Source organism: Phyllobates terribilis, unplaced genomic scaffold (assembly GCF_046119375.1).
Source record: "Phyllobates terribilis strain yellow unplaced genomic scaffold, ASM4611937v1 Scaffold_35__1_contigs__length_13245226, whole genome shotgun sequence".
NCBI classification, from domain to species: domain Eukaryota; kingdom Metazoa; phylum Chordata; class Amphibia; order Anura; family Dendrobatidae; genus Phyllobates; species Phyllobates terribilis.
In genome coordinates this window covers 8520509-8664687 of record NW_027362795.1, presented here as the reverse complement: position 1 = coordinate 8664687, position 144179 = coordinate 8520509, and the positions used below count along the sequence as shown (strand labels likewise).

The 144179-nt window shown below is 43.8% G+C and overlaps 3 protein-coding genes across 3 annotated transcripts; 1 reads left to right on the top strand and 2 right to left on the bottom strand.

Moving 5' to 3' along the window:
- The first annotated feature begins 5014 nt into the window (after positions 1-5014).
- Positions 5015-19635, top strand: LOC141182711 (uncharacterized). Its single transcript, XM_073660854.1, has 6 exons — positions 5015-5032; positions 6585-6764; positions 6848-6971; positions 7055-7167; positions 7351-7441; positions 18222-19635. The coding sequence occupies exons 1-6, from the start codon at positions 5015-5017 to the stop codon at positions 19577-19579; spliced, it is 1884 nt and encodes a 627-aa protein (XP_073516955.1). The 3' UTR covers positions 19580-19635.
- A 36310-nt stretch (positions 19636-55945) lies between these two features.
- LOC141182710 (uncharacterized) lies at positions 55946-76158 on the bottom strand. Its single transcript, XM_073660853.1, has 9 exons — positions 76100-76158; positions 71667-71763; positions 69339-69495; positions 69030-69209; positions 68823-68946; positions 68642-68739; positions 68365-68443; positions 65625-65953; positions 55946-56032 (listed from the first exon to the last, which is right to left on the bottom strand). The coding sequence occupies exons 3-9, from the start codon at positions 69414-69416 to the stop codon at positions 55946-55948; spliced, it is 975 nt and encodes a 324-aa protein (XP_073516954.1). The 5' UTR covers positions 69417-69495; positions 71667-71763; positions 76100-76158.
- An 18564-nt stretch (positions 76159-94722) lies between these two features.
- On the bottom strand, positions 94723-120561 carry LOC141182641 (uncharacterized). The gene is made up of 7 exons (XM_073660804.1): positions 120501-120561; positions 100617-100766; positions 100308-100487; positions 100104-100227; positions 99923-100020; positions 99634-99724; positions 94723-95990 (listed from the first exon to the last, which is right to left on the bottom strand). The coding sequence occupies exons 2-7, from the start codon at positions 100692-100694 to the stop codon at positions 95494-95496; spliced, it is 1068 nt and encodes a 355-aa protein (XP_073516905.1). The 5' UTR covers positions 100695-100766; positions 120501-120561; the 3' UTR covers positions 94723-95493.
- Between the last annotated feature and the right edge of the window lie 23618 nt (positions 120562-144179).

Below are 144179 nucleotides of genomic sequence, written 5' to 3'. Positions count from 1 at the left end.
ACACCCCACATAAATATACACCCATTGTACACCCATATACAACATTCTGACTATAAGACGCACTCCCCATTTTCCTCCAAATTTTTGGAGGAAAAAAATACGTCTTATGGTCCGAAAAATACGGTACCTTTCGAAGGGGAAAAACCATTCGGAATCTGATAGCTCCTAGCAGACTTAAAAATATTCCTATTCAATTTGAACAAAGAGGAACTAATACAGCTATAACAGTGGGAGTGGGAGTATTTAAATGTAGAAAGAAACTCTGCTGTTGCTGTAGATGTATTACACATGGCTGTAAGGAGATTATATCTTACAGTACAGGTGAAAAGTTTTTAATTAAACAACATCTTTCTTGTCAAACAGTCTATGTTATATACATTATCACCTGTAAATGCGGCCTACAATATGTAGGTCGTACTACTAGAAAACTTCAAAACCACCTTACTGGACATCGCTATAACGCTAAAATAGGACTTTTAACACACAGCCTATCACGTCACTTATTGCATACCCACAGAGGGAAATTCCAAGTACAAATAACTCCTGTAGAACATATACCAGCCTCCACTCAGAATAGAACTCAAATATTAAATAGAAAAGAATCTTTCTGGATTTATCGTATGCGGTGTTTATATCCTGATGGTTTAAATGATAGAATAGATGTATGATCCTTTCTTTATTTTTTTTTATTTTTTTTTTATATATACAGTACAGACCAAAAGTTTGGACACACCTTCTCATTTAAAGATTTTTCTGTATTTTCATGACTATCAAAATTGTACATTCACACTGAAGGCATCAAAACTATGAATTAACACATGTGGAATTATATACTTAACAAAAAAGTGTGAAACAACTGAAAATATGTCTTATATTCTAGGTTCTTCAAAGTAGCCACCTTTTGCTTTGATGACTGCTTTGCACAATCTTGGCATTCTCTTGATGAGCTTCAAGAGGTAGTCACCAGAAATGGTCTTCCAACAATCTTGAAGGAGTTCCCAGAGATGCTTAGCACTTGTTGGCCCTTTTGACTTCACTCTGCGGTCCAGCTCACCCCAAACCATCTCGATTGGGTTCAGGTCTCATGACTGTGGAGGCCACGTCATCTGGCGCAGCACCCCATCACTCTCCTACTTGGTCAAATAGCCCTTACACAACCTGGAGGTGTGTTTGGGGTCATTGTCCTGTTGAAAAATAAGTGATGGTCCAACTAAACGCAAACCGAATGGAATAGCATGCCGCTGCAAGATGCTGTGGTAGCCATGCTGTTTCAGTATGCCTTCAATTTTGAATAAATCCCCAACAGTGTCACCAGCAAAGCACCCGCACACCATCACACCTCCTCCTCCATGCTTCACGGTGGGAACCAGGCATGTAGAGTCCATCCGTTCACCTTTTCTGCGTTGCACAAAGACACGGTGGTTGGAACCAAAGATCTCAAATTTGGACTCATCAGACCAAAGCACAGATTTCCACTGGTCTAATGTCCATTCCTTGTGTTCTTTAGCCCAAACAAGTCTCTTCTACTTGTTGCCTGTCCTTAGCAGTGGTTTCCTAGCAGCTATTTTACCATTAAGGCCTTCTGCACAAAGTCTCCTCTTAACAGTTGTTGTGGAGATGTGTCTGCTGCTAGAACTCTGTGTGGCATTGACCTGGTCTCTAATCTGAGCTGCTGTTAACCTGCAATTTCTGAGACTGGTGACTCGGATAAACTTATCCTCAGAAGCAGAGGTGCCTCTTGGTCTTCCTTTCCTGGGGCGGTCCTCATGTAAGCCAGTTTCTTTGTAGGGCTTGATAGTTTTTGCAAATGCACTTGGGGACACTTTCAAAGTTTTCCCAATTTTTCGCACTGACTGACCTTCCTTTCTTAAAGTAATGATAGCCACTCGTTTTTCTTTACTTAGCTGCTTTTTTCTTGCCATAATACAAATTCTAACAGTCTATTCAGTAGGACTATCAGCTGTGTATCCACCAGACTTCTGCACAACACAACTGATGATCGCATCCCCATTTATAAGGCAAGAAATCCCACTTATTAAACCTGACAGGGCACACCTGTGAAGTGAAAACCATTTCCGGTGACTACCTCTTGAAGCTCATCAAGAGAATGCCAAGAGTGTGCAAAGCAGTCATCAAAGCAAAAGGTGGCTACTTTGAAGAACCTAGAATATAAGACATATCTTAAGTTGTTTCACACTTTTTTTGTTAAGTATATAATTCCACATGTGTTAATTAATAGTTTTGATGCCTTCAGTGTGAATGTACAATTTTGATAGTCATGAAAATACAGAAAAATCTTTAAATGAGAAGGTGTGTCCAAACTTTTGGTCTGTACTGTATATTATTTACATTTTTAAATATGTTGGCACTTTTTAACTGTTTTTACTAGAGCAGATACAAATTCAGACTGTCACACCAATTATTCGCACAAACTTGTTAAATTAACGTGATTAAGGAACCAGGCGGGTCACTATTTCACCTTTTCAGTTTAGAGGTGTATTTAAGGAAGGGTAGTTCTAGATATATGATTATAAAATTCTACCTGAGGAAGACTCTGCAATGAGCCGAAACGCATTGTATCTTGCTATTCTATATTTTATATTCTTTTGAAAAATAAATTCTGGATGAAAAAACCTACTGGATTTTATCTGGAAGCGCCGCAATACTTTATCCAGAACACACCTATTTGAATAAGGGCCTATAGGGTGAGTTTGAATGTCATTTGTGCTATCCCACTGCTATCCCTCCCCCATACTTTTATCTGGATTATTGTCCTTGATTTATTGATGCTATCTTTTTAAAATATCTATTAACAGTTACATTTTAGGGTGTATACTTTGTTCTTTGTGTTTTTTTTGTAGGGGATCAAATACTTATTTCTTACTGCAAAATGAAAATTTATCTAATTTATACAATGTGATTTTCTTGATTTTATATGGATAGTCTCTCTCTCAATGTTAAAATTAACCTACCCTTAAAATTATAGACTGTTCATGTCTTTGTCAGTGGGCAAACTTACAAAAACAGCAAGGGATCACAAGGGCTTCTGAGGTACAGCCAGCAGTGAGTGGGGTCACCATTGTTGAGGGTGCCAACCTCCGCAGCTAGGCAGTATCAGCTTTGTTTAGGTGCGGGATAGGGTTAGGTAGTGACTGTACCAATTATTCAGCAGCATCATTGTTTACATCTATTTATATACATCCACAACAAGCCATTCAGCTTGTAATTTTGCTAGTTTTAAGAACATACAGTACAGACCAAAAGTTTGGACACACCTCATTTAAAGATTTTTTTTTTGTATTTTCATGACTATGAAAATTGTACATTCACACTGAAGGCATCAAAACTATGAATTAACACATGTGGAATTATATACTTAACAAAAAAGTGTGAAACAACTGAAAATATGTCTTATATTCTAGGTTCTTCAAAGTAGCCACCTTTTGCTTTGATGACTGCTTTGCACACTCTTGGCATTCTCTTGATGAGCTTCAAGAGGTAGTCACCGGAAATGGTCTTCCAACAATCTTGAAGGAGTTCCCAGAGATGCTTGGCACTTGTTGGCCCTTTTGCCTTCACTCTGCGGTCGAGCTCACCCCAAACCATCTCGATTGAGTTCAGGTCTGGTGATTGTGGAGGCCAGGTCATCTGGCATAGCACCCCATCACTCTCCTTCTTGGTCAAATAGCCCTTACACAGCCTGGAGGTGTGTCTGGGGTCATTGTCCTGTTGAAAAATAAATGATGGTCCAACTAAACGCAAACCGGATGGAATAGCATGCCGCTGCAAGATGCTGTGGTAGCCATGCTGGTTCAGTATGCCTTCAATTTTGAATAAATCCCCAACAGTGTCACCAGCAAAGCACACCATCACACCTCCTCCTCCATGCTTCACGGTGGGAACCAGGCATGTAGAGTCCATCCGTTCACCTTTTCTGCGTCGCACAAAGACATGGTGGTGGGAACCAAAGATCTCAAATTTGGACTCATCAGACCAAAGCATAGATTTCCACTAGTCTAATGTCCATTCCTTGTGTTCTTTAGCCCAAACAAGTCTCTTCTGCTTGTTGCCTGTCCTAAACAGTGGTTTCCTAGCAGCTATTTTACCATGAAGGCCTGCTGCACGAAGTCTCCTCTTAACAGTTGTTGAAGAGATGTGTCTGCTGCTAGAACTCTGTGTGGCATTGACCTGGTCTCTAATCTGAGCTGCTGTTAACCTGCGATTTCTGAGGCTGCAGACAGGGATAAACTTATCCTCAGAAGCAGAGGTGACTCTTGGTCTTCCTTTCCCTATGCGGTCTTCATGTGAGCCAGTTTCTTTGTAGCGCTTGATGGTTTTTGCAACTGCACTTGGGGAGAGTTTCAAGTGCTGCTTTTTTCTTGCCATAATACAAATTCTAACAGTCTATTCAGACTTTTCAGAGATTTTTACCACATCATAGTTGGATAGTTAGAGGCGTATCATCCATAGCGGCAGCCCACCCCGCCACTATGGTGCCCATGAGAAAAACAAGAATTTGAGCTTGGTTTAAGTTGGTATACATGCAGCACATAAATGTATGTTTACTATGGCCATAAATCAGAAAAAAAAATACAAGAAGAAAAATGATCATAAACCCTGCTGTAAATAAATAAATAAAAAGCAAAAGTGCATTTAAATAAAATAGGGTTCTTAAGAATACTGTTTTTGATCAAAAATAGCATGAAACCTATCCCAACCATGGCAAGGTGAACCTATTAGGGATAGTCCTACTCTGTTTAATATTAAAAACTTTACTATATGTCAAAGCCTCAAACTTCTGTGTGTGAATCAGACATGAGATCTAACGTGATAGAAGATTACAGTGCAGGGAAGACGGGAAACATTCATATAGACGGCCGATGGAGATGTAGTCAGTGAAGAACTCTGGCCAAATATGTTTCTAAAGCCGTAGTAGAAGATGAAGATGTCGTCCTCATGATGAAGTAGTTATTCCTCATATCACGTGTAATGAAAATCTCCTGCAGTATTGATAATGTCCATTACAGTGTTGGTAAATGAGACGAGAATTGGCTTTATGGAAGATGAGTCTATGAGAAACGTGATCAGCTACAGACTCCGAGGAAGAAACTGCTTGTTGTCTGTGGCCTAAAATGTATAGGTTTTATTACTAGATGTAAAGCAGAAAACTAAATACTGTAAAATAATATATCTCCTCATATGTTTCTTTGGCATCCCGGTACCCGTTCTACTGCTGCTAAATGAGATAGTTGTAGTGTGATAGTAGACTTGTTCCACTGTGGGCACTGTGAGTTAGGGGATATAATACATTGCATTGTAAATTGGACTTTCCTGCCATCTACTGGCCAATATGTGTATATGAAAGGTAAGTGATTATTCTCCTCACAATAAGCTGCCATAGACACGGCTGGGAGGAGTCTCTCAGCTCAGGGCTCGCACACTGACTGAGCACTGGTACAAATCAGTAGTGGGGGGTTCAAGCTGCCTAACGAAGATATAGGAGACAGACACTATTTCTCACAGAAGAGTTTCCATGCCAGTCCACGCTGGGGGACATTTTTCTCCACATAATCTCCTTCACAAAACACAAGCCTCTTCCAGTCAGGAGAGATACCGCTGTTCGTGTGCTCTCCTGCACGCTGGTTATCCTGTTTGCTTCTAGCCGGGACCAGATCCACGTGGCTGCCACACCATCGACTACCCCCTGCGAAAGGGAACGGTGGGCTAAAAACTGTGAGCACACCCAGACTTTAGTGTGTTTCCACGGAGAGCCAATCTGTGAAGGTCCCTCCATCAGTGTAATATTTCTTAGACTGCGCATAGCATTTCCTCTACTAGCAAGTCAAGAGAACTCTGCTCCAGCCGCCCTGAGAGGCCATAACCTCGCTTGTCTCATGTGGAGAGAACCATTACTTTCATATGCACAAAATACTGTAACCTTTGCCTTCAAGAGAGACTGTACCCCGTTACCTCCTTCAGTAAAATTGTTATATTTTACAAGTTCACCTGCGTGTCTGGATGCGTGTGATTGCACAAACATCACGGGCACTCCAAACTTGCACCCAGACACCACAACTACAGGAGTGCCCCCTGGGGGTCCTATACCATCCACAAGTGCCACCTCCCGCTTTTGACAATTGCTGTGGACACTAGGGAAGTGTTTAGGGGTCCATAAACCCACTTCAACTACTGTAACATCATTATCTGTTGCCTTTGAGACTACATTTCCCCTTATTATCTCCAGTAATTGTATTATTACGCAGGATTTTTATGATGTTACATCAGCTCATCATCTTCTCATTCAGGTCTCTACAATATCAGATTCTCTCAGTGAAGATCTTCTATATAAGAGAATTTTCCTGATTTACCCATCAAACATGGATATGGACAGAGACAAGATGGCTGAGAGGATATTACACCTCACCCTAGAGATCCTCTTCCGGCTTACTGGAGAGGTGAGAGATTCTGATGACGTCACATTACATTATTCTTATCTATGGGAATAACAGATGGACAGAACTGGAGAGGTGAGGACTCTGGAAATGTCTGGAGTGAGATTTATTAATGTGTCTCTCCATAACCAGGATTACACAGTAGTGAAGAAGACCTCTAGTGAGCGCTGTCAGGACCCTGTGTCTGAGGGATGGGGAAGACCCCTGAGCCCAATCACAGGACCTCCACCTCACCCCCTGATACATGAGGACATCAATGACCAGAAGATCCTAGAACTCACCTACAAGATGATTGAGCTGCTGACTGGAGAGGTGACACTGCTGGGAATGCTGGGACATTATACAGTAAAGCTATGAAGGGATTGGGGTGATGACGCCATCATTGTATGTGTCAGGTTCCTATAAGGTGTCAGGATGTCGCTGTCTATTTCTCCATGGAGGAGTGGAAGTATTTAGAAGGACACAAAGATCTGTACAAGGACGTCATGATGGAGGTTCCCCAGCCCCTCACATCACCAGGTAATAGACAGGACTAAATACACACGGCCTATGATTATCTGTATGTAAAACATGAATTCAGTCCCTGTATGTGTTTCCTCCAGATCTATCCAGTAAGAGGACAACACCAGAGAGATGTCCCCGTCCTCTTCTTCCGCAGGACTGTAAACAAGAGGATCCCAATGTTCCTCAGGATCATCAGGTAGATGGAGAGAAGGTATCATGAGATCTCCCCTATGATGTGTAGACGTCTGTGAAGGTCTTGTGTTCAGTATTGTTTTATCCACCAGTATTATATGTTTTATACTTGTGTAATGAGGACGGTGGAGATGGCAGGATTAGAGATGATCATAGATGGGACTTCTCCATCTGTCTGTGACTTTTACAATATTTGTTTCAGGGTGAAGATCTGACCCATATTAATACTACAGAGACATATGTGAGGGGTGATGAGCAGTGTAAAGAGGAGATTCCTACATATGACCACCCAGGTGAGTAGTAACCACTAAATGCAGAGAAGTCACAGATTCTTCTCAGTCACCGGCTGTGGCTGCTTTATCGGTGGTGTAGTCCGGCCGTATTACAGTCGTGTGATCACCATTTTGCCTCTAGACAACAACATTCTCCTCCACCAAAAACTATTCAAATAATTTTAGACATTGAAAGCCCTTTTCTATAGAACTTACAACCTCGACAATCCACCTCGCTGACCATTACCTGCCCAGATCTGTAAACTACAAAAAATAAAATAAATAAATAAAAAGATTATTATTATTATTAACTACAAAACCAAATGACAGCGTACGTAGAATGTGCTGACAAGTTAGAAAATCACTTAAAGAAAAATATGATGGTCCTGTTAGAGAAAGCGGAGGGTAATGATGCTGTTGGCTTCCTAGATCCCTAATATCTTATTGGATGAATCCACCCTCTCTCCTTTCTGTGCTGCTGAATGTGCTCATATGGTCCCTACAAGACCAGGTCCAGTCTTTCTGGACAAACTTCACTTTTATGATCTACAACATTAAATGTGCAGTGAGGCCAAGTGTGAATTTCTGTACAATAACAGCAGAGTTTCCCTTTATCCTGACTTTTCAATTTCTTTTAAAACTAATATTTCTTCTTGAAACTCCTCTGACAGAAAATATTTGCCCTTACCATAGTTTAGGTTGCCAAGAGCCACCGAGCCCCATACTCTAATTACCCCAGAGAAGTTTCACCACTAGTTACTCATTTTTTACTGATGAAGACTGTTGAGTTTGGTCATTTCAGTAGATGTGTTGTTGTCTATACTCAGTTTTTTCACTACAATAGTTAGTGCCCAAAATACTCCTGATTTAACCCCTTCCCACAGCCAGTTTTGTGTTCCTAATCAGGCCCCATTTTTTCAAATCTGATGTGTGTCACTTTATGCGGGGATAACTTTGGAATTCTTCACAAAGGATAATAGGAAACAAATGGATCTTACAAATTATTTTGCATCTTCTCTTTATTCCGACAATACCCTATATACGGTTGTACACTACTGTCTGGGCACAAAGCAGGTTAAGAAGGAAAGGAGCGACATTTAGCTGTTTGAATGCTGATCTTGGTGGATTAGTTTGCAGACACAAAGTATCGTGGTCACTTGGTAGCTCAAAAGATGGCCACCACGAACAGGTTTGGCACTATCTACTCTTGCTTTGCTCATCATTCTTTAACCCCTCTACATGTATCTGGAGTTACACATAGACCCCCAGGCTTGGGCCATGGTGTTACCTGTTCTATGGTGTGAGATGCCAAGAAGAATAGTCAGGTAGTTGGGACAGAACCAGGAAGGCAGAGAAAATACAAAATCAGAAGACACAAGTAAACGGGCCGAGGTCACAACAGAAACAAATCCACAAGCCGGGAGCTGAGCACAGAGGACTGAACCAGAGGAGAACAAGGCTGTATCTGGCAGCTTCCGGCAATATGCTTCCAGCTTTAGTAGGGTGCGGTGCTTTCCAAATGGCTGAAGCAGGGAGCAGATTACTCCAGCTTGACAGCACACACACCCATACTGCCAGACTGGATGGTACTACTGATCCCAGCAACCCTAATCTTACTGGCTGGACAAGTCCTGCACCGCCCAGAACTTCTGGTTCTGACGTCTCCTCCATCACCAGCACCGCCTGCAGAATGAATAAGGCGGCTCCTGGTGACAGAAGCAGACATCGCAGGAGCAGGTCCCAGAGGAGATGGGACACACCATTTGCAGAAGCCCTAATATGACATAATAACAGAAAACCAGAGCAGTAATAATCTTTATTTTTTTTATATATATATAGCGCCAACATATTCATCATCGCTGTCCCCATTGGGGCTCACAATCTAAATTCCCTATCAGTAGTATGTCTTTGAAGTGTGGGAGGAAACCAGAGAAACACGGGGAGAACATACAAACTCCTTGCAGATGTTGTCCTTGGTGGGATTTGAGCCCAGGACCCCAGCGCTGCAAGGCTGCAGTACGAACCACTGAGCTATCGTGCTGTCCTAAGCAGGGCAGCACGGTGAAATCCACATAAAGTGACTCCATTGCTCCATTGTGTAATTTTAATTCCCTCAGGGAATTAATCTAAAGGGGTAGTGACTATTTTGAGTCTACCGGCACTTTCCGGAAATTAGCACGCAGTGGATGTTAGAGAGTGAAAATTGCAATTATGCCATTTTATTGCCCAACACATAGTGCCCAGATTGTGCTCCAGGGGAGACACACACCGTAAATTAAGTGGGTTCTTCTCACTAAAGTAATGCCAAATGGATGCTAAATGTGCTTTGGCCACACTGCAAGGCTCAGAAGCAAGGGGGAGATTTGACTTTGGGAGATCGGATATAGCTGGATTGGGTTATGGAAGCCATGTTGCTTTTCAAGAGCCTTTATGGAAACCTCTGTTTTTTCCCTTCTTCCATGAGAGCACCACCTGAGAGAGGGTATCCGCCCACCAAGGGTACACGCGGGAGTGCAGTGGTATTATGCACCCCGTGGCTGAGCGCGCCAGCAAGTGGGACTTCCGGGGCTGCGCACATGCAGGGCACGTGTCAAGAGGTTCCGGCGCGCCCTGCTGATGTAGCGTGCCGGGACCAGGACTACACACGCGCAGGGCGCATGTCAGTTTCTGGCGCACCCTGCTGACGTTGCGCGCCGAAATGCTGGGCCATGGGGCTGCGCACACGCAGGGCACGTGTCAGGAAGTGACACGCCCTGCGGCAAGAGCCGCAGTCACCAGAGCAGCAGCAGCAGGGGCCACCAAAGCAGCCTCAGCAGCAACAGCAGCTCCATCAAGGCCACAGCAGTGGCAGTCGGACAAGCGGCAGCAAGACCAGCCGGAGGAGCAGGGCAGGTCGCGAGTCCACCACCTCCAGCCGGGAGCAATCATATGCATTGATCCAGCCTTAATCTCCGGTACCCTGAACGGCAGAGTAGTGAGTGATCTACGTGAAAGTTCACCATAGTAGATGGGTCCCTTTTTTTTCTATGTATTTTTTCTACTAGGAAACCCCCAAAAAGTGTAGTGCCAAGAGGAATAACAAGGAGTGTGCGCTGTGCGGGGTTCATTTTCCCAGCATTTATACTAAAAAGCTTAGCCCGAGTTGTATCCGAGAAAAATCACAGGAAACACCTAATTTTGCTATGGATTTAAAATCTTTAGTCCAGACGGAGGTTAGGGACTCCCTAAAGACGTTGGCTACACGTAAAAAGAGTAGGAAGCTGAGACGTCATACATCAGACTCAGAAGAATCTGTAGTATTCCAGGGCAAGGGGAAGTCTATTTCCTCTCCTACCTACTCGTCATCCTCATAATCATCATCTTCCTCAGTTAGCGATACAGGAGGTAGGCCGTGTTTTCCAGTGCAAAACACGGATAAGCTGATTAAAGCCATCAGAACAACTATGGGCATAGCCGATACCAAGACCTCTAGGACTGTTCAGAACATCATGTTTGGGGGTCTTGATCAGAAGAAGAGGCGCACATTCCCCGTCAATGAGAGGATCGTTCATCGACAGGGAATGGAAAAGACCTGATAGGAGAGGGCAGTTACCATCACCTTCAAAGAGCAGATACCCGTTTGAGGAAGAAGAGTCAACCAGGTGAGATAAAACCCCAAAAATTGACGTGACAGTATCAAAATTCTCTAAAAAAAAATCCACCCTGCCGTTTGAGGATTTAGGAGCTTTCAAAGATCCTCTTGATAAAAAAGCGGAAACCTTATTAAAACAAACCTGGGAGTGACCAGCGGGAGCATTGAAACTGGCAGTCGCAGCCACTTGCACAGCCAGGTAAATGATGGTCTGGTTGCAGCAGCTAGAAGACCAGATTAAAGGGGACATTCCAAGGGAAAAAATCCTGGCCTGTCTTCCGCTAATGCAGGGGGCGGCTGCCTTCCTCGCGGACGCGTCGGCAGATTTGGTAAGGCTGGCCGCCAGATCAGTGAATTTATCCAACGCAGCTCGCAGAGCTCTGTGGCTCAAGAGCTGGTCAGGTGATGTACAGTCTAAGATGAAACTGTGTTCAATCCCGTGTGAAGGGGAGTTTCTTTTTGGCTAAGCTCTGGATGACATACTGGATAAAGCCGCAGAGAAGAAACACTGGTTTTCCAGTGTGTTGATGCCTCAGTACAAGACTTCCTTTCGTAAAAGGAAGTATAGCATAGGTACATTTTCCAGAGACCAGGGCAGATGGAAGGACAAGGAGTGGAGGCTTCATGTTCGGAGGCCCTTCCTCTGAGAACAGAAAAACCCCTAAGTGATGGGCCTCCGCAGGTAGGAGGCAGACTGTCCCACTTCTGCCTACCTGGGAAAAAATTACATCCAGTGCCTGGATATTAGGGATTATAAAGACAGGACTAAGACTGGAATTCAGATCCATTCCCCTGCAGACGTTCATGATTTCGTCTCCCAGGATGCCCAGAGAGCAAACAGCCCTGGAGCAAGAGTTATTAAACTTAGTGGAAAAGAAGGTTCTGAGAGAGACTAATAAGCGAGCAGGGGAAAGGATTCTATTCGCCCCTTTTTCTGATAAAGAAGCCGGATGGCTCCTTTAGGATCATAATCAACTTGAAGGGCCTAAACAACTTTCTAATCTACAGACCCTTCAAGATGGAATCTATAGTAGAGACCAAAAGTTTGGACACACCTTCTCATTTAAAGATTTTTCTGTATTTTCATGACTATGAAAATTGTACATTCACACTGAAGGCATCAAAACTATGTATTAACACATGTGGAATTATATACTTAACAAAAAAGTGTGAAATAACTGAAAATATGTCTTATATTCTAGGTTCTTCAAAGTAGCCACCTTTTGCTTTGATGACTGCTTTGCACACTCTTGGCATTCTCTTGATGAGCTTCAAGAGGTAGTCACCGGAAATGGTCTTCCAACAATCTTGAAGGAGTTCCCAGAGATGCTTAGCACTTGTTGGCCCTTTTGCCTTCACTCTGCGGTCCAGCTCACCCCAAACCATCTCGATTGGGTTCAGGTCTGGTGACTGTGGAGGCCAGGTCATCTGGCGTAGCACCCCATCACTCTCCCTCTTGGTCAAATAGCCCTTACACAGCCTGGAGGTGTGTTTGGGGTCATTGTCCTGTTGAAAAATAAATGATGGTCCAACTAAACGCAAACCGGATGGAATAGCATGCCACTGCAAGATGCTGTGGTAGCCATGCTGGTTCAGTATGCCTTCAATTTTGAATAATTCCCCAACAGTGTCACCAGCAAAGCACCCCCACACCATCACACCTCCTCCATGCTTCACGGTGGGAAACAGGCATGTAGAGTCCATCCGTTCACCTTTTCTGCGTCGCACAAAGACACGGTAGTTGGAACCAAAGATCTCAAATTTGGACTCATCAGACCAAAGCACAGATTTCCACTTGTCTAATGTCCATTCCTTGTGTTCTTTAGCCCAAACAAGTCTCTTCTGCTTGTTGCCTGTCCTTAGCAGTGGTTTCCTAGCAGCTATTTTACCATGAAGGCCTGCTGCACAAAGTCTCCTCTTAACAGTTGTTGTAGAGATGTGTCTGCTGCTAGAACTCTGTGTGGCATTGACCTGGTCTCTAATCTGAGCTGCTGTTAACCTGCGATTTCTGAGGGTGGTGACTCGGATAAACTTATCCTCAGAAGCAGAGGTGGTCTTCCTTTCCTGGGGCGGTCCTCATGTGAGCCAGTTTATTTGTAGCGCTTGATGGTTTTTGCAACTGAACTTGGGGACACTTTCAAAGTTTTCCCATTTTTTCAGACTGACTGACCTTCATTTCTTAAAGTAATGATGGCCACTCGTTTTTCTCTACTTAGCTGCTTTTTTTCTTGTCATAATACAAATTCTAACAGTCTATTCAGTAGGACTATCAGCTGTGTATCCACCAGACTTCTGCACAGCACAACTGATGGTCCCAACCCCATTTATAAGGCAAGAAATCCCACTTATTAAACCTGACAGGGCACACCTGTGAAGTGAAAACCATTTCCGGTGACTACCACTTGAAGCTCATCAAGAGAATGCCAAGAGTGTGCAAAGCAGTCATCAAAGCAAAAGGTGGCTACTTGGAAGAACCTAGAATATAAGACATATTTTCAGTAGTTTCATACTTTTTTGTTAAGTATATAATTCCACATGTGTTAATTCATAGTTTTGATGCCTTCAGTGTGAATGTACAATTTTCATAGTCATGAAAATACAGAAAAATCTTTAAATGAGAAGGTGTGTCCAAACTTTTGGTCTGTACTGTATAATATCAGCCATAAAGATGTTGTTATATGAGTGTCCTCGACCTGAAGGACGCCTATTACCACGTCCCAATCCATACAGGATACCAGCAGTATCTGAGAGTAGCTGTGTATATCCTCAATCATGTGAGGCAATTTCTGTTCACAGCTCTGTCCTTTGGCCTCTCCATGGCTCCAAGAATCTTTACGAAGATCATTCTGGAGGTAATGGCGCATTTGAGAGAACAAGATACTCTAGTTGTCCCTTACCTGGATGACTTCTTGGTAGTATGCAAATCAAGAGAGCATTGAAAACTCGCATTGACAAGAGTCAGAGCCAGCCTGATCAATCTTGAATGGATACTGAATCTAGAGAAGTCAAGCCTGGAGCCTTGGACGGTTCCGTCTTTTTTAGGGCTTATCTTGGACTCAGAGGGATAGACTTGTCTGCTACCGGAAGACAAGAAAAACAGAATTACGTCCCTAGCCTCAGGAGTAGTCAGGAATCCATCCATGACCCTAAGGAAAGCAATGTCTCTTTTAGGTACAATGACATCATGTATCCCAGCAGTCCAGTGGGCTCAGATACACTCCCGATATCTGCAGCAAGATATACTAGCAGCGGAGAAACAACTCAGGGGACACTTGGACAGGAAGATGACACTTTCCAATACAGCCATCATCTCAATCGCATGGTGGCTGGATTGGGAGAACCTGTCACAGAGAGGTCTTTGGTCATATTAGGTCAGGGACATAATTACAGAGTACTCAAGCTGAGATGGCTGGGAGCACATCTGGGAGATCGTGTAATACAAGGAGTCTGGTCGGACAGCGAGAAAGCCTTCTCCTCAAAACATGAAGGAGCTGTCGGCGGTAAATAGTGCAGTGATGAAGTTCAATTCCCAACTACAGGGACAACACATCCGAATTATGTCAGACAACAGTCACCTATTTCAATCATCAGGGGGGCACGAGATCCCGACCTCTCCTGTTAGTGAAAGAGCAGATTCTACAGTTTGCAGAACAACATGAATTTATGCTCTCAGCTCTGCATATAAGAGGCAAAGAAAACTAAAGATCAGATTTTTTCTGTCACCCATGACGGCACAACGAGAGAGGGGATCCGCCCTTCAAGGACAGGAAACCTTCAAGATAAAAAGGGCGGCTTTCTGCTGCGATCCAGCCTGTCATGTCAATGTAGCAGAGCTGAAGCCGTCCTGGGAACCATGGAAAGGTAAGGATGAGGTTGGTTTATTATTTTACTTTTATTGCAGAAGACATTGGCTTCAGCTGGAATGGGCGTGATGGGAAGTATGGTTTAATTTAGAACAATAAAGAATTGTGTCTTTATTTCAATTAAAGGACTTTATTCTGGGTGTTTGTGTTTTTTTTTTAACTTTGACTATGGGGTTAGTAATGGGGGTGTCTTATAGACGCCTCTCCATTACTTACCTGGGCTTGATGTCAGATGGCCTTATAAGCTGACATCAACCCCAACCTTATTACCCCACTGCCACCGCTACAGGGCAGTGGGAACAGCGAGGCTAAGTGCCAGAATTGGCGCATCCTATGGATGCGCCATTTCTGGGGTGGCTGACTGCTGGTGTTTCTAGCTTGGGAGGGGGCCAATATTCATGGCACCCTTCCTGGGCTATTAATATCAGCCCCCAGCTGTTTACCTAGCCTTTTATAGCTATTAAAATAGGGGGGACCCCACGTCATTTTTTTTTTTTGGGTCCCCCATTTTAATAGCTAGTACAGGCTAGGTATTCAGCTGGGGGCTGATATTAGTAGCCTGGGAAGCTCCGTGGGTATTACCCCCTTCCCAGGCTTCAAACATCTGCCCCAGCCGTCTGCTTAACCTCCGCTAGAGACTAAAATTACGGGGAACCCCACGTCAATTTTTTTTTTTAATAAATCCTTTATTTTAACACTAAATGACAAGTACAGTAACCAACACTGTCACTGTACTTATTATATATGTGACTGATATGTTTCTATCTATCTAATCTATGTGTGATGCTGTATTCTTTCTGTTCTAAATTGTCGGGTACCGGTGTATGCCGCTGCTGAATTGCCGGCTTTTCATGTTTCACTGTGAGCACTTTTCCCATCAATTTGGGCAATCACTGTAATGCCACAACCACCATGGCTGTGACATTACAGTGAGTGGCAGACAATCCCTGCATGATTGGTGCTCTAAATAGCGCCAAACATGCAGGATGGGGACCCCAGCTCCTGCTCGAGCATCTCGAGTACTGAGATGCTCGGGCGAGTACCAAGCAGTGGTGAGCATGCTCGCTCATCACTAATAACAGTGTTACTGTGAAAAAATCCAGTTACGCTTTTGGTGCACGAACAGTTATCGAACATAACCTCGAACAGCCGAATTTTTTGCAAATCGTTCGTGTTCGTCGAACGACTCGAACACCGCCCAAAACAGCTTGAATTTGAGATTGGCGAACAGTTCGAGTCTAACACCGCTCATCTCTACTTTTCGCAAACAAACGAAACAGAAAAACAAGGATCTTCTGCTCCTTAAATCCAACAGAAAGACCCTATGCAGTAGATGCATTACAAATACCCTGGAGCTTTGGCCTAGCCTATGCTTTCCCCCCCGTTAATGTTAATGCCAACGATTTTGAGGAAGATCCGGGAGGAACAGGCAAGGGTCATACTAATCTCCCCATTCTGGCCCAAGAGACCCTGGTTCACCTGGATAAAGAGGATGTCCCAGTCAGATCCATGGGTCCTTCCAGATGCTCCAGATCTCCTTAAGCAAGGCCCAGTCTTCCATCCTCAGAGGTCGGGCATTTGATGGCCTGGAGTTTGAAAGGTCGTTACTAATCCAGGAAGGGTTTTCTCCAGGTCTAGTCACTACTCTGCTCAAAAGCAGGAAGCCTGTGAGGACTAAGATCTATGGTAGGACATGGGCAAAGTTCCTATCTATTTTGGCGCACTCAGCTAAGGTTAAAATTCCTATTAAAGCTATTCTGGAATTTCTTCAAAGTGTCTTAGATATGGGGTTGGCTACCAGTACCCTTTAGGTGCAAGTATCAGCACTTGGAGCTTTATATAACTATAATTTGGCAGCAGATAGATGGGTTATCAGGTTTAAAAAGGCGTACGATAGATCCAGACCTATTGCTACCCCGAGAATGCCTCCCTGGGATCTAAACCTGGTCCTGGAAGCCCTGACTAAGTCTCCTTTTTGAGCCCTAAGGAAGCGTGAAAGAAAGAACTCTCACTCTGAAGACAGCGATACTGATAGCGCTAACATCAGCCCATAGAGTTAGTGACTTACAAGCTCTGTCAGTAAATCATCCTTTTACACAGGTCACTGTAGATGGAGTTGCGTTAAGACCAGACCTGGCCTATTTTCCGAAGGTGGCCTCCAAATTCCATAGAACACAGGAGATCATTCTCCCCTCATTGTATCCTAACCCAAAAGATTTAGAGGAACAGAGGCTTCATACTCTAGATGTTAGACTGGTTTTGGTTCAGTATTTGGCGGTAACAAGGCCTTGGAGGAGAAGTGATGCCTTATTTGTCTCCTTCCAGGGAGCTAGTAAGGGACTTAAAGTTACAAGGGGAACTATAGCTAGATGGATCAGGGACGCCGTTAGCTTAGCATATTCCCCTAGTAATGTGCCGGTTTCAGAGAACCTGAAGGGCCATTCCACAGAGCTGGTGCAGCCTCCTGGACTGAGAAGGCGGAAGTGTCCATTGATAACATATGTAAGGCAGCAACATGGTAATCTCCTTCTACCTTACCATTACCGGCTTGATCTTTCTTCATCTGCTGATCTATCCTTTGAGAGAAAGGTGTTGCAAGCGGTGATCCATTCCTAAGGTATCTGTTCTATATAAATCTCAGGTGGTGCTGTCATAGGAGAAGGGGAAAAAAATCATAGTTACCTACCAGTAACGGGATTTTACAGAGCCCATGACAGCACCCTTGTATACCCCCCCCCTTTTTTTTTTTATCACTTATGGTGTTCTCTATATATGGGTGTATAGTCAGAAATGTTTTATTGGTGGTTGTTGTGTACTAGCATACTGTCTGGAGGTCCTCTAAAACAAAACTGATGCGGAGGAGAGGTACCGCCTTTTTTATTAAGCAGGTTTCCTGTCCTTGGTGGGCGGATACCATCTCTCAGATGGTGCTATCATGGGCTCTGTAAAATCCTGTTACCGGTAACTATGATTTTTTTCTATTTACAGACGATGGACCTGAGTGGGGCTTGTTGTTTGTGAGATGAGTAGAAGTTTTTATTGGTATTATTGTTGCCTACATAACTTGCTGGCTTTTTATTCCATATTTGGGAGGCAGAATGAACAAACAGTTGAAAACCACGCTCTACTGGTTCATCCTATGAGGTTTTCTATTAGATTGTGAAATGTCAGTGTCTTGGTGAATAATTAATTCAATATATTTACATAACTTGCCATTATTATAGACAGTTTAAGTACAGTAGAAATTTAAAAAAATATAAAATCCAAGGATATTTTATTGAAAAATAATAGATTTTTATCTTGGCAGATGACTGTACCTGGAGATCAGAGGGACGGCCGACATCTTCAATCTTTAAATCAGATCTTGAGATCCCACAGGATACAATTGAAGTGAATGCCATTACTCCAGATATACCATCATCCCTTCACAGCAAAGATATGTCACCTGATCCTTTGAAACAGGTCCTGTCTTCTGATTCATTACCGACTACTAAGGAAAATCATAGTCACAAATTAAGCATTAAAAAACAAACTGCTCCTAAAGAAAAGAAGACATTTTTAGAATATGGAAATAGTTTTCCTCTCAAAAAATTTCTTCCTAAACATCAAAAAATTCACACAGCCGAGAATAGATTTTCTTGTTCCAAGTGTGGGAAATATTTTAACAAGAAATCAGATCTTGTTAGACACCAGAGAACTCACACAGGGGAGAAGCCATTTTCATGTTCAGAATGTGGTAAACATTTTAAACAGAAATACAGTCTTGTTATACACCAGAGAACTCATACAGAGGAGAAGCCTTTTTTCTGTTCAGAATGTGGTAAACATTTTAAATGGAAATACAGTCTTGTTATACACCAGAGAACTCACACAGGGGAGAAGCCTTTTTCATGTTCAGAATGTGGTAAACGTTTTAAACGGAAATGCCATCTTGGTGAACACTACAGAACTCACACAGGGGTGAAGCCTTTTTCATGTCCAGAATGTGGGAAATATTTTAAACAGAAATCAGATCTTGTTAGACACCAGAGAACTCACACAGGGGAGAAGCCATTTTCATGTTCAGAATGTGGTAAACATTTTAAACAGAAATACAGTCTTGTTATACACCAGAGAACTCATACAGAGGAGAAGCCTTTTTTATGTTCAGAATGTGGTAAACATTTTAAACGGAAATACAGTCTTGTTATACACCAGAGAACTCATACAGAGGAGAAGCCTTTTTTCTGTTCAGAATGTGGTAAACATTTTAAATGGAAATACAGTCTTGTTATACACCAGAGAACTCACACAGGGGAGAAGCCTTTTTCATGTTCAGAATGTGGTAAACGTTTTAAACGGAAATGCCATCTTGTTGAACACTACAGAACTCACACAGGGGAGAAGCCTTTTTCATGTTCAGAATGTGGGAAATATTTTAAACAGAAATGCCATCTTGTTGAACACTACAGAACTCACACAGGGGAGAAGCCTTTTTCATGTTCGGAATGTGGTAAACATTTTACACAGAAGTACAGTCTTGTTATACACCAGAGAACTCATACAGAGAAGAAGCCATTTTCATGTTCAGAATGTGGGAAGTATTTTACACTGAAAGCAACTTTTAATAAACATCAGAGAAGTCACACAGGGGAGAAGCCTTTTTCAAAATTCAATTTTTATTGAAAGGTTAAATAATTTTCAATTACAAAAATACAAAAAAAAAAGAATAACCAGGACAATATCAGCATCAGTATATCATAGAATATAAGTATAAGGTCCAATAAAACATCAAGTTATAGGAAGAAAAAGGAAGGAAAGGAACATTTTACGCCAACAGTATTACAATTATGAAGTTACTAAAATCCAATGGAAACTATACATAGTGCAGCCAGGCCCGAACCAATGCAGAGCACAATCCGGACAGAGAAGAAACGCACCAGAGAAAAGGGTGGGTCACATTAGTGTGATGTAAGACGGTAGGCATCGGATTCCTGGAATTCAATCCAGTCTCTCCAAGACTCACAGTATCTATCACAATCAGTGGGGGATCGGGCAATCAAATGTTCCATCCTATTTAGAAGAGCTATGTCACAGAACCACTCCTCCAGAGTAGGTGGAGAAGTACTTTTCCAGTGACGAGGAATGATATTCTTAGCAGCCTGTATAAGGTAGCTTACTAAAGACCTTTTGTATTTGGTGAGACTAGTTGGGATCATAAAGAGCAAAAGAGATTTAGGAGAGTCGGGCAGAGAAGCATTTTTCATGTTCAAAATTTGGGAAATCTTTTAACCAGAAAGCGCATCTTGATAGCCACCAGAGAACCCACACAGGGAAGAATGCAGCAACTACACCCAATTGGTCTCTGTGCAGACAGGCCCTAGCTGCACAACTAAAAATAACACCTCAGACCTAACTCCCTAATAGGCAGTTGAGGAGTTTCTCTTACCTCCTGAGGAATCAGAGGGGAGGCAGCAATACACTGTCAACAAGGGGAAAGAAAAGTGTGAAGATATGGAAACCCTGAGTGAGAAACTAAGACACATTGATATAGGGCACAGAAGGCAAGCTAATGAGAACCAAAAATAAAAGGAATAAGTATAACTTCCCAGAAACCTAACCGTGGTAGAAAGAAAAGGTACTGGGAGGGAAAGAAAACAGACAAGGAGGATTGTTTCACCTTTGCGGTGAAACTTACAAAATTCATCCTCACCCACAATTATTTGAATTTGATAACATTTATCTACAGGAGACTGGTACAGCAATGGGAAGTAAAATGGCTCCACAGTACGCAAATCTTTTTGTGGCCAAGCTTTATAGTGACTTCTTGTCCTCATGTCCCATCAGGCCTCTTGCCTACTACCGTTACATTGACGATATTTTAATCATCTGGACAGAATCTCAGCAACAGCTTAAGACGTTCCATGAACACTGTAATCAATTTCATCTCACCATCAACTTAACACTCAACTACTCCTGTACTGAAATTAACACCTTGGTGGCCTCAGAAAGACCTTTTTGAACGAGGACTACCATACAAGAACAATTGTAAACCAGATTGCAAGAGCCACCAGAATATCAAGGAATCATCTCCTACATTTCAAAACTAAACAAGAAAGCAATCTGGAGTCTCTAGTAGTCGCCTACAATCCAAATCTGGAGATGCTAATGGGAGCTGCATGGAAATTACAACCATTATTACAAAAAGATGCCGATTACAATCTATATTTCCAGACCCCCCACTTCTGTGATTTAGGCAGCCCCCAAATCTAAGAAGCATCATCATCAGAAACTCCCTGTCCTCTCCAACAGCTACAGGAACTTTTCCCTGCAGCCAGAAAAAATGTAAAACCTGTCTATTTATAATGACCACTGACAAGATAAAGATTCCCAACTCAAATCAGGAGACAACCACAAGATCCCAGGTACTTTCAGCTTCATCACATCTAATGTAGTGTACTTAATTATATGTACCAAATGTCCAGCTGGCGGTCTGTACATAGGGGAGACAGGGCAAAAACTTAGAACAAGGATGAATTCTCATCGCCACACAATAAAAGAAAAAAAATTAGATCTACCTGTGGCCAAACATTTTTTATCCCTGATCACAGCATCATGGACATGAAATTACTTGTATTAAAAGGTAACTTCAAATCTCAGAGAGACAGAAAAATGTGGAATTACAAACTTATGACAATCTTTGACACACTCACAGATCAGGAGTTAATGTGTCATATGGATTTATGTCAACTAAGGAACGTGCTCCTCAGACCGTTTTGGGCGTCACAATCATGGACCAGACCTCAATCACAGGACAATAAAACTTTCACACTCCTTATCAATGAACTGTTCCAATATTCATGGCCACAACTGCTTCTCCCTCTCCCATGCTAATAGTTCTGCTTCACGCCACTTGTCTTATCTATTGCATTATTCCTGTGCCCTGTTGTGTATAAATATATGACACTTCAGATTTTGTGTTATACTGTGTCTGAAAAGAGACCTGAGTAGTCTTGAAATTTTTCAGTTAGCCAAAGGTATCAACTACTGAAGACTCTCAAATTTTAATATTTTTCTCCAAACAGCAGTTTTAAGATTTCTCCACAGGTGTTCAATGGGATTTAGATCCAAGCTCATTGGCGGTCACTTCACAACTCTCCAGCACTTTGTTTCCATCCATTTCTGGGTGCTTCTTGATGTATGTTTGGGGTCATTGCCATGCTGGCAACCCATGACCTAGAACGCAAACCCAGCTTTCTGAGACTAGGCACTACATTGCCACACAAAATCCTTTGGTAATCTTCAGATTTCATGATGACTTGCACACAGTGAAGGCACCCAATGCCAGAGGCAGTAAAACCACTCCAAAACATCTTTGAACCTCCACCATATTCCACTGTAGTTACTGTGATCTTTTCTTTGCTTGCTTCATTCTGTTTAAACAGTAGAACGATGTGCTTTTACCGAAAAGCTCTATATTGGTCTCTTCTGTCCACAAGACGCTTCCCCAGAAAGGGTTTTAGCTTACTCATGTACATTTTGGCAAACTGCAGTGTAGCTTTTGTATGCCTCTGTGTCAGCTGTGGGGTCCGCCTTATTCTCCTGCCATAGCGTTTCATTTAATTCAAATGTTGACGGCTGGTTCACGTTGGCACTGAAGCACCCTGAGCACGCAAGACAGCTTGAATTTCTTTGCAACTTTGGTGGGGCTACTTATTCACCATCTGGACTACCCTTTCGTCAGTTTTTCTTCCTTCCACATCCAGGGAGATTAGCTACAGTGACATGGGTTGTAAATGTATTGATTATGTTGTGCACCATGGACAAAGGAACATCCGGATCTCTGGAGATGGACTTGAAAAATATCAAGAATTTCAAGATTAGAACAATTTTGGTTCTCAAGTCCTCAAACAGTTCTCTTCTCTTTCTGTCCTCCATGCTTAGTATGGCACACGCTTGCACACAATGCAAAGATTGAATCAACTTCTCCCTTTTTATCTGGTTTCAGGTGTGATTTTCATGTTGCCCACACCTGTTACTTGCCATAATTGAGTATGAACGAGTTTCACATGCTTGAAACGAAGTTGTTTACCCACACCCCACAATTTTGAGAAAAGGTGCCAACAATTTTGACCGGTCCATTTTTTGTGGTTTTGTGTGAAATTATGTTCACTTTGCCTTTTTTTTATCTGTTTTTTTTTTTGTGTTGTTCACATACACATAAAGGAAATAAACATGTATAACAAAATATGTGTAATTGCAATAATTTTCTGGGAGAATTACGTCATTTTCTGGAACAATTTCAAGGGAGCCAACACTTTGACCATGACTTGTTTTTGTTGCAGCATTTCATCCTCTACATGTTCAGCTATATTAGAAGGCTTGTAGCAAATTCCAATTAACAGCGTTACATTATTGGCATTTCCTTGTACATTTACCCATACTGACTCTACATTGTCGAAGCTCCCCTCCAATGTCGTCATTTAGCGCAGGTCTTAAGTTGGATTTAATGAAAATACCCACCCCTCTACCTTTTTATCTTTCCTAACCTTTTGAATGTAGTGTAATCCTCTGTTTATCACTCAGTCGTGACTTGCCAGCCAGGTTTCCGTAATGCCCACCACATTGTAATCTGTGGCTGACATTAAGAGTCTCTAATTCATTAATTTTGTTTGCAAGACCTCTTGCATTTGCCAGCAGACATTTAATACTATTAACTATTTATTACTCCTTCTTGCCTCCTTACTTTCCTTGAATGTCCCAGCCCCCTAAATCCTCATTGACCCCTACTGTCTCTCTCTCTGTCTACTCTATCCCCTTATTTTCACAAAAAACCTCCCTCCCCCCAGATCCCAGTTTAAAAGCTCTTCCATCCATCTGACCATTTTTCACTGCAGCACATCTGCACCCCCCCCCCAGTTGAGGTGCAGCCTGTCCCTATCGTAGAGCCTGTAGCCAACAGAAGTAGGCCCAGTTCTCCATGAACCCAAACCCTTTATCCTGCCACTTATTTATCTCCTTAAGTTCCCGCTAACTTTCTAGTGACACTAGTGGAATCGGCTGTATTTCTGCAAACACTACCTTAGAGGTCCTGTACTTCAACTTCTCTCCTAATTCCCTGTGACCTTCCACCTTCCTCTAACTTTGTCATTGGTACCAATGTGTACCATGACTGCTGGGTTTTCCCCAGCCCCACCCAATAATCTGTTTATCTGATCGCAGGAAGATCCCCCATATTAACTTGGGAGCTACCTTAAGGACCATAATATTTCCACTTAACGAGATAGTGCAGACAGCGCCTGACCCACCTGGAACTAAGAACTCGCTCTACCTCATACTCCCGACACCCTTCCAAATCCACCTCATTTATGTCTTGAGGTCCCCTCAAATTTTTTGAAAAGAGAAGAATGGAAAGAATTATGATTTTCCAGGTAATAAGAAGTTGCAAATTAACTGTCACAGGATTTAAATTTGTAATAATTTTATAAGTACCTACAAATTTAGGTGCAAACTTTTTAGATGTGATCTTTAAGTGCAGATATTTTGAGGACAACCACACAAAATCCCCCACCCTAAAGATAGAAGCATTCCTACGTCTGCAGTTAGCACCACTTTTGGCCTGGTCACTAGCTACCAAAAATCCCTTTTGTCCTCCCTCAAGACCTTAATTAGTTGGGGACAAAATCTCTCCTCCTCTGGCAGGGAAGATTGTAATCCTGAAATATTCCCAAACACTGGATTAAAACTACAGCAGCTAAAAAAAGGCAAGGTCCCGGTAGCCTTTGAGGAACAGTTATTTAGAGCACACTCGATAAGGGGCAGAAATTCCACCCAGTCTTCCTGATTAGAGGAGACAAAACATCACTAATACTGCTCTATTTCCTGGTTCATCCTTCTGGTTGACCATTAGTCTCGGTATGATAGACTGAGAGAAAAAAGCAGCTTATTACCCAATCTGGAGCAAAAACTAGCCAGAAATTGAACCGCTGAATCAAAAATTATATTTTTGGGAACACCATGAAATTTAATCTATGAGAAATTAACAAAGTTGCTAAGATCCTAGCAGTTGGCAACTTTTGAAGCAGGACCAAAAGAACCTTTTTGCTCAAACGTTCCACCACCACCCACACGACAGTAATACCACCAGAGTTAAGCAAATCATTGACAAAGTCCATGGACAAGTGGGTCCAGGGCTGCAACAAAACATCGTTAGGGAAGAGATAACCCACTGAGCTTGATGAGAGGCTTTAGCCTTGGAACAGACTTTGCATTTCCAAACATACTCTCCAATATCCTTAAGAGCATTCTGCCACCAAAAGGACCTAGAAAGAGATCTAGTGGCAGACGAACCCGCGTGCCCAGCTAAAACGGAATCATGTTCTTCATCAAAAAGATCTACACGTAAAGAGGGCAGTACATAAAGCTTGTTCATAGGTAAACCTTCCTGCGCACTGTCCTGAGCATCCTGAATGTGCTGCCTAAGATCTTCACCCACCCCTCTGTGACTGGAGAGGTGGATGGCCGTATATGACCCTTAGGGCTCATACCCATATGTGTGAAAAAAACGTTTCGATATATGGACCGGAAAATCAGATGAGTGTCATGCGATTTTCATGAGGACTATGCGATTTTTCACACCTAGCATCCATATGATATCCGTATGCAATGCATTTTGCTTTCTCTGCAACTATTATTCGATAATCATTTACAGTGTTATATGCTACAGAATGGTAATGTAGCCGTAAAAATTGGATGCCATATGGATGGTCCGTGTGCCATCCGTTTTTTTTTTCTCGCGCCCATTGACTTGCATTGGCAAGTCTTGTCCGATATATGTGGCAAATTGCAGCATGCTTTGATTTTTTATCGGATTGCACTCATCCGTTTTGAGTATGAGCCCTATGCAAGAAAAACAGACTAGAGCAATCCGATAATAAATCGGATTGCACTCTGATCAATGTTAATCTATGAGGTACATCTCATCTGTGATTTTTTTTCTCGGCTGAAATTGGACTGAGAAAAAAATTGCAGCATACTGCGTATATCGGACGAGACTCGCCAATGCAAGTCAATGGGACCAGCCGTATGCCATCCGATTTTTATGGATACATTATCATTCTGTAGCACAGAACACTGTAAATGGTCCTGTAAATGATGGCAGAATAATAGTTGCAGAGAAAAAAAACCCATACGGATGTCATACGGATGTTAGGTGCGAAAAATCGCATTTTCCTCTCATCAAAATCGCATGGAACTCTTCCGTTTTTCGGTCCAGAATACGGAATTTTTTTTTCACGTACGGGTATGAGCCCTTAGCTGGACTCTTCTGAATATAGTTTTTCAAGGCCGCCCTCCCTGGAAGGGGTTAAACATACGAGATTTCTGCATTTTAGCTCCTGGTATGAAGTGGATAGCACAATCATATGCCGCCATATAGTAGACGTCCGGTAACTGGTAATAATCACCTCATGTGTCGTCTATTTGTCTCCAAGCAGAGAAAATCCCACGTTACATTCCGCACATAAAACTGTAGAAAAGGCGGCGCGGGGTAATTGTGCCAGTAGTGAGGGGCAAATAATGACGGAAATGTCACTGACTGCGGAGAAGTTTCTCCACCGGTTCTGCAGGTGGAGATATGTGGAGATCCCCCATTACTGGGCGCAGGGGGCATTAACCCCTTCAGCACGGAGACTCTTTTGGGGTCTCTGTGTGGTGTGAACAGTGAGGTAACAGCTGTGGACAGAATGCGGCTTAGCTGGTTCCCGTCCACATTAGATCCATTCAGACGACTGCAGGATGAAGGACAGAAGCCCAGAGAAGTCCTCACACAACGCCATTATTCCTCTCCTAGTTCTATCACAGAATACTGTATGTGGCAGGTACTCAATGGATCTTCTGCTTTCTGGACTGGTTCCTCCTGTAAGTCCTATTAACCCTTTCTCCCCAGAGCCTGTTTTTTCACCTTCCTGAGCAGTAGCACTTTATGAGGTAATAACTCTGGAGCTTCAGCGGATCCCATTGATTCTGAGATTGAGTTTTCTTGACAAATTGTTCTTCATGTTAGTGGTAAATTTAGGATGACATTTTTTGCTTTTATTTGTGAAAATATCAGAAATTTGGAGAAAGTTTCACAATTTTCAAACTTTTAATTTTTATGCCTTTGAACCTAAGAGTTCTGCGACACAAAATAGTTAATTAAATAACATATCCCACATGTCTACTTTCCATCAACACCATTATTGAAACATAATTTTTTATGTTAGGAAGTTAGAAGGGTTAAAAGTTTATCATCAATTTCTCATTTTTCCAATGTGTGGTGAGCACCTTGAACCCCAATGTGCTTCATGAGGCGTGATAAAAAAAAAAACTAATTTTCCCCACTTAAAAGGTTTTTAGCCCCAATTTTTTTATTTTCACAAAAGTTACAGGAGAAAATTGACTCCAAAATTGTTTGTGCAATTTCTTCTGAGTAAGCTGTTAACCCATATGTGGTGGAAAACTAATGCATTGGCTCGGAAGGGAAGGGACGCCATTTTGGCTGGAATAGGTAGTGGACGCCATGTCTCATTTGAAGAGCCCCTGACATTCCAAAACAGCAGAAACCCCCTCAGGTGACCCCATTTTGGAAACTACACCTCTAGAGGAATTCATCTAAGGGAGTAGTGAGCATTTTCTGCAACACTCACGGCTTGTTCTACAGACTCTGGCCCTTGTCCATCACCTCTAGTTGCAGTTGTGACTTCTTCAAAGGACCCCTGGAAGCTGCACGCGTATATCCTTCATTTGGACTACCATTTTCTCTACGACAGGTAGGAATCACTCTTTTGGTATTTTGAGTGGTTTGCAGTGCATCTCTTTTCTTTTTAGCATGCACAAAGTTATCTTCACATGAGTATGATCAGGTCACTTACCAAGGGACCCGACACGTGTTTCACCACAGACGAGGCTGTGGTGAAACATGTGTCGGGTCTTTAGGTGGGTGAGCTGATCATACTCATGTGAAGATAACTGTTTGTGTTCATGCTATATGAAATCCCTTATATTACTTAACAATTGAAAGACACTTAGTAGGAACATTCAATATCCCATCTTACTTTTATTCATACAACATCTTGAACCTCAACAAACAAAATCTGTATATCACCGAAGGTAGATGCAGCATTAGAGGTATGGGGTGTACTGACTAACAAAATAAGTTCTATGCTAACTGCGCTCTATAAAAGCGCCTATAGAAACTTTAGAGCAATGCAATCCAGATCTTGAACTTAAAAATTGGTAACTTTTGGGTATTAAATCAATTGGAGATTTGTATGAAAAGGAGAAATCAACCTCCTTCTCTTCATGTACAATTAAATATAATCTACCATATAAAGACTTCTATACAGTGGCATGCAAACGTTTCAAAATGGTCAAAATGATTGTTATTCTAATCTGTTAAAAGGCTAAAGTTAAAGATGACACATTTCCTTTGTGTTTTAGGCAAAAATATATATACTGTATATAGTCCATTTTTTTCAATTTAGCAATTACAAAAATTAAAATGGGTTGATGCAAAAGTTTGGGCACCCTTGAAAATTTGTGTGCTCAGATAACTTTGACCAAGGTTTCAGACCTTAATTAGACTGTCAGGGTTATAGCTTGTTCACTATCGTCATTAGGAAAGGCCAGGAGACGCAAATTTCGCAGCTTTATAAAAACCCAGCCTTTTCTAACCTTGTGCTAAAAAACAGCAGCCATGGGTACTTCCAAGCACCTGCCTAGTACACCAAAAGTGAAAATGGTGGAGGTGCACAAAGCAGGAGGCTTTAAGAAGATAGCATAGTGTTTTCAAGTTGCCCTTTCCTCAGTTAAGAAATGACAGTTAACAGGAACAGTGGAGGTCAAGATAAAGTCTGGAAGACCAAGCAACATTACAGTAAGAACTACTAGTAGTATTGCTAGAGAGGCAAATCAGAACCCCTGCTTGACTGCAAAAGACCTTCAGAAAGATTTAGCAGGCTCAAGAGTTGTGGTTCATTGTTCTACTGTTCAAAGACACATGCACAAATATCACCTTCATGGAAGATTCATCAGAAAAAAAACTGTCATGCATCCTCACCATAAAATTCAGCATCAGAAGTATGCAAAAGAACATATAAAACAAGCCTGATGCATTTTGGAAACAAGTCCTGTGGAACGATGAGGTTAAAATAGAACTCAAAATCCACAATAGACTACCCCTCAAAAGGCGCAAGATAAAGGTTTCACAACTGCCCTGATATGAACACCATTGAACATATGTGGCTAGACCTCACAATCGCAGTGTTATGTTCTGCTACCAGAGCTAAGGAAAGAGAGGAGATCTGTCCCTACGATAGAACTCAGCTTAATCCCTACGATGTAACAGGGGACCTGATCCTGCGATCAGACCTGCTAAAGTCCTAAGCTAGTCTGTACAGAGACCTATAGATGTGGGGAAGGAATCCCTACAAGTACTAAGGACTGGGAGGAAAATGGGACACCTCCTAACAAAAATAGTAGCAGACAGACGAACAAAGAAAATATAAAGAACACAGAGGTCCGTAGACCAAGCAAACTAACAGAGTTAGATACAGAGCACAGGCTAGCTAGAAAGTAGTTATACAATGAAGTCCAGCAAAGCCAGAAGGGCGGAGCAGGATTAAATAGGCCAACAAGGTCATGTGACCAGCAAAGGAAAAAACCTAAGAGCAAGGTTCTAACAGTACCCCCCCTTCTAAGAGGATCCTCCGGATCCCCTAGGACCAGGCTTATCAGGAAATCTCCTGTGAAACGCTCTGATAAGTCTGGACGCGGAAACATCATCCGACCTCACCCAAGAGTTATCCTCGGGTCCGAAACCTTTCCAGGCCACAAGATACTGCAAACTACCTCTATACCGTCTAGAGTTAAGGATGCGAGAAATTTCATATTCCCCGTCCTCCACCACCGGAGGAACAGAGGCAGAGGCGTCACAATCCGATACAACAGCTTTTTTCAACAGAGAGACATGAAATACCGGATTAATTCTCCAGGAGGTAGGAACCTCCAACCTAACAGCAGATTGGTTGACAACCTGAAGCACCTTAAAGGGCCCTACAAACTTGGGACCCAATTTCTTAGAAGGAATCCTCAACCGCAGATTCCTAGAGGAGAACCAAACCATGTCACCAACAGCGAACAAAACCTCCTGTCGTTTCCTATCAAAGTAGTCTTTAGATTTTCTGTTGGCCTCCTGAAGATTACCACGCACATCCGTCCAAACTCTCTCCAAATCACCGGAAAAATTCTCCTCCTCAGGCACGGCAGATCCCAACTTGGAGAACGACCCAAACGACGGATGTCTCCCAGAACAACAAAAAAAAGGCGAACAACCAGCAGAAGATGTATGATTGTTCAGAGCAAATTCAGCAAGTGGCAGAAACTCAGACCACCCCTCTTGATTGTCTGCCACAAAACAATGCAAGAACTGCTCAACATCCTGGTTTTTCCTTTCTGTCTGGCCATTAGATTCAGGATGATATCCGGACGAGAACGACAAATGAACTCCCAACCTGTCACAAAAGGCACGCCAAAAACGAGCCACGAACTGAGGACCCCTATCAGAAACAATGTCAGTAGGAACGCCATGAAGTCTGACAATTTCCTTGACAAAGGCCTTAGCGAGAGTTTTAGCGCAGGGCAGTTTGATGAAGGGAACCAAGTGACACATCTTGCTAAAACGGTCCACGACCACCCAGATGACAGTAAAACCCTCAGAGGGGGGAAGGTCAGTTATAAAGTCCATAGCCAAATGTGTCCAAGGAGCACTGGGAACCTCCAAAGGACAAAGCAACCCCGCAGCAGGAGTATGTGAGGACTTAGATCTAGCACATATAGTACATTGACGCACCCACTTAATGACTTCCTTCTGCCATCCAGGCCACCAAAAACTGCGACCCACCAGTCTCTTGGTCTCAGAGATTCCGGGATGACCTGCCAACCGAGATTCGTGACACTCAACAAACAAATCTCTCCTAAAGGTCCCAGGCACAAACAACCTCCCATGAGGAGTGTTAGATGGGGCATTCTCCTGTGCTTTAAGAATCTCATCTTCCAAAACGGAGTCCAAAGCAGCTATCACAACACCTTCTTGTAAAATGTTCTCCTCTTTCTCAGCACCGACTATGGGAGAAAAACTGCGAGACAAGGCATCCGCCTTAACATTCTTAGTACCAGGGATGTAAGTAACGGAGAAATTAAACCCCGAGAAAAACAGTGCCCACCTAGCCTGACGGGCATTCAGGCGCTTGGCAGCATCAAGATATATCAGATTTTTATGATCCGTAAGAACCTGAACGGGAAATTCCGCACCTTCCAAGAAGTGGCGCCAGTGTTCAAATGCGAGTTTAATAGCCAATAATTCCCGATTACTAATATCGTAATTCAGTTCAGTCTCCGAAAATTTTTTTGAAAAAAAGGCACAGGGATGTAATCCATCCCCGTTATCCTGAGACAATACTGCGCCAACCCCCACAGAGGAAGCATCAACCTCAACCAAAAACGGCTTAGTCACATCAGGCTGCATAAGGATGGGAGCAGAGGTGAACCTCTCCTTGAGATACACAAAAGCTTCAATGGCCTCAGAAGACCACTGAACCGCATCAGCACCTTTCCTGGTGAGATCGGTCAGAGGTTTGACAATACTAGAAAAATTTTTTATGAATTTTCTGTAATAATTGGCGAAACCTAAAAACCTCTGTATCGATTTCAAACCAATAGGCCTAGGCCATTCCTGTACAGCTTGAACTTTAACCGGGTCCATCTCAAAACCTTCGCTGGAGATAATGTAACCCAAAAAACTAATTCTCTGTACAGCGAACTCACATTTCTCCAGCTTAGCAAAAAGCGAATTGTCCATTAATAACTGTAATACCTCACGCACGCTCCGCCAATGAGACTCCAGATCCGGCGAATAAATCAAAATGTCATCCAAATACACAACCACATTTTTGCCGATCAAAGGTCTAAGGATGTCATTAATAAGATTCTGAAAAAATGCAGGAGCATTAGTAAGACCAAAAGGCATAACCAGATTCTCAAAATGACCCACAGGAGTGTTAAAAGCAGTCTTCCATTCGTCACCCTCCTTCATGCGCAACAGATTGTATGCCCCCTTAAGGTCAATTTTAGAGAACCACTTGGCCCCCATTAACTGGTTAAACAGATCAGGAATCAATGGCAGTGGGTAAGGATTGCGTACAGTAATTTTGTTAATCTCACGAAAATCCAGACAAGGACGTAAACCGCCGTCCTTTTTTTTTTTTACAAAAAAAAATCCAACCGCCACAGGAGACTGAGGGCCTAATGTGACCGGCGGCCAAACTTGTCTGTATGTATTCCTCCAAAGCCTTTCTCTCACGAATAGTAAGGTTAAATAAACGACTTTTAGGAAGAGTCGCTCCAGGGACAAATTCAATAGAACAATCATAGTCTCTATGAGGAGGCAAAACCTGCGATTCCTTCTCAGAAAAAACTCTCCAAAAATCCTGAATAGGAACAGGCAATTCTCCCCTATCCAAAGCTGCAATACGCCCGTTACAACACTTGTCATAACATTTATGGCTCCAGGATTAATTTCACTGGTAGACCAATCCAGTACAGGATTGTGAAATTTTAACCAGGGCAATCCCAATATTACTGGAGAAGGCAAGTTATTCAAAACTACCAAATCCAATTTCTCATGGTGAACACCATTAATAGTGAGAGGAAATTCACAGACCTTGAGAGTAATATTCTTCAAAGGGGAACCATCCACAGAAACCACAGCAATGGGGGATGATAAAGGTTCGGGTTTTAAATTGAGTCTTTCCAAGAATCCCCCATCAATTACATTCAGAGTAGACCCACAATCAACAAACACCCGAAATTCCATTAATTTTTCCTGAGCAATCGTGGAAGTAGCTAAAAATACACCCTTGGAATTTAAACAGGCAATACGGGCATGACTGACCTTTTTTTTTTCTTTCTTCATACGAAGCTCACAGCCTTTAATCAAATGACCAGATTTTCCGCAATAGAAACACAAGCCTTCAGAAAATCTACGGTCTTTTTCTTGAGAGCGAGGTGCCACCGATCCAATCTCCATCGGTTCACCACTGTTAGTACACACATTCTCATAACCAGAAACTGACATAGCAGAGGATTTGCTCTCATTAACCCTTGCACGCAGTCTCCTATCCACCCGTATAGCTAATTGCATAGCCTGTTGCAAATCTTCAGGTGTAGGATAAGCAATTAGCAGGTCTTTAACCCTTTCATTGAGCCCAGCAAGAAATAGACTTTTCAGAGCAGAATCGTTCCACCCTGTTTGAGTAGACCAACGACGGAAATGAGTACAATATTTTTCCATATTACCTGATCCCTGTCTCAAACGTCTTAACTCAGTCTCAGCTGATGAGACACGGTCAGGATCATCATATAATAGCCCCAAAGCAGAAAAAAAAATATCCACTGATCTGAAGCATGAATCACTAGGTTGCAAAGAAAAGGCCCACTCCTGAGGCTCTTTGCGCAAAAGTGACATTATGAACCCTACGCGCTGGGATTCATCCCCAGAGGACTTGGGTCTCAAACGAAAATACAATAAGCAAGCATTTTTAAATGAAAAAAATTCTCGGTGTTCACCAAAAAATAAATCCGGCAAACATACCTTAGGCTCCAAGAAATGTGCTCCAGGACAGTTACTCACGTGCTGACGGAGCTCGGCCACCTCCAGAGAGAGTCCCTGCAGGCGATGAGCCAAATCCTGAACCGACACCATGATGGAACAGAAAAATCTTTCCTTAGAGAATTTGCAGGCTGGACTTACTGTTATGTTCTGCTACCAGAGCTAAGGAAAGAGAGGAGATCTGTCCCTACGATAGAACTCAGCTTAATCCCTACGATTGTAACAGGGGACCTGATCCTGCGATCAGACCTGCTAAAGTCCTAAGCTAGTCTGTACGGAGACCTATAGATGTGGGGAAGGAATCCCTACAAGTACTAAGGACTGGGAGGAAAATGGGACACCTCCTAACAGAAATAGTAGCAGACAGACGAACAAACAAAATATAAAGAACACAGAGGTCCGTAGACCAAGCAAACTAACAGAGTTAGATACAGAGCACAGGCTAGCTAGAAAGTAGTTATACAATGAAGTCCAGCAAAGCCAGAAGGGCGGAGCAGGATTAAATAGGCCAACAAGGTCATGTGACCAGCAAAGGAAAAAACCTAAGAGCAAGGTTCTAACACGCAGTGCATGCAAGACGACCAAGGAATCTCACAGAACTGGAAGAATTTTCCAAGGAAAAATGGATGAAAATCCCTCAAACAAGAATTGAAAGACTCTTGGCTGGCTACTAGGTAGCAACCATGCACAGTGCCCAGACTTTTGCATGGGCCCATTTTACTTTTTGTAATTTTAATTTTTAAAAAGTAAAAGATGACATCACTGTCCCCAAGTTCGGACAAATCGAACATTAAGAGGGTATCGGAGAGCAGTCAAACCCCTGGCTTCCTGTTGATGTTCAATACGTCCAAGGTGGGGACAGTGAAGCTGGCGCTGATTGGGTGCAGGGCTCGTGTGATGTAACAACCTCACGAACCCCGGGAACACGAGTACTGACACCGCCGCAACGGAGCTGGCAAGGAAGGTGAGTATGAGTGTTTTTATGTTAACGAGGTCAAACATGAGGAATGACAAGAGGTTGTCCTAGTAGTGGGCAACCCCTTTAAAAAGATACATTTTTATGTTAAAACATATCCAACATTCTGATCATGAAAAAGCCTTCTCCCCTGTGTGACTTCTCCGATGTTTATTAAGAGTTGATTTCTGTGTAAACCATTTCCCACTTTAAGAACATGAAAATGGCTTCTCGTCTGTGTGAATACTTTGGTGACTAAGAAGTGATGATTTCTTCAGAAAACATTTCCCACATTCTGAACAGGAAAAAGGCTTCTCCCCTGTGCGAGTTCTTTGGTGCTTAATAAAATCTGATTTATCGTTAAAACATTTCCCACATTCTGAACAGGAAAAAGGCTTCTCCCCTGTGTGCGTTCTCTTGTGCTTAACCAAATCTGATTTCTGGGTGAAACATTTCCCACATTCTGAACAGGAAAAAGGCTTCTCCCCTGTGTGAGTTCTCTGGTGATTAACAAAATCTGAGTTATTGTTAAAACATTTCCTACATTCTGAGCATGAAAAAGGCTTCTCTCCGGTGTGGGTTCTCCGGTGCTTAACAAAATTTGATTTATGGTTAAAACATTTTCCACATTCTGAACATGAAAAAGGCTTCTCCCCTGTGTCGGTTCTCTCGTGGCAATTAAGATTTGATTTTTGGTTAAACCATTTCCCACATTCTGAACAGGAAAAAGGCTTCTCCCCTGTGTGGGTTCTCTTGTGACTATCAAGAATCATTTTACGATTAAAACATTTCCCACATTCTGAACAGGAAAATGGCTTCTCCCCTGTGTGGGTTCTCTGGTGCTTAATCAAACCTGATTTCCTTGTAAAACATTTCCCACATTCTGAACAGGAAAAAGGCTTCTCCCCTGTGTGGGTTCTCTTGTGACTATCAAGAATCATTTTACGATTAAAACTTTTCCCACATTCTGAACAGGAAAAGGGCTTTTCCCCTGAGTGGGTCCTCTGGTGGCAATTAAGACTCGATTTATGGTTAAAACATTTCCCACATTCTGAACATAAAAATGGCTTCTCCCCTGTGTGACTTCTCTGGTGTCTTACAAGATCTGATTTCTGGTTATAACATTTCTCACACTTGGAACAAATTGTTCAAGTTTAAGAAAGGACTTTTCGAAGGGAAAACTATTTCCATATTCTGAATTTGAAAATGACTTATTTGCTTTATGATCAGTTCGTTTTTTAATGCTTATTTTGTGACTTTGATTTTCCTTAGTAGTCGGTAATGAATCAGAAGATATAACCTGTTTCAAAGGATCAGATGACAAATCTTTGCTGTGAAGGTATGATTTTAAATCTGGAGTAATGGCATTCACTTCAATTGTATATTGTGGGATCTTAAAATCATCTGATTTAAAAATTGAAGGTGTCAGCTGTCCCTCTGATCTCCTGGTACAGTCATCTGCCAAGAATAAAACCAATTATTATTTTAGAATAAAATATCGTTGAATTTTATACATTATGACATTTCTACTTAAACTGTCCGTAAAAACAGCAAGTTATGCAAAAATATGGAATTATTCACTAAGACACTGACAGATCACAGTTTAATAGAAAACCTCATATAATGAACCAGTAAAGCATGGTTCAACTATTTGTTCATTCTGCTTCCCAAATATGGAATAAAAAAACACCAATGTTATGTAAGCTAAAATAATACCAATAAAAACTTCTACTCATCTCATAAAAAACAAGTCCCCACTCAGGTCTATCATCTGTCAGTGGAAAAACAGAGGTTTCCACATTATTAGTGACTCAAAGGCTCTTGAAAAGCAACATGGCTTCCATAAACCAATCCAGCAATATCTGATCTCCCAAAGTCAGATCTCCCCCTCACTTCTGAGCCTTGCAGTGTGCCTAAACCACATTTAGCATCCATTATTTGGCATTACTATAGTGAGAAGAACCCACTTAATTTACGGTGTGTGTCTCCTGAAGCACAATTTGGGCACTATGTGTTGGGTAATGAAATTATATATTTGTAATTTATACTCTCCAACATCCACTGCGTGCTAATTTCCGGAAAGTGCATGTGGAGTCAAAATAGTCACTACTCCTATAGATTAATTCACTGAGGGTTATAGTCTCCAAAATGGAGTCACTTTATGGGGATTTCTACTGTTCTGGTTTTCTGCCATTTTGCCATATTAGGGATTCTGCAAATGGTGTGTCCCATCTTCTCTGGGATCTGCTCCCGTGAAATCTGCTTCTGTCACCAGACGCCTTATTCATTCTGCAGGCATCGCTGGTAATGGAGGAGAAGTCAGAACCAGAAGTTCTGGGCGACGCAGGCTCTGTCCAGCCACTAAGAATAGGGCGTAAGATAACACTAAGAAATGGAGTAGATAGCGCCAAGCCTGTTTGTGGGGGCCATCTTTTGAGCTGCCAGGTGACCATGAACAGTGCCCCCAATACATGGTGTCTGCAAACTATTCCAGCAAGATCTGCATTCATATAGCTAAATGTCGCTCCTTCCCTTCTTAACCTGCCATGTGCCCAGACAGTAGTGTACAACCATATATAGGGTATTGTCGGATTCAAGAGAAGTTGGAAAATAATTTGCAAGGTCCATTTGTTTCCAATTATCCTTTGTGAAGAATTCCAAAGTTATCATCACAAAAAGTGACACACGTCAGATTCGAAAAATGAGGCCTGATTAGAAACACAAAACTGGCTGTGGGAAGGGGATAAATCTGAGTATTTTGGGCACAAAATGCTGTAGTCAAAAACTGTGACTACAGACAATAACAAATCATAAAAGTTAAGTTTGGTAATAAAGACTGGATTGTAGGGACCATATGAGTAGAGATGAGCGTTGTTCTACTCGAACTGTTCGCCAATCTCAAATTCGAGCTGTTTTGGGCGGTGTTCGAGTCGTTCGGCGAACACGAACGATTTGAAAAAAATTCGGCTGTTCGAGGTTATGTTCGATAACTGTTCGTGCACCAAAATCATAACTGGATTTTTTCTCAGTAATGATGAAAATTAATGTTAATACGCAGTTTGAGTGTACAGTGGGGCGGGGGGAGGGACAGGGGATGGATCTCTGCAGGAATAATGAAGATCTCCATTTTTTTTTCTCTTTCCCGCATTTACAGTGGGGAGGTGCAATCTGTCAGCCTATCAGCAGAGCACACATGGAGCGAACTGCTTTTTTTCACACAAGCAAGGGCATGTGTCATTGGCAGTGTATGTCACATGTCCTTGCCCTATAAGACCCAGTCATTTTCCCCGTCGCCACCATTTTCTCACTGCTGCAGCTGCGTGTTAGACGGCACCGCTGTTGCTGTGTGCGCTATACCTTGTTAATTTCAAGCCAATTTTCGCACAAATCTACAGATAGCTTGGGAGTAGGGAATAGTTGTGATTGCAGTCCTTTTAAGGACTAGGTTACAGCATTTCCTACGACTTTTATCAGGCAGGTCTGTGCTCTTAAATAGATAGATTGTGGGAGTAAAGACTAATTGTAATTGCAGTCCTTTTCAGGACTAAGTTACATCAGTTTCTATCAGTTTTTGCCAGGCAGGTCTGAGCCAGTGCTGTGCAAGTTTTTTTCACAGCATTTGGCTAAATCTAGCAAACCTAATCCTTTTTGGCCTATTGCAGAGTGTGTTAGTCAGTGGAGTAGCCTATCTGTGTTGCAAGCTACACCACCTGTGTATAGAATACCAATTTTTTTACTGCACCTAGTGAAGTAAAACCTCTTGGGCATAGCATCATTCTATTAGTCCATCTATACTGACCTCCATCAGGTTGCAATTTGAATATAATTTTTTTATGCATTTAGCTCTGAAAAAAATATTTGGGCTTCTAGCAGTGTGTGGGACTTGTTCTATTAGTCCATTTATACTGACCTCCACCAGGTTGCAAATTCAATCAAATTTTTTATCTGCATCTAGCTCTGAAAAAATATTTGGGCTTCTAGCAGTGTGTGGGACTTGGTCTATTAGTCCATCTATACTGACCTCCACCAGGTTGCAAATTCAATATAATATTTTTCTGCATCTAGCTCTGAAAAAATATTTGGGCTTCTAGCAGTGTGTGGGACTTGGTCTATTAGTCCATCTATACTAACCTCCACCAGGTTGCAAATTGAATATAATTTTTTTCTGCATCTACCTCTGAAAAAATATTTGGGCTTCTAGCAGTGTGTGGGACTTGGTCTATTAGTCCATCTATACTGACCTCCATCAGGTTGCAAATTAAAAATAATTTTTATCTGCATCTAGCTCTGAAAAAATATATGGGCTTCTAGCAGTGTGTGGGACTTGTTCTATTAGTCCATCTATACTGACCTCCACCAGGTTGCAAATTAAAAATATTTTTTTTCTGCATCTACCTCTGAAAAAATATTTGGGCTTGTAGCAGTGTGTGGGACTTGTTCTATTAGTCCATCTATACTAACCTCCACCAGGTTGCAAATTCAATATAATTTTTTTCTGCATCTAGCTCTGAAAAAATATTTGGGCTTCTAGCAGTGTGTGGGTCTTGGTCTATTAGTCCATCTATACTAACCTCCACCAGGTTGCAAATTGAATATAATTTTTTTCTGCATCTAGCTCTGAAAAAATATTTGGGCTTCTAGCAGTGTGTGGGACTCATTGTATTAGGCCATCTATACCAAGCTCCACTAGCTTTGAAATTAATAATAATTTTTAGCTGCATCTAGCCCTGAAAATAATTTTTCTTCCCAATAGTGGTAGCAATAGAAATATGGGGCGCGCGCCTGGCTAACAAAAATATACGTTTCATAACAAAAAACACCAGCCTAGCGCACTGCATTAATAAGATGGCATCATCGTCTCTCCCAGTGCTAGGCCTACTATGCAGGCTAGCATTCCTGTGCCTAAAACACAATGTATGGGTCCGCGCTAGCCACTATGCTGATGGGTCTAAAGCTGCTGCTAATGCTTTATAACAATTCAATTGGCAGATTTTCACAGAGCTCTTCCACAACGCCCACCCATCGGGCAACAGTTGCCCACCCTCCCTATGGGATCTAGTGGCGAATAGTTGATGCCATTAATCAGAGCGTCAGTTGCCCCGTCGACGTGGCAAGCATACGGTAAGGCATGGGAAGAGTGGACACGACTAGTAGCATGCAGACGGGTTGACCAATGTGAACAAGCCAGATCACAAGTCACCATAGAATTTCTCCACCAGCTAATGATGAGGGGCATGTCAGGGGCATCAGCGCAGCGGTGTCTGACCGGAGTAGCATTTCACTTCCAACTACTGAATTGGGGAGATGTGACAAAGATTCATCATCAGACAATCCATAAAAGGGTGGAAAAGGTGTCAGCCAAGTCAGGAGTGTAGACGTCCCGTCCCGTGTCACTAAAACTGATTTCTCACATCATATCACTAACACCATTAACATGACACTCACAATTTGAAGCAACACTACTGTCTACTGCATTTGTGATCGCCTTCTTCGGGGCGCTATGCATAAGCGAATTAGTCTCTCAATCCAAAATTACCACCAGTGGAGGCTTATTACACCAGGACGTAGTCATAGCCAATAATGCAATACGTCTACGCATACACCAATCGAGGGCAGGGGCACTTGGGTACTTCTACAACCCACAAACGGTACACTGAGTCGGGTAACAATAGTAAAAGCATATCTAACCATCAGATCACAAAGTAATTTCTTCCTATCACACATTGATGGAACGCCATTATCAAGATACCAGTTCCAAGCTATATTTAATAAATGCATAACATCGGCAGGGAACCACCCCAAAGATTACGGGACACACTCATTCCGCATAGGCGCGGCCACGGAAGCAGCAAGAGCAGGACTGTCAGAAACGGAAGTTCAGAGGATAGGGAGATGGCGATCCACGTGTTTGGCGAGATACATACGACCAGACTTGTTATCCTAACTTGGTTTGTTTCTTTTACAGGTGACGCTAAGCCAACAGTGTGGGTGATAGGCCACTCATATATATATTGGGCAGAAAAAAGGGCGAAAGTCCGCCCAGGCGGGAGGAAATTAGAGTTTCATAACACATATTTCAACTGGAGAGGTATTAGAGGCCTGCTATGGCCACAGGTACTAATGGAGGTAATCAAGGTAGGGAGAGAGGCAAGAGGTCCGGTCATCTTAGTTATACAGGCCGGGGGAAACAACCTAGGCCATCACAAGAGCGCATAACTAATGGCAATAATGAAACTAGACACTGAGCGCTTCAGAGAATTTTTCACAAAACTAGCTATAGTATGGTCAGAGATTGTGCCGATAGCGGTATGGCAAGGTGCGCGAGACATCACGGCCATCGAACGGACAAGGCGGGTAATAAATATTCGGATGGCAAAATTTAGAAGAGACAGAGGCGGTGTAGTGATATGACACCGACAACTGGAAGGAGATAAAGCAGGCCTCATACGGCCTGAAGGTGTTCACTTAATGGATATTGGACTGGACATATTCCTGTCAGGACTCCAGGACGGAGTGGAACAAGCGTTAAGAGTGATGGGTGGGGGTCAGAGTCCTGCATACGAGTACGCAGGATCCTCTGTGGCCTGGAAATAGAAAGGACATGTTGGAGAGTTACACTTGTTGGCCAACTTGCCGGAGTGGAGACGCAGGGCATGCTGCAACAAGCTGAATTATTTTAGAAATAAAATGCCTTTCTAATGGAATGAGTATAAAGAGTTAATAAAGCTGTGACCTATCCTCACCCATCCAGTTGTAAGAGTTACATTATTGTATTGTCAAGGAAAGGGGGCGGTAGGGGGGCTGAGCGTCTGGGTTTGGTTGGGGGTCCCTACAGTCTGCCTAGGCTAGATGCATTTAAAAATTCTTATTAGATACACAGGCGGTGCAGCTTGCTTCGCAGCTGGGCTACTACGCCCAAAGTATTGCCTAGGCTAAATGCAGTTAAAAATTCTACGCTGACTAGCAGACACTGAAGATTTGGAGCAGACCTCTGAGTAAACAGCTCTTCAGACTCAACCATCTGTGTTACCATAAGCCATAGTGTATGTAGTTTCTTACAGTTAAAAGGGGGGGGGAGCTACCCAACCCACCTGGAATTGACGATGCCAACGTCAAGTAAGACACAGCAAGGGGACTCCAAAAAGAGTCTCCATTTTTTCCCAAAATTGTGGCACAGACACCACTTAAGTGGCATCAATTGCCCCACAGTTGCTTAAAACGGTTGGTGAGGTGATTTTACCAAATCCTCAAGCTTTTAATCTCCCAAGGATGACACAGGGGTAGAAAAGTCCTTGCGAATCCATGATTTGTTCATCTTTATGAACGTGAGTCTGTCTACATTCTCAGTGGACAGCCGTGTGCGCATATCTGTCAGCACACCACCAGCAGCGCTGAACACACGTTCAGACAGAACGCTGGCTGCAGGGCATGACAAGATCTCCTAGGCGTGAGTGGCAAGCTCCGGCCATTTTTCCAGATTGGAATACCAAAATGAGCAAGGGTCCAGTGACACAGTCATGGCTTCGATGTTCACTTGGAGATACTCCTGTACCATACTCTCTAGGCATTGACTATGTGTCAGACTTCTTGTCTCCTGTGGCCTTGCAAGGGATGGTCTAAAAAAGTGGTGAAACGATTCCACAAAATTGCTGTTACCAGCAGATACTGTGTTACTGTTACGGTTTAAGTGATGAAGACTCGACAGTCCCACGGTTGGCAAGTTAGAAGTGTGAGATTCACTACGTGCACCACTGGTGTTTTGTGGAAAAGCACATGTAAGATTCTGCAACAGCGTCTGCAGATACCCCTGCATGCGTCAATCCCTTTTTATGGCAGGAATTATTTCGGCAAATTTACTTTTGTACCGGGGATCTAAGAGTGTGGCAACCCAGTAGTCGGGATTACTTCGAATTATGACAATCCGAGGGTCATGTTGCTGGTAGTGCAGCAAGAAGGCACTCATGTGTCTTGCGCATCCAGGAGGACCAAGTCCTTGTTGTGTTGGTATCGAGGTAAGAATCATGCTTCCTTCCTCTGCCCTCTCCCCCCAACCTCGCACAACAGAAATGTGATCAAGGTCTCCCTCATCTGATGAGTCTTCCATGCCCATCGCCAGTTCGTCCTCCACTTCTTCCTCAGCTCCTGCACCTTCCTCAACAGTTTGGCTGCTACCATGCGCCCTGGTTAATCCCTCTCCCCCACCCTCCCATGCCTGCCGCCTTGGTGCTGCCCACCGTCTGGACCTTGGAGATGTTACCCCTTCCACATACGACTCCTCCTCTACTTCCTCCACCTCCTCTTGTCCCACCACCTGACTCTGAATTCTGTTTAATGTGTGCTCCAGCATGTAAATCACCGGAATAGTCATGCTGATAATGGCATCGTCGTCAGCACTAAACATCTTCGTCACCATTTCAAAACTGTGCAGAAGGGTGTGTGGCGCCCCTGAGGGTTCAGTCGCCACAGAGTTACTGCATCTCACCCAGAGGTGTGGTATCTCACCCTCAGGTAAGTAAGGTGTATGGCTCGGGACCCTAACACCTGCATCCAACACATACCCGCAGTGGGGGTAGGGCGAGATTGCTCCTAAGGGAGAGCACAGTCCCAGGTCCCTAGCTGGTGGGAGGGTCCTATGTAGTGGGTGCTTAGGGGAACAGCTTAGGGGAGCACATGACAGGGAGAGTATAAATAGGAAGCCATCTTAGAGCAAGCCAGTCAGAGGAGGAAAAGTGACAGGAGCAGAGGCTTGGCATGAGCTCTGCTCCGGAGGCGGGCCTAGCCTGGGAGGCCCAGGACTGAAGGAGAGAAGAGAGGAGTGGGAGGCGGAAGGCTCCAGGAACCGAAGGGACCCTAGGGCTACGGGCCGTGCAGAAGGCCACCCGTACTCCCACTGCTACCAGGAGGTAGAGGGGTCAGGCCAGATAAGGGGAACCGGTCCCTCAACTAGCGGAGAAACAGCAAGGCTCAACTAGAAACCGGAGGCTGCAGCATTTCATGTACTGCAGGCCAAAGTCCACACCAGTCTCACTAAGATGGTTGCCACCTAGGACCCAGGGGACGGAACACACGTCGCCCGCCAAGGCTTGAGGATACCGGACAGAAGTGTCACTGGGTGTGAGGTGCAGGGAGAAGGCCAGAGAAAGGACACACAGAAGGGGGTCCTGCTAAGTACTCCGGAGCTATCTGGGGGTGGACTGAGCCCCTCACTGAGTACACACAGCACGACGGGGGAGATTGCTCTGGTACCTGTAATCTGGACTGCAACAACTGTGAGTAAAGATCTTGGGACTGCATCACACGGTCTGTGTGTTCATTACTGACTCCCTGCACTACAACCACCATCATCCACCCACACTGCCCTGAAGCTACACTCTTCCTGTTGTGAGTAATAATACCATTGCTGCAAAACCACCAGCTTCAGAGGACTGTTCCGCAGCGGCGACCCCTTTGGCCGCACTCCACAGGTGGCGCAGTCGGACATTATAAAATCCATATATACAAATTACCCTTGGATTGACCGCCCTGGGTCACGGACCGGGTCACCGCCACAGTGACTACAACCCCCAGCGTCTACCGGCCAGGCTCAGGGTACCCCACGGCCCAGGGGGCACGTCAACTTCATAGGTCCCTGATCTGAGACCACTCCTGCAGCGTGATTTGCCCCACCTCTGGATCTCGTTGGCCCAGGCTATACGTCAGAACGTATTGCACCAGGGCTTGTCGGTGCTGCCACAGTCGCTGCAACATGTGCAGAGTTGAATTCCACCGTGTCGGCACATCGCATTTCAGCCGGTGAACTGGCAGGCCCAACGACTTCTGTAGAGATGTAAGTCGTTGAGCTGCGGGATGCGAACGGCGGAAGTGAGCACACAGCGACCGTGCCCTCTGCAGAAGGCCATCTAGTCCGGGATAGTGGGCTAAAAATTTATGGACAACCAGGTTCAACACGTGAGCCATACAAGGCACGTGTGTGACATTGCCCCGGCGAAGGGCCGCACCCAGGTTTGCAGCATTGTCGCACACGGCCTTCCCTGGTTGCAGGTCCAGTGGAGACAACCATTCATGAAACTGGGTCTCCAGAGCTGACCACAATTCCTCAGCTGTGTGACTCACATTTCCCAGACATTTCAAAGTAAACACTGATGCCGTTGAGCCCTGCAGCCAGCATAGTAAGGAGGTGTGCAGGATTCCTTCTGCGCAGTTAGAAAGCAGGTGGCATTACCAGACAGGCTTTGGGGGCAGGTGGAGGACCGAGAGGAGGTTGAGGAGGCAGAAGCAGTGGAGGAACTTCGAGATAAAGAGGATTGACGCACAACTCATGGGGACGGTAAGACTTGTACAGCAGCCCCATGTCCTGCTGTCACCATAGTTACCCAGTGCCCAGTCAGCGACATGTAACGCCCATGTCCATGCCTACTCGTCCAAGTGTCTGTGGTGAAATGCACCCTGTCACACACACAGTTTCTCAAAGAAGCGGTGATGTTGTGTGTGACATGCTGGTGGAGCGCAGGCACACCTTTCTTTGAGAAGTAGTGCCGACTGGGCATCTGGTACTGGGGCACTGCGACAGACATAAGTGTTAGAACCTTGCTGTTAGGTTTTTTTTCCTTTGCTGGTCACATGACTTTGTTGGCCTATTTAATCCTGCTCCGCCCTTCTGGCTTTGCTGGACTTCATTGTATATCTACTTTCTAGCTAGCCTGTGCTCTGTATCTAACTCTGTTAGTTTGCTTGGTCTACGGACCTCTATGTTCTATCTATTTTGTTTGTTCGTCTGTCTGCTACTATTTCTGTTAGGAGGTGTCCCATATTCCTCCCAGTCCTTAGTACTTGTAGGGATTCCCTCCCCACATCTATAGGTCTTCGTACAGACTAGATTAGGACTTTAGCAGGTCTGATCGCAGGATCAGGTCCCCTGTTACATCGTAGGGATTCAGCTGAGTCTTATAGTAGGGACAGATCTCCTCTCTTTCCTTAGCTTTGGTAGCAGAACATAACAGTAAGTCCAGCCTGCAAATTCTCTAAGGAAAGATTTTTCTGTTCCATCATGGTGTCGGTTCAGGATTTGGCTCATCGCCTGCAGGGACTCTCTCTGGAGGTGGCCGAGCTCCGTCAGCACGTGAGTAACTGTCCTGGAGCACATTTCTTGGAGCCTAAGGTATGTTTGCCGGATTTATTTTTTGGTGAACACCGAGAATTTTTTTCATTTAAAAATGCTTGCTTATTGTATTTTCGTTTGAGACCTAAGTCCTCTGGGGATGAATCCCAGCGCGTAGGGTTCATAATGTCACTTTTGCGCAAAGAGCCTCAGGAGTGGGCCTTTTCTTTGCAACCTAGTGATTCATGCTTCAGATCAGTGGATAGTTTTTTTTCTGCTTTGGGACTATTATATGATGATCCTGACCGTGTCGCATCAGCTGAGACTGAGTTGAGACGTCTAAAACAAGGATCGGGTAATGTGGAAAAATATTGTACACATTTTCGTCGTTGGTCCACTCAAACAGGGTGGAACGATTCTGCTCTGAAAAGTCTATTTCTTGCTGGGCTCAGTGAAAGGGTTAAAGACCTGCTAATTGCTTATCCTACACCTGAGGATTTGCAACAGGCTATGCAATTAGCTATACGGGTGGATAGAAGACTGCGTGCTAGGGTTAATGAGAGCAAATCCTCTGCTATGTCAGTTTCTGGTTATGATAATGTGTGTACTAACAGTGGTGAACCGATGGAGATTGGATCGGTGGCACCTCGCTCTCAAGAAAAAGACCGTCGTTTTTCAGAAGGCTTGTGCTTCTATTGCGGAAAATCTGGTCATTTGATTAAAGGCTGTGAGCTTCGGATGAAGAAAGAAAAAAAATGGTCAGTCACGCCCGTATTGCCTGTTTAAATTCCAAGGGTATATTTTTAGCTGCTTCCACGATTGCTCAGGAAAAATTAATGGAATTTCGGGTGTTTGTTGATTGCGGGTCTACACTGAATGTAATTGATGGGGGATTCGTGGAAAAACTCAATTTAAAACCTGAACCTTTATCATCCCCCATTGCTGTGGTTTCTGTGGATGGCTCCCCTTTGAAGAATATTACTCTCAAGGTCAGTGAATTTCCTCTCACTATTAATGGTGTTCACCATGAGAAATTGGATTTGGTAGTGTTGAATAACTTGCCTTCTCCAGTAATATTGGGTTTGCCCTGGTTAAAATTTCACAATCCTGTACTGGATTGGTCTACCAGTGAAATTAAATCCTGGAGCCATAAATGTTATGACAAGTGTTGTAATGGGCGTATTGCAGCTTTGGATAGGGGAGAATTGCCTGTTCCTATTCAGGATTTTTGGAGAGTTTTTTCTGAGAAGGAATCGCAGGTTTTGCCTCCCCATAGAGACTATGATTGTTCTATTGAATTTGTCCCTGGAGCGACTCTTCCTAAAAGTCGTTTATTTAACCTTACTATTCCTGAGAGGAAGGCTTTGGAGGAATACATACAGACAAGTTTGGCCGCCGGTCACATTAGGCCCTCTAAGTCTCCTGTGGCGGTTGGATTTTTTTTTGTAAAAAAAAAGGACGGCGGTTTACGTCCTTGTCTGGATTTTCGTGAGATTAACAAAATTACGGTACGCAATCCTTACCCACTGCCATTGATTCCTGATCTGTTTAACCAGTTATTGGGGGCCAAGTGGTTCTCTAAAATTGACCTTAAGGGGGCATACAATCTGTTGCGCATGAAGGAGGGTGATGAATGGAAGACTGCTTTTAACACTCCTGTGGGTCATTTTGAGAATCTGGTTATGCCTTTTGGTCTTACTAATGCTCCTGCATTTTTTCAGAATCTGATTAATGACATCCTTAGACCTTTGATCGGTAAAAATGTGGTTGTGTATTTGGATGACATTTTGATTTATTCGCCAGATCTGGAGTCTCATTGGCGGAGCGTGCGTGAGGTATTACAGTTATTAATGGACAATTCGCTTTTTGCTAAGCTGGAGAAATGTGAGTTCGCTGTACAGAGAATTAGTTTTTTGGGCTACATTATCTCCAGCAAAGGTTTTGAGATGGATCCGGTTAAGGTTCAGGCTGTGCAGGAATGGCCTAGGCCTATTGGTTTGAAATCGATACAGAGGTTTTTGGGTTTCGCCAATTACTACAGAAAGTTCATAAAAAATTTTTCTAGTATTGTCAAACCTCTGACTGATCTCACCAGGAAAGGTGCTGATGCGGTTCAGTGGTCTTCTGAGGCCATTGAAGCTTTTGTGTATCTCAAGGAGAGGTTCACCTCTGCTCCCATCCTTATGCAGCCTGATGTTACTAGGCCGTTTTTGGTTGAGGTTGATGCTTCCTCTGTGGGGGTTGGCGCAGTATTGTCTCAGGATAACGGGGATGGATTACATCCCTGTGCCTTTTTTTCAAAAAAATTTTCGGAGACTGAACTGAATTACGATATTGGTAATCGGGAATTATTGGCTATTAAACTCGCATTTGAACACTGGCGCCACTTCTTGGAAGGTGCGGAATTTCCCGTTCAGGTTCTTACGGATCATAAAAATCTGATATATCTTGATGCTGCCAAGCGCCTGAATGCCCGTCAGGCTAGGTGGGCACTGTTTTTCTCGCGGTTTAATTTCTCCGTTACTTACATCCCTGGTACTAAGAATGTTAAGGCGGATGCCTTGTCTCGCAGTTTTTCTCCCATAGTCGGTGCTGAGAAAGAGGAAAACATTTTACAAGAAGGTGTTGTGATAGCTGCTTTAGACTCCGTTTTGGAAGATGAGATTCTTAAAGCTCAGGAGAATGCCCCATCTAACACTCCTCATGGGAGGTTGTTTGTGCCTGGGACCTTTAGGAGAGATTTGTTTGTTGAGTGTCACGAATCTCGGTTGGCAGGTCATCCCGGAATCTCTGAGACCAAGAGACTGGTGGGTCGCAGTTTTTGGTGGCCTGGATGGCAGAAGGAAGTCATTAAGTGGGTGCGCCAATGTACTATATGTGCTAGATCTAAGTCCTCACATACTCCTGCTGCGGGGTTGCTTTGTCCTTTGGAGGTCCCCAGTGCTCCTTGGACACATTTGGCTATGGACTTTATAACTGACCTTCCCCCCTCTGGGGGTTTTACTGTCATCTGGGTGGTCGTGGACCGTTTTAGCAAGATGTGTCACTTGGTTCCCTTCGTCAAACTGCCCTGCGCTAAAACTCTCGCTAAGGCCTTTGTCAAGGAAATTGTCAGACTTCATGGCGTTCCTACTGACATTGTTTCTGATAGGGGTCCTCAGTTCGTGGCTCGTTTTTGGCGTGCCTTTTGTGACAGGTTGGGAGTTCATTTGTCGTTCTCGTCCGGATATCATCCTGAATCTAATGGCCAGACAGAAAGGAAAAACCAGGATGTTGAGCAGTTCTTGCGTTGTTTTGTGGCAGACAATCAAGAGGGGTGGTCTGAGTTTCTGCCACTTGCCGAATTTGCTCTGAACAATCATACATCTTCTTCTGCTGGTTGTTCGCCTTTTTTTTGTTGTTCTGGGAGACATCCGTCGTTTGGGTCGTTCTCCAAGTTGGGATCTGCCGTGCCTGAGGAGGAGAATTTTTCCGGTGATTTGGAAAGAGTTTGGACGGATGTGCGTGGTAATCTTCAGGAGGCCAACAGAAAATCTAAAGACTACTTTGATAGGAAACGACAGGAGGTTTTGTTCGCTGTTGGTGACATGGTTTGGTTGTCCTCTAGGAATCTGCGGTTGAGGATTCCTTCTAAGAAATTGGGTCCCAAGTTTGTAGGGCCCTTTAAGGTGCTTCAGGTTGTCAACCAATCTGCTGTTAGGTTGGAGGTTCCTACCTCCTGGAGAATTAATCCGGTCTTTCATGTCTCTCTGTTAAAAAAAGCTGTTGTGTCGGATGGTGACGCCTCTGCCTCTGTTCCTCCGGTGGTGGAGGACGGGGAATATGAAATTTCTCGCATCCTTGACTCTAGACGGTATAGAGGTAGTTTGCAGTATCTTGTGGCCTGGAAAGGTTTCGGACCCGAGGATAACTCTTGGGTGAGGTCAGATGATGTTTCCGCGTCCAGACTTATCAGAGCGTTTCACAGGAGATTTCCTGATAAGCCTGGTCCTAGGGGATCCGGAGGATTCTCTTAGAAGGGGGGGTACTGTTAGAACCTTGCTGTTAGGTTTTTTTTCCTTTGCTGGTCACATGACTTTGTTGGCCTATTTAATCCTGCTCCGCCCTTCTGGCTTTGCTGGACTTCATTGTATATCTACTTTCTAGCTAGCCTGTGCTCTGTATCTAACTCTGTTAGTTTGCTTGGTCTACGGACCTCTATGTTCTATCTATTTTGTTTGTTCGTCTGTCTGCTACTATTTCTGTTAGGAGGTGTCCCATATTCCTCCCAGTCCTTAGTACTTGTAGGGATTCCCTCCCCACATCTATAGGTCTTCGTACAGACTAGATTAGGACTTTAGCAGGTCTGATCGCAGGATCAGGTTCCCTGTTACATCGTAGGGATTCAGCTGAGTCTTATAGTAGGGACAGATCTCCTCTCTTTCCTTAGCTTTGGTAGCAGAACATAACAATAAGGTCTCGAAAATCCACTGTGTCCTCCAGGCGGAAAGGCAGCATTTCTGTAGCCAACAGCTTGCAGATGCTGAAATTCAACCTCTTAGCTTTCTCATGGCTAGGAGGAAATGGTCTTTTACTTTTCCACATCTGAGGGACCGAGGGCTGGCTGTTGTGCTTAGACGGGGTTGAGTAGGGTGTCCCCGGCAAACTGCCGGTCTGTGAGGAAGATGCAGGCGGACATGTTAGGTTGCCTTGATCCAAAGGTGGTGCTCTCGATGTCGGAGAGCGCTCAACACCAGCAGGTGTTTCCACTTCCCAATGAACTGACGACCTGCCAATCACACTGGCTGCTGCGGGTAAAGAGGTGGCAGGTCTGCGTCCAAAAACATGTGTGACTGCTGTCCCCCCAGTCACAGAGGATGAAGAGGCTGCGGATGCACAAGATGGGGCAGACGGTGGTTGGCCCAGCCCGCTAGGCTGCATTGTAGCACAGTGAGCTTCCCACTGCAACTTATGCTTCATATCCATGTGACGGTACATGCATGAAGTACTCAAACTATGGATTTTTTGGCCTCTACTTAGCTTTTGGTGACAAATATTACAGATAACACGAGTTGGTCATCCTTATCGATCTGAATAAATGCCCAGGCTATGCAAGGCTAAGAGCCCATGCGACCTGAAGAGCCACTACGACTTGTGGTCAGAAGCAGAGTTGTGGTTGAGGATGCAGTTGTTGACGTGCTTCCAGTACTCCGTCTCTGTCCAGGAAGGCGCAACCTAACCTCGTCGTCAATAGCATCTGTGATGCCCCGCTGCGCTTGGTATCACAGATCCTAGAAGAGTGCATTGATGGAATCCTCCACAAGAAGCCCCCATAAACATTCACACATCTCCACCTTCCACCTCAGACCAGCAGAGGGAGCCCGTTAGGGATATAAATAGGGAAGGTGGAGCTAGGCAGTTCAGTTCCTCTGAAGAGTTCCTGCAGTAGAGAAGCCTAAGAGAGGTCAGTCTGCAGTGGAGCTCAGTCTAGTCTAGAGAACCCAGTTAATAGTTCAGCAGTGGAGCACGAGGCTCCTGCTAGCTAGATTCAGGGAGCCCAGATAGATCTTAAGGTGTGCCGGCGCCATAAGATCAGTGAAGCGCGGCAAGCTGCCGTTAGTGTGTATAGCCTATTGAGGGCCCGAGTAGGCCGAAGGCGAGTGGCGAGTTAGTACATAAGGGGCAGAGGAGCTTAACCAGCTCACCCTGAAGCATTTACCGGACACCGGATCCGAGCTTACCGGGATCTCTATGACCCAGTAAGGCATAACCGGAATCCCTGGAGAACTACAAGTCCCAGGATCGCTAAGGTGCTGATACGTAACAGAGCCAGGAGACGCTTAGGCCCCGCATACCGGAAGGGTGAACTCCAAGAGAAGGTCCTACCACAAGGTCAGCCAGCGCAGGACAGAGACAAAGTTAGGCCTAGCTCCAGGCAGGTCAGAAACTTACTACGCAGAGGCAAGAAACAGGAGGCCCTACACCCGCTCATTGGGGAGGATCCTGATATGCGCCCTTCACCCTACAGTGCTCCGGGATGTGCCTGAATTTCCACCAGTAAAAGGTACTGAAGTGACTACCGTGTCCGTTCCCGTTCTTGCTCTGACTCAGCTGGGCCTCGCCTGTCCTGCATTCCCCCTGCATACGCTGCCCTGAGACCTAGCTCCACCTGTGGGGAGCTATACCATTGAGCTGCCTTATCACCGGCCTCAGTGGACTGCTGCAGCGCTGGTGCTTCTCACCAGATACCACAGGTGGCGTCACGTCTCTTATAAAATTAACAATTATCCACCCTTTTAAAGAATGACCCCAGGGTACGGGCCAGGGAGCCGACCACCGCGACATCCCCAAGGCCAGGCAAAGGCCCGGGTACCGAGTCATCCCCATCCCCTGGGCTAGTCACATCCTCCTTCACCTCCGCTGCTGACCTCATCGACTGGCTGACTGTGGGTTGACAGTAAGTGGGATCTACAACCTCGTCATCATCACCCTGTGTGTTCTCACACCCGTCGTCCTCAGAGCCAACCTCTTCCTGCCCTGACCGAAAAGTCAAGTTGTCGCTCCAATCAGGTATTTGAGTCTCATCATCGTCTTCATCATTGTCTCCACCAAAAGAAGTTACAGTTTGGGAACGAGGGTCTACATTATGCTCAGAACCTTCTTCATCTGGTCCTGGATCTGACTTATAAAGATTCTGGGCATCAGTGCAGATCATTTCCTCGTCTGGATTAACAGAAGCTCTGGAGCAGACCTCCGTTTCCCAGGCTATAGTATGAGTAAACAGCTGTGCAGACTCAACCATCTCTGTTACCCCATACTCAGACGGGCAGCTGGAGACTTGGGAGCTGTGAGGAAGCAAGTGCGATTGGGGTGACACCTCTGAGGACTGGAGTATTTGTGATGTTGAAATTGAGGTGGTGGAGAGCCCACTTGAAGGAGCACTTGATATCCATTGAAGCACCTGCTTTTTTTGTGCCTCATCTGGAATTTGTAGCGATGGGTATGTCCGTAGGAAAGGGATCGTATCACATTGTCCACGAAAAGAAGTCGACATCTTAGTTTGGCTGGAAGATGGTCTTTCTTCTGCAGATGTTACTCCCTGCCCACCGCGGGGGGGCTCGACCCACCAGCGGACAGGCACCAGTATTGGGAGAGGGGGGCTGGCCGTCAGGGTCCACCGCGGCTCTGGCACAAACCCTGCGACACGGAGGTGGCACGGGCAGGAACGGACTGGCCGTGTCGGCTTCTCACTTTTTGGATTTTAGAAGGGCATGACATGCCTATATCTGTGTCTCCCCCTCCTTTTACTCCTCCACCTCTTTTCTTTTCGCATGACTATATGTCCTTGTCACTTTTCCATGTGTTAGTTATGTCTTCTGAGCAGTTTGTCAGCTTTTGGACACCTTTGAAGGTGTTTTCTATGTGTTTCTATGTGTTTTTGTTTGCCTGCCATTGGTTTTAACGGTGTTCGAAGGTGTTCGAAGGTGTTCGACGAACAGTTTGACGAACAGTTCGACGAACAGTTCGGCGAACACAAGGGTGTTCGACTAACCGAACCAAACTCGAACACTACGGAGGTGGCTCAACAGTAATTGTGACCTTTGGTGATAAAATGGTGGGGAATGAGTAGTAGTAAATTCTTACACCGAATTGTAGATTTATGTTTCGATATTCTCTCTTTAATCGCCTGGGTGGTTTCGCCTATGTAAATTAATCCGCAAGGGCATGTAATGAGATATACTACATATGAACTGTCGCAAGTGAAGTAGCCCTTGATGTTATATTTTTTTCCGGTGTGTGGGTGATGGATGACGCCGCCCTTGATGACATTGTTGCACTGTCGGCACTGAAGACATGGAAATGTCCCTGTTTTGGGGTTGTGGAGGAACCGTTGTTGAGGTCCCTGTTTGTTACTGCCGATGTCAGCACGAATTAGTGTGTCTCTGAGATTGGGGACCCTCTTGAAACATGGCATAAATGGTTTCTGAAAACTGCTTATGGTGGGATATCCCGCCCGTAGAATGTTCCAGTGTCTGCGGATAGTTTTTGTGCAGGATATAAGCATATGGGTGATAAGTATGTACGAAGGGGATGCGGTCTGAATTGTCGGAACGTGCCCTACCGGGGCCCGTCCCGTGGGATTTCAGGACCGTGGGGGGGTAACCACGTTCAACAAATTTGGATCGCATCTCCTGTAGTCTCTGTTCATGGATTTCGGAGTCAGATACAATCCGTTCGACCCTTTTGAGTTGTGATTTTTGGGTATAGATTTTTTTAAGTGGGCGGAGTGGTTGCTAGTAAAATGTAAGAGCCCATTCCGGTCAGTGGGTTTACTGTAGAGATCCATTGTGAGGAGACCGTCTACATCTTTGATCACCATTGTGTCAAGAAAGCTTACCCTGTGGTTATCGTGGGTTAAGGTGAAACCCAAGTCAGGCCAGGCGGAGTTCAAATGGACAAAGAAGGTTTCGAAAGGGCCACCCCAAATGCAGAAGATATCGTCTATGTACCTCTTCCACACTATGGAGTATGATTGGAACAGAGGATTGGTATAGACGATTTGGTTCTCGAAGGCGGCCATATAACAATTGGCGTAGGGTGGGGCTATGTTCGAGTCCATCGCTGTACCCTTAATCTGTAAATAGTACTTATCTTGGAAAAGAAAATAGTTTTTCGTGAGTCAGCAGTTCGACGGAAAGCTCGATGATGCGTGGGTCAGTCTGTGATTCTATTAATAAAGATACTTGAAAAAATCCTCATACCCCTGACACAGAAAAGCCCTTCTTTCCTCCTGGACACTGGCTCCTTCCTCAAGACACTATCCAACCTTAAGCAGGTCCCACCTACAGCCATACTAGTCTCCTTTGATGTGAAAAATCTCTACACATCTATACCGCATGACCATGGCATCAACACTGTACGGTCTTTACTAATAGAATCACAGACTGACCCACGCATCATCGAGCTTTCCGTCGAACTGCTGACTCTGGTACTCACGAAAAACTTCTAGTTTCAGAAATATATCGATGCCCCCTATATCACCACCGGGGGCATCCTACTACTCCTAGGTTTAAGATCAGAGAACTGTTGGCCTTGGACCATTCTCTGATCTTAAACCTAGGAGTAGTAGGATGACCCAGGGTGGTGATATAGGGGGCATCGATATATTTCTGAAACTAGTTTCAAAGGAGATCCATAACATTAACCCAGGATATGAACCAGCACATCCCAATTTGTCTTTGGCAGAGAAAAGGGCTTTGGAATCACTGAGTGTGAATAATGCAATAGTGTTGAAGCCCTCGGATAAGGACGGCAACATTGTCATCTTGGATGACACTCAGTATATTGAGATGTGCCAGGGACTCCTATCAGATGTGTCTACATATGAAATCCTACGAAAAGATCCCACCAAAGAGTATATGGTGGGACTATCTAACATCCTGTCGTTCTCATTGGTAATGAATCTGCTTTCAAAAAATGAATATGACTTTCTTCTCCCAAAATGGCCTGTAACAGCAACATTCTATGCACTTCCCAAGATACATAAGGCATTAGCCCTCTCAAGGGAAGGCCCATTGTTGCAGGGATTGATGCCCTATGTCAGAATTCCAGTATTTATTTGGACTAGATCCTTAGACCATTTGTTTTAGCCCTTCCATTGTATCTGAGAGATACGATGGACCTCCTGAATAAGTTGAAGGGTGTGTCCATTGACTAACACTATCCTGGCCTCAATTGATGTTGAGGCCTTGTATAGCAGTATTCAACACGAGGTAGGCTTAGCAGCTGCTGAACATTATTTGAGAAGTAGAGGGACACATTTGGGGCCACATAATAAATTTCTCTTAGAACTTCTGGATTTTGTCCTGCGACATAATTTCTTTCTGTACAATGGGAAGTATTACCACCAACTCAGGGGCAAAGCAATGGGGAGCCCGTGTGCCCCCACTTACACTAACTTGCTCCTGGGTTGGTGGGAAGACACCATGGTGTTTAGGGACGAGGATGTCATCTGGGCCCCACAAATACTCTTCTGGGGCAGATATATTGACGACATCCTCGTCCTGTGGGCAGGGGACGAGGCATCTTTTCGGACGTTTGTCACACATCTGAATACTAACATCATTGGCCTATCCTTTACATGTGAGGTAGGAGTGAAAAAGATTTCCTTTCTCGATGTGAAGATCTCGAGAAATGGTGATGGCACCTTAAAAACTTCACTGTATCGTAAACCTTCTGCGACCAATAGCCTCCTAGAGTGGGGGAGTTTTCATCATCCGCCTTTGAAAAAGGGCATTCCCAAGGGACAGTTCCTTAGGGTGCGGAGGAACTGCTCCTCGTGGAATGACTTTCAGTCCGAATCATATAACTTATCTCATAGGTTTCGGAGTAGGGGATACCCTGAGGGAGTAATTGATAAGGCTTATCAACACGCAAGGACAATTGATAGATCGTCCCTCCTCACCCCATGAGATAGATCTGACTCTGAGTCCATCACACGGTTGATAGGTACCTATGATGATCAGTCAAGAAAAGTTATGGGGATTCTTGAACGACACTGGGGGATCTTACGAGCGGATCCGGATGTGGCGGGCTTGGTCTCCAAGACACCTTCGGTTACATACAGGAGGAGGAAGTCTGTGAAGGACACTATTGTACATAGCCATTTTACCCCTCAGAGGAAGGAGGCCACATGGTTACAGAATAGGTCTAAGGCTACGTTCAGGTGTGGTCACTGCTCTTTTTGCAAATTTGTTCACCATCAAAAAGCTTTGTGAGTGCAGTGACCAAGCGCACATATGAAATGAGAGACTTTGCTAACTGCAAAACATCGGGAGTGGTGTATCTCTGCACGTGCACATGTCCAATAGACTATATTGGAAAAACGAAACACGAACTGCGAGTTCAGATAGGCGAGCACCTTGGGGACCTAAGACATAGCAGAGATACACCTCTCGCAAGGCATGTTATATCTAAACATGGAGGTGATGTGAGATGCATTTCATTCAGGCTCCTTGAAGTTGTGGCGCTGTCGATCAGACAGGGTGGTTGGAATAAAAAAATACTCCAACGGGAAGCCTGGTGGATATTTTGTATGGAGTCAATGGCCCTTGGGGGCATTAATGAACAGTTGAGTATCTCGAGTTTTATCTGAATCCAAAGTGTGATATTAAGGGCCAAATGGAACCAGCCTTCATGGCATTGGTCTGTGGACCACTATGTATATATATCCATTGTGGTAAATTATGTATTTGTACTGTGGGGACTTATTTATCCCTATTCTAACAACTTTGAAGCTCTGTGAATGGCTAATGACATTGACATATGTGGATAACACTTTAATCATAATATAGTCAGATATTTTCCTTTATATGTTATTCATAGTGATATGTTGCTTTATCCCCCTGATACACAGCAATTATACCTAATTGTGTTGGATAATTTTGAATATATTACTTTTGCTGGCATTGAGGGTGTTTCCCTCTTTCCGCTTATGGCGATTCTGTATGCAGTACAGTCTGGTGGGTTTTGGGCTTGCTGGACTGGTATTGGCATCTGCCAGCTGCCATGACAACCACCATTAGGTGCCTACATGTATGGGTGTTGATTCTGCCCCTTAGCTATGCGCTCCGGTGATTGTTGTTTCTTTCGATGACGTCACTTCCAGCTGGCGTCATCAGTGTATCATCACTTCCGGGTATGTGCGTTCCAAGTGTGTTCCACGTGTTTGCATGCAATCCACTGACGTCATTTCCGGTGGGCGTCATCAGTGTACCACCACTTCCGGGTGCGTGCATTCCATGTGCGTTCTACGGACCTGTATCTTGCGGTGGACGCTGGACATGTGCATGAGGGCAGCTAGACATGTGCTATGGTAATTAATTATTTATGGGGGCTAGGCTTTGTATATAAGGAGGGTATGCAGGCAATTTTCCATATATTCAGCATTGACTGACAATCTGGGGAGAGGGATTGATGTCCTCCCCTGGTCCCCTGATGAACCCTGGTGGAAACTAGGGGGAAACGCGTTGGGACTACTAATGATAAGTGTCATTCTCTACTTATTTGTGAATATTTATGTTTGACTGCTATTTTCTATTCGTCTGAAAAGTCTCTGACTTGATATTATGTTATAGACATGGGACTAGGGACTACCAACGATAAGTGCCAATCTCTATTTGGGACTAGGGACTACTAATGATAAGTGTCATTCTTTACTTATTTATGAATATTTATGATTGACTGCTATTTTCTGGTCGTCTGAAAAAGTCTCTGATTTGATATTATGTTATAGATATGGGACTAGGGACTACCAATGATAAGTGTCAATCTCTATTTACTAATGAATTTATTGCCATTTCTAGTCGTCTGAAAAGTTTGGACTTGACACTATAGGTGTGATGTCTATTTATGTGGTTTAATGCCAGAGTCCCAAACTGATCGATCTAGCTATTGCAAGACAAGGACTTTGCTCCTAAATCCTTGAGCGCTGATATATACTTTATTACATAGATTTGGCTCTCTATAATCATCCAATAAGATTTATCGGCTTCTTTACTCATACATTCACTTTTTTCTACCCTTTTTCACCATTGTGGTTTTGTTAATATTTTGATAAGGGTTTTTGTAGGGACAGTAGGGACACCGACGTGGAGCGGGGGCGCCACGAAGTACAAATTAGGGTGCCAACCTCCGCTGTTAGGAAGGGAGAGGAATTAGGGATGAAATAGGAACAGGATTAATCTGTATTCCCTCCCTGTCGGTGTACTACCTAATTTGATGTCCTATCATTAGGAGTATCATTGTTGTTTGTTTATGGATTGCTTCAGTCTTTTTTAGAATAAATTATAAAAAGTTATTTTTTAGGTTTTTTTTTTTTTTTATGGTTGTCTCTGTCTATTGGCCCCCTTTTGGTTATTTTGCTTTGGTGTTTAAAGGGTTATATACGCCCCTCATAGCATCTGTTCTTCATATATGGCACTAACTTACACTGAGCTAAGAATAGCCTGAATGTCTTGTCAGCAAGACCTACCACGAGGCTTCTGCGATGTATGGGTACAGAATTAAGAATAAAAATGAATATCCATAAATAATATTTAACAATGCCCCCTTTTGAGGGTGACAGACATCAACTGGAATTCTCGAAGTAAATAGGTTTATCATTAAGATAACAGGATCATCTTTCTTCTTTTCCTCTTCTTTGGTAATATAATTGAATGTTAATAATAATAATAATATCAATATCTGATTGTTATACGTACAGTATCGAATAACATAATGATGTGAATTCATGTTATGGTAAGCCGTAACTAATATTCATATAAAATGTATAATTATACTTCCCTAAATCTAAATTGAAGCAATCACAGGTCCAATCGTCATCCTCTGATGTCATCGGGTCTTCGTCTCGTCTTCTTCTTGGTTCTTTTAAAACACAGTCTTTAGATAAAAACTCCTTTGAAATAAATTATAGTGTGTAGATATTGTACAGTCCATAATTGTATTCATTATTGTTCAGTCCATAAACTGTACTATGTGTCATGTGTCAATCAAAGTCCATAAATTAAATGTTGATAAGAAAACAAAGTCCATGGATGAAATGTAGCTTTAATATCTGTGCAGTGTCACCTGGACTTACGTTGGATTGTCATTGGATAATTCTGGAATCCGCACTGGTCTCGTGTCCTTTGTGACTTTTGGAACAGATGTGACGTCTTTGGTAAGCATAGCAAGGGTTAATTTGACACTTCCCTGCTTTATATAGCACCATAACCAGTGTCTTGCATTGAATCTGCTGCAATGACCTGAGTACTGCGTTCACCAGACATCAACACAATTTCTATCCACTCCTCAAGTGTTAACCTCTGCGACATGTCAATGGCTGTAAACAAAGAGAAACTTGTAAATAACTCATGAAAGAATAAAGTTACGCTAAAACCAAGCACACCATTGTTTTTCTTATGAAATTCTCAATAAGTTTGATGTGTCACATGACTCTCTTCCCATTGAATAAAATAAAGTTGGATCCAAAATGGCCGACTTCAAAATGGCCGCCATGGTCACCACCCATATGGAAAAGTTTTCCCCCTCCCTTATACTAATATGCCACAAACAGGAAGTTAATATCACCAACCATTCCCATTTTATTTAGGTGTATCCATATAAATGGCCCACCCTGTGCAGACATGGATTTTTGGCATGATTTTTTATAATTTTAACAAATTTTTCCTAACTTTAATTTGGAATTGGGCCTGTGTAGCTTTTAAGATTTCTTCTATTTTTAATGGTCTTTGTACATAAGCTCCTCCTACATCACTTGAGTCAATTATCATGTCTCCTCCTACATCACTTAATATGTCAGTTTCTCTTTTGTCTGTTCCCATGTCAGTCTTTTTGTCACCAGACACAAGGTCACCTTCAGTAGCTGTTATCCTGTTCAATTTCCACATTACAGTCAGAATCAGTAACATCATTAGTATCCTTTACACTATTACACAGTCATGCTTAGACTTTTCTGACACAAGTTTGTGAAATGTCAACCAATTGTAAAATATTTTTCAACTTCTCTTTGTCTCTATAAAAGGACACCAGCTTAGAATCTAATTTTAAATTCTCCATTTCACATTCTGCGCATAAGCTAAGCCACAAAACGTCTAAGTCAGTCTCGTCAGTAGCCTTTAATTTTAGTTTACTTTGCTTAGAAAAGAAGAAATAATATCCATATTTTTCCTTAACTTCAGATTTCTCAGATTCTCCTTTAGACTGGGCTTTGGTCATCAGTGTACTTCTGATCCTTGTAGTACTTCTGGTGCCTGTCAATCCATCTGGAGAATATATCAGTCCTCAATCTTCTGTAGGTTCTTTCTGATTCTTGTGACAAAGATAGTGGATTTCCTGACACTTGGTCAACAGGTGTTCAGCAAAAGCTTTCCTCCTCTCCCCCACCTTGTTCAAGGAGAAGGAAGCCACTTGAAAGCACAAAAAAAAATCAGGACTGGGCGCTCGCCAAAATGTTAAATATACTTATTTTCGTATATTTATATATACTGTAGATAGGACTGTTTATCAGATGCGATTGTTCAAAGAATATATTATTTATTCTTGGGTTGTCCATTAAAAAGAATAATTCCAGCAGTTACATAAAATAGGTGAAATAGTTACAAAGTGATTGTCCATAATTAGCTTATTAGTTGAGATTCACCCATCTTTTCCTGGGATCCTGAATGGTAGCTTGCGTCTGTCCGTGTCCAGCACGTGTGTCAGGGCCTACATGTCAGCTGTCTCTTCAGCTCTTAGATCCTAGGACTGAGCCATGTAATGTAGAATGGAAAAGAGACCCCGAGACCCCCTCCCTGTATGGGTTATATAGGCCCCTCACAGCACCTGTTCTTCTGCTTATGGCACTAGCTTACACTGAGCTAAAAAGACAAGAATAGGCTGAATGTCTTGTCAGCAAAACCTAGCTCGAGGCTGATCTATATAGAATTCAGATTAAAAAATGAATCTCCACAATTCATATTTAACAGTAATATAGCACATCTATATGTGTATAGGATTATAATGTTTATTACAATATTATGGTTATATAAGAGATTTCAAGAATGTGGAATGTTAATTATAAGATATAGTAACTGAAAGTTATCAGACGGTAATGGGCAAGCTGAAAGGATATATAGGAGAGATGCATGTATGTGATCCCTATGGTATGTTATTTTATTACTGTATGTACTGGTTTCTTGTTTTGTAAAAAAAAAAAACGAATTAAAAAATCTCAAAAATTTATTGGATTAAAAAAAAAGAATAGGAAAAAGTCTTCTCCCCTGTGTGGGTTCTCTGGTGTCTAACAAGATCTGATTTATGGTTACAACATTTCCCACATTCTGAACATGAAAAAGGCTTCTCCCCTGTGTGGGTTCTCTGGTGAATAACCAAAGTCAATTTCTGGTTAAAACATTTCCCACATTCTGGACATGAAAAAGGCTTCTCCCCTGAGTGGGTTCTCTGGTGCTTACACAAATCTGCTTTCTGGTTAAAACATTTGCCACATTCTGAACATGAAAAAGGCTTCTCCCCTGTGTGGGTTCTCTGGTGGATATTAAGATGTGCTTTCTGGTTGAAACATTTCCCACATTCTGAACAGGAAAAAGGCTTCTCCTTAGTGTGAGTTCTCTGGTGTCTAACAAAATCTGATTTCCGGTTAAAACATTTCCCACATTCTGAACATGAAAAAGGCTTCTCCCCTGTGTGAGTTCTCTGGTGCTTAACAAAAACTGATTTCTGGTTAAAACTTCTGCCACATTTGGAACAAAACAATTTATTGTCCGCTGTGTGTATTTTTTGATGTTTAACCGGTTCCCGACCGCCCACTGTAGATAAACGTCGGCGCTTGTCGGGCTCTGTGCAGTGCCGACGTTTAAAAACGGTGGGTGGTCTCGCAGTGCTCAGGACCCCCAGGGTCCTGCAAGCACTGCGATTCCGGTGCAGAGCGTTAGCTCTGACAGGGTACATCATCGGGACCTGATTAGATCAGGTCCCAGTGATGTTAACCCTTTGCTGTCTTCTATATGCTGTGATCTATAGTGATCGCGGCATATAGGAGACAGCAGGAAGAGAGGGGGTCGTCTTACTTACCTCCGAAGACCTCCGTTTCGTTTGAGGACCTGGGGTTGCTATGGCAGCTGGAGGTCACATGACCGCCTCCAGCTCTGCCATATATGGTGTCCTTCCTGTCTGACTTCAGCCTGTATGTAGCTGAAGTCAGACAGGAGACTCTGACTGAAACAGTCAGTGAAGATCTCATATAATGTAATATATGTGTATTACATTACATGAGATCAGTGATCAGAAAAATAAAAATTAATGTCCCATACAGGGACTAAGTAAAAATGTAAAAAAAAGTAAAAAAAAAGTTTTTAAACTATTAAAAAAAAAAATCACAAAATAAATAAAAATAAATAAATAAAATATTAAACCAATAAATCCGTAAATTATTACAAAACCAAAAAAAAGTACACATATTTGGTATCGCCGCGTCCGAAACAACCCGAGCTATAAAAGTGTCACACTAATTAACTCCTTCTGTGCACACCGTAATAAAAATAAATAAAAAACGAAGCAAAAAAATATGCTTTATCATCATATCGCCAAACAAAAAGTGGAAAAAAATGCGATCAAAAAGCAGAATAGAAATAAAAATGGTACCACTGAAAACGTCATCTTGTTCCGCAAAAAAAAGCCGCCATACAGCTCCATCAGCCAAAAAATAAAAAAGTTATAGCGCTCAGAATAAAGCAATGCAAAAAAAATATTTTTTTTTCTATAAAATTGTTTTATTGTGTAAAAGCGCCAAAACATAAAAAAAATACAGTAAGTGTAGTATCGCTGTAAACGTACTGACCCGAAGAATAACGCTGCCTGATCACTTTTACCACACGCAGAACGGCATAAAAAAAAACTCAAAAAACAATTCCTGAAGTGTTTGTTTTTGTTAACTTTACCTCCCAAAAAACGGAATAGAAAGCGATCAAAAAATGTCACGTGCCCAAAAATGGTTCCAATAAAAATTTCAACTCGTCCCGCAAAAAACAAGCCGTCACATGACTATCGGCCGAAATATGGAAAAATTATAGCTCTCAAAATATGGTGATGCAAAAACTAGATTTTGCAAAAAAAGCGTATTTTAGTGTGTGACAGCTGTCAGTCATAAAAACCCGATATAAATCTGGTATCTCTGTAATCGCACCGACCCGAAGAATAAAGTAATCTAATCAGTTATATCACACTAGGAACGGCATAAAAAATAAATAAAACAAATATTATTCACCTGCTACTGATTTGTTTATTATGTCTCCCAAAGATCCCAGTAAGGCTCTGCTCACATTTATCCTGTGCTCTGCGCTGAGCACTTACACCAGAGTTTCCGTGTAAATCTCTGAAATACGTGATTCAGCCAGAACCCATGATGGAAGATTCCCTGTAATGAGGCAGATATAGGCCACTGTGGATGCCGTCTAGCCTGGGATCCCACGGTGTCATTTGTTTTAGGCGTGCATAAAAGTGCGGTTGGCCACAGTTTTGTGCACTTCTGAAAAAAAGGACACCACTAAACAGAGGCCAGACGGAGTCCAGAGTAACTCTGCTGCCTCATTACAGTGAATGGATCCCGCAGGGGTTTCATCTGAATTACATCACTTGGAAAATTAGATGGAAACCCCGATGTAAGTGCTCAGCCTAGAGCGCCGGATAAATGTTACGTAAAATGTTCCCAATAAAGGCTTCAACTCAGTCCTCAAAAAAAGCTAGTCCCCACTCAGGTCCATCATCTGTTAAAAATATAAGGGACTTCCAAGTTACTGGTAGCAGAAAGGCTCTGGAAAAGCAAAATGGTCCTTGCCCCCCAAAAGAAATTCAGAAAATTTTGTGCTCCCAAATCCAAATGCCTATTCTACAATAATTTGTTCTCCAATTGTCAAATAGCGCTCCGTCCCCCTCAAATCTCACCGTATGGCTAAGTGGTACGATACAGCCACATATGGGGTATTGACACTTTTAGAAGAAATTGTGTGACACATTTCGGCACCATTTTTACCCATTGCCCTGTGTGAAAATGTAAAATCTGAGGGTGAAACATTTTTTTGTGGTAAAAATATAATTATGCTTTTTTCACTGCCCAATGGTATAAATTTAAAAATTAAAAAATGCTCACTACTTCCCTAGATGAATTCCTTGAGAGGTGTAGTTTACAAAATGGGGTCACTTGTGGGGGTTTCTGCTGTTTTGGCATGTCAGCGACTCTTCAAATGTGACATGGTGTCTGCTGCCTATCCCAGCCAACATAGCGCTTCTTTCTCTTCCGAACCCTGCCGTACACCAAAGCAGTGGTTTTCCCCCACATATGGGGTATCGGCGTACTCAGGAGAAATTGTACAACAAATTTCATGGTGCAATTTATCCTGTTACCCTTATGATAATGCAAAATTAAGGGATGAAAAACGGTTTTGTGGGAAAAATGTGAAAATTTTATTTTTACAGCTCAATATTATAAACTTCTGTGAAGCACCTTGGGGTTCAAGGTGCTCACCACACATCTAGATAAGTTCCCTAAGGGGTCTAGTTTCCAAAATGGTGTCACTTGTGGGGGGTTTCCACTGTTTAGGCACATCAGGAGCTCTCCAAACGTAACATGGCGTCCGCTAATTATTCAGACAAATTGTACATTCAAAAAGTCTAATGGCGCTCCTTCCCTTCCAAACCCTGCCGTGCGCCCAAACAGTGGTTATCCCTCACATATGGGGTATCAGCACGCTCAAGAGAAATTGCACAAAAAAATTTGGGGTCCATTTTTTCACGTTACCCCTGTGAAAATAAAAAAATTGGGTCTAAAGTAACATTTTTGTGAAAAAAGTTAAATGTTAATTTTTTTCTTCCACATTCCAAAAATTCCTGTGAAGCACCTGAAGGGTTAATAAAGTTCTTGAATGTGGTTTTGAGCACCTTGAGGGGTGCAGTTTTTAGAATGGTGTCACTTTTGGGTATTTTCTGTCATAAAGACCCCTCAAAGTGACTGACTTCAAATATGATGTGGTCCCTAAAAAAATGTTTTTGCAAATTTTGTTGGAAAAATGAGAAATCGCTGGTCAACTTTTAACCCTTATAGCTCCCTAACAAAAAAAAATTTGGGTTCCAAAATTGTGCTGATGTAAAGTAGACATGTGGGAAATGTTATTTATTAACTATTTTGTGTGACATATCTCTCTGATTTAAGGGCATGAAAATTCAAAGTTTGAAAATTGCAAAATTTTCAAAATTTTCGCCAAATTTCCGATTTTTTCACAAATAAACGCAAGTGATATCGAAGAAATTTTACCACTATCATGAAGTACAATATGTCACGAAAAAACAAGCTCAGAATCAGGGGAATACGTTGAAGCGTTCCAGGGTACTTACTTCATAAACTGGCAGTGGTCAGAATTGAAAAAATTGGCCTGGTCACGAAGGCAAAAACAGGCTCTGGCGCGAAGTGGTTAAGAATAGACTTTTCGAGGGTAAAACTATTTCCATTTTCTGAAAGTGAAAATGACCTCTTTCCTTTAGGAGCAGTTCGTTTTTTAATGCTTATTTTTTTATTTTGATTTTTTTCCTTCATAGTCGGTAATGAATCAGAAGACAGGATCTGTTCCATAGGCTTAGATGATAGATCTTTGCTTTGAAGGGAAGATGGGATATCTGGAGAAATGGCATAAACTTCAATTGTATCCTGTAAGATCTCAAGATCATCCGATTTAAAAATCTCCTGTCTCTCTGATCTCCAGGTACAGTCATCTGCTCAGAAAAAAAACAATTAATAATTTTGAATAAAATATCCTTGAAATTTATATTTTTGAACATTTCTACTTAAAATGTCTGTAGAAATGGTAAGTTATTGACAGAATGACAGTGAAAGGTTAAAACCTCATAGAATGAACCAGTAGAGCGTGGTGTTCAACTATTTGTTCATTCTGTCTACAAAATATGGAATAAGAAGCAATCAAAAAATGTTATGTAGGCAAAAATGATACCAATAAAAACGTCTACTCATCCATAAACCAATCCAGCAAAGTCCGGTCTCCCAAAGTCAAATATCCCCTTTGCTTCAGAGCCTTGCAGTGTGCTAAAACCATATTTAGCATCCATGTATTTGGCATTACCATAGTGAGAAGAACCCACTTAATTAACGGTGTGTGTCTCCTGGAGCACAATCTGGGCACTATGTGTTGGGTAATAAAATGGCACATGTGTAATTTTCACTCTCCAACATCCACTGTGTGCTAATTTCTGGAAAGTGGCTGTGGAGTCAAAATATTCAATGCACCAATAGTTAATTCATTGAGGGTTATAATTTTCAAAACGGAGTTATTTTATGGTGATTTCTACTGCTCTAGTTTTCTGTCATTTATATTAAGGCTTCTGTAAATGGTGTGTCCCATCTCCTCTGGTGATAAGCAAGGCAGTCCCTGGGATCTGGAAAATGGAGTATATAGCACCAAGCCTGTTTGTGGTAGCCATCTTTTGAGCTGCCAGGTGACCATGACCAGTGTCCCCAATACATTGTGTCTGCAAACTATTCCACCAAGATCTGCATTCAAATAGCTAAATGTCGCTCCTTCTCTTCTTAACCTGCCATGTGCCCAGACAGTAGTATACAACCGTATATAGGGGATTGTCAAATTCAAGAGAAGTTTAAAAATAATTTTTAAGGTCCATTTGTTTCCTATTATCCTTTGTGAAGAATTCCAAGGTTATCACCACATAAAGTGACACACATCAGATTTGAAAATGGAGCCTGATTATTAACACAAAACTGGCTGCAGGAAGGGGTTAAATCAGAGTATTTTGGGAACTAACTACTGTAGTCAAAAACTGAGACTATAGACAATAACACATCTACTGAAATGATCAAACTCAACAGTCTTCATCAGTTTAAAACGAGTAACTAGTGGTGAAACCTCTCTGGGGTAATTAGAGTATGGGGCTCGGTGGCTCTTGGCAATCTAAACTATCATAAGGGACAATATTTTCTGTCAGATGACTTTCAAGAAGAAATATTAGACATTTAAAGACAACTTTTTATATTAGTGCAGAGCTGAGGTGTCTTAAATTTAGCCCTCGGGCATTGGGAAGAGGTAATGGAGATCTTCTTTTAAAGACAAGGGAGGGAGTTACAGAGTCACATAAGTGAATCAGGCCGATCCCACCACAATCAAACTATCGTAGAGAATGAACCTGTAAAAAAAGACAGAATAAAATATATGTTACATCCCCAACAACGTGTGTATCAGGGGAGAACTACAACACTAAACCGGAATTGCAGTCATTTATGGTGGACCATTGGAGCTACTATGAGTTCTGACGAGAAGAGTAGAGAAAGTATTAGTGCTCCCTGTTTCAGGAGAGATTGTGACGTAATCTGAATTCCTTAGGATTTAAAACATAATGGAATTTATGACATGGAGTGAATCCATGAAGCCAGGGCTTGAGCCAACACATCTCCTGCAGGCGTGAATATATGGCTATTACAGCCATCAGCCACGCACAGCTTAGAGATATATCATGGCACAGGTGTAATGGTTTTATGTAGTTTATCACTATCCTGTTTGAAGTTAATTGGTTTGAAAAGTCAAGATAAAGGGAAACTCTATTGTTATTGTACAGAAATTCACACTTGTCCCTCACTGCACATTTAATGTTGTCGATCATGAAAGTGAAGTTTGGCCAGAAAGACTGGACCTGGTCTTGTAGGGATCATATGAGCACATTCAGCAGCACAGAAGGGAGAGAAGGTAGATTCATCCAATAAGATATCAGGGTTCTAGGAAGCCAACAGCATCATTACCCTCCGCTTTCTCTTACAGTCCCATCATAATATTTTTCTTCAAGTGATTTTATAAGTTGTCAGCACATTCTACATACGTTGTCATTTGGCTTTGTGGTTTATAGATCTGGGCAGGTAAGGGTCAGCGTCTCCTAATCCCAGGGGGTAGGTGGATCCTCCAGGTTGTAAGTTCTCTGGAAAAGGGCTTTCCCAATTCACAAAGTAATTTGAACATTTTCAGATGGAGGAGAATGTTGTGGTCTAGCGGCAAAATGGTGCTTACACAATTGTGATACGACCGGTCTACACCACCAATAAAGTAGCCACAGCCGGTGACTGAGAAGACTCTATGACTTCTCAGCATTTAGTGGTTACTAGTCACATGTAGGAATCTCCTCTTTACACCACTCTTCAGACCTCACATATGTCTCTGTAGTATTAATATGGGTCAGATCTTCACCCTGAAACAAATATTGTAAAAGTCACAGACAGATGGAGAAGTCACATCTATGATCAGCTCTAATCCTGCTATCTCCACCATTCTCATTACACAAGCATAAAACATATAATACTGGTGGATAAAACAAGACTGAGCACAAGACCTTCACAGCCGTCTACACATCATAGGGGAGATCTCATGACACCTTCTCTCCATCTACCTGATGAGCCGGAGGAACGCTGAGATCTTCTTGTTTACAGTCCTGAGGAAGAAGAGGATGGGGACATCTCTCTGGTGTTGTCCTCTTACTGGATAGATCTGGAGGAAACACATACAGGGACTGAATTCATTCTTTACATACAGATAATTATAGTCCGTGTGTATTTAGTCCTGTCTATTACCTGGTGATGTGAGGGGCTGGGGAACCACCATCATGATGTCCTTGTACAGATCTTTGAGTCCTTCTAAATACTCCCACTCCTCCATGGAGAAATAGACAGCGACATCCTGACACCTTATAGGAACCTGACACATACAATGATACAGTCATCCCCCTGATCTCTCCATAGCGTTACTGTATAATGTCCCAGCATTCCCAGCAGTGTCACCTCTCCAGTCAGCAGCTCAATCATCTTGTAGGCGAGTTCTAGGATCTTCTGGTCATTGATGTCCTCATGCATCAGGGGGTTAGGTGGAGGCCCAGTGCTTGGGCTCAGGGGTTTTTCCCATCCCTCAGACACAGGGTCCTGACAGCGCTCACTAGAGATCTTCTTCACTACTGTGTAATCCTGGTTATGGAGAGACACATTATTAAATCTCACTACAGACATTTCCAGAGTCCTCACCTCTCCAGTTCTGTCCATCTGTTATTCCCATTGATAAGAATGATGTAATGTGACATCATCAGAATCTCTCACCTCTCCAGTAAGACGGAAGAGGATCTCTAGGGTGAGGTGTAATATCTTCTCCACCATCTTGTCTCTGTCTATATCCATCTTTGATGGGTAAATCAGGAAAATTCTCTTAGAAGAATTCTAGAAGATCTTCACTGAGAGGATCCGATATTGTAGAGACCTGAATGAGAAGATGAGACGATGTAACATCATAAAAATCCTGTGTAATAATCCAATTACTGGAGATAATAAAGGGAAACATATGAGGAGATATATTATTTTACAGTATTTAGTTTTTTTCTTTACATCTACTAATAAAACCTATATATTTTATGTCACAGAAAACATCTTCCATAACACTAATTCTCGTCTCATTTACTGACACTGGAATCGGCATTAGCAATACTGCAGGAGATATTCATTACACATGACATGGAAATAACTACTTCATGATGAGGATGACATATTTATTTCTACTACAGCTCTAGATACATATTTGGCCAGAGTCCGTCACTGACTACATCTCCACCGGCCGTCTATATGAATGTTTCCCGTCTTCCCCGGGCTCTACCATGTTAGATCTCATGTCTGATTCACACACAGAAGTTTGAGGCTTTTATAAAAGCTTTTTTGTTAGCACAAACACCGCGGACAGGAATTATTTGATACCAAAGCCTCCATATACAGTTTTTTTATGGGGTTTACTTCTGCCCTCAGGTTTTCCTATATTACAAGAAAAACACCAGAAAAAAAGCAGATATTAAAATGTTTCAAAAGAAAATTGGCACCGACAATTCTTGTAAAAAGAAAGAAACTTGCAAAAAGTATTAGGCCCATTGTTATTTCTTAACAGGTTAAACATTTGTTTTAAAAAAAATAACTCTTTTGGGCACCAGAACATAGATGTACACTGCAGGGATGGCACAAGTGCGGCTGCAACAGAAACCTTGGCAGTTTAACCACTTGCTGCTGTCAAAAGGAAACATGGCATCTAAGAAGGTTTGACAAAGTTCGGCTCAATTGCCCTCCTCACCCAAGTACTCGATAGTAATAAGTTACCTTTTAACACCCCCATACACATTAGACTAAAGTTGCATTAAAGCACTGATTTCAGTGGGGTTTAGTCGACTATATAATGTATTTGGGGGCCTCCCGACAGATGATATCAGGGCAGAGAAGGATCTGGCATCCTGAATTTCAGAGGCTAATCCATTTGTTCTTCCTGTAGATAATCCTCCGCTAGAGGAGTCTGGAGGCGACTCTCTCATACAGATCACAGGAAAGCTGGAATATTTGTGTATATGGTGGAGTCTGGAGAGATAGCCGTCTGCCAAATGACCGTTCAGCCAACATTTATCTCATGTTTATGGGGTCGTTGGTATTACACTGACAGGCAGGGATAATACACGGCACTACAGTAGTACAGTGCATCACCTGAGCAATCAGAGGTTTGCATGTTGTATGATCGCACTAATCAGTGTTGTTTAAAAAAAAGTTTAAAGTGAAAAAAATATCACAGTTTTATCAACAAGAAATATCAGTCACTATAGTGAAAACAGATTCACTGCGCAATGTTAGGCAAGTCACGTCCATAACAACAATAGCTATAATTGGGCCCCCCAACCTCAAAAGGAAAAAAATATATATATATATATATATATATATATATATATATATATATAGAACTCATATCTCCCAACTCTGCAAGCCTGGACCAGATGATGTGGAGATGAATGAGGAAGAACAATGTCCAAGGGTACGTGCCCACGATCAGGAATAGCAGAGTTTTGGATGCAGCTCACCTGCGCTGCGTATAAAATGCTACATTCCACATTACAAGCACAGTGGATGGGATTTATAGAAATCCCATGCCCACGGTCCTTCTATTTGACGTTGAGTAAACTCACCGGTGGTGCGGGTTTACGAGCCGCAGCATGTTAATTTCTGTTGTGGAGACACTAGTCTCTGGAAACAGAAATTTCCACAATAGAATGTATTAGATGTGGTAAATCCGCATTGTTCAATGAACACATGCAGATTTAACTGCGTGATTGAATGCATCGTATTAATGCATAATGCAGAAGAAGCAGTCAGGAACTTTCTGGTTACATGTAGCAGGACATAACTTTTGTTACAAGCCACAACAGTCCAGCAAACCATTATGAGAAGGCCCATCATCCCCTGTGTCACTACGGCCCCTGAGAGCTACTCTAAGCTCCCAGTTGATTTGTGAGGACCTCACTGGCTGAGGTCCATCGGTACAACTCCTCAGTAGTACTCTCTATGTCCATTCGATGACTGGCTTCCTCAGGGGGCTGGGGTTATAATGCAATAAAAAATGGAGTCACTTACCTTTTAAAGCCTTTGCTTTAGCACCATAGGTCCAATAGGTACCAATAAATTGGCCACTTCTATGTCCAAAATCTTAACTGCTTCTTGCTCTTTCTTCCTGCAGTCATAGTGGAGATAATATGGCGAAATTTTAAATTGATCTACCACTTTTAAAGATAAATCATGTTTTAATGCTTTTAATCCTTTAATTAGGGTTTATTTACCCCTACGGTAATTTGGTAATACGCAAATATCTCATAGGTCCTGGGTTTATTAGTATCTGCACCAAAAATGGGGCTAAGTGAGTATTTATTAATTAGCCATGGGGTAGATAGTACCATTTTGTGTATGTAGGAGGCAGTACTGTGGGAAAATTTTACTGTGTGTGGGGAGGTGGCAGTACTGTGGGAACATTACACTGTTAGTGGGGGATGGCAGTCCTCTGGAAACATTATAATGTGCATGGAAGGATGGTGGTATTGTGGGAACATTAAACTTTGTGCTAGGGGAATGTTACTGTGGGAACATTATACTGTGTGTGGTGAGAATGGTGGTACAGTGGGAATATTATAATGTGTGTGAGGGATGGTGGTATTGTGGGAACATTAAACTTTGTGCTAGGGGAATGTTACTGTGGGAATATTATAATGTGTGTGAGGGATGGTGGTACAGTGGGAATATTATAATGTGTGTGAGGGATGGTGGTACAGTGGGAATATTATAATGTGTGTGAGGGATGGTGGTACAGTGGGAATATTATAATGTGTGTGAGGGATGGTGGTACAGTGGGGATATTATAATGTGTGTGAGGGATGGTGGTACAGTGGGAATATTATAATGTGTGTGAGGGATGGTGGTACAGTGGGAATATTATACTGTGTGTGGTGGGAATGGTGGTACAGTGGGAATATTATAATGTGTGTGAGGGATGGTGGTACAGTGGGAATATTATAATGTGTGTGAGGGATGGTGGTACAGTGGGAATATTATAATGTGTGTGAGGGATGGTGGTACAGTGGGAATATTATGTGTGTGAGGGATGGTGGTACAGTGGGAATATTATACTGTGTGTGGTGGGAATGGTGGTACAGTGGGAATATTATAATGTGTGTGGTGAGAATGGTGGTACAGTGGGAATATTATAATGTGTGTGAGGGATGGTGGTACAGTGGGAATATTATAATGTGTGTGAGGGATGGTGGTACAGTGGAAACATTGTACTGTGTGTGGGGAGGATTGTGGAACTGTGTAAATATTATCTTTTGTATGAGAGATGGCAGTACTGTAGGAACATTATACTGTGTGAGGGGCATCATACATACTGCATAATGGGTGTAAGATTGTGCGCCATAAAGAGCGAAAATCCTCAGTGTTGTGCGGCATTTGTATAAGAAGATTGCCATCTGTCGTCCAAGTGGAACCCTCCAGAACCAATGGGAAGAGGTAGAGTTTCAGGAAGGAGTCTAGATGGTTCACCGGGTAAGGTGACTTTAATGACCCAGTTTCTTGACATAAAAGGCCAGCTCCCCAAAATGGGAGCAGATTTGTTGCCAAGCAAAGAATAGAGCACGATATGTGCAGGGGAATCTGAAGCCGAGGAACCAGGCTGTAGTAAAGCGCCCAAGGCCCAGACCTGCGCCGGTCAAGAGCCGAAGTCTCAACTACGCCAGTCAAGGCCAGAGAACTAGACCCCAGTACTTCGGGTATGAGAAATGCCCACAGTTGGATAAGCACCGAAGATCCGCGAGGAGATTCCTCTCGGGAGTGTACGCCTACAGTGAAGAGTGGGAGGCGCAAGTGATCCAAGCTGCTGCTTCCAGCACTGACGTATAGTACTGGGGTTGGTCCAGGCTACTACAACAAGCAGGGCAAGGCTGGTTGAAGTGATGGCGGCACAGCGAGCCTAAATAAACTTTGTCAGGAGGACTTGCATCCTAGGGGGAAGAACCGGAAACCCCCGCTAGGGAAAATAATATATACAGTGGGTACAGAAAGTATTCAGACTCCTTTAAATTTTTCACTCTTTGTTTCATTGCAGCCATTTGGTAAATTCTAAAAAGTTTTTTTTTTTTTTCTCATTAATGTACACTCTGCACCCCATCTTGACTGAAAAAAAAACAAATGTAGAAATTTTTGCAAATTTATTAAAAAGAAAAACTGAAATATCACATGGTCATAAGTATTCAGACCCTTTGCTCAGACAATCATATTTAAGTCACATGCTGTCCATTTCCTTGTGATCCTCCTTGAGATGGTTCTACTCCTTCATTGGAGTCCAGCTGTTTTTAATTAAACTGATAGGACTTGATTTGGAAAGGCACACACCTGTCTATATAAGACCTCACAGCTCTCAGTGCATGTCAGACCAAATGAGAATCATGAGCTCAAAAGGAACTGCCCAAGGAGCTGAGAGACAGAATTGTGGCAAGGCACAGATCTGGCCAAGGTTATAAAAGAATGTATGCAATACTCAAGGTTCCCAAGAGCACAGTGGCCTCCATATTCCTTAAATGGAAGAAGTTTGGGACCACCAGAAGTCTTCCTAGACCTGGCCGTCCAGCCAAACTGAGCCTTGGTGAGAGGTAAAGAACCCCAAGATCACTGTGGCTGAGTTCCAGAGATGCAGTAGGGAGATAGGAAAAAGTTCCACAAAGTCTATCAATGCAGCCCTCCACCAGTCGGGCCTTTATGGCAGAGTGGCCCGACGGATGCTCTCCTCAGTGCAAGACATATGAAAACCCGCATAGAGTTTGATCAAAAACAAATGAAGGACTCCCAGACTATGAGAAATAAGATTCTCTGGTCTGAGACGAAGATAGAACATTTTAGTGATAATTCTAAGAGGTATGTGTGGAGAAAACCAGGCACTGCTCATCACCTGCCCAATACAATCCCAACAGTGAAACATGGTGGTGGCAGCATCATGCTATGGGGGTGTTTTTCAGCTGCAGGGACAGGACAACTGGTTGCAATTGAAGGAAACATGAATGCGGCCAAGTACAGAGATATTCTGGATGAAAACCTCTTCCAGAGTGCTCTGGACCTCAGACTTGGCCGAAGGTTCACTTTCCAACAAGACAATGACCCTAAGCACACAGCTAAAACAACAAAGCAGTGGCTTCAGAACAACTCTGTGACCATTCTTGACTGGCCCAGCCAGAGCCCTGACCTAAACCCAATCGAGCATCTCTGGAGAGACCTGAAAATGGCTGTCCACCAACGTTCACGATCCAACCTGACGGAACTGGAGAGGATCTGCAAGGAAGAATGGCAGAGGATCCCCAAATCCAGGTGTGAAAAACTTGTTGCATCATTCCCAAGAAGAGTACTAGCTCAAAAGGGTGCTTCTACTCAATACTGAGCAAAGGGTCTGAATACTTATGACCATGTGATATTTCAGTTTTTCTTTTTTAATAAATTTGCAAAAATTTCTACATTTGTTTTTTTTCAGTCAAGATGGGGTGCAGAGTGTACTTTATTTTAATGAGAAAAAAAAAACTTTTTAGAATTTACCAAATGGCTGCAATGAAACAAAGAGGGAAAAATTTAAAGGGGTCTGAATACTTTCCGTACCCACTGTATGTAATATATATATATACATCCCCTAGTGTGCATGTCCGGAAGTGACGCGCTTTACACTGATAAAACTGATTGCCTAAAACTAGTACCCGTGACTGCTCATGCCCGTAGTTATGAGTTCTACACCGGAGAACATAATGGCCTATATGTGTCCGGACCATCACCCTTGTCAGTAGATAAAGTAACATACGGTTAGAGGCTGCGATTACAGTTAGAGTGAGCCGGAGAATTCCCTGTATATCTGATATTGTAGATTTCACCTTGTAATCTCCCTGTTCTGCATTATTCACTGTTGCTATAGTTATCACAATTCCCCCATATCAGGGACATAAATAATTATATTGGTTACTTCCACATTGTGTATGTCTGTGCGTTGTATCCATTCATCTGATTACAGGGGCATCATACATACTGCATAAGGGGCATAATGGGGGCATTACACTGTGTGGGGGAATCATACATCCTGCATAAGGGGCATAATGGGGCATTACACTGTGGGGGCATCATACATCCTGCATAAGAGGCATAATGGGGGCATTACACTGTGTGGGGGCATCATACATACTGTATAAGGGTCATAATGGGGGCAGTACACTGTGGGGGGCATCATACATCCTGCATAAGGGGCATAATGGGGGCATTACACTGTGTGGGGGCATCATACATCCTGTATAAGGGGCATAATGGGGGCATTACACTGTGGGGCCAGTAAAGGGGTCCCTTCCTGTCTCCATAGTTGGGTCGTATGTATCTATTACAGGAAACAGAACAAAAACCTTATGATTCTTATAAAGGGGCAACACAAGACCCCAAAAGAGTCTCCGTGCTGAAGGGGTTAATGCCCCCTGCGCCCAGTAATGGGGGTCTCCACATACCTCCTCCTGCAGAGCCGCCACCACATATATGGCTGCTCTGTGCGCACAGGAGCTGTGATGAGGTCACTGGAGGGGAGGAGTCAGGGGTCACATGATCAGGGGCCTCAGTGGATGCAGGACTCTGCTGTGCTGGTTGTCATGGTGCTGGATGAGTTGAGGGTTATGTGTGGGGTCAGGTATAGGGAATAGTCAGTTCACTGTTTGTAGATCACCATTATACACGGAGTCGTCCTATTCTTGGCCGTGAAGAATCAACACAGGAAAAAGCAGCAAATCCTTCAGCGAGAGGCAAAACTTGCATAAAAGTAGAAATGTTATTAGACTCGTTAAACATGTAATAGCCGGTCACCATCAGATATCCAGGAGAAGGTAAGTGAAGACCAACGCGTTTCAGCTTAGCGCCTTAATCATGGTATAACGACAGATGCAACGAGACTCACATATAAAGACAGCAACCCGGGTAAACTAATTAAAAATCACCTGAATTTAACCCTGTGAGGGAAAAAAGCATGTAACATATAAAGCTAGCAAGAAATAAGGAAAAAATATAGATATTAGCCGAACAAAATATAAACAGCGATTAATAAACATTTGATATATAATAATAGGAAACAAAAATCTAGAATATTTCAGCTGTATTGGAGGATCAGATCCTGGCTGGTATTCGAGCTGTTTGGAACGCGGGTGTGCAATTTACATATCCAAAACGTTTCTCTATTCGAGATCTTTCTCCTAAAGTCTCCACCTCTGAAAGGTCTATTAACCTTTTCAATACCAGAAAATTTGAGGGAACTGATATCCCCTTTATGAACCTGCTGAAAATGTCTAGAAACTGCAGAGACATTAAGAGCAGTGGGGTTAATCCCATCTGAAAGGTGACGTCGGATGCGTTTTTTTAAGCCGTCCTATAGTGCACCCAACATACTGTAACGCGCATTTGGTGCTTTCACCCCCATTGTGTTACTGTTAATAACGTTTTTTATTGGAAACTGCTCTTGGCTATAGAAGTGAATTTTGTTTTTTTATTTTCCGCATAAAGACACGCTTTGCAAGGGACATGACCAAACCTATGAAATCCTTTCACAGAAAGCCAGGTAGATTGAATAACCGGTTTAGACATATTAAAAAAACTGAATGATAAAATATTTCCCAGTGTGGGATCTCTTTTCTATATATTTAACTTTAGATTTTTGTAGAATTACCGCAAGTTTTTCATCTTCATTAAGAATGGGTAGGTATTTCTGATTAATCTTTATAATATCAAAATATTGTGGGCTGTATTGAGTTATGAAATTAATAGAGCGATCATTATTTTGTTTATTTTGTCTATTATTAATAACTTTTTTATTTTCTATTAATAAACTGGTGCGATCGATTTTTTTCTACGATATTCTCAGCCCTTTTTAAAATACAATTAGAATACCCTTTATGTTTTAACCTATTCACCGCTCTTTTTGACTCAACAGAATAATTAACCATAGTTCTCCAATGGGAATATTATTTATGACGTGTGAAGGATGGCAAGAATCTGCTGAAAGAATGGAGTTACTATTTTTGCTTTTTCTATATGGAAAGATTTACATTTTACCTGTATCTACATCCCCAGATAACACCACATCCAGATATTCAGTTTTATTACAGGACAATTTTGAAGTAAAGCGTAAATTTAATTCATTATTATTCATATCAGAAGCAAAATGTTTCGCCTCCTCCTCTGTCCCTTCCCAAATCATGATCATGTCATCTATGTAATGACTAGTGTGCTCATCACTGCTCAGTACTCGCCCGAGCATCTCACTGCTCAACATGCTCGGAGAGTATTTCCAGGCTGCTCGGCGGGAACTCGGGTCTCTTCCCCGCATGTTTGGCGCCCTTTAGAGAGCCAATGAACATGCAGGGATTGCTTGCCACGCACTGTAATGACGTAGCAATGTTGGTTGTGGCATTACAGTGATTGGCAGACCGCATAGCGTCATCGGGTCTATATAATACCTGGTGGCCCTATGCTCATCACAGTCTTACCCGGAAACAGGCAGAGTAGGGAGATATGCTGCTTAGCTAGGGAGATAATTGGCGGTGTAATAGTTAGGTATAGGTATTCCACAGCAAGATATATATCCATCTGAACTAACAGTCCTTCTAAGGCCTAATCCAGCTGCATATATTCACTGGTGATAGCAGGAGTTAGGCAGACAGAGATTGTGAACACTATACAGCACAATAGGGTCCATTGCATGTTCTGTTTGCTTCTGCTGCTGCTTGTTACAGATAGCCATTGAACTACATATCATGGCTAATTTTTTTTTGCTCTTAATCCTGATTATTTCTTTAAAAAGCAATACTGTCCAACATTTTAGTGCTCCATTTGTTTGTTAGCAGAATACAGCCAGATTTTTTTTATTTTATTGGCATTACTGTATTGTGGAAGCACAATTTTTTCCATGATCAGACATGATCCCATATGGCTGCCGTAATAATACAGAAATTTTGGGGAATTTGTCAGATATCACACTACATTTAAAGTCTGACAGGTGTATGTTGTTCCAAAGTATTGACACTTGGTTGCTGACAAATACCATACTATTAGGCGACTGCGTGAAACCGTGGCCATCAGGCGTGATCACATATGACTGCCGTAATAATACAGAAATTTTTGGGAACGTGTCAGATATCACACTGCATTTGAAGTATGGCAGTTGTGTGTTCAACCCTATTCACAGTTGGTCGCTGACAAATACCATACTATTAGGCGACTGCGTGAAACCATGGCCATCAGACGTGATCCCATATGGCAGCCATAATAATACAGAAATTTTTGGGAACAAGTCTGCCAGGTGTAGGTTGTTCCAAACTATTGACACTTGGTTACTGACAAATACCATACTATTAGGTGACTGCCTGAAACCGTGGTCATAAGACATGATTCCATATTACTGCCCTAAGAATCCAGTAATTTTCATGAATGTGTCAAATATTACACTCCATTTAAAGTATTGCAGTTGTGGGTTCAAACCTATTCACAGTTGGTCGATGACAAATAGCATATCTGTGAACAATGTTGTCCGAGTATCATGCCACTTTTACGGACTGACAATAAAAAAAAACATACAAAAAACAAGCTAAAATGGAAAAAATGTTAAGAAACATTCTTTCCAGGGTAATGACTTCTTTGTAAGGCCAAAGAAATAATAAAAAAGTTATGGACTGTAGAAGACATTTATGCAACCAGAATGAACACTCATCTGGAATTGATGAGTGCACCTAGCACCTGTCCCTATTGTAAATGCATCTAACAGCGTTATCAATAGGGAATAGAATAGATTTTAAATTTTTGGGGGCAGCACCAGCTGCACGCAGTATAAGGCAATAATACCTGGCTGGATTGGTGTAATATGTTGTCCATACTGCGATACCTCACCCGTAAACGAATTTCAGATAAGACAGGTGGTAATCTAGAATATAGAATCTATTTCTTTTGTTCTTCCCATTATTAAAGAGTGAGTCTCCTATACTGTTATTTTGTATATGCAGCAATTAGAAGGGCTGGCAAAAAATAGGACACACTCCAATATGCATTTGAAGAGATGTAAAAAAAATATATATATATATATATATATATATATATATATATATATATATATACAGTACAGACAAAAAGTTTGGACACACCTCATTTAAAGATTTTTAAATGGTCAATGCTACACAGAGTTCTAGCAGCAGACACATCTCTACAACAACTGTTAAGAGGAGACTTTGTGCAGCAGGCCTTCATGGTAAAATAGCTGCTAGGAAACCACTGCTAAGGACAGGCAACAAGCAGAAGAGACGTGTTTGGGCTAAAGAACACAAGGAATGGACATTAGACCAGTGGAAATCTGTGCTTTGGTCTGATGAGTCCAAATTTGAGATCTTTGGTCCAACCACCGTGTCTTTGTGCGACGCAGAAAAGGTGAACGGATGGACTCTACATGCCTGGGTAACAACGGGAAGCATGGAGGAGGAGGTGTGATGGTGTGGGGGTGCTTTGCTTATGACACTGTTGGGGATTTATTCAAAATTGAAGGCATACTGAACCAGCATGGCTACCACAGCATCTTGCAGCGGCATGCTATTCCATCCGGTTTGCGTTTAGTTGGACCATCATTTATTTTTCAACAGGACAATGACCTCAAACACCCCTCCAGGCTGTGTAAGGGCTATTTGACCAAGAAGGAGAGTGATGGGGTGCTACGCCAGATGACCTGGCCTCCACAGTCACCAGACCTGAACCCAATCGAGATGGTTTGGGGTGAGCTGGACCGCAGAATGAAGGCAAAAGGGTTAACAAGTGCTAAGCATCTCTGGGAACTCCTTCAAGATTGTTGGAAGACCATTTCCGGTGACTACCTCTTGAAGCTCATCAAGAGAATGCCAAGAGTGTACAAAGCAGTCATCAAAGCAAAAGGTGGCTACTTTGAAGAACCTAGAATATAAGACATATTTTCAGTTGCTTCACACTTTTTTGTAAAGTATAAGGGGTAGCATTTCTCCTTATGGAGAGTGACACACCAGCTCTGGCACGTCAAGGTAAGGAGGCTTATTCGCAATGCAATGCTCCTCTGGGAAATTTAATATGCAAATTGCCTCTTCAAAGAAAAAGAGGACTTGTACTCTATAGCGCCACCTATTGGAAGTAGCAATCCTACAAATCACAATCAACCCTTTAACAAGTCGTGCAATATGACTTAGAATAAAAGCCAAATCAGAAACTCAATTTGCAGACACGGTGTTTCGGGCTGTTGGCCCTCGTCAGTGCAAAGTATGAGTACTGATTTGACTTTTTCTTTGAAGAGGCAATTTGCATATTAAATTTCCCAGAGGAGCATTGCATTGCGAATAAGTCTCCTTACCTTGACGTGCCAGAGCTGGTGTGTCACTCTCCATAAGGAGAAACGCTACCCCTTAGACCTCAGTCCAGAGCCTCTCACCTAGCCAAATCAGTACTCATACTTTGCACTGATGAGGGCCAAATTGAGTTTATGATTTGGCTTTTATTCTAAGTCAGATTGCACGACTTGTTAAAGAGTTGATTGTGACTTGTAGGATTGCTGCTTCCAATAGGTGGTGCTATGGAGTACAAGTCCTCTTTTTCTCTGAAGAGGCAATTTGCATTGAAAAGTATATAATTCCACATGTGTTAATTCATAGTTTTGATGCCTTCAGTGTGAATGTACAATGTTCATAGTCATGAAAATACAGAAAAATCTTTAAAAGAGAAGGTGTGTCCAAACTTTTGGTCTGTACTGTATATATATATATATATATATATATATATATATATACACACACACACACTGCTCAAAAAATAAAGGGAATACTCAAATAACACATCCTAGATCTGAATGAATGAAATATTCTCATTGAATACTTTGTTCTGTACAAAGCTGAATGTGCTGACAACAAAATCACACAAAAATCATCAATGGAAATCAAATTTATTAACCAATGGAGGCCTGGATTTGGAGTCACCCCCAAAATTAAAGTGGAAAAACACACTACAGGCTGATCCAACTTTGATGTAATGTCCTTAAAACAAGTCAAAATGAGGTTCAGTATTGTGTGTGGTCTCCACGTGCCTGTATGACCTACCTACAACGCCTGGGCATGCTCCTGATGAGGCTCAGTATTGTGTGTGGCCTCCACGTGCCTGTATGACCTCCCTACAACGCCTGGGCATGCTCCTGATGAGGTTGAGTATTGTGTGTGGCCTCCACGTGCCTGTATGACCTCCCTACAACACCTGGGCATGCTCCTGATGAGGTCCTGAAGAAAAGTCTGTGGGACGGTTCTCAGACACTCTATGGCTGCTTTGTTACTGAGGGGGAAACCCACACAAACACAGGGAGAACATACAAAATCCTTGTAGATGTTGTCTTGGTGGGATTTGAACCTGGGACTCTGGTGCTGTAAGGCTGCAGTGCTAACCACTGAGCTACTGTGCTGCCCTCTCAATTCTCCCTCTGATATCTAACATGCTGGAGAAATATGCATCTACTGCCGCCACTCAGTATCTACAGCTCCTTTGTGAGAAACTAATGTATTTGGCCAGCCACTCAGTATACTAAATCAAATTCCTGAGAAGGAAAGTGTGGATGGCTTCACTTCTGCTACTGGGGGCACTGCTAATACCATGGTGTCGTGCCATAATTCACTGGAAATATTCCAGGCTGGCTGGAGCCAGCTCATTCCCACAAAAAAGTATCAGAAAGCTAAGAAGATAGTGGCCTCTATCATCATGAATAATTGGCTCATTGACTAGAAGACCGACTTCTGCTGCTGTATACCTTGTGAACATTGTGTTTAAGCTTGATTGACCCAGGGCCTGCAATCCTATGCGTCGGGAAGATGTATTCCATCCCAGGGTCCGACTGGGTCCCAGCTTCCACAATATTAATCCAATGATGCGTCAGTGAGATGCACCGTCCCTGGCCACATTCACTTGTCCACTTGTCTGTGGTTAGGCGGTCTTTCCCATTAACTGTGCTGGTAAGGGTACAGGTAATGTTCTGGGACTCGTGCTTGTATAAGGCGGGGACGACACTAGGAGAAATAGTGGCGGCTGGGGACAGAGTACCAAGGGCCAGCCGCCGCTGTAACATCCCTGGCGGCGTGCTGGCATGGCTTACCATCTCCCACTATAAAAGACCGCCAACTTACCTACCAGTCCAGGCTGTGCACTATACTTCTCTACTTGCTGTGTGCATGTCTCTTGTCTGCTGGCTTAGGGCGGTGGCGCTGGTACTTCCTGATTCTTAAAGTTACAGTGTGCGCAGTCCTAATGCATCCCCAGCCTATTGCTGTGAGTCACTGGATACTTAAACCTCCTCCACCCAGTGGGAGGTGCCTGTGCAACACTTTCTTTCAGTATGTTCTGTGCAACTGTGAGTTTCCAAGTCCTGTCCTGAATCTTGTCTGTTTCCGTCACCCTGGGGGTCGAGTACCCAGGCCCGTTACCTGTATCTGTAACTTCTAGTCTATTTCCGCTACCCTGGTGGCTGAATGCCCAGGCTCGTTCCTGTGTCAGTTCCTGTCTGAACTGTGTCCTAGCCCGTTACCTGTTTGTCTCTATGTCCGATCCTTCCCTTTCCTGCAGTGTCTGAACCAGTACCTAACTCCTACTCTCTGTATTTCTGTTTGTGAAGTTTTGTGTACACTCTCTACTTCATAGCAAGTACCTTGTGTGTATCTGGTTCTGCTTGTCCCGTTTCACTGCCTCCTGTGTTCTGGCTATCTTCTTGTGTTTCCCTGTTCCTGTCTGTTCCATGTGAACAGAGCCCTGTCCTGTCTGTCTGCACCTGTGGCTCTGCTCTGTCCTGCTCCGCTTGCCCTCCGCACCTGTGGCTCTGCTCTGCTCTGCTCCGCTTGCCCTCCGCACCTGTGGCTCTGCTCTGCTCTGCTTGCCCTCCGCACCTGCGGCTCTGCTCTGCTCTGCTTGCCCTCCGCACCTGCGGCTCTGCTCTGCTCTGCTTGCCCTCCGCACCTGCGGCTCTGCTCTGCTTGCCCTCCGCACCTGCGGCTCTGCTCTGCTCTGCTTGCCCTCCGCACCTGCGGCTCTGCTCTGCTTGCCCTCCGCACCTGCGGCTCTGCTCTGCTTGCCCTCCGCACCTGCGGCTCTGCTCTGCTTGCCCTCCGCACCTGCGGCTCTGCTCTGCTTGCCCTCCGCACCTGCGGCTCTGCTCTGCTTGCCCTCCGCACCTGCGGCTCTGCTCTGCTAGCCCTCCGCACCTGCGGCTCTGCTCTGCTAGCCCTCCGCACCTGCGGCTCTGCTCTGCTAGCCCTCCGCACCTGCGGCTCTGCTCTGCCCTGCTCCCCTTGCCCTCCGCACCTGCGGCTCTGTTCCTGTATCCCAGTCTGTACTGGTCCCTATCTAGCCTGTTTACCTACCTGCCAGCACTTGCCTGTCTGCATAGCACCGCCCATTCCTGTATTCCCTGGTGTGGGTCAACATCTGTGACTGGGGTCTGACCTGGATTAGCACCTGGGCCACCTCCAACGTCCCTCTTCGGACCACAGAGTCGATTAAGCCGCCGTGCGTCCATTGTCGGATCTGGCGAGGCCCCTAGTCAAGCCCCTTCAGGCACTCCTCGGTTCGTGGCCCAGTGGGACCACTAACCACGCTCACGCCAAACAGTCTGGGTGTGAGCGTAACCACCGCCATGAGGTTCCGCCTCCACGAGCCTAAAAGGCAAAATTTCTAGTGCAAGCAGTCGAGATATGTGGCAGTTTAGTATTGTGGCCTGTGGGGGTTGGCTGCGTATTTTCACTTGTGTTCAAAGGACTGGGGTAGGGACAACTAAATGCTGCACTGGGACAAGGACGTGTACGTGATTGCAGATGGTGATGGTTGCAAGTGTGCAACGACAGGTGCAGAGTGGGAGGCATTTTTGCCTGCATCATGAATGGAGGCTTGGCATACATGTACAACAGGGGAAGAGGCAGTGGTGTCACCCGCAGACACTGTTTCTGGACCCTGGCCTTTGGCCCATCGACTTCATCGTCCACCACCTCGTCTTCCACTTCCGCACCCTGGTCCTCCTCCTGACTTTCTGTCCATTGTGTCTCATCATCATCCACCTCTTGCGACAGTAATTGCACTTTCCCACCATCACCTTCGGGTGCCCATGGCTGCTCAAATATTTGGGCATCGCTACATGCGATCTTCTTTTGCCCTGCTTAAAGCGGGCCGGGCGAGAGGCCCAAATCTATAAATGGAAAAGTGAACAGCTCTTGGGGTAACCCTGGACTCTAATCTCTCCTTCAAACCGCATATCCAAGCTCTTTCCACTTCTGAGCCGACTGAACGAGAGACCAGAATCTATAAATGGAAAGATGAACAAAACAGCTCCTCAGAGAGTCTAAGTATGGGATCAGTTGTCTCAGGGTACTAGGCATGGAGGGAGAAAGGAGAATCAGGGTGAGGAATATGCAGACTCCAAGTAAAAAAAATCTCCTAGATCTGCACATTCCTCAAACAAGAATCTGCAAAAACACTAGTGCACGCCCTTATCATCTCCCACCTTGACTACTGCAACCTCCTGCTCTGTGGCCTCCAATCTTTTACCCCCCAATCTATCCTAAACTCTTTTGCCCGACTAATCCACCTGTCCCCCCGCTATTCCCTGGCCTCTTCTCTCCCTTCACTGGCTCCCCATTGCCCAGAGACTCCAGTTCAAAACCCTAACCTTAGCATGCAAAGCCATTCACAACCTGTCTCCTCCATATATCTGTGACCTAGTCTCCCGGTACTAACCTGCACGCAACCTCCGATCCTCACAAGATCTCCTTCTCTACTCCCCTCTTATCTCCTCTTCCCACAATCGCATACAAGATTTCTCCCATGCCTCCCCATTACTCTGGAACTCTCGCCTAGTGTTGAAACCTTCAAAAGGCACCTGAAGATCACCTCTTCCGACAAGCGTACAACCTGCAGTAACCCTTGCTGCAGGACCAGCTCTACCCTCACCTACTGTATTCGTACCCATCCTTTGAAGACTGTGAGCCCTCACGGGCAGGGTCCTCTCCTTTCCTGTACCAGTCGCTGTCACATTTTTGTTCAAGATTATTGTAATTGTTTTTGCGATGTATACCCCTCTTCACATGTAAAGCGCCATAGAATAAATGGCGCTAAAGTAATAATAATAATGTGGTCCAGACTCACAGCTACTGAGACTGGACTATGTGGAAGACAGGGTGGTGGTGGTGGCAAACTGACTGGAAGCATTATCTGCCATCCAACCAGCAACCTTTTTACACTGCTCTGGCTTCAATAGTGGTGTTCCGCGGCCCCCTAGAAATTGGGACTGGAAGGTAGTTTGACATGATGTGGGTGTTTGTTGTGCTCCTTCAGCAGGCACAGTTTCATCTTCCCCACAGCCTCAGCCTCTGCATGCACCATCAACATTACGTCCAGTTACCCATCCCTTGCCACCAGCCTTGACCATTTTAAATGGAGTTTAATATTTGTCACATTGCCCAAAATGCCTGTATTATTACCGCAGTAATATAGGATCATGTCTGATGACCACAGTTTTAGGCAGTGACCTGGGAGTCAGAGATGCTTCCAGGGGTCTTCCCCATGCTGTACCCATGTCTTTTCAGCACTGTATGCATGTGTCTGATCATGTCTCACACACCACATGGCCAGATAGCGTAGTAAAATGTTAAAATGACATTTATCGTTGAATGCATTTTTCATCGTTGAAATCAATGCAAAAGTGCAAAAACGCATCAAAAACGCTACATGTGAACATAGCCCAAGGTGTGGAGGATCATTTTTGTGTTTTGGTTATTTATTTTGCCTTATATACAAGTCATTACACTGGAAAGGATGTTTCTTAACATTTTTTCCCAGGAAAATCCATTTTGGTTTCGTTTTTGTATGTTTTATTGTGAGCCCGTAAAAGTGGTGTAATACTGTGACCACATTGTTCACAGCAGTCAACAGGTCTATACACCCTCCTTTGTCTGCTGGTCTAATTAATAGATCTTTATTGTTATGTTTATTGTTAGTTCTGTTAATGCAATTCGTTCATGAACAGATAAATTGTTCTTAATATAAGTACTATTACAGTCCAACAGATGATGTTCTTTTTCCACCAGTTCTTGAAATACGTCCAGGGCACGCAGTCTAGATTGGACCGCATAGAAAGAATGGTTCTGAGTGACAAATAGGTCATTTAGAGAATCCTGCATCTCATGTGAATCCGATTCTAAATCTCTCAGAGTAGTGAGACTTAACAATTCACTAAAGGAAAACGTTCTATTCCATTGAGAGGAAGAATGATCCACATAAGGCAATGTAGTCAAACTGCTGGCAGAATCAAGAAAAAAAGTGACATTTTAAAGTTAAGTTTCTTGAAAATTTATTGACATCCAATATTGTCTTAAATAGATCAACTTCTTAGTGCACGAAAAAACAAGTCCTTTAGACAAAAGAGAAATTTGAGTAGAAGAGATGATGTAACTCGACAGGTTCCAAACCTGACATGTTAGTAGCGGATCCTGGTACGCTGTGGATTCCTTCGCTCTCCTATGCTTTCTCCCCGCATGTCTATGACGTTTTTTGGAATATTATGTCCATTAAAAGACGGCTTCCGTTTATTGAACTGCCCTCTGATGGAAGGGGCAGAATCGTCTGTCAAGTCTTCTGAGGAATTGAAATATGAATTTGAAGACGTAGCCGACAAATTGAGATTAGCGAAACTGACTTTTCGTCCCTCCCCGTTTTTATAGTAACCATCCTGTTTTGTGTTTTTCAGTATGGAAGGACACGGTTTGTTAGTTCTCCAAGTGAATACTTCATTGGTCTCATAGTCTTTAATGTCTCTTTCAAATTTAGTTCTTTGTATATTGGAAATTGCGTTTTCCAAGTCACAGATTTTTATTATTAAATTCATCCGTATTAGAAAACGGCTTCAAAGAAGCTTGAATCTTTGAAATGTCTTCCTTGATAGTACTCATTTGTTGCTCCTCTTATTTAACAATTAATTCCATTAATGTAATGGAAGACAAAATGGTATTCCAATCATTAAGAAAAGTATCCGTATACCAAAAAGTGGCGTTTTTCATAATGCGCAAACCACGGTGATTCGTATTTCTGGAAATATACAATTTAAGAGAGGTAGACTCCCACCATAATTTAATTTCTTTACTTTTCTTGATTTGCAGCTGTTTCATTAAATTAGCAACATTGCTGACTCTTAGAATCTCTAAGGTGCCAGTAGTAGGGGCATATGATTTATTAAAAGTGGAAGCAAATTTATCCAGGAGATGAATATCGCTATTCATGTCTGTGAAGTTGGTGTCTGGTGGCAGATCCATGGATCAATATATATCAGTAATAATACTCAATTGGGAGCAAGACTTTGACTGAGAACCAATGTAAAACCAGGGAAAGTAGGGAAGGGAATAGTCATCTCACCGTTCATAGATCACCACGCACAAAGCCGTCCTAGTCTTGGACGTGAAGAATCAACACAAGAAAAAGCAGCAAATCCTCCAGCGATAGGCATAAAGTTGCATAAAAGTAGAAATTTTTTGAGACTTGTTAAAACATGTAATAGCCGGTGACCATGAGAAATCAAAGAGAAGGTAAGTGAAGACCAACGCGTTTCAGCTTAGCGCCTTAATCATGGTATAACGACAGATGTAACGAGACATATAAAGACATCGAATCAAAAAAACAGCAACCCGGGTAAACTAATTAAGAAGCACCTGAATTTTAACCCTGTTAAGTTTGTGTGAGGGGTCAGGAGGGGTTTACAGTGTGGATGTAGCAGAGCAGTGTGTGTACGAGGTGTACGGAGCTGAGCGTGTACGAGGCGCACGGAGCCGAGCAGCACGTGTACGAGGTGCACAGAGCCGAGCCACGCGTGTACGAGATGCATTAAGCATAGGCGCGTGTGTACGAGGTGCACGGAGCAGAGAAGCGCATGTACAAGGTTCACAGAGTGGAGGCGTGCCTGCACGAGGTGTACGGAGTGGAGCTGTGCGTGTATGAGGTGTACAGAGTGGAGCCGTGTGTGTACGATTTGTACGGAGAAGAGTGTCTAGAACAGAAGTAGTGAGTGTATGCTGCGCACAGAGTGGAGCGGTGTGTGTACGATGTTTCGGGTACATAGTCTGGAGTGCAGACACTTGCTGAGTGTGAGGAGCGAGTGGAGTGGGATCCCAGTAACAGACTCTACGCTGCTCCCTCCATTGATGCAGTAAACAGCTTCATGGGGGCACTGTGGGCAGGAATATTTTATAGGGTGCTATACAATTTTTTAAGCAATTTCTCGATAATGAGGTGACACAAGAATGTGACAGAAGATCTCGCTTCCACGGTTCGAAACGGAAAAATCTGGTTTCTGGATTGCTGATTTGTCTGGAATAATGTACAGCTGTCAGTACAGCAGAACCCAACAAAGTGACCCCACTTCAAATCGACATTCCTCAGGAAATTGGGGGGGCGGAATAATCTCCAATCTGGTATTAGAGGCTTAGAATACAAAGGGGCGTGGTGAATTCTCCGCGGTTAGGCAGGCATTCAGTGTTAGTAGTAATAAGGGTGTAATAGTAATAGTCTCCCACTGTGCCCGTCCATCTTCATTATCATTTTTATTCTATTTCATACATAGATTTAGAATCAGGGGCATACATAGAAAACATGGGGCCCCATAGCAAAAGTCTGAATGGGGCCCCCCCACATCACCTCTGTAATGTGCAAACTGCAGCCAGAAATAATATTTACCTCCCTCTCCCCTGTAATGTGCAAACTGCAGCAAGAAATAATATGTACCCCCCCACCTGTAATGCGCAAACTGCAGCCAGAAATAATATTTACCCCTCTCCCCACCTGTAATGTGGAAACTGCAGCCATAATATTTACCTGCCTCTCCCAAGTGGCTGGATCCGTCTTTTTTGGACAACAAACAAAGTAGAAGTGGCAAGGGGACACATTAAAAAAAATCAAGTTAATTCTATTACCACCTCCGGGCCCGGCTCACCATCTTGCGCGTGCATGTGACTTCCGGGCCCTGCATACAGCCCCTCTCTGCCTGGAAAGCTACATCAGCCAGGAGGCATGGCGTGCTTATGCAAATCCAGCCAGGGAGTTGAGCCAGCAGCAGAGCAGGAAGAGTTATGAGGACTAGGAGGAGCGAGGAGGTACACGGTGGTGGCGCTGACATTTAATTAAAGGCACACACACCACACAGCCGCGGGATCGCACCAGGCCCCTCACCCATCGGGCCCCATAGCAGTCTCATGGCCTGCTGCCATTAGTGGTGCACCACTGCTTAGAATCCATCACGTCCCTTTGTATTCTAAGCCTCTAATCCCACAGTTGTTATTATTCTGCCCCCGCGATGGGGTAAAGGCTGCTGGAATAAGTATATCTAACATTCTGGGAGGGCTGGATGAACTTCTGTGTCTCCTCTCCGTTTGTTCTTCTAGTTACATGGGAAATTCTGTGTGCTTTGACCCATTATGCAGACTCACCCCGTCTGCACATATGGAAACTCCCAAACCCCATTTCATCTCAATCATCATTATACGGTACCTCTTCACAGGCACCGGGATTGACATATGCGGTTCATATGTACGCTTCACACATGGTCTATTACATCACTGTGCATTTTGATGACGTGTTCATCTCACACGTGCGTTCCAGCAAGCAACGCCCCGGAAATGATGCATGTGGGTCATCCATGTGCTCCAACAGGTGATGGGCCGATATGCTATTTATATGGACGCAGGCGCCATATTCTTAACCAGGCACTTTTCCAAACACCTTTGTGTGAGAACTGTATTTTTCAGCCACCACGGCTGATGCTTCATTCTCCATCCTGGTCCTGGTCTCCCCTGAAGATTCACAGATGAAACGTGTCATGAGTACCAGGAGGCACTCTTGGATTTGATCCCTGGGAGAATATTGTGGGGAAATGTGTGGCTTTCCTGTGTCAGGGCCTCACCTCGTACTTCTATCCAGCACAAAGGGATCTGACCTGGACCAATCTATTAGGACACCACCTGAACTCATGGTGAGATCGTTCCTTATCTATATATTTATATACAGCTTTGTATACATCATCTTGATAGGTGCCTCATTGCACATGAGGACTTATTGGCGTCACCTATTCTAGTCATACATGAGGTTATTTGTGTGTCTATATGTACCGTATGTTCACAGGACTGTGGCTATTTTATCCTATATAAGTTATATTTTAGTACACTGCTCAAAAAATAAAGGGAACACTTAAACAACAGAATATAACTCCAAGTAAATCAAACTTCTGTGAAATCAAACTGTCCACTTAGGAAGCAACACTGATTGACAACCAATTTCACATGCTGTTGTGCAAATGGAATAGACAATAGATGGAAATTATTGGCAATTATCAAGACACCCTCAATAAAGGAGTGGTTCTGCAGGTGGGGACCACACACCACATCTCAGTACCAATGCTTTCTGGCTGATATTTTGGCCACTTTAGAATGTTGGTTGTGCTTTCACACTTTTGATAGCATGAGACGAACTCTACAACTCACAGAAGTTGCTCAGGTAGTGTAGCTCATACAGGAAGGGACATCAATGCGAGCTGTGGCAAGAAGGTTTGCTGTGTCTGTCAGTGTAGTGTCCAGAGGCTGGAGGCACTACCAGGAGACAGGCCAGTACACCAGGAGACGTGGAGGGGGCCGTAGGAGGGCAACAACCCAGCAGCAGGACCGCTACATCTGCCTTTGTGCAAGGAGGAGCACTGCTAGAGCCCTGCAAAATGACCTCCAGCAGGCCACAAATGTGCATGTGTCTGCACGAACGGTTAGAAACCGACTCCATGAGGGTGGTATGAGGGCCTGACGTCCACAAATGGGGGTTGTGCTCACAGCCCAACACCGTGCAGGACGCTTGCCATTTGCCACAGAACACCAGGATTGGAGATGCCATGGAGAGCGATCTGCTGCCTGCAACATCCTTCAGCATGACCAGCTTGGCAGTGGGTCAGTAATGGTGTGGGGTGGCATTTCTTTGGAGGGCCGCACAGCCCTCCATGTGCTCGCCAGAGGTAGGCTGACTGCCATTAGGTACCGAGGTGAGATCCTCAGACCCCTTGTGAGACCATATGCTGGTGCGGTTGGCCCTCGGTTCCTCCTAATGCAGGACAATGCCAGACCTCATGTGGCTGGAGTGTGTCAGCAGTTCCTGCAAGATAAAGGCATTGAAGCTATGGACAGGCCCACCCGTTCCCCAGACCTTAATCCAATTGAGCACATCTGGGACATCATGTCTCGCTCCATCCACCAACGTCACGTTGCACCACAGACTGTCCAGGAGTTGGCGGATGCTTTAGTCCAGGTCTGGGAGGAGATCCCACAGGAGACCATCCGCAACCTCATCAGGAGCATGCCCAGGCATGGTAGGGAGGTCATACAGGCATGTGGAGGCCACACATAATACTGAGCCTCATTTTGACTTGTTACTTGACTTGACATTACATCAAAGTTGGATCAGCCTGTAGTGTGTTTTTCCACTTTAATTTTGGGGGTGACTCCAAATTCAGGCCTCCATTGGTTAATAAATTTGATTTCCATTGATGATATTTGTGTGATTTTGTTGTCAGCACATTCAACTTTGTACAGAACAAAGTATTCAATGAGAATATTTCATTCATTCAGATCTAGGATGTGTTATTTGAGTGTTCCCTTTATTTTTTTGAGCAGTGTACATTCTACCTTGCTGAATTTTGGATTTAAAACAACTGAGATACAATTGAAGTGGAGACTTTAAGGTTTAATTAAAGGGGTTGAACAAAAATATCCTGTGAATTGTTTAGGAATTACAACCATTTCTCTACAAAGCCTCCTCATTTCAGGGGCTTTAAAGTAATAATTAACTTTACAATAAATAAAATGTTCATGTTTAATACTTTGTAGAGAATCCTTTGCAGCAATGTCGGCCTGAAGTCTGGAAGCCATGGACGTCACCAAACGCTAGGTCTCCTCCTTTGTGAGGCTTATCCAGGCCTTTACTGCAGTGACTTCAGTTTATGCTTGTTTGTGGGTCTTTCTGCCTTATGGTTTGTCTTAAAGGAGAATTAGCAATCTCCAAGATCCTATCCCAATATGTAGTAGGTGTAAGAATAATAATCTTAAGAAATACCTCCAATTACAAATGTAGTATAGTTTCTCATTCACTATGTCTCTTTCCTCATGTGCAGGTATTGCAGGACCTTAGGTATCCATGGTTACGACTACTGATATAGTGACAGTTAGTTAGCTAGTTGCTAGTGGTCGTAACCATGGATACCTAAGGTCCTACAATGCCTGCACATGAGGAAAGAGACAAAGCAAATCAGAAAAACGATACAACATTTCTAAGTGGAGAAATTTGCTAATATTATTATTGTTACATCTACTACATATTGGAATCTTGGAGATGGGAATACCCCTTTTAGCCTTTGAAATGTAGCTCGATGGGGTTGATATCTGGTGATTGACTCGGCCATTGCAGAATATTCCACTTCTTTGCCCTAAAAACTTAATGGATTGCTTTCGCCCTATATTTTGGGTCATTGTCTCTCTGTACTGTGAAGCACCGTCCAATCAACCTTACTGCATTTGGTTGAATCTGAGCAGCAAATATTGACCTGTACACTTCAGAATTCATCCGACTGCTTTGGTCTTCAGTCACATTATCAATAAATACTAGTCACCCAGCCCCATTGGAAGCCATGCATGCCCGCGCCATCACACCTCCTCCTTCATGTGTTACAGAGGATGGATGGGCTTTGGATCATGACCTGTTCCAAGCCTTCTCCATTCTTTCTTATTCCCATTATTTTGGTGCAGGTTAATCTTCGATTCATCTGTCCAAAGAATGCTTTTCCAGAACTGGACTGGCTTCTTTAGATGTTTTTTTTTTGGCAAAGTCTAATCTGGCCTTTCTATTTTTAAGTCTGATTAATGGTTTCCACCTTGTGGTGAACCCTCTGTTTTTGCTCTCATGAAGTTTTCTCTTTTATGATGGACATACACAATGAAATATCTACTTCTTAAAGAACGTTCTTCACTTAGGTTGATTTTGTGAAGTGGCATTTCTTCATCAAGGATTTTGCAATAATCCACCACTGTTTTCTTCAATGGACCTCGACGCCTTTTTGAGTTCCCAAGCTCACCAGTGCTCTTTTCTTTCTTTTATTGCAGAATGTACCAAACTGTTGATTTGGGGATGCCTAACATTTCTGCTATCTATTTGATGGATTTATTATTTTTTTCAGTCAATACTAGGTCTGTTTCACTTCCATTAAGAGCTCCTTTCCGTGTTAGGGGTTCACAGCAACAGCTTCCAAATACAAATGCACACATGAAATCAGCTACACACCTTTTATTTGCTTAAGTGATGATGGATTAACGAGGGAAAAACCCAGCCAATGAAAGAGCATTTCAGACAATTGTCCAATTACTTTTGGTCCCTATAAAATGAGGCAGCTCCATATTAAAGAGCTGTAATTGCTAAACCCTTACTCCGATTAGGATGTGAATACCCTCAAAGTAAAGCTGAGAGTCGGAACTTTAAGACCAGATTGATGACCAGATTGATTGTATCTTGAATATGTTTTGGTAAACAGCTAAAATGGCAAAACTTGTGTCACTGTCCAAATATTTTTTGGACCTATCTAAACGTGCTACTGACATAAAATTCTCACCAGATGTCAGTTACAACCCATCCAATCCACACAAGCAAAGAAGTCAAATCATAGATGGCCATAAATTATGTGTAATAATGAGAAATGACACAGGGAAAAAGTATTGAACTCGCTTATTGAAATGTATTTAATACTTCGTACAAAAGCCTTTGTTGGCGATGACCGCTTCATGACGCCTCCTGTATGGGGAAACCAGTCGCATGCATTGCTCAGATGTGATTTTGGCCCATTCTCCCATACAAACACTTTTCAAATTTTGAATTGTTGGTATGGTGTTTTGGGGTGTATATACAGTGCCTTTGGCTTCCAAACATGGCATGTATTATGGCATCCAAAGAGTTAAATTTTGGTCTCATCTTACTAGACTATATTTTCCTAGTATTTCACATTTTTTTCTAAATGTTGTGGAGTAAACTTTAAACGCGCTTGAACATGCTTTTTGTTCAGTAATGGAGTCTTGTGTGGTGAGTGTGCGTGCAGGCTATGGAGGTTGAGTCCATTATTTACAGTTTTCTTTGACACAATTGTACCTGCTGATTCCAGGTCAAATACACTTACAATAATCTTGAACAAAACGAGTCAGCAACTGGTACAGGAGGAGAGAGGACCCTGCCTGCGAGGGCTCACAATCTGGTTAAAACATTTCCCACATTCTGAACATGAAAAAGGCTTCTTTGTGTGACTCCTCTGGTGTGTAACAAGATGCGATTTTATACTTAAAAAATATCCCACATCCTAAACAAGTTTCTCCTTCGTGTGAGTTTTCTGATGTGTGATAAGATTTGATTTCCGCATAAAACATTTCCCACATTCCGAGCATGAAAAAGGCTTCTCCCCTGTTTGAGTTCTCTGATGTCTATCGAGATTTGCTTGACGGTTAAAACATTTTCCACATTCTGAACATGAAAATGGCTTCTCCCCTGTGTGAGTTCTCTGATGTCTGATAAAACTTGATATCTTTGTAAAACATCTTCCACATTCTGAACAAGAAAAAGGCTTCTTCACTGAGTGAGTTCTCAGATGTTTGATAAGACTTGATTTCTCTGTAAAACATTTTCCACATTCTGAACAGGCAAAAGGCTTCTCCCCTGTGTGAGTTCTCTGATGTATAACAACATCAGATCTCTGGTTAAAACATTTCCCACATTCTGAACAGGAAAAAGGCTTCTACCCTGTGTGAGTTCTCTGATGTTTGATAAGAATTGATTTCTCTGTAAAACATTTCCCACATTCTGAACAGGAAAAAGGCTTCTCCCCTGTGTGGGTCTTCTGGTGTCTAAGAAGATGTGATTTCCAGTCAAAACATCTCTCACAATTGGAACATGAAAATCTATTCTCGGCTGTGTGTATCTTTCGATGTTTAAGAAAAGACTTTTTGAGCGGAAAACTGTTTCTATATTCTGAACGTGAAAGTGGCTTCTTTGCTTTAGGAGCAATTCGTTTTTTAATGCTTATTTCGAGACTTTGACTTTCCTTAGTAGTCGGTAATGAATCAGAAGACAGGACCTGTTTCATAGAATCAGATAACAGATCTTTGCTGTGAAGGGATGATGGTATATCTGGAGTAATGGCATTCACTTCAATTGTATCCTGAGGGATCTCAAGATCAACTGATTTAAAAATTGAAGATGTCAGCTGTCCCTCTGATATCCTGGTACAGTCATCTACCAAGAATAAAAACAATTATTATTTATGAATAAAATATCCTTGAATTTTATATTTTTGAACATTTCTACTTAAACTTTCATTAAAATTGGCAAGTTATGTAAAATATTGAATTATTCACCAGAACAATGATAGCTCACAGTGTTATAGAAAACCTTATAGCATGAACCAGTAGAGTGTGGTGTACAACTGTTTATTCATTCTGCCACTCAAGTATGGAATTAGGCTTTGTGCCCACGATGCCGTGCTAATGCTTTTCCGCGGCTGCTATTCCGCCGCTGAAACGCATTAAAATCGCTTGTCAAGAGGTCTGACATGTTTCCCAATGATAACCCGCATGTGCTGTGCACATGCTGTGAAGATTTCCGCTTCAGATTATCATTGCCGAAACATCCGCAACACAGCCAATTTAGGCGCGATTTCGCACCAAAATCGCGCCCGCTGACTTGCATTGAACCGCAGAAAACCCGCATGTATAACATCTATACATGCGGATTTGCAGCGGTTCAATGTGCGCATGGTACCCGGGCCTGGGAGAGAAGACTGCTACTCCTCTCATCCAATTGCTAATCTGGCTGATAACAGCATGAGCAGAGTGGATGGTAGAAGCAGCAGCCTGCTTCTCCCAGCCCGCGTAACCGCAAGTAAAAAAATAATTAAAAAGTAAAAAATAAAAAAAATACCTTCATACTCACCTCACAGGCGGCCCCCAGTGTCCTCCCGGCGGCGATCCTCTCTCCTCGGTGATGTCAGCGGTCACCTGATGGTCGTGTGACCATCAGCTGATAAATGATGTCACCGCAGGTCCTGGCAGTACACCGCGGGCCGCCGAGGAGAGAGGATTGCCGCCGGGAGGACAACGTGGGCCGCCGGAGAGGTGAGTATCAGGTTTTGGTTCCCTTTTAAATTATTATTTTTTTACTATAGACAGCATGGGAATCTATGGACATTGGTAGATGCAACATTTGAAAGCAGAACTTTCTTTTACCTACTCCTCATAAGTTGGTCACACAATATAAATCCATGCCAGTCGCATGGATTTATATTGTGTGACCAACTTATATTGTCAAGCCGTTTTCAAAAAGCATTGTGATGCTCAAAATCGCTTGGAAAACCGCTTGAAAAAAACACATGCAAAAACGCGTGTAAAAACACTTCGAAATGCATGTAAAGTCCGCATGCGTTTTTTCTGCCAGGGAGAGTAAAAAACGCTCAAGAAATTTCTGCTTCAGATCTGCATCGTCGGCACATACCCTTAAAAGCCATCAAACAATGTTATGTAGGTGAAAATAATACCAATAAAAACTTCTACTCATCTCACAAAAAACAAGTCTACACTGAATTCCATCATCTGTCAATGTAAAAACAAAGGTTTCCACATTATTAGTGGCTCAAAGGCTCTTGAAAAACAACATGGCTTCCATAAACCAATCCAGCAATATCCACTCTCCCAAAGTCAAATCTCCCCTCGCTTCTGAGCCTTGCAGTGCGTCCAAACCACATTTAGCATCTATGTATTTGGCATTACTATAGTGAGAAGAACCCACTTAATTTACGGTGTGTGTCTCCTGGAGCACAATCTGGACACTATGTGTTGGGTAATAAAATGGCAAATGTGCAATTTCTACTCTCCAACATCCACTGCGTGCTAATTTACAGAAAGTGCCTGTGGAGTCAAAATAGTCACTACTCCTATAGATTAATTCACTGAGGGTTATAATTTCCAAAATGGAGTCACTTTATGGGGATTTCTACTGCTCTGGATTTCTGCTTTTTTGTTTTACTAGGGCTTCTTCAAATGGTGTGTCCCATCTGCTCTGGGAGGGACCTGCTCCTGCGACGTCTGCTTCTGTCACCAGGAGCCGCCTTATTCGTCCTGCAGGCGGCGCTGGTGATGGAGGAGACGTCGGAACCAGAAGCTAAGGGTGGCACATTCTCTGTTCAGCCACTACGATTAGGGTGCCTGGGACCAGTAGTACCATTCAGTCTAGCAATATGGGTGTGTGTCCAGTTGAAGTTATCTGCTCCCTACTTCAGCCAATTGGAAGCACCATACCATACTAAAGCTGGAAGCATATTGCCGGAAGCTGCCAGATACAGCCTTGTTCTTCTCTGGTTCAGTCCTCTGCGCTCAGCTCCCAGCTATTTCTTTCCTGTTGTGCCCCAACCCGTTTACTGGCTACTCTTGTGTCTTCTGATTTTGTATTAACTCTGCCCTTCTGGCCCGGCTATCTGACTATTCTTCTTGCCATCTCAGTCCACAGAACAGCAGGTAATACCATGGCCCAAGCTTAGGGGTCTCTGTGTAAGTCCAGATCCATGTAGAGGGGTTAAACGATGATGAGCAAGGCAATCCATCCTGGGATCTGGAAAATGGAGTAGATAGCGCCATGCCTGTTTGTGATGGTCATGAACAGTGCCCCCAATATATTGTGTCTGTAAACTATTCCAGCAAGATCTGCATTCAAATAGCTAAATGTCGCTCCTTCCCTTCTTAACCTGCCATGTACCCAGACAGTAGTGTACAACCGTATATAGGGTATTGTCGGATTCAAGAGAAGTTGGAAAATAATTTGGAAGGTCCATTTGTTTCCTATTATCCTTTGTGAAGAATTCCAAAGTTATCACCATATAAAGTGACACACGTCAGATTTGAAAAATGGGGCCTGGAACACAAAACTGGCTGCGGGAAGGGGTTAAATCAGTATTTTGGGCACTAACTACTGTAGTCAAAAACTGTATAGAAAATAACACATCTACTGAAATGATCAAACTCAACAGTCTTCATCACTAAAAAATGAGTAACTAGTGGTGAAACCTCTCTGTGGTAATTAGAGTATGGGGCTCGGTGGCTCTTGGCAATCTAAACTATCATAAGGGACAATATTTTCTATCAGATGAGTTTCAAGAAGAAATATTAGACATTTAAAAGAGAACTTTTTATAATAGTGCAGAGATGAGGTGTCTTAAATTTAGCTTAGAGATATATCATGGCACAGGTGTAATGTTTTTTATGTAGTTTATCACAATCCTGTTTGAAGTTAGTTGGTTTTAAAAGAAAATGAAAAGTCAGGATAAAGGGAAACTGTTGTTATTGTACAGAAATTCACTCTCGGCCCTCACTGCACATTTAATGTTGTAGATCATAAGTGTGAAGTTTGGCCAGAAAGACTGGACCTGGTCTTGTAGGGACCATATGAGCACATTCAGCAGCATAGAGAGGAGAGAAGGTAGATTCATCCAATAAGATATCAGGGTTCTAGGAAGCCAACAGCATCATTACCCTCCGCTTTCTCTTACAGGCCCATCATAATATTTTTCTTCAAGTGATTTTCTAACTTGCCAGCACATTCTACGTACACTGTCATTAGGCTTTGTAGTTTACAGATCTGGGCAGGAAATGGTCAGTGTCTCCTAATCCCAGGGGGTAGGTGGATCCTCCAGGTTGTAAGTTCTATAGAAAAGGGTTTTCAATGCCCAAAATCATTTGAACAGTTTTGGGTGGAGGTGAGTGTTGTGGTCTAGAGGCAAAATGGTGATCACACGATTGTGATATGGCCGGACTACACCAGCGATAAACTAGCCACAGCCAGTGACAGAGGAGAATATGTGACTACTGTGCATTTAGTGGTCACTACTCACCTAGGCGGTTATCTGTAGGAATCTCCTCTTTACATCGGTCATCACACCTCACATATGTCTCTGTAGCATTAATATGGGTCACATCTTCACCCTGAAACAAATACTGTAAAAGTCATAGACAGATGGAAAAGTCACATCTATGATCAGCTCTAATCCTGTCATCTCCACCGTCCTCAGTACACAAGTATAAAACATATAATACTGGTGGATAAAACAAGACAGAACACAAGACCTTCACAGCCGTCTACACATCATAGGGGAGATCTCATGACACCTTCTCTCCATCTACCTGATGATCCTGAGGAACATTGGGGTCTTCTTGTTTATAGTCCTGTGAAAGAAGAGGACGGGGACATCTCTCTGGTGTTGTTCTCTTATTGGATAGATCTGGAGGAAACACATACAGGGACTGAATTCATTCTTTACATACAGATATTTATAGGCCGTGTGTATTTAGTCCTGTCTATTACCTGGTGATGTGAGGGGCTGGGGAACCTCCATCATGACGTCCCTGTACAGATCTGTGTGTCCTTCTAAATACTCCCACTCCTCCATGGAGAAATAGACAGCGACATCCTCACATCTTATAGGAACCTTACACATAAAACACTGTCATTCCCCCGATCCTTTCATAACGTTACTGTATAATGTCCCAGCATTCCCAACTGTGTCACCTCTCCAGTCAGCAGCTCAATCATCTTGTAGGTGAGTTTCAGGATCTTCTGGTTATTGATGTCCTCATGTATCAGGGGGTGAGGTGGAGGCCCCGTGATTGGGCTCAGGAGTCTTTCCCATCCCTCAGACACAGGGTCCTGACAGCGCTCACTAGAGGTCTTCTTCACTACTGTATAATCCTGGTTATGGAGAGATACATTAATAAATATCACTACAGATATTTCCAGAGTCCTCACCTCTCCAGTTCTGTCCATCTGTTATTCCCATAGATGAGAATGATGTAATGTGACGTCATCAGAATCTCTCACCTCTCCAGTAAGCTGAAAGAGGATCTCTAGGGTGAAGTGTAATATCCTCTCCACCATCTTGTCTCTGTCCATATCCATCTTTAATGGGTCAATAAGGAAAATTCTCTTATATAGAAGATCTTCACTGAGAGGATCCGATATTGTAGGGACCTGAATGAGAAGATGATGAGCCGATGTAACACCATAAATATCTTGTGTAATAACACAATTACTGGAGATGATAAGGGGAAATGTGGTGGGCCACTGGAGAGGCGCCAGATGTTGCAGAAGGGCCAGCTGGGGTATATAGTCTCACTGGCAACAGATAATGATGTCACAGTAGCTGAAGTGGGTCACTGGACCCCTCAACACTTCCCTCGTGTCCACAACAATTGTCAAAAACGAGAGGTGGCACTTGTGGGTGCAAGTTTGGAGTCTCCATGATGTTTGTGCAATCACAAGCAGCCAGACATGCAGGTGAACTAGTAAATATAACAACTTTACTAAAGGAGGTAATGGGGTCTTTTTTTTTTTTTAATTACGCCTATTTAGCACCAAAACTACAGGGGTGTTTTACTTTTAATATCTGACGTTCTGATTGTCATTCTGACGTTTTAAGAGTTTCAGACACACTGTCTATTTGCATGGTAAATTACATAGCCAAAGTAAATTTGGAGGCACTAATTTACTACATATCTATTTCCAAGTAACTGTACATTTGAATAATTATTTAAATGGGTCTAATGATAACATTTATTTATTTTACATTTTTCTTTCCATCCACCCAAGAACTGGCTGCAAACTCCCAATTTACTTTTGCTATGTAATTATTATTATATATCACTACCTAAATAATCAAATATTGAACCTACAGTTTAATGGTAAGGCTTCTGTGTCACATAGTTTTGGTTTGAAATGATAATAATAATAGTAATAATAATACATTATTAGTAATAATAAAAACTTGAGTGTCCCTACTGGGACTTGAACCCAAAAGCATATGTTTCACAGTCAGCACATTTACCATAGAGCTATACACTCATTTAAGTAGGCATTCTACTTGGTTATGTTATTTCCAGTGCAATCAGGACTTAGACACAGACATTGTCCAAACCAAATTAAAATGATGTATGAGTTTGATGAATGAGTTTCTTCACACATCAGAATCAAAATCAGAAGGACTTCCAGACACCATGAGGATTTGCATAGTAAATCTCATAAACCAAGAAAAAACATCTGGCAGCATCATTTGAGCTTATGGCAGAATGGTAACTCTCTTGCCTCACAAAGTGGACATTGTGAGTTCAAATTCCTGGTGCAGAAAAAATAAACTATTGCTTTTTAAATGGTGCTGGTAGAACAAAAACTTCACTGATGCTTGGCTTTGATATCGGATTTTTCTCACATATCAGAATAAGAATCACAATTACTTTTAGACCCCCTGAGTATTATCATGGTTAATCTAATAAGCCAAGAAAAACCAGTAGGGACACTGAACTTTTTATTATTAATTATTATTACTATTATTATTATTATCCTTTCAAACCAAAACTATGTGTTACACAGAAGCCTTACCATTAAACTGTAGCTTCATTATTTGATTATTTAGGTAGTGATATATAATTATAATAATTACATAGCAAAAGTAAATTGGGAGTTTGCAGTCAGTTCTTGGGTGGATGGAAAGGAAAAAATTACAATAAAGAAATGTTATCTTTAGACCCCTTTAAGAAATTATGCAAATGTACAGTCACTTGGAAATAGATATGTAGTAAATTAGTGCCTCCCAATTTACTATGGCTATGTAATTTACCATGCAAATAGACAGCATGTCTGAAACTCTTAACTAGTGTTGAGCCACCCCCGTAGTGTTCGGGTTCGGTTCGGTTCGTCGAACACCGGGATGTTCGAGGAACTGTTCGTCGAACTGTTCGTCGAACACCTTAGAACACCGTCGAACACCGTTAAAACCAATGGCAGGCAAACAAAAACACATAGAAACACATAGAAAACACCTGCAAAGGTGTCCAAAAGCTGACAAACTGCTCAGAAGACACTCTCTTTAAAAAAGCCGGCCGGCAAATTCAGCAGCGGCATACACCGGTACCCGACAATTTAGACAAGAAGGAATAGAGCATCACACATAGATTAGATAGATAGAAACATGTCAGTCACACATATAAGAAGCACAGTGACAGTGTTGGTTACTGCACTTGTCATTTAGTGTAAAGGATTTATTAAAAAAAATATTAGTGTTTTCATGCACCGTCTCTTTAAAAAAGCCGGCCGGCAATTCAGCATCTGTACCCGACAATTTAGAACAGAAAGATAGAGCATCACACATAGATTAGATAGATAGAAACATGTCAGTCACATATATATGAAGTACAGTGATAGTGTTGGTTACTGTACTTGTCATTTAGTATTAAAATAAAGGATTTATTATTAAAAAAATTGGCGTAGGGATCCCCTTAATTTTAGGCTCTAGCGGAGGTTAAGCAGACGGCTGGGGCAGATGTTTGAAGCCTGGGAAGGGGGTAATACCCACGGAGCTTCCCAGGCTACTAATATCAGCCCCCAGCTGAATACATAGCCTTTACTAGCTATTAAAATGGGGGACCCCCCCCAAAAAAATGACATGGGGTCCCCCCTAATTTAATAGCTAGCAAGGGCTAGGCAGACAGCTGGGGGCTGATATTAATAGCCCAGGAAGGGAGCCATGAATATTGGCCCCCTCCCAGGCTAGAAACACCAGCCGTCAGCCGCCCCAGAAATGGTGCATTCATAGGATGCGCCAATTCTGGCACTTAGCCTCGCTCTTCCACGCTGCCCTGGTGCGGTGGCAGGGGGTAATAGGGTTGGGGTTGATGTCAGCTTATAATGCCAGCTGACATCAAGCCCAGGTTAGTAATGGAGAGGCGTCTATAAGACACCCCCATTACTAACCCCATAGTCAAAGTTAAAAAAAACACAAACACCCAGAATAAAGTCCTTTAATTGAAATAAAGACACAATCCTTTATTGTTCTAAATTAAACCATACTTACCATCACGCCCATTCCAGCTGAAGCCAACGATCTCCTGCAATAAAAGAAAAATAATAAAGCAACCTCATCCTTACCTTTCCATGGTTCCCACGACAGCTTCAGCTCTGCTACATCGAGATGACAGGCTGGACCGCAGCAGAACGCTGCCATCCAGCCTGTCATCCCGCAGACACTGAGAAGCGCAGGCTTGCTTGCGCTGCTCAGCGTCTCTCTGTGACGACATCCAGATGAGCCGAGTTCATGTCCAATGAACTCGGCTCACCTCATGCACGTCACTGACAGCGTGGGAAAATTCTCACGCTGAAGCGCTGATTGCAGGAGAATTTTCCCACGCTGTCAGTGACGTGCAGGAGGTGAGCTGAGTTCATTGGACATGAGCTCACCTCATGCACATCACTGACAGCGTGGGAGAATTCTCCTGCACTCAGCACTTCAGCGTGAGAATTTTCCCACGCTGTCAGTGACGTGCATGAGGTGAGCCGAGTTCATTGGACATGACCTCGGCTCATCTGGATGCCGTCACAGCGAGACAGTGAGGAGCGCAAGCATGCCTGCGCTTCTCAGTGTCTGCGGGATGACAGACTGGATGGCAGCGTTCTGCTGCGGTCCAGCCAGTCATCTCGATGTAGCAGAGCTGAAGCTGTCGTGGGAACCATGGAAAGGTAAGGATGAGGTTGGTTTATTATTTTTCTTTTATTGCAGGAGATCGTTGGCTTCAGCTGGAATGGGTGTGATGGTAAGTATGGTTTAATTTAGAACAATAAAGAATTGTGTCTTTATTTCAATTAAAGGACTTTATTCTGGGTGTTGTGTTTTTTTTAAATACTTTACTAGAAATTCATGGCGGTCATGTCTAATACTGGCGTGACCCCATGAATTTTGGGCTTGGGGCCAGCTTATAATACCAAGCTGGCCCTAACCCCTTTATTACCCAGTGAGCCACCGCACCAGGGCCCTGGATGAGTTGGGTACAGCGCCAGAAGATGGCGCTTCTATGAACGCGCCATTTTCCGGGGTGGCTGCGGACTGCAATTTGTAGCGGGGGGGGGGCCCAGAAAGCTTGGGCCTCCCTGCGCTGCAGATTCCAGCCCCCAGCTGCCTAGTTGTACCTGGCTGGACACAAAAATAGGGCGAAGCCCCACGTACTTTTTTTTAAATCATTTCATGAAATTCATGAAATAATTAAGAAAAAAAGGCCTTCCCTATATTGTTGTGTCCGGCCAGGTACAAATAGTTAGCTGGTGGTTGGGGGCAGCCCGTTCCTGCCTGCTGTACCTGGCTGGACACAAATATAGTGCGAAGCCCCACGTCAATTTTTTTAAATTATTTCAGGAAATTCATGAAATAATTTAAAAAAAATTGACGTGGGGCTTCGCACTATATTTGTGTCCAGCCAGGTACAGCAGGCAGGAACGGGCTGCCCCCAACCACCAGCTGCCTATTTGTACCTGGCCGGACACAACAATATAGGGAAGCCCTTTTTTTCTTAATTATTTCATGAAATAATTTAAAGAAAATTGACGTGGGGCTTCGCCCTGTTTTTGTGTCCAGCCAGGTACAACTAGGCAGCTGGGGGCTGGAATCCGCAGCGCAGGGAGGCCCAAGCTTTCTGGGCCACCCCCGCTGCAAATTGCAGTCCGCAGCCACCCCGGAAAATGGCGCGTTCATAGAAGCGCCATCTTCTGGCGCTGTACCCAACTCATCCAGGGCCCTGATGCGGTGGCTCACTGGGTAATAAAGGGGTTAGGGCCAGCTTGGCATTATCAGCTGGCCCTAAGCCCGAAATTCATGGGGTCACGCCAATATTAGACATGACCACCATGAATTTCTAGTAAAGTATTTAAAAAAAACACAACACCCAGAAAAAAGTCCTTTAATTGAAATAAACACACAATTCTTTATTGTTCTAAATTAAACCATACTTACCATCACGCCCATTCCAGCTGAAGCCAACGATCTCCTGAAATAAAAGAAAAATAATAAAGCAACATCATCCTTACCTTTCCATGGTTCCCATGACAGCTTCAGCTCTGCTACATCGAGATGACAGGCTGGACCGCAGCAGAACGCTGCCATCCAGCCTGTCATCCCGCAGACACTGAGAAGCGCAGGCTTGCTTGCGCTCCACAGTGTCTCTCTGTGAGGGCATCCAGATGAGCCGAGTTAATGTCCAATGAACTCGGCTCACCTCATGCACGTCACTGACAGCGTGGGAAAATTCTCCTGCACTCAGCGCTTCAGCGTGGGAGAATTCTCACGCTGAAGCGCTGAGTGCAGGAGAATTCTCCCACGCTGTCAGTGACGTGCAGGAGGTGAGCTGAGTTCATTGGACATGAGCTCACCTTATGCACGTCACTGACAGCGTGGGAGAATTCTCCTGCACTCACCGCTTCAGCGTGAGAATTTTCCCACGCTGTCAGTGACGTGCATGAGGTGAGCCGAGTTCATTGGACATGAACTCGGCTCATCTGGATGTCGTCACAGAGAGACGCTGAGCAGCGCAAGCAAGCCTGCGCTTCTCAGTGTCTGCGGGATGAGAGGCTGGATGGCAGCGTTCTGCTGCGGTCCAGCCTGTCATCTCGATGTAGCAGAGCAGAAGCTGTCGTGGGAACCATGGAAAGGTAAGGATGAGGTTGCTTTATTATTTTTCTTTTATTGCAGGAGATCGTTGGCTTCAGCTGGAATGGGCGTGACGGTAAGTATGGTTTAATTTAGAACAATAAAGGATTGTTTCTTTATTTCAATTAAAGGACTTTATTCTGGGTGTTTGTGTTTTTTTTAACTTTGACTATGGGGTTAGTAATGGGGGTGTCTTATAGACGCCTCTCCATTACTAACCTGGGCTTGATGTCAGCTGGCATTATAAGCTGACATCAACCCCAACCCTATTACCCCCTGCCACCGCACCAGGGCAGCGTGGAAGAGCGAGGCTAAGTGCCAGAATTGGCGCATCCTATGAATGCGCCATTTCTGGGGCGGCTGACGGCTGGTGTTTCTAGCCTGGGAGGGGGCCAATATTCATGGCTCCCTTCCTGGGCTATTAATATCAGCCCCCAGCTGTCTGCCTAGCCTTTGCTAGCTATTAAATTAGGGGGGACCCCACGTCATTTTTTTGGGGGGGTCCCCCATTTTAATAGCTAGTAAAGGCTATGTATTCAGCTGGGGGCTGATATTAGTAGCCTGGGAAGCTCCGTGGGTATTACCCCCTTCCCAGGCTTCAAACATCTGCCCCAGCCGTCTGCTTAACCTCCGCTAGAGCCTAAAATTAAGGGGAACCCCACGCCAATTTTTTTAATAATAAATCCTTTATTTTAATACTAAATGACAAGTACAGTAACCAACACTATCACTGTACTTCATATATATGTGACTGACATGTTTCTATCTATCTAATCTATGTGTGAAGCTCTATTCTGTCTGTTATAAATTGTCGGGTACCGCTGCTGAATTGCCGGCCGGCTTTTTTAAAGAGACGGTGCATGAAAACACTATTATTTTTTTTGATAAATCCTTTACGCTAAATGACAAGTACAGTAAGCAACACTGTCACTGTACTTCGTATATATGTGGCTGACATGTTTCTATCTAATCTATGTGTGAAGCTCTATTCTGTCTGTTATAAATTGTCGGGTACCGCTGCTGAATTGCCGGCCGGCTTTTTTAAAGAGACGGTGCATGAAAACACTATTATTTTTTTTGATAAATCCTTTACGCTAAATGACAAGTACAGTAAGCAACACTGTCACTGTGCTTCTTATATATGTGACTGACATGTTTATATCTATCTAATCTATGTGTGAAGCTCTATTCTTTCGGTTCTAAATTGTCGGGTACAGGTGTATGCCACTGCTGAATTGCCGGCTTTTCATGTTTCACTGTTGGCACTGTTCCCATCGATTTGGGCAATCACTGTAATGCCACAACCACCATGGCTGTGGCATTACAGTGAGTGGCAGACAATCCCTGCATGATTGGTGCTCTAAATAGCGCCAGACATGCAGGACACGCTTTTGGTGCACGAACAGTTATCGAACATAACCTCGAACAGCCGAATTTTTTGCAAATCGTTCGGGTTCGTCGAACAACTCGAACACCGCCCAAAACAGCTCGAATTTGAGATTGGCGAACAGTTCTAGTCGAACACCGCTCATCTCTACTCTTAACACGTCAGGATGACAATCAAAATGTCAGATATTAAAAGTAAAACACCCCTGTAGTTTGTGTGCTAAACAGGCATAATTTAAACAAAAAATAATAATAATATTTCTATTGGGATTTGAACTGTGACACTGTAGCTTCAGAGGCTGATGCCTTACCATTGAGCTATCCAGTCAAGTGATAGTAACTAGAAGCTTTTTTGTCTTATGAGATCAACCATGAAAATACCCCAGGTGACTAAAAGTCATTGTGATTCTGATGTTTGAAGAAAGTCACATATCAGACTCATACATCAAAATCAAACATCATTTGAATTTGACATGGAGGAAGTATTTCTGAAAGTCCCAATCAGTTTCAGACAGGTTTGCACTGAAAATCATATAACCAAATAGAACTCATAGGTTTCATCAACTGAGTTTAAAGCACAGTGGTTAGTGCACTGGCTTCTGAAAACAGAATTTTGGGCTCAAGTCCCATCAGCGAACAGTGACTTTTTTTTAATTATTATTACATTTGTAAAAGTCACTTATCAGGATCACTTGTCAGACAGGGTATTTAGCCTCAAACTGACATCATTCTGATGTTTGATTTTGATATCTGATCATGTCCTAAAATGGACACTGTACAGGGCGGCTGGAGCAGAGTTCTGTTCACTTGCTAGTAGAGGAAATGCTATGCGCAGTCTAAGAAATATTACACTGATGGAAGGACCTTCACAGATTGGCTCTCTGTAGAAACACACTAAAGTGTGGGTGTGCTCACAGTTTTTAGCCCACCGTTCCCTTTCGCAGGGGGTAGGTTTAAACAAAGTCGGTGGCGTGGCAGCCACATGGATCTGGTCCCGGCTAGAAGCAAACAGGATAAACAGCTTGCAGGAGAGCAAACGAACAGCATTATCCCTCCTGACTGGAAGAGGCTTCACTCATTTTGTGAAGGAGATTATGTGGAGAAAAATGTCCCCCCAGCGTGGACTGGCATGGAAACTCTTCTGTGAGAAATAGTGTCTGTCTCCTATATCTTCATTAGGCAGCTTGAACCGCCCACTACTGATTTGTACCAGTGCTCAGTCAGTGTGCGAGCCCTGAGCTGGGAGACTCCTCCCCGCCGTTTCTATGGCAGCTTATTGTGAGGAGAATAATCACTTAACTTTCATATACACACATTGGCCAGTAGATGGCAGGAAAGATCCTAGTTACTTACCGGTAACGGGATTTTACAGAGCCCATGACAGCACCACCTGAGAGAGGGTATCCGCCCACCAAGGACAGGAACCTACTGAATAAAAAGGCGGTACCTCTCCTCCGCATCAGTTTTGTTTCAGAGCATGAGAGGGCCTCCGAAGACAGGTTAATACATAACCACCACCTCAACATATGTACTAAACACCTTAAAAAAAGTGCACACCACAGTGATAAAGGGGAGGGAATTAATAGGGTCCTGTCATGGGCTCTGTAAAATCCCGTTACCGGTAAGTAACTAGGATCTTTTCCCCTTCTCCCATGACAGCACCACCTGAGAGATTTATAGAGATCAAATACCAGAGGGAGGGATCACCGCTTGCAACACCCTTCTACCAAAGGACAGATCAGTAGAAGAGGAAAGGTCAAGACGGTAATGTTTGTAAAATGTAGCAGGGGATGACCAAGTTGCCGCCTTACATATAATGTCGATGGGCACATCCGCCTTCTCAGCCCAGGAAGCAGCTACCGCTCTGGTGGAATGGGCCTTCAGGTTCTCAGGAACCGGCAGATTGCTTAGAAGAGTAGGCTAAGGTAATAGTATCCCTGACCCATCTAGCTATGGTCCCCCTTGTAACCTTAAGTCCTTTCCTAGCCCCCTGAAAGGATATAAATAAAGCGTCACTCTTTCTCCAGGCTTTTGTCACTTCCAAATACTGGACTAACACCCTCTTAACATCTAAGGTGTGAAGCTTATGTTCCTCAGAATCCCTAGGATTAGGATAGAAGGAAGGGAGAGTGATTACTTGCGTCCTATGGAACTTGGAGGCTACCTTTGGAAGATAGGCCAGGTCTGGTCTTAAGATTACTCTATCCATACATACTTGAGTGAATGGATGGTTAACGGATAGTGCGTGTAAGTCACTGACTCTACGAGCTGATGTCAGGACCACCAATAGCGCAGTCTTTAAAGTTAAGATTTTTTCTGAAACCTTCTCTAAGGGCTCGAAGGGAGGTTTGGTTAATGCTTCCAGAACTAAATTAAGGTCCCAAGGAGGCATTCTTGGAACAGGAATAGGTCTGGATCTATGACAGGCTTTAATAAATCTAATGATCCATCTATTTGCTGCCAAGTCATAATTATACAGTGCCCCCCTTTGCGTCAATAGCGACCTCTCAAAATCCAAGCCGTCAAATGCAGGCCCGCTCTTTGGGGATGACAGACTGGGCCCTGCCTGAGGAGATCCGGGATGTCCGGAAGAACCCATGGATCTGCTTGGGACATTCTCTTCATCCAAGTGAACCATGGTCTCTTGGGCCAGAACGGGGCGATCAATATAACCCTCGCCCGTTCCTCTCGGATCTTCCTCAGGATAGTAGGGATCAGTACTAAAGGGGGAAAGGCATAAGCTAGAGTGAAATCCCACTGAATCTGCAGCGCGTCCACCGCAAACGCCCCCTCTTTTGGATTCAGGGAGCAAAAAGGTTTCGGTCTTCCGATTGTGTCTGTTTGCAAACAGATCTATCTGGGGCTGTCCCCACCGATCCACAATCTGCTGAAAAACGGCTGGATTCAACTCCCACTCTCCTTGTTTCAAGATGTGACGACTCAAGAAATCGGCCTTTATGTTCTCTTCCCCTTTTATATGCAGTGCCGAGAGCGTAACCAGCCGACTCTCGGCAAACCTGAAGATCTGATCCGCTATTAACATCAGAGGGAGAGATCTGGTACCCCCCTGATGATTGATGTAGGCGACTGTTGATCTGTTGTCTGACATTATCCTGACGTGAGGACCCTGAAGAACAGAACTGAATTCTTTTAGCGCGTTTCTGGCTGCCAACAGCTCTTTCATGTTGGAAGAGAGACTTGTCTCGCTGTCCGACCAGAGGCCTTGTACAGAACGATCCCTTAGGTGAGCTCCCCAACCTTCCGCACTTGCGTCTGTTGTAATTGTATCCGACACCTGGAAGGTCCAAGGAACCCCCAAAGATAGGTTGACCGGAGATGTCCACCAGTCCAGGGAGTTGATCACAACATCTGGAAGAGATATTTTCCCATTCAGGCGACCTTTGAGCCGCCTGTCCGCTGCCAGAATCTCCTGTTGAAGACATCTGGAATGGTGCTGGGCCCACTGAACCGCCGGGATGCAAGACGTCATTGTACCCAACAGAGACATTGCACTCCTCAGGGTCATGGTCGGATTGCTGACAACCTGAGATGTTAGGGATCTGATCTTCAGTTTCTTTTCCTCTGGCAGAAGACAGGTTTGGTTTTCTGAGTCCAGAATGAGACCCAGGAAAGACTGAACCCTCTTTGGTTCCAGCCTTGACTTCTCCAGATTTAACAGCCAACCTAGGCGTCTTAGACTGGCCATGACGTCCGCCAGGGCTAGAGCACAGAGTTGACTTGATCTGCCCACTACTAAGAAGTCGTCCAGATAAGGGATGACCAAAATGTCTCTTTCCCTCAAGTGCGCTGTGACCTCCAGAATGATTTTTGTGAAGACTCTCGGCGCCATGGAAATGCCAAAGGGAAGAGCTGCGAACTGAAAATGCCTTACGTGCCTGCCGAATTGTACAGCTACTCTTAGAAACTGTTGATGATCTGGCAAAATCGGGACGTGGTAGTAGGCGTCCTTCAGATCGAGGACGCACATAAAACAGTCCGGAAATAACATCTTTATGGCTGATTTTATTGTTTCCATCTTGAAAGGCCTGTAGATTAAATGGTCGTTCAGTCTCTTTAAGTTCGCAATGGTCCTGAAGGAGCCGTCCGGCTTCTTTATTAGGAAGAGAGTCGAATAGAATCCTCTTCCTTGCTCGGGTGCAGGTGTTTCCACCAGAACTCCTTTCATGAGCAGAGAGAGAACTTCCTGCTGTAAGGCTATCTGTTCCGCTAAACCTCTGGGGCTGATATTTTGACAGTGTTCTTGGGCCTGCTTTTGAACTCTAATGTGAGCCCCCTCCTGATTATCCCTAAGATCCAAGAATTGGATGAAATTTCCTTCCAGGCAGGCAGGAAGTGGGACAATCTTCCTCCCACCCGGGGGGAACTGTCACTTAGGGGCTTTCTTATTCTCGGAGGAGGGACCCCCAAACATGAAGCCTCTGCTATACGGCTTTCGGTCTTTCCAGGTACCTTGGTCTCTGGGAGCTTTACTGCGGCTGTATTTTCTCTTCCGAAAGAAACTGTTAAATCGGGAACCAGACACCGTGGGAAATCCATGTTTTTTGCCTGCGGCTTTATCTAGGATGTCATCTAGACCTTTGCCGAACAAGAAGTCCCCCTCACAAGGGATTGAGCACAGTTTAGACTTTGACTGCACATCTTCTGGCCAGCTCTTGAGCCATAGCGCCCTACGGGCTGCATTAGAGAGGTTTGCAGACCGGGCAGCCAGCCTAACTGAATCTGCCGATGCATCTGCCAGGAATGCAGCCGCTCCCTGCACAAGAGGAAGGTCTGATAGAATTTTCTCCCTGGACACATTCCCCCTGATCTGGTCTTCCAATTGTTGAAGCCAGATCATCATAGATCTAGCAGTGCAGGTCGCTGCTACTGCCGGTTTAAGGGCCCCTGCTGACGACTCCCAGGTTTGCTTAAGGAAGGACTCCGCTTTTTTATCCAGCGGGTCTTTTAAGGCTCCTAAATCCTCAAAGGGCAGAGTGGATTTTTTTTTTTTTTTTTTTTTGAAGATTTTGAAATGGCCACGTCAATCTTAGGGGTTTTGTCCCATTTAGCCGCATCCTCATCCTCAAAGGGGTACCTCCGCTTGGAGGATGACGGCAGCTGACCCTTCCTCTCCGGTTTCTTCCATTCCCTTTCTATCAGAGATTTAATCCTGTCATTGACCGGGAATGAGCGTCTCCTCCTTTGGTCTAAGCCCCTGAACATAACATCCTGGACTGTTCTGGGCACTTTGGTATCGGTAATACCCATAGTCCCTCTGACGGCTTTAACTAGTCTCTCAGTATTCTCAACCGAAAAACAAGGTCTGCCCCCCCCATCATCATCCGAAGACTCCGATGACGATGAGGAGTGATTAGAGGAGGAAGGCAGTTCTCTCGTAAAACGGGACTCCACTGATTCCTCTGATTCTGAAGAAACTAGTTTTCGCTTCTTCTTTTTGAGTGAGGTTAAGCCTCTTAAGGACTCTCTGACCTCTGTCTGGATTAGATCCTTTAATTCTAAAGAAAACCTGGGGGACTCCTCTGCAATGGTTTTCTGAATACAGTCCGAGCATAGGTTTTTGGCATAGGAGGTGGGAAGACCGATTTTGCATAAAGCACACTCCCTGTTTTTACTTTTAGCACTACACTTCTTCGCCTCCTGCCCCAAGAAATAAAAGGAGAAGAAGGAGGAAAAGAGAGAGAGAGAAGAGCACATTATTCAAGGTGAGACTTTCACGAAGATCACTCACCACACTGCCGTTCAGACTAGGGTACCGGAGGCGGTGGTTGCCGTTCACATGAGGGCTCCCATCTGGCGGAGGTGGACTGACGAAGTCTTTTCTGACCAGTCTTGTCGGAACTCGTACGCCCCACACTGCTGTGACTTTGTCGATGGGAAGATTCCCGTTCCATTTGTTTGAGCTGCTTGCGCTGCTTTGATGGCTGTGGCTGCTGCTGTACTTCCTGTGGCGGTGACAGCTGCTGCCCAGGTGACTGCGGTTCCTCATCCATCATGGCGGGGATGCAGACACCGCCATCCTGATTGCTCCCCATCCTTAAAAGCAGTAGGGCTCCACCTCCTTTAGGCTCCTCCCTTTCCGGCAGTGTGCTCATCTCTCTTTTTTTTTTTTTTTTTAATTTTAGCCAGCTGGCGCGCTACCCGCAGATCCACCTGCCTCTGCGCGTGCGCAGCCCAGCGGCACCCGGCGCGCTTGCAGCGGGATGACAGCTTCCCACCCGCGCATGCGCAGACCCGGTTTCCGGCGCACTCCGTGATAGGGCGCGTCAGCACCCCGCGCGTGCGCAGCCCGGACTTCCGGCGCGCTCCGCCACAGGGTGCGACGCGACCCCCACGTGCGCAGCCCGGAAGACCTGCCGGCCGGCGCGCTCAGTTCATCTTTGCGAGGCGCAGGCCCCGGCGCACGCGGGGAGGAATCCAGAAACAGCACCTCCTCCCCACACGCAGACCCGGGCAGCAGCCAGACGGGCTGGGAACAGGGACCATCTGCTGCTTCCACGGCCTCCAGGCCGCACCGTCCATAATCCAGGTACGTGAGGTACCACCTGGTGAGGCTCCCATCAGGGACAGGAACCAAAACTGATGCGGAGGAGAGGTACCGCCTTTTTATTCAGTAGGTTCCTGTCCTTGGTGGGCGGATACCCTCTCTCAGGTGGTGCTGTCATGGGAGAAGGGGAAAAGTCCAGTTTACAATGCAATGTATTATAGCTCCTGACTCACAGTGCCCACACTGGAACAAGTCTACTATCACACTACAACTGTCTCATTTAGCAGCAGCAGAACGGATACCGGGATGTCACAGAAACATATGAGGAGATATATTATTTTACAGTATTTAGTTTTCTTCTATACATCTAGTAATAAAACCTATATATTTTAGGCCACAGACAACAAGCAGTTTCTTCCTTGGTGTCTGCAGCTGAATACATTTCTCATAGACTCATCTTCCATAAAGCTAATTCTCGTCTCATTTACAGACACTGGAATCAGCATTATCAATACTGCAGGAGATATTCATTACACGTGACATGAGGAATAACTACTTCACAATGAGGACGACATCTTCATCTTCTACTACGGCTTGGAAACATATCTGGCCAGAGTCCATCACTGACTACATCACCACCGGCCGTCTATATGAATGTTTCCCGTCTTCCCCGGACTGTAATCTTCTATCACGTTAGAGAGAGAGAGAGAGAATGTTTTAAGGCATATTTATTACTCGCTGCAAAGTCAAAAGTTTACATACACTAAGATTACTATGCCTTTAAACAATTTTGGACTGCCCATATGATGATGTCATGTGTTTGGAAACTTCCGATATTTTGGCAACATCTGAGTTATTTAGAAACACACCTGTGGATGTATTTTAATGCACACCTGAAACACACTGCTTCTTTGTGTAGCATCATGGGAAAGTCTAAAGAAATCAGCCAAGATATCAGGATGAGAATTGTGGACTTGCACAGTCTGGCTCATCCTTGGGTACAATTTCAAGATACCTGAAGGTGCCTCGTTCATCTGTACAAACAATTATACGCAAGTACAAACAAGATGGGAATGTAGAACCACCATACCGCTCAGGAAGTAGGTGGGTTCTGTGTCCCAGAGATGAACGTGCTTTGGTCTGACAGGTGCATATCAACCCAAGGACAAAAGCAAGAGATCTTGTGAAGATGATGGCGAAAGCTGGTAAGACTGTGTCAATATCCACTGTGAAACGAGTGCTGTATCAACATGGGCTGAAAGGCTACTCTGCCAGGAAGAAGCTATTACTCCAAAATAAACATAAAGTCAGATTAATGTTGACAAATGCACAAAGGAACAAATACCTTAAATTTTGGAGACATGTCCTCTGGTCTGATGAAACTAAAATTTAACTTTTTAGGCATAATGACTGTGAAGATCTGAGGCTGTGGGTTGTAAGTAATCACCTAGGCAGGTTAACGATGCAACAATATTTTATTAATCACATGTGTAGTAATACAGCAATTCTAGGTAAATAGCCAAACTACAGTTCTCTCAGTCCTTAAGTTCCCAACATGGGATCAGTAGTTCCACTGGCTTTGTATCTGGCCATACTCACTGTATCCCAACTTTTGGTTGGCCCACAGATTTCGTATCCCCAGCCAGTATAGTCTGTAGCCACAGCCCACAATCCACCAGACGACAGATAAAACGATGGAAACACAGGTATCCAGTAGCAACAATTCTTTAAGAAAGTTTACATCCAAATGACAGATCCCATAACTATAACATGCTTATCCATCCATCCTTCCAAGTCCTCAGTCTCCATCCTCTTCCTTTGGCATCCTTCCACCAACTCTCCCTGACTAGAAAATGTGTCTTCTCTTTCTCCTGCACAGGTATCAGCCCCCTGAATGGGCAGAAGAGCTCACCCCTCCCTCTCACAGCTAATTGTGCCTTAGTGGAGGTATTTTCTCAGATCGAAGCCATCACCTGGCTTTGCTTGTGAGACTCCCTGTGGTGACGGTTCCTCTTCGTCTACTCTTTCCATCTACACAAGGGGTCCGTTGGCTGAGAGAACAATGACCCAAGGCCCCTGATATAAGGTCACTGAATGGAATTGATAGCTGAGGTTGAACTGATGAGCAAACAAATCACTAACACAACACAGCAAATTAATTTCTAAGAAAACACAAAATTAAGATCAATGAAAATAGGTGCTTAGTGCTGGAAAAGTATTCCAGTCTTTAGTAAGTGGGAAGCTCCTCACAATGACCATTGTTACGTTTGGAGGAAAAAGGGAGAAGCTTCGAAGTCTAAGAACACCATCCCAACTGTGAAACACAGGGGTGGCAGCATCATGTTGTGGGGTTGTTTTGCTGCAGGAGAAACTGGTGAAATTTACAAAATAGATGGCATCATGAGAAAAGAAGATTATGTGGCAATACTGAAGCAACATCTCAAGACATCAGCCAGGAAGTTAAAGCTTGGGCGGAAATGGGTCTTCCAAATGAACAATGACCCGAAGAATACTGCTAAAATGGTAACAAAGTGGCTTAAGGATAACAAAGTCAATGTTTTGGAGTGGTCATCACAAAGCCCTGATCTCAATCCTATTGAAAATTTGTGGGCAAAGCTGAAAAGACAGGTGCGAGCAACAAAACTGGATCAGTTAAATCAGTTTTGTCAGGAATGGGCCCAAATTCCGACCAACTATTGTGAGAAGCTTTTGGAAGGATGTCCTAAATGCTTGACCTAAATCATTCAGTTTAAGGGCAATGGTACCAAATACTAATGAAATGTATGTAAGCTTTTGACTTTGCAGTAATAAAAATGCCTCTCGCTCGTTATTCTGGCATTTGGCAAATATTAAAAATTATGATAATCCTAACTGACCTAAAATGGGAAGGGTTTATTCTGATTTCATGTCAGATATTGTGAAAAACATGCATATGTGTCTTTTTATATAGTGTATGTAAACTTCTGGTTTCAACAGTATATAATACACTGATACATTAAATAGAACCAGATATGTATCAAGGTATATTTAAAGGAAAGGGTATGGTACTCAGAGAATGTTTCAATAATCCGCCTCAACGTGTTTCCCCAACAGCTTCATCAGGAGGCTTGATACAGGGATGATAATGTTTTGCATAGTGTGCCTAGTAGCCAGGTGTCCATGTTTAAATATCCCACTTCATCCAAAACCCCTCCCCAGACTAGGAGACCCATTCCCATTCCTAGAGATAAATTGTCATAGGATATATAGAATTAAGTCTGTCTACAATATTGTACTGCGCCTGCACAACTTCTCATGTGCTAGAGGTTTGATAATGTCCACCCCCTAGTGTGCATGTCCGGAAGTGACACGCTTTACACTGAAACGCCAGATAAACTGATTGCCATCGCCCCACTGGTACCCGTGACTGCGCATTCCCATAGTTATGTGTTCTACAACGGAAAGCATCTAGGATCATTGTCACATGCCCAGATGTCTGCATTCCACAACGGAGCGCATATGGTATTGGATTGTGTTCCATCAACAGAATACTCCTCTCTCTGAGATCAGCGTCATGGGAGACTAAAAACAAGTATTGCACATCCTCCCATCATGTAATAGGCATGTAGATCTACTTTATCACTACATAAAATATGGGATGGTGGCCCACAGTATATTCCTAAATGGTCAAATTTGACGACTATTGCATAATTAGAAATACACAAGGAACACCACACGTGTTAGTTACTAAATAGTATAAGTGGGATATAACTGATAAGAAATAATTCTGATATAGGAGCTCAGATATCTCAATGAAGTACAACAATATGTGAACCCCATTCACAGGGAACTGAGTAGCAATGGGTAGAGTATAAAATCCAAAAATGTAATCCAGAATGGGACTGTATTCACACAAAACAGACATAAATAGGAGATTTGCTCATTGAGTCCCTTAGGGGTTCGTGAATCAAGTCTGGAAATCCACTCACTTCCTTTTTAGAGGATACATCTATAGTGATCACCTCCTCTCACATTGAGTTTAAACTCCTCAATGATACAAAAGGAGATGTCTCCGGTTTCACCTCAATGTACACTGTTCATGTGTCTCACTAACTGGGGTGTCTCGACCATGGTGTATATCGCCCAAATGCTCCCCACTCTCCTCCTAGACTGCCTATTGGTCTTGCATACATAATCTAGGGTGCATGTGGCCACATATACAAGTCCTGAAGTTTTACAGTTGAAATAATCCCTCTGGCTCTGAAAAAAGGTTTTACCTGTAGAGGAACTCGAGAAAGATTTACAAGGTCTCATCCAATTACATGTACAACATTCTCCACATCTAAAGAAACCTCAGATTCTTCTATAAAGCCAAGTCCCCTTGGGTGCAGGTTTTTATAGAAACTATGCACTAAAAGGTCCCTAATTGACCGACCCTTTCTGAAAGTTATTGTGGGAGCAGATCACACAGCACCCTCAGGTCCAGGTTGACCACAAGTACACCCTATTGTTTTCTGAGGATATTAAAGATACGGTGACTCTGATTGTCGCAAGTTTCTATTACTCGTTTTATCCCATCTTTTTCTTGGTCTCTTGGTTAGGTATGAAGGAGTATTTGTACCCTTTTTCCCTGAATCTGGTGTTCATGTCTTCTTAACCTTAAAAACTGGCCCGTGGATATTGCTTTTTTTTTTTTTTTTTTAGGGGGATGGGGTGGTGGCTATCCCACTTCAATAGTTTATTAGTGCTTGTAGGTTTTTTGTAGATGAGTGTCCCTAGGGTCCCATCCCGCTCTTTCTTGATTAGTACATCCAGGAAAGGCAACTGGTAATAATTAAACTCTGATATAAATCTAAGGCCCACTCTATTGATGTTGAGTTCCCTGACAAATTCAAGAAACTTTTCACTCGTCCCTGTGCAGATGATAAGAATGTCGTCAATATATCTATACTATGCCCCAGTATATGGATGCCACCAGTTATGATTATCCCTGAATATTGTGGTTTCCTCCCACCAGCCCAGGAATAGGTTAGCATATGAGGAGGCACAGGGGCTCCCCATCGCAGTAACCCCTGAGCTCGGGGAAGTACTCCCTGTCAAAAAGAAAGAAGTTATGAGTAAGAGTGAATGTTAGAAGATCCTCCGTGAAGTCATTATGTCTGCTACACTCTACTGATCTCGATTTCAAGAAATGTCTTACTCCTCTGATACCATCCTCATGCAGTATATTACTGTACAAAGCCTCGATATCTAGTAAGGCCTGCACCCCTACATGCATGTATACATGCTCGAGGGTATACATGTAGGGGAGCAGGCAAAGGGAAAACCATTTTCCAGAGGGATAATTCCAATTATAAAACCTCAGGACTTATTGCAACTACAAGACCTCAAGCAGTACTGTGGGAACATTATGCTGAGTGTGGGGGGATGGCGATAATGTGGGAACATTAAACTGAGTGTGGGGGGATGGCAGTATGGTGGGAACATTATACTGTGTGTGGTGGGATGATGGTACTGTGGGAACATTATACTGTGTGTAGTGGGATGATGGTACTGTGGGAACATTATACTGTGTGGAGGGCATCATACATACTACATAAGGGGCATAATGGGGGCATTACACTGTGTGGGGCATCATACATACTGCATAAGGGGCATAATGGGGCATTACACTGTGTGGGGCATCATACATACTACATAAGGGGCATAATGGGGGCATTACACTGTGTGGGGCATCATACATACTGCATAAGGGGCATTACACTGTGTGGGGCATCATACATACTGCATAAGGGGCATTACACTGTGTGGGGCATCATACATCCTGCATAAGGGGCATAATGGGGGCATTACACTGTGTGGGGGCATCATACATACTGCATAAGGGGCATAATGGGGGCATTCCACTGTGTGGGGGCATCATACATCCTGCAAAAGGCGCATAATGGGGGCATTAAACTGTGTGGGGGCATCATACATACTGCATAAGGGGCATAATGGGGGCATTTCACTGTGTGGGGGCATCATACATCCTGCAAAAGGCGCATAATGGGGGCATTACACTGTGTGGGGGCATCATACATCCTGCATAAGGGGCATAATGGGGGCATTACACTGTGTGGGGGCATCATACATACTGCATAAGGGGCATAATGGGGGCATTACACTGTGGGGCAGTAAAGGGGTCCTGTACTATGAGAACAATACGTTTCCTCCCTTCCTGTCTCCATAGTTGGGTCGTATGTATCTATTACAAGAAACAGAACAAAAACCTTATGATTCTTATAAAGGGGCAACACAAGACCCCAAAAGAGTCTCCGTGCTGAAGGGGTTAATGCCCCCTGAGCCCAGTAATGGGGTCTCCACATACCTCCACCTGCAGAGCCGCCACCACATATATGGCTGCTCTGTGCGCACAGGAGCTGTGATGAGGTCACAGGAGGGGAGGAGTCAGGGGTCACATGATCAGGGGCCTCAGTGGATGCAGGACTCTGCTGTGCTGGTTGTCATGGTGCTGGATGAGCTGAAGTTTATGTGTGGGGTCAGGAGGGGTTTACAGTGTGGATGTAGCAGAGCCGCGTGTGTACGAGGTGTACGGAGCAGAGCCGCGTGTGTACGAGGCGTACGGAGCAGAGCCGCGTGTGTACGAGGCGTACGGAGCAGAGCCGCGTGTGTACGAGGTGTACGGAGCGGAGCCGCGTGTGTACGAGGTGTACGGAGCGGAGCCGTGTGTGTACGAGGTGTACGGAGCGGAGCCGCGTGTGTACGAGGTGTACGGAGCGGAACCGTGTGTGTACGAGGTGTACGCAGCGGAGCCGCGTGTGTACGAGGTGTACGGAGCAGAGCCGCGCGTGTACGAGGTGTACGGAGCGGAGCCGCGCGTGTACGAGGTGTACGGAGCAGAGCCGCGTGTGTACGAGGTGTATGGAGCGGAGCCGCATGTGTACGAGGTGTACGGAGCGGAGCCGCACGTGTACAAGGTGTACGGAGCGGAGCCGCGTGTGTACGAGGTGTACGGAGCGGAGCCGCGTGTGTACGAGGTTTACGGAGCTGAGCCGCATGTGTACGAGGTGTACGGAGCGGAGCCGCGCGTGTACGAGGTGTACAGAGCGGAGCCGCGCGTGTACGAGGTGTACGGGGCGGAGCCGCGCGTGTACGAGGTGTACGGAGCGGAGCCACGCGTGTACGAGGTGTACGGAGCGGAGCCACGCGTGTACGAGGTGTACGGAGCGGAGCCGTGCGTGTACGAGGTGTACGGAGCGGAGCCACGCGTGTACGAGGTGTACGGAGCGGAGCCGCGCGTGTACGAGGTGTACGGAGCGGAGCCGCGCGTGTACGAGGTGTACGGAGCGGAGCCGCGTGTGTACGGAGCGTAGCCGCGTGTGTACGGAGCGTAGCCGTGCGTGTATGAGGTGTATGGAGCAGAGCCGCGTGTGTACGGAGAGGAGCCGCGTGTGTACGAGGTGTGCGGAGCAGAGCCGTGTGTGTACGAGGTGTACGGAGCGGAGCCGCGCGTGTACGAGGTGTACGGAGCGGAGCCGCGTGTGTACGAGGTGTACGGAGCATAGCCGCGTGTGTACGGAGCGGAGCCGTGCGTGTATGAGGTGTATGGAGCAGAGCCGCGTGTGTACGGAGAGGAGCCGCGTGTGTACGAGGTGTACGGAGCGGAGCCGCGTGTGTACGAGGTGTGCGGAGCCGCGTGTGTACGAGGTTTACTGAGCGGAGCCGCATGTGTACGAGGTGTACGGGCGGAGCCGCGTGTGTACGAGGTGTACGGAGCCGAGCCGCGCGTGTACGAGGTGTATGGAGCGGAGCCGCGCGTGTACGAGGTGTACGGAGCGGAGCCGCGCGTGTACGAGGTGTACGGAGCGGAGCCACGCGTGTACGAGGTGTACGGAGCGGAGCCGCGCGTGTACGAGGTGTACGGAGCGGAGCCGCGCGTGTACGAGGTGTACGGAGCGGAGCCGTGCGTGTATGAGGTGTATGGAGCAGAGCCGCGTGTGTACGGAGAGGAGCCGCGTGTGTACGAGGTTTACGGAGCGGAGCCGCGTGTGTACGAGGTGTACGGGGCGGAACCGCGTGTGTACGAGGTGTACGGAGCGGAGCCCTTTGTGTACGAGGTGTACGGAGCTGAGTCGCGCGTGTACGAGGTGTACGGAGCGGAGCCGCGCGTGTACGAGGTGTACGGAGCGGAGCCATGTGTGTACGAGGTGTACGGAGCGGTGCCACGTGTGTACGAGGTGTACGGAGCGGAGCCGCGTGTGTACGAGGTGTACAGAGCGGAGCCGCGTGTGTGCGAGGTGTACAGAGCGGAGCCACGTGTGTACGAGGTGTACAGAGCGGAGCCGCAGGTGTACGGAGCGGAGCCGCGTGTATATGAGGTGTACGGAGCCGAGCCGTGTGTGTACAGAGCCGCGTGTGTACAAGGTGTACAGAGCGGTGTATATATGGAGCCCTGTGTGTACGGAGCGGAGCCGCATGTGTACGAGGTGTACGGAGCAGTGTGTGTACGGAATGGAGCCATGTGTGTGCGCAGTCGTGTGTACGGAGCGGAGCCGTGTGTGTACGGAGCGGAGCCGTGTGTGTACAGAGCAGAGCCGTTTCTGAACGCTGTATACAGCTATATATTCCCAGGTTCGGTCGCAGACACCGCGGCTCTTTATCAGACTGTAGAAGAACTGACACTGGACACTCGGTAAAACTGCACTGACGTCTCTTGTTTCTTCCACAGATATTGATAACATAAGATGGAGTCAGACGAACCCTCCTACAAAACCTGATAACAAAGTCATTACTACAGGACTGGATGAGAAAGGGATTTATTCTACAAGAAACGCTGGGACCACAAATGAGAGAATCCGGGCCCCGTGGCTGGATACTCCGGGCCCCCAGCGTGTTAGGACCAGACGGGGTCTTTGTCCCTGGAACGTCTCTACTCGGTATAATAGATGTGATGTTGCTGGAGCGCTAATATTCCTGTACAGGGGTCTCTGTAGAGATAATCTTACCCCAGCATTATGGATTGGGAGAAGGGGGGAAAAGGGCATTGGGGACATTTTATTGTAATTTCCTTTTAAAAATAAAGCTAATCAAAAATAACTTATTAAAACAAAGTGGTTCGTTTTCCCACCATGTTGTCTGTAGGAGGTGAAGAGCCGAGGCTGAAGAAGCTTTATCTCCAGAAGTCTACAAAAGAGGGAGGATTGGCAACTCCGAATGTCCTTGTCTATTTTGGGATTGGGAGTTAAGGCCCCGTCACACTTAGCGACGCTGCAACGATCCCGACAACGATACGACCTGTCAGGGATCGTTGCTGCGTCGCTATGTGGTCGCTGGTGAGCTGGCTCACCAACAATCAGGGGAGCAGCGACATCTTTCCACGATGTCCTGCTCCTGGTTACCAGCCTGCTGCTGAAGCAGGAGCAGGCTGGTAACCATGGTAAACATCGGGTTACTAGGGGCACACGTGCCCCTAGTAACCCGTTGTTTATCATGGTTACCACTCTGCTACAGTGAGCGGGAGGTTACCGCTCACTTTAGCAGGCTGGTAACCATGATAAACATCGGGTTACTAGGGGCACACGCGCACCTAGTAACCCGTTGTTTATCATGGTTACCACTCTGATACAGTGAGCGGGAGTTTACCGCTCACTTTAGCAGGCTCGTAACCATGATAAACATCGGGTTACTAGGGGCACACGCGCACCTAGTAACCCGTTGTTTATCATGGTTACCACTCTGCTACAGTGAGCGGGAGGTTACCGCTCACTTTAGCAGGCTCGTAACCATGATAAACATCGGGTTACTAGGTGCGCGTGTGCCCCTAGTAACCCGATGTTTATCATGGTTACCAGCCTGATCGCTGCTCCTGCTGGTCACACACAGCGATGTGTGCTGACCAGCGGGAGGGCAACGACCAAAAAACGGTCCAGGACACTTTGCAGCGATCAGCGACCTCACAGCAGGGGCCTGATCGCAGCAAAGTGTCACACATAGCGGCATCGCTGGTGAGGTCGCTGTTGCGTCACTAAAACCGTGACACAGCAGCGATCTCGCTAGCGATCTCGCTGTGAGACGGGGGCTTTATAAAAAGGGGCAGGAGAACATTTTGGGATTTATTTTGGGGGGTGGGGGCAAGAGATACAATAACTGTCCATATAGTGTAAATATTAGTAATGAGAGAGTGCGCTCACCACTCCTTGATACTTGATCGAACATCACAGTGCTCGTGTATGTTTGCTACGCGATCAAGTATAAAATCCAATCATGCGATGCGGCAGGCAAATCACACTAACTCCTCTAGTCAAAATGGCTACGACATTACCGTGTATGGCAGGCAATCCCCGCATGTTTTTTGGCTGTCTAACAGCTGTGAAACATGCGGGAGGGGAACTTAAGCTCCCGTGATATTCTATTGAGAATCTGAGCACCCCGATGCTTGATCAAGTATTGAGCAGTGGCAAGCATGCTCGCTTATCACTAGTAAATATATGAATACAGTTAGGTCTAGAAATATTTGACCGAATGTTCATGATTTCAGCTCTGCAGCCCACTAATGTAGATTTAAAGTGAAACAACTGAGATACAACTGAAGTTGAGACTTTCGGGTTGAATTAAAAAAGATTGAACAAAAACATGTGAATCGTTTAGGAATTGCCACCATTTTCCTACAAAGCCTCCTCATTTCAGGGGCTCAAAAGTAATTGGAAAAATTAACTTTACCATAAATAAAATGTTCATGTTTAATACTTTGTAGAGAATCCTTTGCAGCAATGACGGCCTGATGTCTGGAAGCTATGGACGTCATCAAACGCAGTGGCGTCACTGTCCCCGCTTTCTGTCAAATTGAATATAAAGAAGAAGTCCAGTCTGCAGCTGATCTTTGACTTCCTCTTCATGTTCAATTCGTACAAAGGCGGGGACAGTGAAGCCAGCTATGATTGGGGGCCTGGCTCACGTGTCACAACAACCTCATGGGAGCCCCGGGACTGCGATTGCCGACATCGCTGTAACGGCGCCAACACGAGAGGTGAGTATAAGCTTTTTAATTTTATCCAGGCCAAGCGTGGGGTATGACAAGGAGTTGTCCAAGTAGTAGACAACTTCTTTAAGCCTGTGACATGCAGCTCAATAGGGTTGAGATCTGGTGATTGACCTGGCCATTGCAAAATATTCCACTTCATTGCTTTCACACAATTTTTTGGGTCATTGTTCATATGTACTGTGAAGTGCCATCCAATCAACCTTACTGCATTAGGTTGCATTCTGGTACATGTTGATCTTCGTTTCATTTCTCCAATGACTTTTTTTCCAGAACTGGACCGACTTCTTTAGATGTTATTTGGCAAAGTCTGGTCCTTGTATTTTTAAGTCTGACTAATGGTTTGCACCTTGTAGTGAACTCTCTGTATTTGCTTATTTACTCTCATGAAGACTTTTCTTTTAAGGTGGACCTAGATACTGAAAGACCTTCTTCCTGGAAAATGTTATTCACTTAGATTGATATTGTGAAGGGGCTTTTCTTCGCCATGGAAAGGATTCTGCAATCATCCACTACTGTTTTCTTCAATGGACGTCCACACCTTTTTCAGTTCCAAAGCACACCAGTGCATTTTTTATTCGCAGAATGTACCATACTGTTGATTTGGCCACTCCTAACATTTCTGCTCTTTGGTGGATTTGATCTTTTCACTTCCATTGACAGCTCCTTTCTGTGTTATGGGTTCATAGCAACAGTTTCCAAATACAAAAGCTACACCTGGAATCAGCCCCAGACCTTTTACCTTTTTAATTGATAATAGATTAATGAGGGAAGAGCCCAAAGAGCCAATGAAAGAGCCTTTGAGATATTGTCTAATTACTTTTGGTCCTTTGAAAAAGATGCAGCCCCATATTAAAGAGCTGTAATTCCTAAACCCTTACTCAAATTAGGATGTGAATACCCTCAAATTAAAGCTGAGAGTCGGCACTTTAAGACCAGATTGGTTTTATTATTGTATCTTGAATATGTTTCAGTAAACAGCGAAAGTAGTGTAGCAGACCTATGTTATGTCAAACTCAATTTGACAGGTGCCACGCCCCTATCAAAGTGTATCAAAGTGTGTAGCCGCACCCCTCCCCTATCAGGCCATGTGTTGTATCTTGTTCAGCATTTTATTTGAATTTTATATGAGTTTGATGTTGCTATTATTTACTTTATTTGTTAGTATAATTCTCATTTTATATGAGTTTTATAGCCTCAACATTTTATTCTCATTTTATATGGGCATATTATCTATATGACCAAGTTACAACTCCCAAGTATATAGTGTGTGTTTTATGAGTTTGTAAAAAACTGCACTGCTAATCACCAAGCACTGATGATTCAGAGCTGGAATTTTGATGTTGCTATCAGATTATACTACCCCACGTATAAACAATATATTACAGAAATGGTCAGACACTTCACTGATGAATTGTGATTCTTAGGTTGTAAATTTTATACGTTTGTAAAAAAGCAAAGACGCAGTAAAAGTTTTAAAATAATTTATTGTTCTAAAGATAAATATATGAAAATATAACACACATTTACCCTCTACTGCTAATCACCAAGCAATGATCACATTTCACTGATGAAGACATGGAATGCAGTCTAAAATGAGATCGCAACACATTCATGCAATTTCTGAACACATGTATTGTTCAGAAGAATCTGGCTCGATGTGTTTCACAGAGCACCTCGGACATGGGAGAGTAAAAGTCTTAATTTATTGTTCTTAAGATGATTACAGTCACAGAGCGCCTCAGACACGGGAGTGTAAGGCTGCGTGCCGACGATGCATCTTTTAACCGTTTCTGCAGCGGCAGTTCCGCAGCGCAAATGCTTAGTAGAAGGTCTGCAATGTTCATCAATGATAATTCGCATGTGCTGTGTACATGCTGCGGAAATTTCCCTGCAGATTATGATTGCGGAAAAATCTGCAGCACTACCAATTATTTTGCAGAATCGCGGCGGAATCGCATGCGTTTTTTCTGCCAGGGAGATGCAGAAACACTTCGCAGCATTTCTGCATCGTGGGCACTTAGCCTGAAAGTCTTAATTTATTGTTCTTCAGCCAGCAGCTGCTCCGTGTCAGATACCCAGACAAAATGTGTCAATGGCCAAGCAATTAGCTGTGGTCACAAAGCCATACACATCTTCTTATAAAGACAACTATTATTATACCTTGAATGTGTAGATAAGAATGATGTTACAAGACTCGAGACTAATGCATCATTTTTTTGTTTATTATCACCAAAGCACTTTAAAACCTTATTGAAGGGCAAACCACAGGCTAGATGATACAAAGCAAAAATACAGTAATGGCCACATACAGAGCTGTATGTATCCTGGAATTGAGAGTTTTGATAACAATAAGACTCGCAATTCTTGTTCAGGAATGTCACAAAATCGCCAGGAAAGACAATACTATCCGGACAAAAGCCATAGTATCAAAAAATATGCCCTTCTTATCATTGCAGAGTACGATCAATACCCAGTGACGCCTGGAGTGCCCGGATAAGTCAGTGTTCACAATATATGCAGATGGTCTTTGATCCACTCTGTGCAATAGTAGCAAGTCACACGGAAACACACCGACGAATATGCGTTCGATATAGCGATCGGCCTTCAGCAGTGTTGTGAGTTGTAGATTATCCATCATCAGTTAAAATCGTACAAGATCTCTCTTCTATTAATAATTTCCAGAATGCTGGGATTGATTGCAAAAACAAGCATATTTATCGTGTGGGGTGGTCGGCAGAGCAAATCGAACTTAAGTGCGTAGGTTACCTGTTTTAATGAGTGAGAAATGCCCTCCCCGTTCTTGATCAGGCAATAAATCAAACGCAAACAAAGTGAAACCGTCCATAAATTCTTCACGATCTATTGCCATGGCACAATCAGCCTTTTGCTTCCCAGATATATGGGCAAGCGCCATATACTATTTGATGGCTAAATCAATATTAAAATTAGGTTGAAAGGATCTTGCAGGGATCTGCTGACCGTCCAGGTACAGAGCCGAGTGGTTCACATTGTAGTGGTTGAAACAGAGTGGGTTTTTAGCATAAGAGCCGCTAAATGCTTCATTATCTACAAAGGACAATATAACAGCTTTAGGGATCGGTCCTAGGAAGAGGTTCTCATGGTTCGTGATCCGTGTACCGGCAGCGATGCTGTACACCTTCATGCAGGTTTGGTCAATAGCATACTTGGCTGTTGCGGATAAGAGGGCCTGACTGTGACCTATCCGGACTGCTGGAAAGACCTGCACTCTCTTTAGTAGAGAAATGATTGTAAGATTTGCTCTTTCAGAGGAAAGACTTCTGATGACATCAAACAGAAAGTATCCTTATTTCTTGTTAACGACCTTAAGGTCAAGACCGTTCAGTATTAGCTTTGGTTGATTAAATAGATCTCCAAAAATGGGGCCCAAGAGATCAACAGGCCTGGAGTGGGAAGTTGCCAGGGATCTTTTAATAAACCCGACATTTGCGCCATCCAAGCTTCGATCATTATGATGGCCTGCAGTGTCTTTATAGAACAATCCTGCAGTAAACTGCATTGACAGCGTCTGCGAGCTGTAATTTAAAAGGGCCTCTATGTACGCTCTATAGCTGTAGAGATTGTCCGATTGTGAGATAAGGCGATCTCCCAGAGTAATATCGACCTGATTAAAAAGAGTGGCTAGAGGGTAGTTTATAAGCGCCACACGTGCTCCATCACCGATAGGCGTATTATCCTGTTTGACGATGATACAATTTATGTATAGCAGCGTGTTATTCAGGTCAAAATAATAATCTCCACTCCCCGATATGAAAAATTCCAGGGGAGCATTGTCTGACAGAGCTGCAATAAGCTGTACTTCTACAAAAAAGAGATTTCACTATACTCGTTTGTGTCGGGGGAATGTCAAAAATATCCAGTTCAGATTTTGCTCAGTCTACAGCAGCATCATGCAGGAAGGCTCGTCTCTTGGTTGTATTTTTATTCATGAGCATTGGTGGTACTGGATGGTTCGCGCGTCTCTTTCTTTTTTGTGTTTTTTTAGAAACAAACTATGCCAGATCCCTCCTGAAGTGGTGTATTTATCCTATTCATAATGGCTGATGAGGCAGTTGTGACAGCATCTTTAGCAATGTTTCTGACAGCCGTATTCACGTGTGGTTTTACTAATTCTAAGCCCTTTCTGAAAAGGGGCACGGTGCAGCGAAATAAACCTTTAAATATGCCGGCCAATCCTGAGCCATACATGTACTCACTGCCCGTGAAACCCTCTAAACCGTAGCCCGACTGCGCAACATAGTAGCGGGCATAAATGGGATCTCTGTACGGCCTTTGAGACACCATTTTATAGTGTCAATATTGACAAGGTCTAAAATGTAATTGCGCAATACTTTTTCCATTCTTGAATTTAACTGGGGAACCTTGGTCTGATAAGATAGAGATTGTCACAGAATCAAAATGGTCCTTGCATAAGGGCACGTAATCGGGTCTTGCGTACTGAGGAGTCATAATTTCACCGCTCTTGCTGGTTACCTGAGCCGTTCTCAAAACTTGGACATAACTGTCCCCCACAAGTTGATTCTGTATTATATTTGTGTACACAAATAATGTATAAAATCCATCTTTTATATCTGCATAAGCCTTCTTCCGCTCAAGTAGGCTGTTATCTACAGAGGCCTCAATATAGGGGGGAGGCCTAAAATGTGAGCCAGTTTCTGACCTGGTGCAAAATGTATTGTTGGCGAATCTGTTATATTGTTGGCGAATCTGTCACTTCTCTTCACATCATCATAATGCAACTTAAAACCATCACCAGAAATTTTCAGATTCCTTTAGCACATCTCCACGCTTTCCTATATAGAAATTCCTGTCATACTGTTCAAATGTGTACCATGTATGCGGATACTGGATTTCAGTGAGTGCCACCTCGAAAGGTCTGGAGAGGTGAACAGGTTTTGATAATTTGGTGGTAAAAGTGGAAATTGTGTTTTCGGGGTCGATTTTAGAAGAGGTGTTGCTCTGCAATGTTTTATAAAATGATCCACCTTCCATGGCTATATATCTGTTAGCTGAGACGCGTCAAGCCAACTGTTGCATTTTGATGGGTACCCGAGCTATTTGACAAAGCAAAGTGACTTACCCCTGACACGTTTAGTTCTTAATATCCTTTCTACTCTCACATGATCGCCGATTTTTAAAGAGGGCTTAATAGGTTTAACATGGATACTAGAACTGTAAATATTTCACCAGATTTGTAGCGAGTTATGTTTTGTCACATCAACCGGCCTGCAATGAATTGTAGTGTGATAAGTATTAATGTAGCTATGCTCCAGATCAGCTACAAAATCAATATACCTAAAGGTATTATGCTTCGTAAGATAGCGCCACATCCGGATTTTCAGTGTGCGGTTCAATCGTTCAATAATGGAGGCTTTTGCTGTATTGTGTGTAAAAAAAATTATGTATTTTATGTATTTTAAAAATACCCTTCACAGCGCTATTCATAAATTCTTTGCCCTGGTCCGTCTGTAATTTCTGCGGTATGCGCTGATCATTTTCAAATATTAATTTGAATGCGCGAGCGACAGATGATCCGGTCTTGTTTGGTAAGACCACGCACCACGCAAATTTTGACAGTACATCAATTACCGTCAGGATGTATTTGATATCATTTTCACGTGAAATTTCAATCAAGCTAACCAAATCTGCCTGCCATTGTGAATCAATGTCTGAGACGCAAATTTTATTTGTCAGAAAGCGTTCGCTAACTGGTTTGTGCAGTGTGTAGGAATCTAGTTTATTCAGCCAATCAATCACTTCAGGCTTTTTAATACCGAGCTTTCTAGTTTCTCTATATAAATTTTCAACACCACTGAATGAAGCAGCTGCTTTAGGTATGAAATATTGTTTCTGTAATATTTCTTCATTGCGTTTAGTCGTCATGATTAAATAAATGACTGCGTGGCGCTGATCAACTCTCACTTCCCTCTATCAGAAATACAACTGTATAAAATGTTACACTGGTTTTAATCCAACTATATCATGATTGAGGTAATACAATCAATCATCATTGTGGAGAGGCGTAACTGGGCTGTGTTTGTGGGTCTTTGTGGGAGTTAACAGAAGGTGTGTTTTTCTGCTAGACTCCTTTATATTCATGTATTCTTGCAGGCTGTCAGTAGCACACCCAGCTAACAGAAAGTCTTGACCAGTGCAATTCTCACATCTCAGAACTTCTCTAAAAGTAAGTATAAACAGCCCCACTAGGCATTATTCTACTTATTTTGTCTTATTATACCCAATTGTTTAAGTTAAAGACATTATTTGTTTTAATAATTTAGCCATATATTCAATATGCTACAATTGATTTAATACATTAGTTACTAGATGTTAATGATCACTAAATAGAGTATTCACTGCACGCTCTGTTTAATCATGTATAAAGACTTTATTCTGTATTACTTTTATCTTGGTAAATATATTAGTATTTTATGCAATAGGTGTTAATTTAGTTGCTGTGTAACATAATCTAGTTCTTTTATAGATGTACTAATTATATAAAATGTAGAAAATTTGATAGTTTCAATATTGTACTAAAAAGCGCGCACGCGTCATTCAAATCCCTACTGTATTGCTATAGATTATACTAAAATGTATTATATTTATATCCACTATATAAACTGTATTTGTCTGTGGTATAGATTTAGTAAAGATATCGCAGAAAATCCACACACACTTAATTTTATTTTAGATGGACGGCCAAAATTTTGTGTACACATACGTTCATATTCTAATGGATACAGAATTACGTATTTTTTGGACTATAAGACGCACTTTTTTCCTCCAAAGTTTTGGAGGAAAGTGGGGGGTGCGTCTTATAGATATATATATATATATACATATATATACTGTGGCTGTGGGTGGTGGGGGTAGCGGCAGAGGAGCGGTGCACAGGAGGCAGCAGCTGCCTCCTGCAGCCTACACTGTGCCAGCTACTAAAGAAAATGAATATTCACTGCTCCCCACGACCATTGTTAAGGAGCTGATTCCTGAAAAACTAAAAGTGCAGCTGATAACCCAAGGTGGTCGTGTCTTGTGTGTGACGCTGCCTGATTTGGAAATGAGGTTCATAGACTCGCTGAATTTCTTTCCCACTAAGCTTAGTAAACTACCACAAGCTATGGGTTTCTCAGGCTCAAAGCGTCACTTCCCACACTTTTTTTTTAACACCAAAGAAAATCAAAACTATGTTGGGTCGCTACCTGCTGTAAAATATTACGGTGTGGAGTACATGTCGCCTAGTGAGAAAGGCGAGTTCATGGAGTGGTATGACAGTCAGACAAATTTAACTTTTGACTTTAAGTCCGAGCTAAAATGTTATTGTCAGCAAGATGTTGAGATTTTGAGACACTCGTGTGAACTTTACAGAGAGCGTACTATGGAAATGACAAGGAAAAATGTTAAAATATACTGTAAGCTGCAGAGGAAAAAAATTGTAGCGTCCCGATGTGTTGATCCTTTTCAACTCCTCACCCTGGCCTCTGTATGTATGGCAATGTACAGATTTAAATTTCTACCAAAAAACACCATCGCCATTTTACCCGGTGATAATTATCACAAGACAAAAAAGTGCTACTTGTCACCCGCTATACAGTGACTCATGTATGTAGCACACACAGAGAACATTACCATTCAACATGCGAAAAACAAGTCGGGAGATATTTTTTAGATGGTTACACCTATGTTAACAAACAGCACGTAGCATTTGAGTTTCAGGGCGTTTTTACCACGGCTGTCCTGTATGTTACATTGAAAATGACACAAATAAGGTCACAAATACATCTTATGGGCAGTTATATTATGCCTTTTTAGCTAAAAAGCATTACTTGCAGTGCTGCGGATACAGCGTAAGAGTGATGTGGGAGCATGACTGGAGTGAAATGGTTGAAAAAGATTCTAACCTTCAAACATTTCTTCTCCAAATGGAATTCCCTGTACCTTTAGACCCACGCGATGCTCTTTATGGCGGGCGAATTAACGCCATTAAACTCTATCACAGTCTGAGAGATGGGGAGACTTTACATTACTACGATTTCACCAGTCTTTATCCATTTGTAAACAAAACTAAAACATACCCTGTAGGCCACCCAGATATCATCTATGATTATTTTGGTTTCATTAAAAAATACTTTGGCATTGCTAAAGTCAAGGTCTACCCTCCAAGAGATTTATTCTTTCCAGTTCTCCCTGTAAGACTCAACAAAAAGTGAATGTTTCCCCTTTGCTACACATGCGCTGTAAATTCACAAACGGATGTTTGTGCACATAGTGATGAAGAGCGTTCCCTGACAGGTACATGGTGCACTATAGAGCTTGAGCTGGCCATAGAAAAAGGGTATAGGATCGCACACATCTACGAAATATGGCATTTTCCTAACACCACTAATGATCTGTTTGCCCCCTACATTAAATTACATCTTCGGGATAAGCAGGAGGCTTAGGGTTATCCCAGCTGCTGCAGTGACGATGTCAAGAAAAAACAGTACATTGACTCCTTTCTTGAAGAAGAAGGTGTACAATTACGGCCTGAAAACATAGTTGTGAATCCTGCAAAGAGACAGATCTCCAAACTTTTCTTAAATTCTTTATGGGGAAAGTTTGGTCAGCGATCTAATTTACCATGTACCAGCATTGTAGTGACCCCGATGAGCTTTTTCAGCATGTGTTTCTACCTTACTATGACATTTCAATGTTACATTTCATTGATGATGAAACTGCGACAATTAACTGGAAATATGCAAAAGGACACCACACCGTCAACAAAAACACAAACATTTTTATAGCTTGTTTTACAACCGCGTATGCCCGGCTAGAGCTCTATTCTCTGCTGGACCGGCTGCAGGAGAGGTGCCTTTATCACGACACAGATTCAGTTATTTTTGTGCAGAGGGAAGGTGAGTGGCAGCCGACTTTAGGCGATTACCTGGGGGAACTGACCAGTGAGATACCCGATGACACTCACATCACAGAGTTTGTATCTGCGGGTCCCAAAACTTACGGATACAAACTCAACACTGGTAAAACAGTCTTAAAAGTTAAGGGCATAACACTAAATGTCGGTAACACTCAATCTATTAATTTTAGCAGTCTGAAAGATTTAATTCTGGACTACCCGCGTAATTCTGACACAGAAACACAGAAGCGTATTGTTGTAGAACAGCCCGGCATTGTGAGAAATAAAAAGTACTGGGACATTGAAACAAGACCATTGCGCAAAACACAAAAGTGCGTTTACACAAAGCGACGCCTATTAGACGATTTCACCACCCTGCCATTTGGCTATTAGTTGGGGCTTGTGATGGATCCGCGGCTACAACACCCATTCTCCTGTATTCTAGCCGGCCCGTCTAATTCTGGAAAGAACTATTTTTTAAAACAGCTGTTACATAATATTGAAACTCATTTTTCTCACAAACCCAATAATATTGTTTGGTTTTATTCATGCTGACAAAAACTATATGATGAAATCTCTCTCTCTTTTCCCCACATCAGATTTGTGGAGGGTCTGCCGCATACATTCGTAGATGATGGTTTATTCCCGCCTGACAAGGTAAATTTGACTATTGTTGATGATCTCATGGAGAGCGCTAGCGAGAATTGCGAATTAGAGAAAGCATTTACCAAGTATGAACACCACAGAAATCTCAGCATTTTCTACCTGGTACAAAACATATTTTGTCAGGGTAAGAAATACCGCACAATAACTTTAAACACAAAGTACATGGTGCTTATTAAAAATCCACGAGATAAATTACAAATTTTAACTCTAGCCCGCCAGATGTACCCCGGAAAAACACGTTTTTTCTTAGAAGCTTTTGAGGATGCCACGTGGGAACCTTATGAGTATTTGCTGTTAGACTTGAGAGCTAATACCCCTGAGGATCTTCACTTAAGGACGGGGTCGTTTCCACCAGCATTGCCCGCTGTCTATGTTCAAACGAAAAATAGTTCTAAAAAGTGAATTTTACATGGAATTAGGCATTCTACACTGCGGCCATAGTGTTGTAAAGATGTCTGAGAGACTCCGTCGTAACTGGGCTCTTCTAAAATGCTGGTGAAGGCAACACCCGCTGTCAGAAAATCTATTTTGCGCAATGCAAGCAAAGATTTAATTACAGCCATAGGTGAAATTGCTTTAAACATTTTAAAAGGCCGAATACCCCTGAAAGAGTGACAAAAAAACATATTAAAGAAGTGGCGTAAAGCTATAAGAACCCTGAGTGATAGATCGCAGCCCATAAAGAAAAAGAAGCGCCTACTAAAGCCGACCGGTGGGTTTATAGGGACTCTTTTAGGATTTGCAATACCGATAATAACAAGTCTACTCACAGGCAAATAATGGGGCATACAGAGAAAATGTATCTAGCCTCCAAACAGGATCTAGTCAAACGAAGACCCTCTAATACAGATAACATACGAGAGAGTGTTATTCGTGGCCTTGATGATGAAATTAGCGCAGTTTTACAACGTCGTGACATACCCGATGATGTGAAAATTAAAATGTATAGTTCCGTGCTACAACGATACTTGGTACATGCGAGGCACAGCTCAAAAGAAGTAACAACTTTAAATCTCGTTAGCACTCCTGAATCTGATCAGCAACAATTGCCAAATTCAGGCCCTGATAAAAATCAAGAGGTCACTGAAATTGTAAGCCATGTAAACCAACGATAGAAAAAGAAGGCTGAATTTTCACTGAACAGGCTACTGCAGAATAAAAATGTTACATCCTGGAATGATAAAAGCAAATTTATTTTCAAAGGAACTGTAATACCAGGATCTAACTTGCTGGATTTGGTACGTCGTACAACACAGAGCCATGCCCTGACCAGCAGGAATCTGCCTCGGGGTTGGGATTCATTTATGCAGGCAATGGCCGAGCTAAATATTCCATCTACAGTTGTGGCCAATCCCGCTACTAGACAGCTTTTAGATGGATTAAAAATCTCCATCAGTGAAGGTAGCGATGTATCTACACCCCGGACGCTATCCACACCGACCTGCGCTATTCAATCTTTACACTCTCCATCATTAGGTATCACACAAAGAACTTTGCTGCCTAAAAAAAGGTCTCTACCATTACTACAATCCATGTGGCTCACGATGTAAGTGATGTATTGGATAAATGATCTGACTGAATTGTAATACTCTATATTAATCTGCAAGAAATGTAATGATGTATATTATTATTATTATTATTATTATTACATGCAATTTGGTACATGTGAATGTAACACTTTTTATATTATTTTGTAAGAATTGTAATGATGTATATTAATTGTACTTGTGATACTTTTTATATTATTCTGTAATCATTTTTATATTATTGAAATGTCTTGGAGATGTATTTATTTTTAGAACAATAAAATCTTTTAATACTTTTACTGTGTCTTTGCTTTTACATCCGTATAAAACACACACTTTATATACTTGGGGGTAGTTGTAATTTGGCCATATAGATAATATGCCCAAGCAATAAGATCCACACTATCAAATAAACAGTATTGGGGATATAAAACTCATAGAAAATGATAATTATAACTTGGCCACATACATAATATGCCCAAGCAATAAGAATCAGCCTATCAAATAAGAATAAACTCTTGGGGCTATAAAACTCATATAAAATGAGAATCTTCATCAGTGAAATGTGATCAGTGCTTGGTGATTAGCAGTGTTGGTTTTTACAAACGTATAAAATATATGACCTAAGAATCACACTATCAAATTAGAGTAAATACTCTGATAGCAACATCAAACTCATATAAAATTCATATGAAATACTAAACAATATACAATACAGGGGAGGGGGAGGAGGGGTGCGGCTACACACTGATACACTTTGATACACTTTGATAGGGGCGTGGCACCTGTCAAATTGAGTTTGAAGATACATAGGACTGCTATACTACTGACCAGGATGGGGCACATTATCCAAAGAACGGGACAAGGATGAGTTACAGTATACCAGGAAGGAGACCAGGATGGTGCACATTACACCAGGAAGGGGACCAGGATGGGGCACATTATCCAAGGGACAGAACTAGGATGGGGTACATTATCCAAGGAACAGGACCAGGATGGGGTACATTATCCAAGGAACGGGAACAGAATGGAGCACATTATACCAGGAGGGGGACCAGGATGGGGCGCATTATCCAAGGAACAGGACCAGGATGGAGCACATTATACCAGGAAGGGGACCAGGATGGTGCACATTATACCAGGAAGGGGACCAGGATGGGATGCATTATCCAAGGAACAGGACCAGGATGGGGCCACATTATACCAGGAAGGGGACCAGGATGGGGCCACATTATACCAGGAAGGGGACCAGGATGGTGCACATTATACCAGGAAGGGGACCAGGATGGGGTGCATTATCCAAGGAACAGGACCAGGATGGGGCCACATTATACCAGGAAGGGGACCAGGATGGTGCACATTATACCAGGAAGGGGACCAGGATGGGGCGCATTATACCAGGAAGGGGACCAGGATGGTGCACATTATACCAGGAAGGGGACCAGGATGGGGCCACATTATACCAGGAAGGGGACCAGGATGGAGCACATTATACCAGGATGGGGCCACATTATACCAGGAAGGGGACCAGGATGGGGCGCATTATACCAGGAAGGGGACCAGGATGGGACGCATTATCCAAGGAACAGGACCAGGATGGAGCACATTATACCAGGAAGGGGACCAGGATGGTGCACATTATACCAGGAAGGGGACCAGGATGGGGCGCATTATACCAGGAAGGGTACGCTAGATGTGATATCGTGGAATGTCCGGTTGATGGGGAAGCCACTAAGAGATGTGCGGTTTTTACGTATTTAAAACAGTTCCATCCAGCTATACTATGTATTTCTGAAACGCATATGGTAAAAGATAGGGTCCACTTAATGCATAAGCGAGAAATTGCCTATGAATGTCTTTTCAGTGTCATGTTCCTCGTAAATACCTGAAGATGTAAAAACAGATCAAAGTCTTTGGGTTTGTTTGTGGCACAAAAAGAAAGTCCTTTTGATAATATTAATTTATCATCATTTTATAAAAGGTAGTCTGACAGATTAAAAATATTTGTGAGTATTATTGTTTGGGGCTTGGGGTAGGTTTATTTTCCCTCTTTTCTTTTTTTTGCATTCCTCTAGTAGGTTTTTTCTTTTCCCTGGTTTGGGGGAGAAGTGTTGGTTAATTGCCCTTTCTTAGGAGATACAGCCCGAGGTAAAAAAGCAACCAGACCTTTAGTACCAGTTGTGGTATTGTCCACTATGATAATATTGCTTGTTTTTTTTTGTAGATGAAACAATGTCTGATGTAGTGTCATATATTGAGAGGTCCAGTAGTGGAGTAGAAATGGGATCTGAGAATTCGATTAGAGCAAGAGATTCAATTTCATTAGGTGGAATTAGACTTTAATTTATTGCCTCTAGTTGTCTCTGTGTCACCCTGGCCTGGATGCCACAAGTTTAATAAAGCTATGTCTGAGAGCAAGGGGGAGGTTCTCTAGTCAGGGGAACATTAGCATGCAGTACCTCCTGTCTCAGGCCAGTAGGGGGAGCTGGCTGCCCCTATAAAAGCTGGTGCTGGGGGCAGGGTTAGGGAGAACTGGACGACCTGTCTCAGGACTGAGACGTGTCCCAGAGCAGAGCAGGGACAGAAAGTTGTATTGCACCTAAGAGGAAGTGTGGCAGGAGGAGAGCCACAAGCCAGAGACAAGAGGCGAAGTGAGCCTGTCTTGGCAGATAAAGGACTTAATTTACCAGACTTTGGTGTCTGAGGCTGGGAGGATTCCACATCCTACAGCAGATAACCAGTCTGTAGGGGACTGTATATTCCTTGGTCTAAGAAGCCTGGAGGCTCTGCCACAACAGAAGGGACCAGCAAAGCCGTACCAGGCTGGGAGCAGAAAGGAACCCACGTCGCAGGCCATACAGGCGAGAATACACGGAGAGCTCGGAAACATGGGCTGTTACCCTATAAGGAGGAGATAGCCAGAAGGAGCGCAGAAAGCACGGTAGGCCTACACCCTCACCCTGACCAGGGCCAATTTCCCATTGCTCTCAGACATCCAGGTCCCCTCCTAGCCGGGACTGTTTGTGGGCCAGTTTACCTGTTCTAGTAAAGACCCTGGACTGCAACCTGTTGTCTGTGTGCTCCTTGCTCCTCCAGCACTAACGGCACTGGGACTCTCACCACCATCACTCCCACCATCCATTATACTGCCCTGGGGCCGCACTCTTCCCGTGGGGAGTCACACCATCCCAGCTGCATACATCATCAGCCCCAGCGGTCTGCCTTGCAGCGGCGGTTCCTAATGACCGCAAATCCACGGGTGGTGTAGTCGGACATAATCATCAGCACATAACGGACTACCACTGGCCTGACCACCCTGAGCCACGGAACCGGGTTGCCACTACTACTCCCACCGTTTCCCTATTGCCCGGATCCGAGTGCCCCACGGCCCAGGGGGCGAGTCATCTCCATTTTATTTTAACTTAGACAAGCTCTTTCCCTTTCTTCATTCATTCTATTTATTTGTAGTCTAATGTTGTCTAGATTTGTTTTGCATTAAGAACCGAAATGAAGGTAGAGGTTTTCCATTCAGAAGATGAAAGTAGTGTGTTTGAATTTTGTATAGGAGGAGCGTTTGTCAAAATTGTTCTCCTGCTCACAGTACTTTTTGTAGATTCAACTGTTGAAATTGATAAAGGTTCAATTCTATTTGGTAGGACAATTATTTTGTTATTTGTTATCTTCGGTTCGATCTTATTATTTTCAATATTTTTTTATTTGTATCAGTACATTCATTAGCCTTGTCCTTTAATTGCATAAGTAGAGAATTTTTAGATTTTTGTTCAATCACTCAGGGCACACTTTGTGTTTCTTTCTTTTTATATGATAATCATCCCTGTCTCGTTGCATTTTTTTCAATTTATTCATTATTGGCTCATGTTCCAATTGTAATATGGATGTGATAGTGTTAGAATTTATTTTTTTATATTTTGGATAAGATTCAAACCTTAATAGGTCCTTGTGACAAAACAGCTTTTTATCTTAATCAGCCAGAAGTCTACATTTGTTAAGGCAAGAGAAATCCAGTATTGTGTTTGTGAATGTATGTGTATTTCTGTGGCTGGTCAAGAAGGACATACGATTATTTGTATAAAGCTGAATGTTGACATCTCTTGGTTTTTAAACAATGATGTTTGTTACTATGCTAATTGCATATTGTACTAAAGCCATCTAGATGTTGATTTACAAGAACCCCTGCTATATCAACTATATATATTGATTAAATGCTCAAACAATGAGACATGAGCCCTGTGGAATAATACCCTCCCTAATCCTTGACCTGTGGATGCGTACGTGAAAGGACAACTGTAACTATTTAAGGGACATATGCCTCTGTAGCAGTGAGAATTGAAAGAGAGAATCAAAAATCAGTCAGAGTCTTCAGGGCATCAGCTTGGTAGCATAGCTCAATCCAGAGAGACACAGATTTGGATTCTACATGACTCCGCCTAAAGATGTACGGCCCTGACTGGAAGGATATGGATCTGCTCCATTGACCATCAGAGAACCCATAGATACATTTGGGGAGACCAGGTTGGGAGGATGAAGTCACCTGGCCCCATGGATATGTTTTGGGTCGCCAGGTCGCCTGGAACCCATAGAAACTCTCGGCGAGGCCAGAGTTGGACCCTTGGGTCTTTTAGCCTTGTACCTCGATGTACTGTCAGCTTCCAAAGCTTGCTGCTACCTCCTCTCTGTGGGCATCCGCCAAAAGCGGGGGCCACTGGTTGAGTTAGTTGGCCCTGGAAGTCCCAAAGTTGCAGTTCTATCGCTGGCGGGTCAGCGGAAGGACGAGACTGTGTAATGTTGTACCATCTTGGGTATTTACTGGGACTGTTCTGTTTAATGTCCGTTTTTGGTTCAATAAAATATTGCCACACTGCTTTACCCTCACACTGTGTTGTCTGAGTAGTATTATTCCAATGGAAGACCCCAGGTCTTCACAGTCCTTAGCTAAAGATAGAACTTTTTCAGTTGTAGTTTCACACAATTCTGTTCTCTTTTTATGTAAACATGTTAACTGTAACATCGGCGTCTCTGCCCCCTGCCAGGCAGAGACGCCCTCCCCCTTACCGCCGCGGTCCTGGTCCGGCGTCTTCTGGCCTCCCTGCTGGTGCACGCGGCTTCCCGGGCTTAGGGCGCGCGCGCTCCCTTTCTCGTAAAGGGGCCACGCGCGCCGTCCTAAAGAGTCCCTGGCCGGAGGACTTCCCATATATAAGGCACCTCCTCCAAAATGGAGGTGCCTGTGCAATGGTTGTTGTTCCGTGTGCTAATACTTGCTTCAGCCCTCAGGTCCCGCTGCCTGTCAGTCCTGCTCGCCAGCCTGCCTGTCTGCCCGTCAGTCCTGCTCGCCTGTCTGCCCGCCAGTTACCTGTTGTGCCTGCCTGCCTACCTGGAAGCACCTGCCAGTTACCTGTCGTGCCCACCAGCCTGCTTACCTGGAATCACCTGCCTGTTACCTGTCGTGCCCGCCTGCCTGCCTACCTGGAGCAGCTGCCTGTTACCTGTCGTGCCTGCTAGGTTGTCTACCCGGACCACCCATCAGTCTTCCTGCCGTGCTCATCCGCTGTATCGGTCAGTTCCTGCCATCTGACCCGTGGGAGTCACCTGCTCTCATACAAGGTCGGTCCCAGAGTGGCACTTGGTCCCCCTGCTCAGTCCCTCCTTGGTTCACGGAGTCGATTGAGCCGCCGTGCGACCTTGGTCAGGCCGAGTAGGTACTTAGTCATGCCCCTCTGGTCCCTCCTTGCACCGCAGCACAGAGGTTCCACCACCCGGACCTGCAACAGTTTGCACAGGCCATGGAACCCGGTAGCCCCCAGGCTCCTTTGCTCTCTGACCTGTACCAGGAGATTTCACGTCAGAGATCCCAACAGGAAACTATCCTGACCTACCTGCGGTCTGTCAACTCCGGCCTGGACACGCTGTCCACCCCATCTGTGTCTGTCTCTAGCAGAGCGGCACCTGCTCCGGCGGCGCCTCAACCTACTAGCACTATGGCATCCGGCTCTGGCCCCCGGCTCTCTGCGCCTCCACGTTTTGGTGGTGACCCAGTCTTATGTCAGGGTATTCTAAATCAGTGCTCGCTGCACTTTGAACTCCTGGCACATCAGTTCCCCTCCGACCGGGCCAAGGTGGCGTTCATCATGTCTCACCTCACCGGGGAGGCATTGGCATGGCTAAACCATCTGTGGGAAAGAGGGGATCCCCTGGTATCCGATCTTCCGGCTTTCCTCACTGCCTTCCGGAAAGTCTTCGATTAGCCCGGACGAAAAACTTCTTCTGCCTCCTCAGTTCTTCGTCTCCACCAAGGGAGTCTCACCGTGGGCCAGTATGCCATACATTTCCGTACCCTCGCATCAGAGCTTGCCTGGAACAATGAGGCCCTAGTGTCCACCTTCTGGGAGGGTCTTTCTGGACGGATCAAGGATAAGCTAGCCGGTCGTGACATCCCTTCCACCCTGGACGACCCCTTGTTATTAGCTACCCGGATTGACATCCATTTTTTGGAACGAGCTAAGGAGACTACCCAGGAGAGAAGATTTCCGTGTCTCGCTCCTGTACTCCAAAAGCCTGCCTCCCAACCAGCAATTCCCCGGGCATGCTCACCTGAACCCATGCAAATTGACCAAACCAAGATGGTCAAGTTGTGCCAGGAGACGCGCAGAGCCGAGGGGAGTTGCTTCTACTGTGGCAGTAAGGAGCATCTGATCCGTTCCTGTCCGGTGAAGCCGGGAAACTCCAGTGTCTAGGACCGCTTGGAGAGGTCGTCCTAGACAAGAATAAATCCTCTCCGTCCTTGACTCTATCTGTTTCTATTTCCTGTGGTGAGACCCGCTTCTTTGAGACCGCTCACCTGGATTCCGGAGCCGCTGGGAATCTCATTTCTCAGGCCCTTGTGGAGCGGTATCAAATTCCTACCATACGTCTGGCTGAACCGTTGGCGGTCGCTTCCATTGATGAGAGACTTCTTCCGGAGACCATCTTGCTCATCACAGAGCCTGTAACCCTTCAGGTGGGAATGCTGCACTCGGAGAAGATCTCCTTTCATGTGCTGTCCGGTCTCTCTCACTCCCTCTTGCTTGGTCTTCCCTGGTTTCGGAGACATGAACCCGTCCTGAATTGGAGTTCAGGTGAACTGCTCTGTTGGGGGCAGGAATGCCATGAGTCCTGCCTGGTTCCGGTTCGTCCAGTTCGACCCCCGTCTACCCCGGCTAATCTACTTGGTCTGCCGGCACCTTACTGGTCCTATGTGGACGTCTTCAACAAGAAGGAAGCAGAGACTCTACCACCTCATAGGCCATATGATTGCCCCATCGACCAGGTACCTGGTGCTTCTCCTCCCCGTTGGCGAATCTACCCCTTGTCGCTGGCTGAGACCCGGGCCATGTCTGAGTACATAGAGGAGAATCTTGCTAGGGGATTCATCCAGAAATCTACCTCCCCGGCTGGAGCAGGATTCTTCTTTGTTAAGAAGAAAGATGGCTCACTACGTCCCTGTATCGATTACAGGGGTCTTAATCAGATTACTATAAAGAAAAAGTACCCCCTGCCTCTCATCTCGGAGCTGTTCGACCACCTTAAAGGCGCGAAGATCTTCACCAAGCTCGATCTTCGTGGGGCGTACAATTTGGTCCGGATCCGCCAGGGAGACGAGTGGAAGACGGCATTCAACACCTGGGACGGTCACTATGAATACCGCGTGATGCCCTTTGGTCTCTGTAATACCCCAGCCGTCTTCCAGGAGCTGGTTAACGACATCTTCCGTGATCTCCTGTAATCTTGCGTGGGGGTTTACCTGGTCTTCTCTCCGGACCTGCCCACACCGGAGGGATGTTTGTCAGGTTCTGCTAAGGCTCCGGCAGAATCGCCTATATGAAA

Bases quoted from the DNA above. Each gene is read 5' to 3' on its own strand.
- LOC141182711 (XM_073660854.1), top strand. The intron at 6,765-6,847 runs GTGACACTGCTG...TGTATGTGTCAG, and splicing joins TTGAGCTGCTGACTGGAGAG to GTTCCTATAAGGTGTCAGGA. The intron at 7,168-7,350 runs GTATCATGAGAT...TATTTGTTTCAG, and splicing joins ATCAGGTAGATGGAGAGAAG to GGTGAAGATCTGACCCATAT.
- LOC141182710 (XM_073660853.1), bottom strand. From the start codon at position 69,416: ATGGATATAGACAGAGACAAGATGGTGGAGAAGATATTACACCTCACC. The intron at 68,740-68,822 runs GTAATAGACAGG...TGTTTCCTCCAG, and splicing joins CCAGCCCCTCACATCACCAG to ATCTATCCAGTAAGAGGACA. The intron at 65,954-68,364 runs GTGACTAGTAAC...TTTTCTGAGCAG, and splicing joins TAAAGAGGAGATTCCTACAT to ATGACTGTACCTGGAGATCA.
- LOC141182641 (XM_073660804.1), bottom strand. From the start codon at position 100,694: ATGGATATGGACAGAGACAAGATGGTGGAGAGGATATTACACTTCACC. The intron at 100,488-100,616 runs GTGAGAGATTCT...CTCCATAACCAG, and splicing joins TCTTTCAGCTTACTGGAGAG to GATTATACAGTAGTGAAGAA. The intron at 100,228-100,307 runs GTGACACAGTTG...TTTATGTGTAAG, and splicing joins TTGAGCTGCTGACTGGAGAG to GTTCCTATAAGATGTGAGGA.